General features: G+C 37.8%; 3 protein-coding genes across 3 annotated transcripts; all 3 read right to left on the bottom strand.

Moving 5' to 3' along the window:
* Positions 1-23021: 23021 nt before the first annotated feature.
* On the bottom strand, positions 23022-44942 carry LOC140157300 (uncharacterized). Its single transcript, XM_072180442.1, has 3 exons — positions 44853-44942; positions 34592-34773; positions 23022-31899 (listed from the first exon to the last, which is right to left on the bottom strand). The coding sequence occupies exons 2-3, from the start codon at positions 34761-34763 to the stop codon at positions 23390-23392; spliced, it is 8682 nt and encodes a 2893-aa protein (XP_072036543.1). The 5' UTR covers positions 34764-34773; positions 44853-44942; the 3' UTR covers positions 23022-23389.
* A 5817-nt stretch (positions 44943-50759) lies between these two features.
* LOC140157301 (uncharacterized) lies at positions 50760-71377 on the bottom strand. The gene is made up of 3 exons (XM_072180444.1): positions 71237-71377; positions 68498-68769; positions 50760-60949 (listed from the first exon to the last, which is right to left on the bottom strand). Exons 2-3 carry the CDS (start codon positions 68757-68759, stop codon positions 50916-50918), a joined length of 10296 nt encoding a protein of 3431 aa, XP_072036545.1. The 5' UTR covers positions 68760-68769; positions 71237-71377; the 3' UTR covers positions 50760-50915.
* Positions 71378-87626: 16249 nt separating this feature from the next.
* On the bottom strand, positions 87627-102199 carry LOC140157302 (uncharacterized). The gene is made up of 2 exons (XM_072180445.1): positions 102053-102199; positions 87627-96339 (listed from the first exon to the last, which is right to left on the bottom strand). The coding sequence occupies exon 2, from the start codon at positions 95030-95032 to the stop codon at positions 87773-87775; it is 7260 nt and encodes a 2419-aa protein (XP_072036546.1). The 5' UTR covers positions 95033-96339; positions 102053-102199; the 3' UTR covers positions 87627-87772.
* Between the last annotated feature and the right edge of the window lie 41980 nt (positions 102200-144179).

Below are 144179 nucleotides of genomic sequence, written 5' to 3' on the forward strand. Positions count from 1 at the left end.
CATAGGGCTATTCCAGTTGAAATCCATACACCCTCTATAGAAGACATGACCATAATCTCCCACACAGGGGGTGTTTATTTCAAATGGAATTATCCATTCAAGTAACCTCATTGGAAATTCACACTCCATCTGTGGAATATATGCCATCAGGTTTGGAAATAAGGTCACCAAGGGCTACGTAAACTAAATTGAAATTAACATGAAAAGCATCCATTCAAGTTGTGATCGTTATAAGTCTAGGTTGGTGATGTTACCTGATGAAGGAGACTCTACCGACGTGACAAATACAGATACAGATACAGAAGGATATTGGGACAAGGGGCTACTAAGTGCTTACTTCTTTTCACCGAGCCAAGGTCTTTTGTTAAAATCCATAGTACTGAACAAAACAAAATAACTTAAATTTGCACCATGCTCATAAGATACGATCATAATGCAATATGCTGCATAAATAATTATTAAGACATCATTTTGTAGCTATGGGCTGTTCAAAATGTAGCCCTTGGTGGCTTAATTTACATGGGAACCAGGCTTTTTATATTCCACGGGAGGTAAATAGCCCCCAGCACCCACTTACAAGGCCATGACTTCCATAGGGGTTGTTTGGATTTCAATTGGAATAGCTATTATGTATCTAATTATGATATAGTAACTTATGAAAAATAATGTTCTGCCTTTTTGACTTGCACAAAATAATGCCAATAGTATTTGCTTATGTTCCACCCCCAATAATTTTGGTGTGTGTCGTGGGCCAAGTACAATCGCTCAGGCCTCTATAATAATTTCGGCCAGCCAGATATATATGGATGGGCACCTCCGATATTTCAAATCTTTCAGAGCCTATATGTTAAGTACTATTGCCATTACTATTAAGAATATAAAGGACTGCTTGTACTCACAGCACAAATTGCAATGCATTTAATTGCTGTATAATATGCTATCAAATTTGTTTTCAGTAACAATCATGTTTGCATAATTTAATTGTACTAATTTATTGCTGTATGGGAGAAAGCAATCAAGAATGCAATGATTATACCACTTTTCTGTCTCAATTATGCAATGGGGATGATAGACCTTGCATTGGTTGAGAAATACAGATCATATATCGCATCTGTTTACAGAATTGAAGATCACATGATCGATTCTAGCACAGTGTCATCAATGAAATGCCCCAATGGATTACTATTTTAACTTCTTTCATATTAACTTATTTGCCAAAATGCAACAAAATTATGACTTAAGTTCACTATCTATTGGTCTTGAATTCAGTGTCTTCTTCTCATGTGCGAATTTGTAATATATTATACTTAAAGGAGTATTTCGTGATCCTAGCATCCACTTTTTATGACATTTTTCAGTACATATCCACGAAAAAAGCATATTCCCAAATTTTCAGTTGATTCCGATATTGCGTTTGAGAGTTATGCATGATTATGTGTATTACACTGCTCCATAGACAATACGTTGTAATTTCGTTCTGGTGCACCAGAACGAAATTCAAATTTCACGATATCTTTGCTAAACGAATTAATCTGCAAGAAATATTTTGTACATAAACATTATGTAGCCAGAGGTTTCCAGTGATATAAAAATCTCAACTTTTTTTTTAGAAAAGTGGGGGATGAGGCTGTGGATCACGAAATGCCCCTTTAATATACTAGCAATCTGATGTTATTATGTGATAAGTTTTATAAAACTTTATATAAAATAGTGTAACAGACAGATGTATGTATATGTAGGCCTCTAATAGTAGCTGTGTCTATCTTCACAATGATTTTGAATCTCTGAGATTCACTTTTGCCCATTTTTGTCCACTTCATGGTTATTCAAAAAATGCAAAAATCTGAATTTTGGGGTGATCTGGTTCAGCCAAGCACTGATGATTTCATAATTGATCAAAATTGTTGTGTAGAACTAAGAAAGTAATTCTAGCATCAATATACTGTGAATACAAGTATCGTACAACATAGTGTTACTGTGTGTGAATTGTGTGCTGCAAAATGCAATATATGTGGACGTGATAATGCAATAGAACTGAGATTCATTATGCTATACTTATTGCATGTGTAAATTTATACCTCGACTTTTATTAAGTTTGTATAAAACAATATTTTTTTTAAAGTTCTACACAAAAAACATTTTCATGATGTATTTGAAATGTATTTATTCCAATTGCATGCATACAATATTGTGTTTTGTCTATCTATAATCATTCTCAAATATTTTCAAGCAATTAAGCATTCAGTAGTATACTAGGCCATCTTAATTAAATCCTGTGTCTCAAGGTGCCACGTGCGTTAGTAAAATCGTGCGCGTAGTCCTCTTTAAATTTTTTTATCTCCTTTTATTTTTTAAAACAAAAAGGCGAAAATAAAACTCAAAATTCGTATTTGATTTTCCAAGTTTTCGATTTTTTCGCAAACTTTGGACAGGAAAATAATAAAAGAAAAGAATAATAGTTTGTAGCAGTGACTTTTTGTCTGCTATTCCAACATTGGATATTTTTTGCACAAAATGCTTGTCCAAAATCCTGTACTGACACATACAAAAATTGAAATAAAAAAAAAATACAGCAAAAAACTCTGCAGTCCGCATTAGGTTTTCCAATTTCTCACAAGCTTTGAGACACAGGATTTAATTAAGATGGCCCTATGAGCTTTTAAGCTCATAGATTAAAAGATTGCGAGCTCGCAATGATGTACCAGCAAACTTTCCCAAGGGGGTAAAATTGTGATGTGCTCCTGCTGACTCACTCCCAGAATGAATTTACTGGGAGACACATGCATACAAAGAGCAGGCAAATGCCAAAATAGGCCAAAAGAAGGATAGTTTTAGAGGTGTCTGGTTGTATGAGATTTTAACACATAAACATAATAAAAAAATGGATATCTGAAAAATTATCAGTGTTGTAGTCGAGTCCTCATCATCCGAGTCCGAGTCCGAGTCCTTGGTGTCCGAGTCCAAGTCCGAGTCCGAGTCCCTGCCAATTTCTGATGTCCGAGTCCGAGTCCGAGTCCGAGTCCTCAATGTTCGAGTCCGAGTCCGAGTCCGAGTCCTTATGTATCAAATTCAAGCCCGGGGTTTTCACCAATACTTTGTCAACGTAGGCCTATACTTAACCAGAATTTTAGGTCTATATTATTTTCTTGTAAATACATAATTTGCTCGTCCCAACTAGCATGCCTAGTATTGTTTGGGAGCTGTGCAATAATTATTATTAGGAGTGAAATTGCAAAAATGCTTATCCCCTCTCGGTCGGCCAAAAATCGCTTGTCCCCCCTCCCGGCTTGCCAAAAATCTTTGCACCCCCGTCCCCCCCCCCCTTTGCACATGCCATTTTTTAGGATTCCAATTTACAAACCTTAATGGTTTAGATTATGTTGCGAGCGCAGCGAGCAGGGAAATTTGCATTGTAAGCGTTTCCGTACTGTTTTCTATATGCCTTAGAGCGTTTTATTTGAAAGGAGCCCCGTATGTGCCAAAAATTCTCGGTTTGCCAAAAATGGCTTCCACCCTCCCTTTCGATCGGCCAAAAAATTCTTACCCCCAATTTTACCTTCCCCCAATGCTCATAATTTTTGCTCAGCCCCTTATAGGTAGCATACCTTGGAAACAGAATAATCACAGACTCACAGTAACTTGTGTTTTAAAGAGAGCAAAAGATGCATTATGACAATAAAAATATGACGTCAGTACCAAACGTCAGGTGCTAAATGAAGGGGTGTTGGATCAGGCTGTAGGCCTATGCAGTATTATTCCGGGGGTGGGGGTGGTCACTCACATGTAAAGGTGGTACGGGTGTGGTATGTGCGGCGGTCAAGGGTCCCTTGTTCAGGCTCTCCGGCAGTTCCTTTTAAGGCAGTTCCTTTTACATTTGGATGCAAATGTGGGTCTTAAAAGACCCACATTTGCATCATGCTCCAGTTCAATGTTGATTTCAGTTCATCAAGCCCCTATTTAGCCCACAAATCAGTTCTTAGTTCCCAAAGTTCGGCGCCACACACCCTACCAAAATTATTCATGTAGGCTACATTCTAGACTTGCGTCTAACAAAGCAGTGATATCAAAACAAATTATTATGATTAAATACCATTGATAAAGATATAACTGAAAGCAATCTTGCTTTTTGGTTGTACTTTTATTTACAAACTGAATTTATTTGCATGCAAAATTACTTAAGTAATCACGTGATGTAATCATTGATCAAGCAAGGAAGTTTACAATGAAAGACCTAAAAGACCCTATTTTGCCGGATTCGAGGAGGACTCGGAGCCGAGTCCCCAGTCCTTGGGGTCCGAGTCCGAGTCCGAGTCCGAGTCCTTAGCTCCCGAGTCCAAGTCCGAGTCCGAGTCCTTGAAAAAGGACTCGAGTCCGGACTCGAGTCCGAGTCCGAGTCCCGAGTCCTCCAACACTGAAAATTATACCATGACTTCTCCTCTGAGACCACAATGGTATGCAACTACAAAATCTGAACATTTCTTAATAACTTTATTTGTCATGATTATTGAGAAGATGAGAACTAAATATTTTTTTTTTTTGCATTTATGGCATATTTTTTGAATAAATTTGTGCCAAAACTTTGATTCTAAGGCGATATACATATGCACAGTAAGATGCAATGGGATGATGAGAATCATGCGTTTAATTACAGTATGTGTACCAGTTACATGTGTGACACAGAAAACTCAAGGCATAGTATGTACACATTATGATTTTACCCACAAAATCCCTTAGACTGAATCACAATGCATCTACCATTTATACTAGTTTTTTAAAACCTGGGGTGTGGGGTGTGTGTGTGTGTGTCCAGAGTCTAATGTTCTCATGCTTTGATGTATTGGGCTACCAGCTATTTTTCGGGGATTGTCTGAGGCAAACGCTAAAATTAACATCTGATTTTAATCTTTTGGCTATAACTTTTTAAGTCCATATGCCACCTATGGACGACATGACCTTGATCTCCCACACAAGGGATGTAGATTTTCAAATGGAGTCACCCATTCAGGTACCCTCATTTGAAATTCACACCCCCTGTGTGGGAGATTAAGACCATGTATGTTTCAACTGGAATACCTTTGTTGATAAAATATTTTCACTCCCGCAGAGTGGGTATCTCGATAGTACATAATACCAGAGATACTTTTTTTATTATTATTATTATTATTATTGAACGCATATCACTTCTCTGATAATACCTTCAGTTTCATTTGTATATTACGTATAATAATAGCTAATAATATAATACTGTTATTCTGTGTTTATATCAGTGGTGAGATATAATCAAGTAGATTTTTATTCTATTGATAAATAAATGTTTTAGAAAGATTAAAAAATTGATGAGTCGGTGATTAATTTAGAGTCCTGCTTGGCACATGGATAGCAATCATATATTGGGCTACTCAATTTGAAACCTATGCATGCGATATTACCTTAATCTTCCACACAGGGTGTGTGAATGGAAAATGGGGTTACCTGAATCCATAGGGTATAATATGGATTTCAACTGGAATAGCCCATTTTGTTTTTTTTTTTTTTTTAACAACAAAAAAAGGGGATAAAACCACAAAATGCACCACCATGTCAGATCGTGTCCATTATTCATTCATTATTTTGATAACTTTCATCAGCCTTAAACATGTATAGAATGTTATTATATATTCCTGCTTAAAATTAACACATTTCAGCATGCGCATAGACTACATGCCGTGAATCTGGGGCGCTAACACGTGCACGCTGATCCTCACTCACTACATCCATTCACACACGTCCAAAAGAACACCACACACGTACCAGAGAGTTGATATTCTTGAGAGGGCACTCTATTCACGTGGTTTCTTTTCCAACGCTAAAAGATCACGAATTTTGGTGGTTTGCAAATAAAAAGTGTCCGCACTATCGATTGATTACGTAACTGTTATGAATAATTTATTAGGTTTTTCAATGCAATCGCCTCGACCCATTAATACATATTATCTGTATTATCAAAGTACTTGGAATAGCAATCCGGCGAGTTCACTGAACTACGCCCTAATACTGATGGCGTTTTAATGGCGTTTAATGGCGCTAATCCTCTCCATACACAGATGAACAAATACAATAGATGAAGGTCAACACGTATGACCTCCTATGTGACATGTTATATGTGATGTACAAAAACCTGAATATCATAAAGATCAGTATTCGTTTGTGCATATGAACTGCACATTTACGTTGCTAGATATTACTCATTATATATAATGACAAATATTGGTATTATGACAATACGGTATATACATTGTATACAAAACGACTAATAGATCCTACTATCATGGCGTCAGGTCAATGTTCATCATACCCCGTATGTTTCTTAAAATTCATTCATATTTGAGACAAATTGCTGTGCCAATTTTATTGGTGCACAAGTAGATCCGTGTTTTTTTAAATTTTTATTTCCTTTTAATGAAAGAATTAAGGTTTTCCACTGCACGGTGGCCACAAGGGTGATACTAATTTTAATGCTATATTTTCAAAACGAATACGTGCTCCCGGTTGGCTCTATAGCGATTTCACAGAAAAGGTATTTCTAGTGCAATGCAGCGTCGGACTCTAGCTGAGAGCGTAGCCTAAGTCATTCCGGACTCCAAAAAGGGCACTCCATACACAAATGAACAAACACAAAGGAGGGTAGTCTCCTCCGTGACCGGCTTGATTTCGATGGAGCGGAACCAAATTGGCTGCGGAGGAGACGGGTCATTTTTCCATGCAAATTTTTCAGTGTCAGCCGCCTGCACGTACCTACAAGCACAAACACATACAGAGGATATAACTGTATGACTTTACTTGTAGAATAGTCTATTCAAGTAAAATAATGGGTACACCTGGACAAAATAGTGTTATGAGGCCAAAATCACCTTATTCCCAAGTTCACACGAATACACTATTTGATTAAGTTAACAATATCTGGTCTTTAATTAAAAGTAAAATATGATTGGTACATGAACAATAAATGTATATACATCCCAGTCAGGACCGCGACACTCCGGAGGACAGCAGAGGACAGAAAAATGTGACTCTCCTGCTAGTCTCCTACACAACCAGTTAATTATGTTTTTGTTCATACCGCATACAGTCTGGCCCGCGCCCGAGACTAGCAGGAGAGCAGGAGAGTCACATTTTCTGTCCTCACATCGGTATAGGCCGTCTGCACGTTAATTGTACGGAGTGTCGCTTCTCTACCTTTATTTTCTGTATAGGCCTATTACAATATATATCACACAATCACAATTTTCATATTAATTAGTTTGTAACCAGCAGTCTTCTTCTTCATGATTATAGTGTTCTGGTACAATGTTCTGGCTGGCTGATGTCTATATCCTTGTTCTCTTATCCTACAAAAATATTTGTTCAGCGAAGTCCAGTGAACACTTGCATTTATATATCATTTGCGTAAATCCTTGCACAGAAATGATGCAGCTTTGTCCAAACGCTTTTCCTTTTACAGTTGACACTTTCTCCAGCTAAGATGCTTCTTTCTCCAATCAGTCTCTTTCTCCAGGAAACAGGGATCTTTCGGCTCTGATTGTTTGTTTACCCAGGTTGCGAGTGGTCTGTGACGGACACATGCTAATCCCACCCCTGGAAAAATCTGGGGGGAAATTTTGGAGCGAGAAGGGGAAAAAAGAGAAAGGAGAGGGGGAAGAAAAGAGGAAAGAAGGGAAAAGAAAGGAAAGAAGGGAAAAAGAAAGGAAAAAAAAGAAAGAAGGGGAAAGGATAGAAGAGAAAATGAAGAGGGAATGGGAAAGAAAGGGTCAAGAGGGAAGGAAAAGCAACAGAGAGGAAACCTGAATAAATAAAAAAGAAAGAAAAGAAAAAAAAAGGAAGCCTAAGAGGGTCTATGGGGGAAGGAAAAGGAAAGGGGAACAAAAGAGGGGAAAAGATGAAAAAACAACAACTTGCCTGTTTCTTGTGGGGAAGCAATTCATGCACAGGGGGAAGGAGTGCATGAAAGGGGAATAAATAAAAAAAAAGAATAAAGAACAAAGAATTTAAGGAAGGGAACGGAAAGTGATTTGAGGGGAAATAATTTAAGTGAGTGTAATGGAAGGGGGAAGGAATGAGAGAAAGGGGAAGAAACTGAAGAATATGAAGAAGATGGAAAGAGAAAGAATGGAAACTTAAGGAACAGAAGGGGAAGTGATTGGAAAGTAATTTAATGGAAGGGGGAAGGAATGAGAGAAAGGGGAAGAAATTGGAGAATGTAAAGAAGAAGGAAAGAGAACGAAGGGAGAAGGGGGGAATAATTTAAGTGAATATAATTTAGTGAATGTAACAACTTGTTAAATCAACTCAAGAATATCAGTATTGTTTTATTGTATTGTTCTTACTTTGTAAATTCATTTTTGTTTCCTTTCAGATAATTCTAGAATCAAAACTTGCATTTTTACATGGCAAAATTTTCAATAACGTTACAAATGTATGCAAGGATGCTTCTCCTCATGGTATAAAAATGCCCCAAATCAATGAGCTTCCGGGGCTTCGCCCCCTGGACCCCCACCAGGGCCCCTAAAGCAGGCCCTTTCAGATATTTCTAAAATCAAAACTTTACATTTTATACATGGCAAACTTTTCACATAAAAACGTTACAAATGCATGCAATGAGGCTTCCTCTCATGGGGTAAAAATGCCCCAAACCCATGAGCTTCCGGGGGCTTCGCCCCCTGGACACCCACCAGGGGCCCTAAAGCGGGCCCCCATGCACGCCAGTGGTCGCTCCACTCGCTATGCTCGCTTCGCTCTATTTATTTATTTGGGGGAAATTTTTGGAGCCTTGCCCACCCTGGCAAAGAGGGCTGGCTACGCCCCTGTCAAACTCTCCTTTTATTCGTTGCTGTATTAAAATAGCACATTATTGGCTATGCAAATTGGTTCAAATGTACCTCCTTTTGAAGCACAACGTCGACCAACACACATATATGGTCGAATCCAACGAAAAGTGTACACGGCATGTTCAGGGCCATAACTTAAAAGTATTAATCAATTGGCATTCATTTTTGTATTGTGTTTATTCGCCTTGATCATACGCTTCGCGCCATATATAATAAGACCCCTTCTGTGAAAAACTTAGACACAGAGACCCCAAAACATGCTATTTTAACCCATTTTTTCAAAATATTTCTTAAAGTATTTTTCAAAACGTCTAAATCAGTTATGAAAAGAAGTCATTGGATTGAATCTAAATTGATTTCCTGAAAGGCGTGTATTCAAAGATTGCCTGTTCAATTTTTCACATATTTGTACATAATTATGATTTTTTTGTGATCATTTTTTGAGTGGTATTTTTTTACATTACCTACGAATACAATTTTTCATAGCACTAGATATATCTTTAAAAAATGGAAATCACTAATAAATGCGCAATTGATACCAGCTTTGATATGTCCAATACTGAAATGCATTGCATTCGGGCATCTTTATTATTGTGTTTAGCTGCCAGAAATTCTAAATGGCACAAAGGTAGGTTTGGTAAAAAATATGCATTACCTCCGAATACATGTTAAAAGCTGTGTCATTTCCACAAAGTGAGAGAATCTATACTATTAAAGAGGAACTTGCCGATAATCGATACTTTGAAGAGGAACTGATCGATTCATCGGTATCATCTCGGAGATTATAGATAAATTATAAATTAATAAATAGATAAATAAATAAGTTCTAGCATTTCCAGAAGAATGGTAAATGCATAGATAGATAGATAAATTAATAAAAAACAAATAATTATTTGGATTTATTTGGTAGATCAACCAATGGTGAACCCGCACGCGTTGCTACGGACAAGCTTTAAAATACGCGTATCCTATATATACGCGCATGTTCAAGACAAACACACTGCTCACGGCGGATATTTCGTATTTGTAAAATTGTATAACCGTATGAAAATACTGTAACCGCTACACAGATGATTTTCGAAAAATTTTAAGTGATCTAATATTTTGAAAGTGATCATAGTTCATCCGTTCGTGGTGACTTTCGATGGAGAGTGGGCATTATAAACCGCAACCGTTATATAATAAATCAACTGAATTCGTTTATGATGACTTTTGGTAACTTATTTTGTGATGACTTTCCGAAGATTTTAAATTCAAGGTAGGCCTATATTGGAAAGTAATTTGAGTTTATTCGTTTGTCATGTTGTGATGAATTTCGATGGGGAGGGAGGAGCATTATTAGCATGGTAAGGCGCAACGAACCACTATGTTATCTCAATGCTGTAGTTTTGACATTGGGGGGATAGAGATGAAAAACATTTCCTGAACTTGAAGTAGGCATATTAAAATAGTGAATCCGGCACCTTTTGGCAACATTAACAGTGGCGTATAGATTTCTTTTGATATGGGGATACATGGATAGTCCGTTTCAATTTCTTGAAATAGGCATACAGTGAATCCTGCACCGTTTGGCGACAGAATAATTTATGGCCATAATGAAGCTAAAATGGTGAATTATATGGTGCAAAAGTGGAACAAATTCGCACGAAGACCGCAAAAATGGGCACTTTTTAGTTTGGCCAAATATGCGTTTGATTTTGTCAGAAACCCACATGTATAGGCCTACAGGTGTCAACTTTCTTGGGGGTGATTGTACCATTGCCCTTATCAAAATATTGGGGGGGGGGGGGTATCCCCCACCCCACCACCGGAATGTACGCCTATGTAACTCAACCTTCTTGAAACCCAATGTTGCTATTATAGGCCTACTTGATGAAACAGAAACAAATTTAAAAGAAAGAAAGAAAGAAAGAAAGAAAAAACCCACATACATGCGTGAACAAAAAACTTTTTAGTTTGGCCAAATATGAGGTTAATTTTGTCAGAAACCCACATGTATACAGGTGTCAACTTAGGGGTGAGTGATTGTATGGACCATTGCTTCTATCAAAATATGGGGGGGGTTCCCCCACCCACCACCGGAATTTACGTCTATGTACCTTCTTGAAACCCAATGTTGCTATTATAGGCCTACTTCATGAAACAGAAACAAATTTAAAAGAAAGAACGAAACCCACATGACATAATGCGTCAACATGGAGGTGATTGTATATAGACCATGTCCCTTATCAAAATATTGGGGGAATTTATTCCCCACTCCGGGATGGATTTATGCCTAAGTAAAAAAAGAAGAAGGAAGGAAGGAAAGTAGGAAAGAAAGTAGGAAAGAAAGAAAGAAAGAAAGAAAGAAAGAAAGAAAGAAAGAAAGAAAGAAAGAAAGAAAGAAAGAAAGAAAGAAAGAAAGAAAGAAAGAAAGAAAGAAAGAAAGAAAGAAAGAAAGAAAGAAAGAAAGAAAGAAAGAAAGAAAGAAAGAAAGAAAGAAAAAGAGGGAAACAAAAGGAAAGCAAGAAAGAGAAAGGAGAGAGAAACGAAAAGAAAGAAAGGGAAAGACAAAGAATAAAATAGAAAAAAGGAAAGAAAGCTAGAGAGACAGACAGACAGAAAGAAAGAAAGAAAGAAAGCGAACAAGCAAGAAAATGAAAAAGAGAGAAATGGAACGAAATAACGGGAAAGCAATCAATGGAAAGAGATAGAGAGAGAAACTGAAAGAAAAAAGGAAAGACAAAGAAAAAATAAGTCAAAAGGGTGTTTGGTACAAAAATTACGCAAAAGATATATTAGTAGGCCTATGCTAAAGGAAATTGTTTCCAAAATGGAGGCAACAAATGCCACATCACTGACCGCGTAATAATTGAGCTGTTAAATCAATACCAAGCAATTGCCATGATTACCATTTCCATCGTTTATGCTAACCGCTACCGTTTACTAACCGCTCCTGTTTACTCATCTAGCGGGGGCCCGCGCGAAGCGCGGGTACCCGCTAGTAGTAAACAATAGTTAAGCAATAGGTGCAGGGTAATACACTCTTTATTTCTACCAAGTTTCAATAGCCTGCGTTTAAATATTTCTGAGATGTCAACAATAAAAGCAAGTATTCGTAGGTAAATTTCGGTAACCGAATGTTACCTACGAATACAAATTTATCATGACAGTATTGTGAAACACTGCCATTCATGCCAATGCCCATATTGGTACATAACGAAGGCCTGTATGTTTGCTATCAAATCATATGTCAATGAAAGTTGCGAATTCACATACATGCCCACCATGCAAAACTGAATACGGCTTAATTGTTGAAAAATATGTACTGAAATAGACGACGGTCTGCTCATTTGAAAGAAAAATCAGATTCAAAGAAGATTAGAAGGGGATAAATACTTGGATTAGTCAACTATCATGTGTGCTTCATTTTAAATGTTTACCGACCTTCTGGTGTCTGAGTAATTTGTGTCCAAATTGATTTATTCAAAGGTAACATTTGACGTTTTCGCTAAGGTTACCTACGAATACCATGGAAAAAAACGACTGTTCTCATTGTCTCATGATCTAGACAACATAATGATGGACCCTGGTATAAAGCTAATTGTAGTTGCCCTCAAACGAAAGGCCACAAGACGTAACTGACTCCAAGATGGACTTCACAAGTCTGCAATAACGGTTTTAAGCGAGTTGTGTGCAATTAAGCAAATTAAAGTCACTTTAGTACCTTTGTTTCTTACTTCAATACTCTTTCAACCACTGTGAACCGACACTTTTAATACATGATAGGGTCTAAAGTATCAATAAACGCACATAAAGAAAATGATACATTCAAAGTGCTTTATAAAATGAAGTTTTGATTGGGATATCCACCAAAAGTCTAATTCTTGCCTACAAATACTGAAATGTTACTTACGAATACAGCATAATACATGACATGTGTAATGAAGTGTCGCTACCAATGGAAATTAATTGTCAAAAACTTTAAGCGGTACCCCAGGACACTATTATTCCCCATATACGGATTCATTCAACAATTATTTATTATGTAAAATTGCTGATTAACTACTTGTATATCAAAATGAAGTGGTCAAAATCTTGCTAAAAGCATCAAAAAGTTTTGATCTAAGGTAATAGCATTTATTCATTTGGACGTACCATCTGAAAGAGATCTAAAAACTACCATTTTATTAATTCATTACCATAATAGCAAACTTTAAACCGCTAAACTCAATATAGATATTGTTAAATCGCTCATGTTACCTACGAATACCCGGGTTTGTTCACCTTTTCATTGTATAAAGCGTTAGGTGTATGCTTATAATTCCTAATATTCTTGAAAACATATATCCTACTCGTTCTTATACAATGTGTAAATTGATTCATACTCATTTGATAAATAAAATACAGAAACTGACCTAAACTTCATTTTCAAAAATAAACTAGCATAAATTGATTAAGATCATATTGATCGCGTTATAAAAATAAAAACAAATATTTATTGGTTTAGCTAGCATTTTCCTGATACCCTGTGGTCTACATTACACGAAAAAAGCGTTAATGGGAATATTCCATTTGTTTTAGGTTGATTAGTATTGCGATAGTGAAAGCATCCTAGTGGTATTCGTAGGTAACATTGGGTTTTGATATCACATTTACTATCACACGTCCTGGATTTATTTTTCAAGATTAGTAATGGCACTTTTGGTTCCTATAAGGCCAATATGTCATCAATCAATGGGCAAAAGGAAAAAATTGTGGAGACATTTTTATTTCGGACTTTTATTTTTGGCCCGTGGACACTTTTGGTTGGATTCGACCATATAGAGTCTACAATCTCTCTTCATATTCTGCAAAGAGCCAACTAAATAATTGCTTTCACCTTTTATACACAAGTTATTTTAGAAATGGGAATTTCTTTGCCCCCCCCTATAATTCACCACCCCAGGGTACACATAATTATTGCACCACCCCTGACTATCACCTATATTAACCTTTTTTAGTGTCAAATCTCTCACCAAATGATCCCTAGATTTAAATTGCTGTCAGCACATCCCCATACAATTTGAGTGCCTCCCTGCGAACAGGCTCGTAACCAGGATTTATTTGGGGGGGGGGGGCTATTTTGAAAAAGTGGACCTTAGGGGGGGGCAGATTTTGAAAAAAAAATTGGACCTTTTTTGACCAAAAGGTATAAAAAAACCTAATTTTTCGCTAGCTACGCTCGCAAATGGGACTTTTGGGTAAAAAAAAGGGGACTTTTGGGACATTGTGGGGAGGCGTCCGCCCCAGCCCCCCTCCTGGTTACGGGCCTGCCTGCAAATAAGGGGATCTCAATCACTCATGTCATCACCTTATTAGGGCATATACACTACTTATGATCTAGCCCGAGGTACTCACACCCCCGGCCCCGTCACTACGATTTCCACTGACTTCTCCGTACGTATGGCGAGGAAGGAACAACTAGGGTGTACAATTGTGGTGTACAGTACCTGTAAGCTGGGATTCCAAAATAGGGCGTGGAGTATTTTAACATTATGCAGGCCTAATCTTCCGACCAGTGGTGGCGGCACCAGTACTTTTTTTTTTTGGGGGGGGTGTCAACAAATTTTGCCCAAAATCACCGCACAAATGGAAATTTCTGTAATTTGATTTTTTTTTTCCTTGAAAGTGGGGGGTCTGGGGGGGACAAGATTTTATTGGGGGGATCCCCCGTAGTGCATCCAATGCTCCCGACAGGTATGTCAACCTGGGTGTAATGGGTGGTAGAAACTATGGTAGTGGGTGGGAGGGGCATTCCGGGGGGATTCAATGCTTATGGGTTTAGGCAAAGGAAAAAGTGGGTTATCTATATCTATACCAATTCATTAATGCATCCATCACCCACGGATCTCCCAAAATCTCACACAAAAAATTCTTTGCATAATTTCCAAAATGGCTGCTTCCCAGCAGAGGCGTAGCTAGGGGTTGTGGCGCCCAGTCGAGGATGCATCACGACATCTTTGCTAAACGTATTAATCTGCAAGAATTTTTTTGTACATAAACATTATGTAACCAGAGGTTTCCAGTGATAAAAAAATCTCAACTTTTTTTGAGGAAAGTGGGGGATGATGCTGTGGATCACAAAATGCCCTTTTAAATTGATCTTTTAAATGACCAGGCCTATTTGTGCCGAGATGCGTGTGACATTTTCAAAATTGGAGGGGGCACCAAATTGATTATTTTTTATCCCCTCAAATGTGGCGTCCCGTGCATGTGTCTCTCTGGACCCTGCCTCCCAGTGGGAACATCGGAAAAATGACGTCAATCCAACGTCGGAAAGTGGTTGTAGGATGGATTTAATTTTTTTGACGTAAATTGGTTGGTGTAACGTTGTAATAACAACCATACTTCAGTACAACATTAAACCAACCAAAATTTGCCCCGGTTGTAAAATTTGTTTTTACAATGAATGTTGAACCTGAGACGAAAATACCTAGGTATTTTCGTCTGAGGTTGAACCAACCAATTGACGTCAAAAAAACACATAAAAAACAACTTGCATATCAGCCATCCTACAACGTTCCGACGTTGTTATTGACGTCATTTTTCTTGATGTGCCCACTGAGTTATGTAGGGGTGAAATTTCAAAATGGGTAAAAACAATATTAATACCAATGTAGGCCCTATTCCTCTCATCATAGGATTCTGAACAAAAACTTGTATAGTTTGAACTGTCTCGGATGTACAGTTCTCGAGTTATAGGCAAAAAGTTCACAGAAGCTTTGGCTCCATGTACCATGTGTACAGGCATCTACAATTGTAAAATCAACTTATTTTAATCAAACTGTTCTAAAAAATAGGTCAATGTCAACAGGGCTGTCAACAGGGTTCGCTGAACCTTGAACTAATTTTTTTGCCGTTACGTAGGCCTAGGTAACAAACCATGAGACATGAAAAACTAAACAATTTTGCAATAGCTGAACAATCTTGACACCATTTTTATCAAAATCTGAGAATGTTTCAATTTTTGTCCCCTGTAGCCTGTGGAACCCCAATTTTGACATTTGACCTTTTAACTAAAGAACTGTGCATCAGTTTCACCCCTATCTAAGCATCCATTTTGGATTTATGCAAATTAGGTGCTGTTGCACTACTTTCCCAGGACTTTTGTTTTTGTGAGCTTTTAGGAAATGTATGCATGTATAATTTATATCCTATACAATATCCTCTTGTGTATAACCTATATTTTTAGGTAATTCCTAGCTGAATACATGTACATTCAACACCCAAATAAAACATGATACACCTTGGTATTTGTGTGCATACATTTTATTATCAACCCTGATCTTGATATTTTCCCTATCTTCAGTAGAAAGCACCCATAATCTTTAATTATGACACAATCAGGTCCATGCAGGCCAAAGGCGGCAAATTTGAAACTGAGATAAAGGTTAAAATATGGAGTAAAACACAATAAAATACATAAGAAAATAGACATCAAAAAACTTCATAACTTTAGAACCAAGTATGCTAGACCTTTGGTGTTTTCAGTAAATGATAGCCTATTGTGTGTGTAATGTAATAATTACAGTAACTCAATTTTCAAAAATGCCTCATTTGGCCCCCATGGACCAGATCGTGTCACAATTGTTAGCATCAGTAGATAGCAAAACCTGATCTCAATACTGCTATCATCAGTAGATAGCAACTCCGTCTTGATACTGTTATCTTCAGTAGATAAAATAGCACTCATAATTGATTAATGGCTCTCTTCATTCAGTAGATAGTAACCTGGATCTTAGTACAGTATCTTCAGCAGAGAGCACAGATTGAATATTTATAGCAGATAGCAACCCTGATCTCAATTCTGCTATCATCAGTAGATAGCAAGCAAACCCATCTTGATACAGCACCCATAATTGATTTATACATGTAGCTCTATTCAGTAGATAGCAACATGGATTTCAGTACTGTATCTTTAGTGGATATTTATTTGGCTATCTTCAGTAGATAGCAATCCTGATTTCAATAACTGCCATCATCAGTCAAGATTAATGGCTAAATTTTCTCGAGAAATTTTCTGTACACACATGACCAATGTGTATCAATGTGAGTGTAACCTCGAGCCTGATCCCTGACCCCCGGCGGTGACCTCGCTATTCAAGTCTTAGTCATTTTGAATTGGAATAGTATTTTGGTCGCAGTTTTGATAGAAATTTGTGCATAGCAAAATTATTGAATAGTCTGCAATCTTAAGGGGGTACTACACCCCTCGATAAATTTGTGTCTATTTTTGCATTTTTCTCACAAACTAATAACACAGTGGTTACAAAAGTTATGTATATTATAGGGGCAAGGAATCCAATTACTACACTGGAATTGCAGTGACCCAAGAAAATGTCCCCATTAATCTTGACTGAGCATCAGTAGATAGCAACCCACATCTTGATACTACTTGTGTATGCATCTTCAGAAGATAGCACCTGTTATGTTAATTGCTATCTTCAAAAGATCATAGCAACCCTGATCTTTGATTCAATTATCTTCAGTTGAGTACACCTATAGACTTGAATGGCTATCTTCAGTACACAATCGTGGGACCAAAGCGTCAATTTTCACATTGCTGTTGGATGCATAGTTAAATGGTTATTAACAAATGCCAAAAACTGGTTGCACAGATGTCTTATTTTCAAATTGCTGTTATCACCAAAAATTCTTATTGACAAAACAAATACCAGATGTGATTTGTTTGCTATATCTAAAACCTAAATCTATGTTTCAAAGGTTAACCTGTACATATTCCTATTAGCAAATGTTAGCCATTAGTTGCCACAATATTATAGCAGACTTGATATAAACAAGGCGGTTCTCGAACCACGAGTCTCGCCTGCTTTCGCGACCACCTGCTTTTGCGATTACTTTTGGTAGAGGTAAATGAATTTGGCGGTTATCGGCTGGGCACGATTATCTGGCTGATGGTGACTGTACCCACCAAGTTTCATGCCCATGCAACAGTTTTTACTAATTTGACCTCAGATGACCCCTGGTGACCCTGAAATGACCTTCCAAAAATTTGGCTCTAAATGTTGACTGTACCCACCAAATTTCATGCCTATCTGAAATTTTTACTAATTTGACCTCAGATGACCCCTGGTGGCCTCGAAATGACCTTCCAAAAATTTGGCTTTAAAATGTTGACTGTACCCACCAAGTTTCATGCCCATACAACAGTTTTTACTAATTTGACCTCAGATGACCCCTGGTGACCTCGAAATGACCTTCCAAAAATTTGGCTTTAAATGTTGACTGTACCCACCAAGATTCATGCCCGTACAACAGTTTTTACTAATTTGACCTCAGATGACCCCTGGTGACCTCGAAATGACCTTCCAAAAATTGGGCTTTAAATGTTGACTGTACCCACCAAGTTTCATGCCCGTACAACAGTTTGTACTAAATTTGACCTCATATGACCCCTGGTGACCTTGAAATGACCTTCCAAAAATTTGGCTTTGAAGGTTGACTGTACCCACCAAGTTTCATGCCCGTACAACAGTTTTTACTAAATTTGACCTCAGATGACCCCTAGTGACCTTGAAATGACCTTCCAAAAATTTGGCTTTAAATGTTGACTGTACCCACCAAGTTTCATGCCCGTACAACAGTTTTTACTAATTTGACCTCAGATGACCCTGGTGACCTCGAAATGACCTTCCAAAAATTTGGCTTTAAATGTTGACTGTACCCACCAAGTTTCATGCCCATACAACAGTTTTTACTAATTTGACCTCAGATGACCCCTGGTGACCTTGAAATGACCTTCCAAAAATTTGGCTTTAAATGTTGACTGTACCAACCAAGTTTCATGCCCATACGACAGTTTTACTCATTTGACCTCAGATGACCCCTACATGACCTCAGTGACCTTGACCCACTAACCAATACAAACCGGTTCTGTCTTGGGTCAAGATGCACCCACCCACCAAGTTTGAGGAACGTGCGACTCTAGTGTGCGAGAAAATAGGTGGAAAGCAAACTTTAACCAAAACTTTAACCAAATTTGTCACATACACACACACATACACCCCTACATACGGAAAAGTGATTATATAGTCTCCTGCCTTATCAGGCGAGACAAAGACAAAAACTGCACCCATATTATTCAGATATCATATCTAGAGTAATTTGCAAACCAGTTTGGTAAAATCAGATCATTTTGAAAATTTGATATAAATAATTATATGAAACAGGTTGTTGTCATCCGACTGTCTTGACTATAAAACATGAAACTATGCATCCTCAATCAATATAACAATTTACTTTTTTATCACTTCTGATAAGGAACATTTGAAGCATGTTTACAGGATAGGTGTATCTTGGACAATTTGATCATGTTATAACAACTGACCCCCATGGTGGATGGACCACAGGGGCACAGATAAACAAATGCCTTCATGTGTATGTTCACTGCAATGCCTCTTATCATTCACCTGCAGGGCCTAGATTCTGTCTTGGTTTACGAGAATCAACATCCATCACAGTCACTGCACTTACTGTATGATACAGTAAGTGCAGTGAGAATCATTACCAGAATCGATTCTGTGATTCTCGTCGAAATCCAGGCCCTGGTAACTGGATCACGCTCCTTTTGGAATTGATAGTACATGTCATAGACTTTGTGTTGCGATCATTTCAATCATGATTCAGGACTCAAAAGCATGATCCAGTTGTTATACTATAGTGATAATTGGATTACACATAACACTTCGCTGGTAAATAACCATCATTTATACAAAACACTGCTCCTTATCTATTTACAAATTGTCGTTGGGCTGGAAAAACCTATGTGTTTGTGGCCCCTGAACATGTTTAAAATAAAACTGCAAACCAGTTACATAAGGGGTTTTGCTTTAAACATGTTCACTTCAGGATCAAATGACACATAGGAGGTTTTTTCCTGCCCATCAACGAAATGTACAACTAGCTATCTTTAGCATTATATACTATAATAACCCTGATATTTTTCACACACATTTACTCAATAACATTATGTAAAGATTTGCTTAAAGGCACATGTTGGCTCCCTTGACATAACTGATATGATAACTGATATTTTAGGCACAAATTAAAAGTGCCCTCTCCTATAAAATACAAGGAGGCCCAAGGAACTGTCTATTTGTACATAAATACCCTATTAGGAGCCCATGTGCACAACTAGGCAAATCTTTGTGGTATACTATTCCGTTTTGTTTCATAACAAGATCAAAATATTTACACAAAAACAAAATTGTTCTTTCTGAGACACCCTGTCCTGTATTTGAGCTATGTACCCGGGTGCTAATCAGGTCAAATATATGTGATGCAATCCCGCTAAATCAGTTGGAACTCGGAAATATTGATTTTAAGATATAGCCAAACAAAGGAATATTTTCTTTTGTTTTCTCTTGTTTTAGACACTCTTCAATTGCTCATATCATTGCAACTGGTTGATCAATTTCAATGGGGTTTTCTGGAAAATGCAGCTTTTTTTTTTTTTTTTTACTATCCTACATGTATAAGAAACTGATGTCGAGTTTTGACTGATTTTGCTTGATTGCATCACATATGTACATATTAAAACTACAATTTCCAAATTTGACAGTCTCATTTGCATGATAATAGAAAAACTTGTTAAATGTCAGTATTACCTTTTATCAGATTTCTTTCAGTCACTTGTACCATTACAGTTTTTATGATTGTTCCAAAAATGTCAAAATCATATTTCAATTAATTCTAGCAAATTACTGATTGCTCAGGGCTGGAGTATATTTCAGCAAAAATCAACCTATTTTAGGCATATAGCCCTATTTTGAGATTAATTTGAATGCTGGACCCAATATCGCGTCGATTGATTGGTGATGTCTGGAAAAAGTATATTTGATACTTATTAAAGTACAATAAAAACTTGAAAATGTATCTACATTGTGTAATGTATTAAAGGTAGGTAATAAGAAACCTTATACATGGGAGTCATGCTCAAAACAATCCAATTCCAATGCTGAGTTAATATGCTCAAGTATTTCAGAAATAAGATAAAAAATCATGTATAACAATTAATGGCCCATGCACCAGTGGCATAGCCAGGTTTTCAGAACCGGGGGGGGGGGGGGGGCACAACTTGTAAATGTACCGATGGAGATATTTTTTCTGATGGAAATTGTGAATTGTTGACCCAAATTTTATTTCCCATTGGGCTCAAGAAACTTCATTATGGCAACATAACAGGCAAAAAATCATCAAAAATTTGAAGTATGTGAGCAACATTTTGTTTCTTCACCTGCACAAGCAGTGAATACAAAATTATCTATTGTTGGCCCCAATTATTTTTTCACCAAGGCCTGTCGTGCAACAAAAGCCTAAGACTTACCGACAACCATGATGAAAAGGGGACTGTCCCCACTGGCTACACCACTACATTTTTTTTTTGTATCATATACCATTTGTTTTATAACCACTAAGGTAGCGGATTCTTTGTTTTGGTTTTACATGTACCCCTTCTTAAGTATCTTAATACTAATTATGGCGTGTCCGTCCGTCCCTCTGTCCGCGCGCTATCGTTTAATTATATTCATACTTGCTCAAGTAACATTCTATGCAAATTTTGTTTCTCAATTGTCTGCAGACAGTCTGCAGTTCTGTTTTTTAGGTTATACATGTAGCACCCTTTCCCGCCTTCTCTAATATTCATCGCCATAGACTTACATGTATACATGTATACATGTAAAATGGAAAGGTCTATAAAAAAGAACTGTATTCATGTTTATAATAAAATTTGCACAAAATGTTAATTGAGCAAGTACATGTAATGCAGTAGATTTCCAGAGGGGGCTATACAAATTATTCATTTATGTCCTACGCTGTTGTAGTCCACGTTACAATATGGCCGTTGCCAGGTCAACTGGATCACGCTTTCTTTGTTACGAACCACTGATCGAAATGATCACAACACAAAGCCTATGGCAATAATGGCATATCAAAATTTGGAACAGGTGTATGAGCCAATGGTTACTATGCACTATGACAGCGAATTGTAGAATTGTATGCCCCTGATATGAATGGTCTGTTCAAAAATAAAATGTCCATCAGAAATAAAGTTGCATAGAACAGTGTAATACATTTTGGTGGATATATCACCATGTCAGATGAAACTACTACTTTTTTGATATACATTCCATCTTAATTAAAGGAAACAAGTCACTTAAAGGAGTATTTCGTGATCCTAGCATCCTCTTTTTATGACATTTTTCAGTACATATCCACGAAAAAAAGCATATTCCCAAAATTTCAGTTGATTCCGATTTTGTGTTTGCGAGTTATGCATGTTTATGTGTATTACACTGCTCCATAGACAATGCGTTGTAATTTCGTTCTGGTGCACCAGAGCGAAATTCAAATTCTTGATATCTTTGCTAAGCGAATTAATCTGCAAGAAATATTTTGTACATAAACATTATGTATCCAGAGTATTCCAGTGATTAAAAATCTCAACTTTTTTTGAGAAAAGTGGGGGGATGAGGCTGTGGATCACGAAATGCCCTTTTAAATGTCATATCCACTCCCATTTATATTGTACAGCAGGGACTCTCAACTGGCGGCCCGCGGGCCAGATCCGGCCTGTCGACCAGTGTGGTTGGCCCTGGAACAGCTCTAACATGTACAGTAAACATTTTTAGCAAACCAAGGTGTGTATTTGGCCCTCAAACACACATCTTTGAAATGAGTTTGGTCCTCCGTGGCCCGCGAGCAAATCTAGTTGAGAACCCCTGTTGTACAGTGACCAAACACACGCCAGGTGAGTGCAATATTGTATCAACCATTTTGCAGGTGGTTTGTTTGTGTTTCAATTCGTTTACTTAGTGTTTTTCACATGTTAAAAGGGCATTTCGTGATCCACAGCATCATCCCCCACTTTTCTCAAAAAAAGGTGAGATTTTTATATCACTGAAAACCTCTGGCTACATAATGTTCATGTACAAAAGATTTCTTGCAGAATAATTCGTTTAGCAAAGATATCGTGAAATTTGAATTTTGTTCTGGTATACCAGATCGAAATTACAACACAATATTACAACACAATATGGAACAGTGTAATATACATAATCATACATCAACTGACATTTTGGGAATAAGCTTTTTTTTTGGATATCTACTGAAAAATTTCATAAAAAGAGGATATGATAGGATCACGAAATACTCCTTTAATTATTTCATCAAAATTTAATTAACTGTTTTTAAGACTAAATTTGTGCATTACCTATATTTTAATAATCCTCAATTTAGTCAAAGATTGTCCATACAACTATTACTATTCACCCATTGCACGGTTCCGCCATATGCAAGGAGAGCCTCGATCTGGCAGCATGCATGAATGGGAATTGAACCAGTCAAATAACATTGCGTTAAGTTACGCAATACTTCCTTTAATGTCTATTGCCAGTTTGAGGCTCTTCTCGCATATGGCGGAACCGTGCAATAGGCGAATATTGCACTTAACCACTGACATGTACCTCAATTAATATTACTATTTATAATGACAAATCCACTGAATACACATGCATTATATTAAGTAATGCTTCTACAGTGTGAACTTTATACTGTCCAACTTTCACCACAAGTGCTTCCATGCAACTGGCGCCCTCACTACTACTAGAATTGGGCGCAATAGTCACTGTCAATCGTTTCTTTCCACTGATAAGTTCCTCACATGAAGTGATAACTCCAGTATAATTTCCGGGATGATTAAATTTCAGGTAACTTTCATCATTGATTGTAACACATTCTACAAAATGTGAGTTTGCTTTCTCCCCAAGTAAAAGTGTATTTGTAATTGATGCCTGTATGGTATCAAATAAGATGTCAGTAAATCCAATCAATCCATGTGGAACAACAGAAAAATAGGTGTTGGTAATTGATCTGCTTCCACTACTGTCAGTGTCAAGTGCGTAGATATTTCCATTGGTACCAACAAATACAGTAGGGACAGGGGATGCTGAGTTAACCTCTTCCAAGGTGATCACTGGTCTTGAGTTCACTCCTTTGGCAGCCATAGATACTGTTGAGTTCATTTGTTTTGTGGTGACCAGTGGACTTGAGTTTGCTCCTTCTGTGGCAACAGACATTAATGAGTTCACTTGTTTTGTGGTAACCAGTGGTCTTGAGTTTGCTTCTTTTGCAGCAACAGATACTGTTGAGTTCACTTGTGTTGTGGTGACCAGTGGTCTGGAGTCAACTTGATTTGTGGTGATTGGTAGAGTTGGCTGCACTTCCTTTGAGGTGACAGGGGTTGAGTTCACTTGTTGTTTGGTAATAGGTAGCGTTTTTGTCAACTCCACTACATATGCACAATTGTAACCATGTAACTTCTTAATGGTGTGCACTTTACACTGCCCAATGTCAACCACAAGTGCACGTCTAAGACTCACCAGTTCACAACTTGGTTTACTGTTCTGATCTTTACGCTTGATCATTACAAACAGGTTTTCCTCATTTTGTTGTGCAATATACAATATCCCCATATGACTTGCTGGATGATTAAATGTCAGGTAACTTTGGTTATTTATAGTGACACATTCAACAAAATGGTTTCCTCCTTTCTCGCCAATTAAAAGTGTTCTTCCGATTGATGATTGCTCTGTCACACCAAGTTCAATGTTAGCAAGTTCTACCAAACCACCTGGTAAAATGGCAACATTGACATTACCTGATGGGTTTCCAGCTGTAACAAGTCGAAGTCGGACAAGCTTAGTAGCACTCTGTTGCATTGTTTGATGAATTTGCTTTGGTAGCTGCGGTTTTACCAATGTATCACTCAAGTCATGGTCCTCTTTTGCAGCAATGTGAGCTAAATTCTTCATAGCCTCAGCAGCACTCTGTGACATTGCTTGCTGAGTTTGCTTTGGTAGCTGTCTTTTTACCAATGTACTACTCAATTCATGGTCTTCTTTTGCAGCAATGTGAGCTAAATCCTTCATAGCCTCAGCAGCAATCTGGTTATTTGGTGTTGCTTGATGACTGAAGGTGACAGCTGGGGTTGAGTTTACTTCTCTCATGGTGCTGGTGCTGGTTGAGTTCACTACTTTTGTGATGAACAGTGGTATTGGGTTCTCTTTTGTGGTGACAGGTGTCACAGAATTCACTTCTGAGGTGACAGCTGGGGTTGAGTTTATTTCTCTAATGGTGCTGGTGAAAGGCAATGCTGAGTTCACTTCTTTTGTAATGAGCAGTGGTCTTGGGTTCACTTCTTTAGTGGTAACAGATATGGTTGAGTTCCCTTGTCTTGGGGTGATAGTAGCAAGTGTTGAGGTCACTTCTTTTGAGGTGACAGGAAGTGATGTTATCAACTCTACTATATATGTATAGTTCCCTGGTAAATTGTTCAACCTCTCAATGGTGTGTACTTTAGACTCTCCAATTTTAACCACAAGGCGTGCTCGTCTAGGACTCCCCATTTCACAACTTGTTTTCCTATTCTGATCTAAAAAGTGATCTTTATGTATGATCATAACAGAAAATTTCTTGTCATTTTGTTTTTCAGGATGTATCCCCTGATAACTTGCTGGATGATTGAATATCAGGTAACTTTGGTTATTTAGAGTGACACATTCAACAAAATGGTTTTCTGCTTCCTCTCCAATTAAAAGCATTCTTCTGATGGATGATGTTTCTGCAGCAAGTGCAATTTTATTAAGTTTGCGCTCCAAACCTTGTGATGCAAGTACTGCTGTCAACTTATTTTGAACTGATGTCAACTTATTTTGAAGTTCTGAAGGAAATTCAGAATCTGAATGTCCTGATGCATCAGAACCAAATATTGGCCTAGAAATGGGCACATCCTGGATCTTTGTGCTGGATGCTGGTAATACATATGTGCTCACTCTAGGAGTTGGCAAAGAAACTGGCATAGCTGCATTTAATGCTTGGGTTGGGTTTACTCCGTCTGATGTGGCAGTTAATATCACTTGTTTTGATGCTTTGTGTGCTTTCTCTGCAATTGCCATAGTGGTTTTCTGTCTCTTTGTTGGTTCTTGTTTACTTTGCTTTCGCTTTCTACTAACTGGCTGACTACTTTCAGCAGCATCTGACTTTGTTGTGCAGTTAGTTGCTTCAATCTCTAAACTCGTATTGAGAGGTTTTATTTGGTCTATTGATCCACACTGGCCTGGTGATGCTCTTGGTACTGGTATCTTTTCACACCCAATCTTGTGCCAGATCTTTTTATGCATTGCTAAGTCTTTCTTTGACCCAAAACTAATTTCCACACAAAGGCCACACCACTGACAGGAGTGCATACGACTTGACCTAAGTGTGGTAAAATGCTTTCCACACCCATGTTTCTTGTTTGTACACCTTTCAAACATATCAAGATGAAAGTTGACGTGACATTTGGTGGGTAATTCAAGATTGCAGTGTAAGCAGACACATCGCATCCACTTCAAAGACTCATCATTTTGATAACAAGGGCGGCTTTTGGCAAGTTTTTTCGGAAGCTTTGACGACGTCTGCAAACAGAACTCACACTTCTTTTCATCTGTCACTGCTCCCTTTTGTAGACTGCCTTTTCTTGTTACTGCTCTCTTCTGTACACTATTTTTTCTTACTGGCTTGCGCAAGCTCAGTCGAGATAATTCTTTGTCTTTGATTGTCCTTACCCTCTTACTTTGATGGGAAAGTACTTCTTTCCCTGCTTCACTGTCCACCACTGCATCAATTAACTCTGTCTTTGTAACCTCAAAATCTGTACTGACATCATCATTCTCCTTTTTAATTTGTGTGTCATCTTTGGCTCCATCAACAGAATGCACAGATGACAGTTTCGCTTCAACTTCACTACAAACTTTCTCAATACGTTCCTCTATTGTCCTTTTAATCTCAAGTTTTATATTGACAACATCAGTCTCCTTTTCTGTAGGTGTACCACCTTTAACTGCATCAACATCATCCTGTTTAGAGTGCACAGATGACCTGTTTTCATCAACCTCATTTCTAGAAACAACCTCCATACCTTCAGCTTCAGGTGCATTGTCCGTTTCTTCATCACTTCCATCATCTGTTTCAACAGCTCTCTGCATCAATTCTTCATCTTCCACAGCCTGTGTTCTTGATTCTTTTACAGATGCAATTAACACATCTTCCCTTTCATCCTTGACCAATGAACTCGAAACTTTGCAGTCTGCAATTCTCTTTGCATCTTCACATTGCTGTTCATGATCCTTTTTGGCTTTGATACTACTGAAATGCATTCCACAATGTTTACACATACATGCTATATGATACTCTAAGCCACATACCAAATCAAATGATCTATCACATTTTGTACAGGTGTACAAAAGTCCTTTAGTGTGTTGAAGATGCCTCGATGATGAATTACTAGAAATGAACTGTTTCTTGCAATGAATACAAGTATATTGCTCTCCAGCTGCTTGCCGTGGAACTTTGATAGCATTGTCATGTTCTTCGGCAGGTTGTTGCTCCACACTCTTGGCTTCACATGATGTCAAGATTGATTTGATTGTACCAAATGAAGACTCCAATGATGTAAACATTGACTTGATTGTACTAAGCCCTGAGTCACTAGCCATTACTGGCATCTCATTGCTACACGACACTGGACATCCTTGAGTTTTATTATCATCCAATACAATACCTTCTTTGATATTGCTAGTGTTGGTAGTTAAAATACTATACTCTTGCAAACCATTGATTGATTTGGTTGCATTAGGTGAGGATTCTATAGCCATTTGTGATAGCTCATTGATAGACACTGGACATCCATTTTGAGCTTTGCTATCATCCAATGCAATATCTTCTTTGACATTGGCAGGATTGGTAGGTAAAATACTATACTCTTCAAAACCAATTTGAAGTGTCATTCTTCCTGAATGCTGCTCATTTTCTTTGTCTTGTTGATAAAGCTCATCACATACAGACTGCTGACAATATTGTGTCAATATGTCATCTTTTGCTTTCAATGTCTCTCTCTTCGTAACACTCATAGGTCCACCTGTTTTCTTGGTAATCTCTGGCTGGGACCTACAAGTGTCATGATATACCTGCATGAAATGATGATTAGCTGCCAGTGGAGTCCTAAAATGTTTCTTGCATTGAGGACATTCATATTTAAAGGTTGATTTGTGATGCATCATTTCTTCATAGGTATTGACTTTGTCTCCGCAATACAAACACACATACATTGTCTTTCCTTCCTCTTCAACAGTATCCCATGTTGCTATCTCCGTTAACAACCTCTTACTAATCAGTCTAGAATTATCTTCTGATGCAGTGATTGTTGTGTGCACATTACCAATGTTGTACTTCACCAAATGAGTAACAAGCTCTTGATATCTTACAAAATGCGTACCACACTTACAGCATACAAACTTGCCCCTATGAAGTTTCTTCTGGCATGTTGCTTGAATCGTTTCACCACAGCTGCAAAGGTAGAGTTTGTTTTGTAATCTCTGATGTGGAGGAATCTTGTGGTCTTCTGATGGAATAGTTTCAAGGCAATATGCACAACGTTTACCTTTCATATGTTCCCTATGGTCAGTAATTTGACACCATGCCAGATCCCTAACACACATACTACACCTAGCCTGCCCCCATGAAGGAGAATGCCCCTTCTCATGGATATATTTACGTGACATACTTTTGAACTGAGCTCCACAATACATACACTGACATGTTCCATGACATATATTTTTCATATGGATTCTCTGATGACAGGTACTGTGAAGTTTCATACCACAAGCCTCACATTTCTTATCAATTATCACTGCATGCCGGTAAAACCCTCTTTTTTTGAAAAATTGTGTAAACTCTAATCGACAAAACCGGCAGGATACAATAGCCGGTTTAGCCGGTTTTTGTTTATGTCTTCTTCTGTGGACATCCAGCTGACATACTGTATCTAGCATTTCATTGCAGTGTACACATGATAATGGAAATTTACGAATGCCGCCTTTATGTTGATTTTTGGTTTTGGATTCATGCTTTATCTTGTCTCTTAATGTGTCAAATGAATGCCCACAATATTTGCACCTAAAAATCTGGGGCATGCCAACATTTTCTCGAGTAGCATGTGTGCACTGATAATGGCTCTTGAGCTGTTTTTCGCTTTGAAAATGACAATTACAACAATGACATTCATGCCGCCAAATAAATTTATGTAGCCTGTAATCTGAATGATTTGTATAGGTGATTCCACAATGCAAGCAGGTTGAGTATTTATATTCCCATGAACACAAAAGGCTTTCAGATGATTCTTCTTCCAATACACTCTTCACATGGGCTGAAAGTAGGCTGGCTTTCTCAAAGAACTTATCACAATGCTTGCACCAGTGATTCGAATCTTGCTCTGATCTGCATTTTGTACTATAAACATTGTGATACTGCTTTCTATGCTTTGTCAGGCTCTCCATGTTTTTAAAATGTTTCAAACAAATATCACACTTATTATTGAATCGCTTTGTATGGATGTTTAATGCCGCTGGACTAACAAATACTGTCCCGCATGACAAACATTTGCAGTTTAAACGCTCTACTTCCTTTCTATTGTACTCAACATGCTGCTGGTATTCTACAGGACCAAAGATTTGATGACACCCAGGACATTCTTTCTTGTTTTCATAGTCATGAAAATGGTTTATATGTCTCTCTAGACCATTGTTATTCTCGAAGTGCCATCCACAAAACTGACAAAAGAACTTGAACTGCTTTTTGTGCTGCAAATGGTCACATGCACTTACAATTACTGGCCTATAATGTCCACTGCACATCTGGCAACGTTGAGGATACTTTAATTCAGTCAATGACACACGTTTCTGGTGTTCCTTCAAGGCTGCTGCAGAAGTGAACTCCAAATTGCAACTGCTACAGATCTGTTCTGACACCTGTGTACTGTCATCCATTAATTCTGTCTCCATATTGTCTTGAATATCTGTGCCCATTTCTTCATGTTTTATGCCATCATTGGAAGTACTCTTTTTATCTAACCCTTCACTATTTACCTCGTCAAACTCCACATCTGTAATGTTTTCAGACTCTTTCCTCAACTTTATCCTCTTCTCATCTTCTGTGACTCTCACATGAACAACATGGATCATTTTATGTATACTTAAAAGATCCACATTTTCAAATGTTGCAAGACAAATGCCACAAGTATGACCAATACAATCTTCCTGCAGATCTTGAAGTGGACAAAGAAACCGTCTGTGTACACTCAAATTGCTTTTTATATCATATCGGTTGAAACAATGTGGACATTTAAACTGACCAGTCTTGGATTGCTGCTGCTTGTCCTTTTTATGCGCCATTACATGTTGTTTTAAATGAAATGTCTTTAATTTCCTGGAGCACATTTTACAGACAATAACTTGGCCATCATGTGTTTGGTTGTTTTTGTCATCCGAAGAAGCATTTTCATTGTTTACATCTTTCCCCGCATTCCCCTCACCTATTCCAGATATGTTCGGTTTTTCATCTCTGGGAATATCATTCATTTGTTTATTCACATTCTCAATATTTACATCTGTGCATGTTGTCGGAGAACTGTTTACAGGGTTACTAGCTTTCTCATTTTCTTGTGTTGTCTCAACTACCTCTGCTGCATCTCTGTTGGTATCTATCTCCTCTCTGTGCGTCTTATTTGAGAATAGTTTGTACCTCTCTGGACATTCAAGCATTACATGCATCTCTAGTGTCTCCTCATCTGGGACGATTTCCCTACAATCTATACAAAACAATGACTGGTGCTCTGCTGCCTCATGTACACATAATTTCAGACTACTGCTAAAGATCTCTGGACATGCTTCACATGCATAGATTCTATTGACTTCCCTTTCGGTGGCCGACTGACAAGTTCTTTTATGTATGACATAATTGTTTTTGCTTTCAAATGTAATCAAACATTTCTTGCACTCATAACACTCAGCATGTGGTTGTTTTCTTAATGCCAGTGATGTAACAGATTCTGGCTGTAGAGTTTGCAGAGATGTTACCGATGCAACATTACTTGAGGTCTCTTTGCTACTACATGGTGCAGCATTCACAGGTTTCTGCTTTTTTGATTGCTGCTGATTTTTGGGGTTCATCTTACATTTTCTTTGATGTGATGCTCTAATATTCGTCGTAATAGTGCTCCCGCAGTATTCACATACATACTTTGTCGCATGACTCAACCTTATATGATGCTGTCGCAACTGCCATGTTTTATAAATAAGATGACAGTAGTGGCATTTATATGTAACACCATCTTTCCCATGTTTATCTTTCTTGTGAATCCGTAGTAGTGTTTTGGAACCAAATCCTTTATCGCAAACTTTACATTTGTACACACCCAACCCTTTGTTGATATGGACAACTGTATTGTGAATTTTCAGCTTATGAAAAGAGCAAAATACTAAACTACATTTTGGACACCTCACAAATCTAGTCCCTCCTTTACTGTGTCTTTTAGAATGTTCTTGTAAATCTGAGAAACTTTCAAATTGAGCACTGCAGGTGTCACATTTGAACATACTTTTGCTTTTGCTTTGCTGTGCATCTTTACTAGTGCCACCGTCCTCTGCACTGTCTTTCTTTTCACTCGTGGCATTCAAAGGACAAAAATATCGTCTGTGAGCACCTAACTTATATCTATCATCATAGCATTTCAGGCAATTGAAACACTTATACACACCAGTTGCGGTTTCATATCTTTCATATTGTGCATGTCCCTCTTTATGTTTCTTCATATGGTACTTATTAACACCCCTCATGCATATGTCGCAGGTTTCTTCCTCTGCACCATTTTTATGAGTCACACCCTCCTCCTTCTTCCTACGTACTGCAGTTTTCATTTCCTTCTTACCCTTCTTTGTCCTTTTCATTTTCTTTTTCTTCTTCAAACCTTGTGTCACCTTTTCTGCATCCCTTGTAGTATCATCAGTTGCTTCATTTCTGTCACTCTCACCCTCCGAAGACAAACACTTTGATTTTGTTTCTGCAATCCAATCAGAATCATTGTCAGCATCATCTTGGAAGTCTGAATCACTCTCTTCTGTGGAATACAAATCACACAAAATGAAACAGCATTTGCAATTAATATCAAAACAATAAATCATTCCAAAACTCTTAAAAGGAAATGACTAAGTTTATGAACACAATTGGTTTTAAAGGCATGCAAACAGGAATACATCATTTGAACAAGCCATAACGTACAATCTTATAATATGAAATTGGTTAATTTTTTCAAACCAGATTTTTTTTTTGCATATTTGTAATGTTTACACATGTCCCAACTTGCACCTAAATGGAATCGGCCAAATTTGTTGTGTTTGTAGGTCAACAGAGCAAAGTTTGACATAAAGTCATAATTCAAAGAATTCTGACTTTACGTCTTCCTATAGAACTGCATGCTAAATGGCCAAAATAACCAGTAGGTTTACTTTCACATTACCTTGTTATTTCAGCTCACAATGAACAGAAATATATGAGGGGCGGTCAAAAAGATTGTGGAACAAGTTATGCTACTTTGTCTCATGGTAATGAATTTGGTCGCATTTGAAAGCTTGTGCCTTCAAACATTACTGCAAAAATATTCGATTTTGCATCACTGTATTATGGCATGACACTCTGTATTATGGGCATGACACTCTGCATAGGAAGCCTACCTCCTTGAATTCACAGGAGGTACTTACCAGAAGTGGGAAAAAAAATGAAAATTTCTTCTGACGATGATGAAAACTCAAATAAAATTTAACAATGTACAGTTACTGTAAATGGTGATGAAGTCCTTGCTATTCAACAACATGAAATGATCCTTAGCATTCAAGGATGGAATGAGTGTCCTTGAAGATCATCCAAGGGCCATAAGACTTGATGACACCACTAATGATTTATGTGCTGGTACAGTTGCATTGATAATGAATAGAGAACCAAACAAGAATGGTGAATCATAGTCACAAAATATGACAATTCTGATACAAGTGTTTTCAACATTGCATAAATCCATTAACATTTGGGTAAATATTCCAAGGTGTTTCCTAAACGGGGTCCCAGAATCTTTATGCACAAAATTGACACCATTTGACACTTAGAATGATGACACAGACAAGTTTCATCTTTATAGGCTAAGGTGATAAGACATAAATTAATCACTGAAATTATGAGTCCATTCAGTGGACGCACCTGGATCTCCCGCCCCTTAGAAGGTCATCACTCGGTCCCCATAGTGGAAGGTCTTCATTGCTGTTTTCTGAAATTCAGGGAAAGTCTTGATGACAGTTCTTTTAATTACCAAATGAAAGTACAATCATAGGCAAAAATCATACAATTTTGATACAATTTTGATTTGAGTGAAGAAGGTTGATGGTAGGAATGGGACTGTTCTTGGATTGTGTCCTGTACCCTATTCTCAGTTTGTCATGCTGTCATTCACAAGATAGAGAGGGGTCAGTTAACTAAAGCAACTGTATTGTGTTCCAGGCACAGCCTCCAGTTAGTGAAACCTATTTTAGAATTTTTTAAAAGCCCTAACTTCATAATATCAAGTTTGCTGGTGATCAATACTGGTGAGCCTTCATTGAAGAGTGGCTCATAGAGCAATCGGAAGACTTCCATTTTGTTGATATAGGTTTCAAGAAAAATTGCGACAGGTGCATTAAGGTAACATGTATGCAATGATTATGTTCAAGATCGAGGTAAAAAGAATTTGGCTAGAGCTCTTTCAAGTACCTTGTTCTACAAACTTATTGACCGCCCTTCGTATGACTTAGCTGGTTTCGTCATGGCATCATGTAGGATGCATGCATGTGCAGTTGTTTTGTTTTATAAGATTTTGTTACATTTTATACAGTTAGGTTAATTTTCAAAATCTAAACAATGATTCCATAAAAGGATTCCCTCATCGGATTCCCTCAATGGATTCCCTCAACGGATTCCTCAACATCCCTTGCAAGGATCAAGCTTGATTCTCACTTAAATGGATTCTACACCACATTGACCACAATGCATAATTTCTTAGAATAAGTTCCAGTGTATTCCAATGTAAATGAGTCAATTGCAGACTTAAGAAATTATTTCTAGTGAAATTAAAACAAATTTACAGATTTATGAATGACCTGTGTTTAAAAATTGATTTGCTATGACATGTACATGAATCATCTCAGCGGCGTAGCGTCATAGGGCACGGGGTGCACATGCCCTAAATCGATTGCAAAATTTAGAAAATCCCATAGGAAAATTGCCAAAAAACGGTGCCCCCCAATCATGGTCGGTGCCCCCCAATCAGATGACCCACGCTACGCCACTGAATCATTTCATGTATACCTAAAAGCACCACATCTTCACATTTTACAGAACAAAACTTTATAACACCATGAAAACACTAATTTCCATTTTTTTCCATGAACATGTTTAGTGCCCCCCAATCATGGTCGGTGCCCCCCAATCAGATGACCCACGCTACGCCACTGAATCATTTCATGTATACCTAAAAGCACCACATCTTCACATTTTACAGAACAAAACTTTATAACACCATGAAAACACTAATTTCCATTTTTTTCCATGAACATGTTTAGTTCGGATGCAAATAGCAATATACATTCTTCTCGATTTGAGATACATGTATGCACTTATTTAAAGAATTTAGTTTTATAAATTACAGATTAGATTTTTAAAAGTAGGGTGTCGATTAAAAGCTAGCATTACAGGGCACAACTTTTCACATGTATATCTGGCATACTCACCACTGCTAATAATTATTCGTGTTTCAAACAAACTTCTTGGTCTTTTATGGGCCTTTGGAAAGATCTTGGCATCTTGCGTCTTCTTTTTGGATGGTGAAGCATGTTTTGTCTTCTTCTTGGATGGTGAAGCCTCAGCATCTTCAGAATGCAGCTTCCTTTTCTGTGAGGACATCTTGATGAATCTGGACAGGAAAAAAATGGCAAAATTCTTGTGTTTAGGTAATGGCTTGCCGGGTGAAAATAGTTTTTGTAAATCAGAATATGTTCATATTCGGTCACAATGTGGTACAAAATAACAGAATTTAGATTTCTACAGGCTGATTTCACCAGGAAAGCGTTTCCTAAAAGTTCATCATCAGGATTGTTTGTTAATTTGATCATTTCAATTGAAATTCATAATGAATCTGTGCATGCAGATCATACTGCTATTTTGACAATTTTAGTGCACAGGGTCTCAAACTTGTTAGGGGCTGTGCAATAATTATGAGCCCTGGGGAGGGTAAAATTGGGGGGGGGCAAGAAATTGTTGGCGAGCCAAAAGGGGGGGGGGCAAGCAATTTTTGGCAAGTCGAGGGGGGCAAGCGATTTTTGGCACACATTCATGGGGCCCCTTTTAAAGAAAACGCGCTAAAAAGGCTTAGGAAAATGGTACGGAAACGCTTAAATATATGCAAATTTTCCTGCTCGCTGCGCTCGCAACATGTATATAGACCATTTAAGGTTTGGAAATTGGGATCCTAAAAATTTGGCATGTGCAAGGGGGGGGGGCAAAGAATTTTTGGCGGACCAAGAGGGGGGGCCAGCGATTTTTGGCAGGCCGAGAGGGGGGCAAGCGATTTTTGGCGAGCCGTTTGGAAATTTTACCCCCCGGGGGGCCTCATAATTATTGCACAGCCCCTTAGAGCCCAGCCCTATAAAATTTGTAAGGGCCCTGGAAGCTCTAGGGATATGCTCACTGGTACAATCTGAGCCTTATTTGTTCATTTTTCATATAAAATTTAACACCAATATTTCAGAAATATATATATAGACAAATATGTTCAAAATCTCTTCAGAAATGGTGAAAATTGCATTGAGCCAGGCTCTCAATCCCTCAACATGGTCTGCCTCCCCATGAATGTGAGCCAAAAATTGCTTGCCGCCCCCTCTCGGCTTGCTAAAAATTGCAAAACTAGACAAAATTTAATACTTATATCAATGTGTGTGCCATGTCCAATAATTGCAACTCTGGGCTCTGCCATGAAGTTTCAACAACTATACAGTGCAACCAGTTCCAAGAAACTCCCGGCTCCGACTGGGAGTTGTAAGAAATGCGAGCTTGAAAGAAACACGTTCTCCATGTCTAATACTAGACTCGCTGTACCTATGTATATTAAGGACTGGCTTACGCCATTTTGGATGTCAATGGGAAATACACACTTAACGATTTGCGCGGGGGTTAGAAACTTGAAAAAAAATCTTTAAAATTTCATCAATGTATATAAAAGTGGTACCAACCTTATTGTGCTTGCTAATTTAAGACTCGGTTGAAACAAAATGAAGGATCGAATGCATTTTAGTGTCCAAAAAGGCAAAATTATCGTCAAAGTTCTGCCAAAATCGGCACCTTTGCGAAGGGTTCAGAATTCGAATCGGGAACGAAAATATCCGATCTTTGCGATCAAAAATACAAAATTACAACTTTAAACATACTATTGGCAAAAGACATTAATACTAAACAATATATAGAATAAAAAATTTGACATCATTTTCTCAAAATATTGAAGAAATTTGCTCACTAGACATCGAAAAAGTACGCAATCCAATTCCCAATAATATACAATATGATAATTGTAATACACAGTACAGGAAACAGGACACCTCGCCCCCACGCACTTCGCCTACACGGCATCTCGCCTATACGCCACTTCGCCTACGTGCCATCTCGCCCCCTATGCAATGCAGTGCATTGCAATGGCGATTGCGGAAGGGAAATAGTGTTCACTTTATATTTGATACGGTTTCTAGACTGAAATTTTGCGTAGAACACGCTCCCGTAGTCCACTTTAATTAAAAATGTGCCCAAATTGCTTTTTCGGGGGGTGCCCCTACAATGGGGGTCAAAATTACTAAAAATGTATTCTAAGGCCAATGGTGGTGATTTTGGTGTCTAAATATATGTTTATGGACATGAGAAAGTCATTTAGACAGTTACGAAATCCAAAATGGCTTCCTTATGTTCCAAAATTCAAAATGGCGGCCAAAATGGTGAAGTTTTAGCCAAACTTATTTGAACAGCTTTTTCAGGCCGATGGTGGTGATTTGAGTGTCTATGAATAGAAAGGAAGGAAAGAAAGAAAGGGAAGGAAAGGAAGAAATAAAAAGAAAGAAAGAATGGAAGGAAGATCAATCATTTGTATATCATGCATGATTTGCCTTTTTTGTTGTTGCTTTATAGTTTAAAAAAAACCCATTGCAATAGGCTATACGCAGCATAATATTTATAATGAATAATAGGTCTACCCGGAGGCCTACATGATATAACAGGCCTTGGTCCTACTTAGCGGTTTTTTACATTTTATTTCGTGTTTTGACTCACTAAAACCTGGCACTGTACTGTAAAAAGCCAGACCAATTCGAATTGAAATATACATCAGCCTGTGAATGATGATCTGATGAACCATGCACTATAAAGCGTCAGATCGAAAGTGTAGATTATGTTCGGTTTTTAACACACCGTGCTGATGTGGTTATAACAATATTTTAAATATTTTAATATGTGTATGCATTTTTCAACATGCATTTTTATAATTTGATAACCGTGTTAAAGTGTTATACGTGAATTTTTATGAAGATAATTTTTTATGAAGATAATTATAAAGAAAAATATGGCAGTCTTAATTTTCTTAATATTTTCCCAGATACCATTGATTGTTAAAACTTTCAGCCTGCTTTTAATAACGTGATAAAGTGTTTAAAATAAATTTTGCCATTTTCTCCGAGACAAATTTAAAACAAACCGCGCGAGGGAGGGCCTGATGTGCTATGCGTTTCGCCCCTTTTTACACCGCGGGTATTTGCTGCCGACGATTGCTTGACAAGTCCCCTGCGTGCCTGCACACCGCCAGCCAAACCACGGAATGGCCCGGAAATTGAATATACTGGATACGTTGCGTGCTATACGGTCACAGTGCCATTGATTTACCCATGTCATACCCGGCGATTTCGCGGAAGTCTTTACTTGCCAGCCTTGGAGGACGGGTAGTGTGCGCAACAAAAATTTTGTAATTGCGGGCCGTGTTAAAACATGTTTTGTGCTTGTAAGTCCGGACCATGCACACGAAGACGAAGGAAAGCCATTGAATTATGGCAAAATCATAAGGGTATTAAATGAAAGTTGATTCCAAGTTTCCCATCATCTGCATCACTTATTATTAGCTTATATTTTCACGAACAATAATTAATTTAATATGTCCGAAATTTAGGCCTTATAAATGTATTTTTATGTTAAATCCTTATGTATTTTACTTGGGGTATTTTATTTTTACAAGTATGTTTTCATGATTGAACAATTAGGCCCCTATTATATATTTGAAATGTGTTATTTTATTTTACAAATTATGTTTACTTACTTCATATAAGTTCATACTTTTTAGTGTTAAATTAATTATGGCCAGTATGGCCTAATAATTTATATAATATGGCAAAAAAAAGCTCTAATTGCGAGTTTTGTGTATTTTTATTTAACCGAATCATTCATTTTACCGACTCAAACTCAGTTAAAATAAAGTTTGAGATGTTCAAAACCTTTAAAACTTGCATATTAAATCAGAGATCTTCTTTGACATAGCCTAATGAAACAATTAAGGGAAAAAATATTTGGCAATTTTTTCAAAGACAAATGCGCACAACTACCAAAATAAACGCCAGCAGCATGCAGCTTTGAGATATTTTGTGGGGTGCTGTGCAGTGACGTATGCCCCATTTTTGCACCGCGTGTTAGCGGCGGATATTAGCTACCACTTACACGAAAACGCCGGATGTGATTATGTTCAATCAATGCATGGTACCGTGATTCTGAGCACGCAAAAATGCCAGAATACACCGACATACCTTCCTTGACAAGTCCCGGGCCCCGCGCGCGGCGCATGCGGCATGCCTTACACACTGATGTACGATCGATTGCTTGACAAGTCCCGGGTCAAGTATGCTCTCAGTTTGATTAAGACCCCAAGAATATTATATGTTTTGTGCTTGCGACGTAGGCCTATTGGAGGCTTGCGAAGAAGAAAAAGTTTCAAATGTTTGCAAAACTGGTTAATACTAAATACGATTTCGGTAAAATTTTAATTTGGGGTTATTCTTTGTCAAATATTATTAGTAACGCGCTACCTAATAGGCCTACACATCCAAAGACCCATCATTTTCTTCTTGTTTTCATGCAAAAGGCCAGCTCCCAAGACCATTTTGTAGGAAAAGTCCTAAATTTTATAATATGGCCCAGAAAGAACTTTTTTTTGGGGGGGGGGGTCTTCCCTCGAAAGGCCTCATTTCTCATTTGTTAGCAACTGCCCCCGAAAGGCCTCTTTTTTTTATCCTACTCCTATTTATCGCACAATTTTGCCCACGAAATACCTTATGACCGCAAATAATAATATTAAATATATACGGCCGGGGACCCGGGTCTCCTACTAGTTTCACTTAAAGACCAGAGGAAACTGAAGCTGAAATTCTGTAGGCCTATATAGAAGAACGGGGTTTCCGACATTTGTAGGCCTACTCTTGGAGTGCAGCACGGGTTGGAATGTACGTATCATCATGCACGTATATGCAGGAATGGGATATTTGACGATGTAGGCATACTAAACCTTTAACCATACCCCCCCACACACACACCCACCCCTTCATGAGCAGTATTGAACACATGCACACATAGTCCCTACTCGAAGAATTGAGCGGAAATGGAAAATGTTACTTTTGCGCGCATTAAACTGAACTTGTGTTTTGTTTTCTTTCTCCTGTAATTCTTTAATCTTTCTCATTAACTTTGGTTTGTTTATTTGTTCTCTCTACGTCCCCTCCCGCACACACACACACCTCACACTCCACCCACACCCCTTCACGAACACACCTCGAAGAATGAAGCGCGAAAATGGAAAATGTTACTTTTGCGCGCATAAAACTGAATCTGGAATCTGTGTTTTGTTTTCTTTCTCCTGTAATCTTTCTCATTGACTTTGGTTGTTTGTTTATTTGTTCTCTTTACGTCCACCCCCACACCCCCACCCCACCTAACACTCCATACACACCCCTTCACGAATACATCTCGAAGAATCAAGCGCGGAAATGGGAAATGTTACTTTTGCGTGCATACATCCGAATTATAATTTTTTTCTCGGTGTTTGAAACAAGGAAGGAATTATTTTAGACAAGTGTTAATTGTGTGTATGGCCAGCCTGATCATGCAAACGACATCCGAGTAATTATAGCTTCCAAATCTGGGTGTTTGATAAGCCTAGATAGGGAAGACCTATTCGTAGACGGTGCGCACATGAACAGGCAAAATTAGGGGCAAAATAATGCTGTATACGTGTTATATGAAGTTTAAATTGAAATCATGTATGGTATTTGATAGACCTATACGCGGTGCGCGTGTTAACAGGATCTAGGAAAAATAACGAGTTATATGAAGTTTAAAATGAATCATACCTGTACCGGTATATAAAGCCAAACAACCTACATCTTCCAAATCTGGGGAAAATAACGAGTTACGTGAAGTTTCAAATTAAATCACAGCCCGTATATCAATAAACACATTTATTACACAAAATGTTTCCATTTATTTGAAATTTTTTCCCAGGGTAGCTCCGATGTCTTACAAACAGAATGAATTTGATGTATACTCAGTGGATATGTTTAAACATTACAATGCCAAAAAATCAGTATGATCAGGGTTGAAACGTATTATGTAAAACGATCGAAGGCCTACACTATATGGCTTTATCTCTTGGCCCCGGCTCTTGACAGCTCAGTTTCGGCACACTAAATTAATAGGAGAAACTTAAGAAATAAGGGGAAGGTTCGACTTTGAGCTTGTCACCAAGAAATTTAAGAAAGAAGGACTCCACATGTCATTTCAGTACACCAATTATAATCATTTTTTCTCTTTCCCGTCCAATGTTTGTTTTGCACTCCGTCGGTAATCACATGGTTCAAACTATAATTGTTAAACCCGGTTTCTTCCTTCAAGCATAAGGCCAAAGTCGTTCTTTCCTTATGTCCTTAATTTTTCTTTATTCAAACCTGTTCTTTCTTTCTTGAGGCCTAGGCCTAATTTTTTTTTTCCCTTTGAAGCGTTATTGTATTGTCAATGGTCATGTCATAATACATAAATAATTCAAACTTTCTGACTTTGGTTTGAGCTGAGACTAAAATACCTAATACCTAAAGCCTTACTTGCATTTGAATCAAATAAATATATTATATAGGATACATGATAAATACTTGAAGCCAAAGCAATTAAGTATAACGAGTCAGATCATGATGACGGTGTTTATGCTACATCATATGCGCAGGTGCTCCTTTGTTAAAAGGGATATCCCTGATGAGGAACGGTCAAAGAGTAGTTCTCGCCAGTCAAGAAAGATAAACTGTGAAAGTCCACTATAACCGCCCCACCCGAAAAGGAACTTTCGCGATTCGTCTTCATGGTATTTCTTACGCCATGTGAGATACTAGTACTGATCATAGTCTGAGTTTGGTAACTATAAAGAAAAAAAGGTCCTACTCGTCGGACTATCAAATAGCATTGAGTACGACATAGAGTACTAGCTTAAACATATAAATCATCATTATCAGTTTGTTTTATAAAGCAAAGTTTCAACACCCATATAAATTATACGATATGCATGAATAAAGTGCACATGACATAGGCCTACGTGTCTTTCAAATCTAGGTTTATCAAACTCCCAGATTTGGAAGTTATATGAAGTAGTCCTTTAAAAAAAAAAATTTTTATTCATTTTGCATATTAAACAGGACAAAAGACAAATAACTGGAGAAAAAAAAAAGATAGAAAGAATAAAAAATAACATACACAACACAAATATAAAAGCATCTCTTACATTATAATATATGACTATAGTACAATATTATACATATTTTTAAATTCGTTTAAATACTTTGTTTGTCCGTGGGCACACAGAAAGACAATAATATGTTATATTTATATATAATTACTTTGTTGTTACATTATATTCTTACACAAAACCTCCCCATTTCATACGAAGTGGTCCTTTAATAATGTGTGATTTGCATAAAAAATAGCTTCCTATTTAAATGTTATTTTTCACTGATAGCTCGAGGCCTACTGATCGCATTATCCCTTTTAATTTCGAGCCAAACAAATGAGGTAAAACGAAGAAAATTGCTATTTCATTCCAGCGCCTACAATCTGTGTATTAGCTCGCCGATCATATTATTATCGGGAGCTAAAGGAAAATTATAAAAGACCAACTTGGACCCAAACCAAACCGATCAGATAGGGCCTACCGCGAGTCAGACTCAGATGCCAACAACAACCCACCAGGAACCACGGAAATCCATCCAAAAGTGGTTATATAATAATAAGAATAAACAATAACATAACACATAACAAAAAGTAGAAAAACAAACATAAAAATAGAACAAAAAGGCCTAAATCCAAAAGAAAGCAAGACCAAAGAAAAGCATATATAAAAAAAAAAAAAATTAAAGAAAAACATAATGGAAAACAAAAATACGACAACAAAAATGCCCAACCCCCAAACATGTCAGAAAACAATACCAAATAAACAAAATCAAAAGGAAACAGTACAAAATACAGACAGACATACAGACAAAATAAAACAAACAAAAACGCATAATATACAAAAAACAATACGATCGTACCAAATTAGTATAGTAGGCTACAAAACAGTAGGCCTACAAAATAAAGAAAAGGATAACTAACCCAAACCGAGACAAAATAGAACTAGAAACGTAACAAAAACAAGCAAAAAGCCATAGGTCTATCCCAAACAAAGAAATTAATTTACCAAACAAAGAAAAGCATAAACAACAGTACACTAATTAAAGGAAAAAACTAAATTGAAAATATAACCAAAAATCCACTCAGACAAAGCTGTAATAAATCCAAAACAAATAAACATTAAACAACATAACAAATTATAGCAAGAACCGAGAACAACAACAAAGCCAAACACTAAAAAAACCATTACGAAATATAAAAGACGAATATTACAAATTACCCAATAAAGAATTAGAAAACATGCAAAAGTCCAAAAGACTAAAAGCGGTACCGTTGGAAACATAAAAACGTACGCCTATTAAATTTTGATGCACTTTGCGGAAACGCAATACTGAGCTACTATTCTAATTGCCGCTTTAGCTAAATTAGGTGAGGGGAAATACAACTATACTTCTCAACTTCAAATCACCACAGCACGATCATTAAAAACAATCATGTGACCTATATCGCTATTCTCAAGACTACACCAGGACGTGGTCACACAATTAGAATAGTAGCTCAGGCCTATTCTCGTCCGTTCAATGGGGGCGATTTAATGAATACATCATTGATAGTACAGTCTGAATACACACACATCCTGTGCGCATAGATAGTATACATCCACAATGCCATTGTGTTGCATTGCCGCTATAGCTAATTAGGGGGCGAGATGGCACGTAGGCGAAATGGCGTGTAGGCGAAATTGCGTGTAGGCGAAGTGCATTGTGGGCGAAGTGTCCTGTATTCCACAGTACATACGGGGGCACACCACTAAATCCTTCCGCATTTGGTGTAACCTTGTATAGTTCCGGTTAAAAATTAGACTCGCTTGCCAGTCCTATATACGCCGTACCTATGTATGTTAAAAATAGCGCCTGAGCGAAATGTATGAGCCTCTCGAGGGTACTAAATTTAAGTGAATCATGCTTGTTTTTATGAAAGGAATAGAGTAAGACCTCAACATTAAAAATCTGTTCAAAAAATGTTTCAAATCGATTGTGAATTAGTGACAGGCTGTCGGAACTGGTAAGGAGGCGAAATTGTCGGCTGAAATTCGTGAGGGCGCTGTTCAGGTGCCCGTAGCTCAAAAGTTCGACTGGCTTGGTCACAAAAAAATAAATTTTTATTAAATTTCAGACTTTATACTTTAAGAAAATCCATACGACATTTTCTCATTTTCGGAACTAAGGGTAGAAAAACGAATTTACTTCAACAAGATAAAATTAATAACAAGAAAAACTGACCAGCAACAGGGCAACACGGCAACAAGCTGGAATCAAAATTTTTAAAAATTGAGCAAAAGTTAACAGCAACAGGGCAACACGGCAACAAACAGGCAGAATATGTGCAACAAAAATTCGAGCAAAAGTTATCTTTAACGTGGCAACACGGCAACGAGGGAACTAAAGTACCGGTACATTAAATTTTTAAAAATTGAACAGCAACATGGCAACACGGCAACAAGAAGGTAAAATATTGAGCAAAAGTTATCACCAACAGGGCAACACGGCAACAAGGAAGCTTAAAGTTTTCTTTAGTGAATTTCGTGTTTGTTGCCGTTGTTGCCAAGATTGAGCAATGATTTTTTCTTTTGCATTGATTGTAGTGTTTGTTGCCTTGTTGCCGTATAAACTATTCTTTAGTGAATTTCATGTTTGTTGCCGTGTTGCTGAGATTGAGCGATGATTTTTTCTTTTTTTGCGTTGATTGTAGTGTTTGTTGCCTTGTTGCCGTATAAACTTTTCTTCACTTCAGTGAATTTCGTGTTTGGTGCCGTGTTGCTGCGATTGAATAATGCTTAGCGAATTAAGTGTTTGTTGCCCTGTTGCCAATTGATAGAGGTACAATTTTATTATTTTTTGCATACCTGTACAGTCATATGCCTACGTCTGCTGTGTTGCCGCGGCAACAGAAAAAAGTACCCTAACCCTCAACCTCAAAAAAGTACCCTAACCCTCAACCTCAAATCGAGCATGTTACGTGATCAGGAGGTCTTCAAGGGAGCGGTTGCAAGTCACATCTAAGCCTTGGCGCCTTTTTTACTCGCACCTGTACAATACCGCACCTGCACCTTTGGTTTCCGCACATGTGCCTACACCAGTCATCGGCATCAAATCCAGACTTTTGGACTCTGCTGATTATCACGTAGAAGTAGAACTAGAAGTAGAAGAAGTACATGCATGCGTGTAAGTGACGTATTATGTTTACAATTACTTAATTTTATTACCAGTTTACCTGTTATTTTTGAGAAAAGGTGAATAAGTGCTGCCTATAGTTTACAACATTTAGACGATGTTGTATATGTACATGTGTGGAATAAACCAGCGAAAATTAGATTTTTATCAGCGTTTTTTACCATTTTTTGCCTTTGCTCCTGCTCATGTGCTATATAGAGCTTGTCACCACAAACTTCTAATTGGGGGCTCATTGCACAAGCCAGGCCAAACCTAGTCTCGGGCCAGACTGTATGTGGCTATCACGAACATAGGGGAATCGACGAGTGTCAGACCGACGCAAACTGGCTGTGTAGGAGACTAGGCCCAACCCTCCAGAAGTTGGCGGAGTTCTGGAGTTGGGTTTGGGTCCCAGGGCCAGGGGGTTTGGGTACTGGGATGTACCACCGAGAATTTGAAAATGGGCCCTCTTCACACAAAAAACTTTGTCCAAGTAATTTGGACTCATCGCATACCGGTAGGCCTACCAATAGTCCAAATTTCCCCGGGAAGTTTTCATAGGCCTATCACCCGGCCCCCAACTCAACACAAAAGTTGGCAACCATGAGAGTTTAGTCCTACTAAATCTTTCAAACACCCCTTTGATTTTTCATCAAATTTACCCCCTTTTTCATACAAAATCGAGGACAAAATTGGGCCAAAAAAACCCCTTTGTTGTGGTTTTCAATGACTAGAATTTCAAACACCCATTCAATGACACTAGGCCTAAATATTGCCAAAAAATTACTAGATTTTCTCAAGTAGGGCCTACTCCTTTTATCCAAATTTCGCGGACAGTGTAAATTAAATACCCCCTATTTTGCTGATTTCACAGTCAAATCTCTCGGACAGTCCAACTTAAATACCCCTTATTATGCCAATTTCGCGGTCCTTGCTAGCTCTTGCTACTGGTAAAAAAGTTTTCCGCACTTTTTGGTAACTCTCATGGTTGCCAACTTTTTTGTTGAGTTGGGGGGGGGCAGGGCTATCATTGGGGGGGCAAATTCCCCCAATATTTTGTCGGGGAAGATGGTCCATACAACCACTACCCCCCCCCCCCATGTTGATGCCTCTATGTGTGTTTTTGACCAAATTAACCTCATATTTTAGCCCCAAAAGTGCACATTTTTGTGCGCTATGCACAAATTTATCCCACTTTTGCACCAAATTTCATCAGTTAAATATCACAGTAAATTTTTTTTGCTTCACGCGCAATTGTACCATTCATTTATTCTGTCGCAAAAGGTTGCTGGATTCAGGCCCATACACAGGATTGCATTTAAGGGGTGTTGATTTTGAAAAAGTGGGTTTTTTTCCAAGGGGGTGGGTAATTTTGTAAAAAGTGGACTTTTGACCCAAAATTTTGACCTTTTTGGTCAAAAAAAGTGTAAAAACCTATTTTATTTTTGCTCGCTACAAAAAGAAATGTACGCCACTTAAAATTTTCATACAAATTGTCAAAATTTCAGATTTGGGCAAATTTAGAACAATTTTCAGTAAGGCAAAATATTGCAAAATGACTTCGATATACCAAAATTGGTAAATGCAGTGGCATAGATTTCTTTTTGACATTGAAAAAATTTCTTGCAGTATAGTGAATTCAGCACCTTTTAAACTACCCCGTAGTCCACTTGCCCATTGTGCATACTCTGGATATTGTATTTAAGCTTAAAACTCTATTAATGTGTGCACAATTGATAGATTTTCACATCTGATCAGTCACCCTACTCCCTCTGTTTGTTAGCTTCTCTAATTTTAAAAAAGGTCCGCTATCTCTAATTTTAAATAAGGTCCGATATCTCTCATTTCAAATAAGGTCCGCTATCTATACCTTATTTAAAATTAGAGATAGCGAACCTTATTATTAATTAGAGTTAGCGAACCTTCTTATAAATTAGAGATAGCGAACCTTGTTTGAAATTAGAGATAGCGAACCTTATTTGAACATAGTGACAGCGAACCTTAGAGATAGCGAACCTTAGAGATAGCGGACCTTAATTGAAATTAGAGATAGCGAACCTTAGGGATACCGGGACATTTTTTAAATTAGTGATAGCGAACCTTAGAGATAGCGAACCTTCAATAAATTAGTGATAGCGGACCTTATTTAAAATTAGAGATAGCGAACCTTTTATTCGATTTATCGATTGACTTTTAGCACGACTATGCATAATCTTCAATCTTCTTCAAAGGTGCTATACCTATGCAGCAACAGCTCCCGGCAACAGATATACTGGGATTTGGTGCAGAGGTGAAGTCACAGGCAAGGGTGCAGAAACAAGGGTGAAGATAAGGTGAAGACTGCAACAAAATGACGAAACCAAGGCTGGTGATAATAACAGAGGATGGTCACGTACTGAGTTCTTGGGTATAACCAACATTTTACCAACTAAATACATAATTACTCAAATAAAACAAAGAGACACCTTGGTATAATTTTTTTGCATGTAATCATTTTATTACCAGAAACCACAATTGTCATGAAAGTAAATAAAGTAAAGTAATAAAGTAAGTTAAAACTTTCTTATACTATAAAGTACTAAAGTTCTCATGCATCATTCAAGTACACTTCCCCCACCTCGCTATGGGGAAATTGTTGCAGATTGTAAGCCCCGGTTGTAAGCTGGAATTACACACTCCAGGGCTGCATGGGGGTAGTAGCATTTTGTAACATGTAATATCCTGATACTGCAAACCCCCAGGGATATTTCACATTATGGTAGACACATTGGGATAGCGGGGTTTAAGTAATGCCTACAGCCCCCCCCCCCCCCCTCACGAGTGTACTTACATGACTGTAATTAGTCTGAAAATGACAAGCCCCATCATTTCAGAATATGGAGGGGGGGGGGGAGTACTTGAAAAGTGAATTAGTATAATTACTGTATCCAACAAGTGCAGTATTCATCAGGGCTTCAACTGGTCTCTTTAATTTGTCAAAAAAGTGGTCTAATTTGACATATTAAAAATTATTTTGTCATTGCATATGAAATATGTATCATTCAAGATAAAACTGTTTAAATGTGCTTGGGATGTCGAGGAAACAATTTATAGCATTTCAAATTAATTTTCATCATTGCAAATATTTTCACGACTTATAAATATTCATTTTGTAACAACGAATTAATGAATAATTTTTAAAATGACAAATTAAATGATTAATTTAAATTCATTATTCATCATCAATTTGTCAAAAATTGTTAGTGCATGAAAAATTGATGATGGATTAATAGTTTGGGCAAATATTGAAGGGCAAAAATGCAATCTGAAACTGGGGTTTTATGTATTTGGAGTATAAAATAGTGCCAAAAAGGCATTAATGCTCAATAAAAGACCTTCTGCAAAAAATATTTTTAATCCGATTTTATAACAGAATTTAGCAATTATAGGGTTTTTTTAAAAACCAATATAGGAATAAATAGAAAAATCTTTAAAATATAAGATATATGAAATCCCATGCAGTTGAAGCCCTGAGAATTGCTTGATATTTCCTTCAAATGAAACAAAAACACAAAAAAAACATTGATATAATAGTTTATGATAAGTGAGTGTATTAATAATTGTGGTAAAAACTCTTCTAATTGATCTGATATCAAGATGATGATAGGTTGACAGCCTTGGGTTACATCCTACAATTATATAATCTGAAATCATGCACACTATTCAAGGCACTATCAATGATTCGCCAATCAGGAACAAATTGTCAAAAATCAAAAAAAACACCTTTCCACCATAAGAAAAATATGGACTCCCCACTCACTGATCCAAAAATCTTCATAAATTGCTATCTTCAGTAGATAGCAACAGTGGCAACTCATTAACACGGACTTGTCTGGGCCTCGCAATTTGTTAACAAGAATTTGTGCTATCGGGTTACATAATAACACAAGAACATAAGCTTGGGACTTTAAAAACACTTCATTTCATCAGAAACTTTATGTTAAAGCCAATGTACGATCTTATAATATGACATTTTTTTTCAAACCCGATTTTTGTTGTTGCATATTTGTATGTTTACACATGTCCCATTTGGCACCTAAATGGAATCGGCCAAATTTGTTGCCTTTGTAAGTCAACAGAGCAATGTTTGACATAAAGTCATAATTATGACTTTATATCCTCCCATAGAACTGCATGGCCAAAATAACCAGTGGGGTTTCTTTCACTTTACCTTGTTATATTAGCTTTAAATGAACAACAAACCCTTCCTGGGAGTTATTATAGATTATTTCAACATTTTGAATAAAGAGTAACAAAATTAAAATTTGAGAGAAATCGTACATTAAGGCTTCAACAGAGTTCTTGTTAACGAGTTGCCCCTGTACTGCTTTCATCAGTAGATAGCAACCCACATCTTGATATTACTAAATGAATCTTCAGTAGATAGCACCATAATCTGTTAATTGCTATCTAGTAACCCTGATCTTTGATACAATTATCTTCAGTAATTACACTTTATGGCTATCTGCAGTATACAGTTTTACGACCCAGAAGTCAATTTTCACATTGCTAGTGTAGGATGCACAGTTCAATAGTTATAATGACAAAATGTCAACAATTTGTTGCACAAACTCAGAGGTCATATTTTCAAATGTTTGATTTCATCCAAAATTGTTATTGACAATACAAATACCAAGAATGATTTGTTTGATTTATCTAAAGCCATATATCTAAAATGTTTTCAAAATGTTATTTTAACATATTTGTTGCAAACATTTTCGCCAAATATTTCATTATGTTTTAAAAATAACAAGTATGAAAACACAACAAAAAATACTTTATAAATATGTAGGCATATACCATTACTAAAGTGTTAATAACATAAGAATAAATATGTTAAAGTTGGGTTGTATTATTTATTGAGACACGGCATCATAAAGGAAGCACGTCTCAGGCGGGAGCAGGTCACATTGGGCTATTCCATTTAAAATCCACTAACCCTGTGGAAGATTTTGGAAATATATTTCACAGGGGGAATATATTTTTCAAATGTAATTGGTCAGGGTTGATCATTTTGAAACCCATACTCCACCTGTATTATGGCTTTACCTAGATCTTCCACTGGAGTGAGTATTTCAAGTAGAAGTTACCCAACTGTCTATTCTATTCAAAACTCAAACTCCCTCTGTAGAAGACTTAAACTAAATCTTCCACCAGGGTAGTGTTGATTTTAAATGGAATAGCCCATTTCCAATGTCACACCCACTGCTTCATGTTTGACAATGACAAAATACATGCATATACCTCAATTAATAAATAATACAGTAAAACCTCATTATAACGAAATCTGATACAAGAAAAACCCTGTTATAAAGAAGTATTTTTCCAGAACCAAGATACAAAATTCTTTTGTTATTTATTGTTTTTACAACCCTGATATAACGAAATTTGGATATAAAGAACTAATTTCTCCGTCCCTGACAACTTCGTTATATTGAGTTTCCACTGTATCTATACCGGTACCTACATACAGTGAAAGTTGTTTTAAATACATAAATCTGTTCATACAAAATTCCTGATAACACAAAATGTTTTCTTTAAGGTGGTACTACACACGCTGATAAATTTTGTGACTAATTTTGCATTTTTCTCACAAAATAACTACACACTCAGTGGCGTACCGTGGCCACTCCAACCCTGGCGGGCTGAAGAAGAAACAATTTTGCCGCCTTCTTTAACAGCCGAAAAGGTTGACCCAATTTTTTTTCACGGCCGTTTGAAAATTGAAGAGCAAAAAAAAAAAAAAAAAAGGATTTTAGGCGCTAGCGCTCTAAAAGCAACCTTTTTCAAAATTTTTATGCTTTTCCTTTTTCAATTTTGGCGCGCCTTTTTATTTGCTAATTGCTTTTTGCCGCCCCTTCGCTTTTTGCCGCCTTCTTCTTCCGCCGCCCCTTCGCTTTTTTGCGCCCCTACCCAAAGCCCCCCCCCCCCAAAATACGCGCATGACACTGGTAACAAAAGTTATGTTTATTATAATAGGAGCAAAGAAACTTTTGTTACCAGTGTGTTATTATTTTTTGAGAAAAGTGCAAAAATTGTCACAAATTTATCAAGGGGTGTAGTATCAAGTCGCAGGCATAATACTTTATACATTATATAAAGATCCAAGGCCCTGACAATTTTGTGTTCCACTGTATAAGAACAAATCCACTGAATATGTGTACACTATATTCTGTACATACATTTTGGATGAGTGTACTTTATACTGTCCAATTTTCACCACAAGAGCGTCCCTATGACTGGCGCCGTTACTAGAATTGGGCGCAATTGTCACTGTCAATCGCTTCTTTCCACTGAGAAGTTCCTCACATGAAGTGATAATCCCAGTATAATTTGCTGGATGATTAAATTTCACATAACTTTCATCATTGATCGTAACACATTCAACAAAATGTTCTAGTGCCTTCTCTCCGAGTAAAAGTGTATTTGTAACTAGTGCTGCATGCTTTGTATCAAATAAAATGTCAGTAAATCCTATCAAGCCACCTGGAACAACAGAAAAAAATGTGTTGGTAATTGATGGGTTTCCAACATTTTCAGTGTCAAGTGCCATAGATGTAGATGCCTTCTCATTTCCATTGGTATCAACAAGTACACATGAGTTTACCTCTTGAGTGGGGACAGGTGATGTTGAGTTTCCTTCACGCATGGTGACCAGTGGTCTTGAGTCGGCTTCTTTTGCAGCAACAGATACTGTTGAGTTCCCTTGTTTTGTGGTGACCAGTGGTCTGGAGTTTGCTTCTTTTGCGGCAACAGATACTGTTGAGTTCCCTTGTTTTGTGGTGACCAGTGGTCTTGAGTTTGCTTCTTTTGTAGCAACAGATACTGTTGAGTTCACTTGTTTTGGGGTAACCAATGGTCTTGAGTTTGCTCCTTCTGTGGCAACAGATACTGTTGAGTTCCCTTGTTTTGTGGTAACCAGTGGTCTTGAGTTTGCTTCTTTTGCGGCAACATATACTGTTGAGTTCACTTGTTTTGTGGTGACCAATGGTCTTGAGTTTGCTCCTTCTGTAGCAACAGATACTGTTGAGTTCACTTGTTTTGGGGTAACCAATGGTCTTGAGTTTGCTCCTTCTGTAGCAACAGATACTGTTGAGTTCCCTTGTTTTGCAGTGACCAGTGGTCTTAAGTTTGCTTCTTTTGCAGCAACATATACTGTTGAGTTCCCTTGGTGCGTGGTGACCAGTGGTCTTGATTCGACTTGGTTTGTAGTAATTGGTAGAGTTGGCTTCACTTCCTCTGAGGTGACAGGAGTTGAGTTCACTTGTTTTGTGGTGATAGGTAGTGTTTTTGTCAACTCCACCATATATGCCCAATAGTTACCACGTAAGTAATTACACTTAATTGTGTGTACTCTACTCTGCCCAATTTCAACTACAAGTGCTTGCTGAGGACTGCCTATTTCACCACTTGTCTGGTCAGTGTGCCTGATTATTACAGAAAATTTCTCGTCATCAAACATATTGAACGTCCCCATATCACTTGCTGGATAATTGAATGTCAGGTAACTTTGGTTATATATTGTAATAAATTCTACAAAATGGTTTCCTTCTTTCTCACCAAATAAAAAACTTTTTCTGATTGATGATTTCTCTGCACCAAGTTCAATGTTAGCAAGTTCTACTAAACCACCTGGCAATATGGCAACATTGGCTCTACCAATCGATGGGTTTTTAGCTTTGGAAAGTGGCACAGATGTAGATCCTCTCTGTTTTCTCTTGCTGTCAAGTGGTGCACAAAATTCATTTCTGGTGACTGCTGTTATTGGGATCACTTTTTCCAAAGAAACAGGTAGTGCTGAGCTCATCTGTTTTGAGGTGACCAGTGGTCTTGAGTTGCCTTCTCTAGTGGTGATAGGTGATATTGAGTTCACCTCTTTTGAGGTGACACATGTTGAGTTCACGTCTTTACTGTTGATAGGTAGTGTTTTAGTCAACTCCACCATATACGTATAGTTGCCTGCTAGTAAATGATTCAACTTCTCAATGGTGTGCACTTTACACCGTCCAATTTCTATCACAAGTGATTTTTTAGGACACTCCATTCCACTACTTGGTTTACTCTTCTGATCTTTATGCATAATCATTACAGAAAATTTCCCATCATTTTGTAGTCCAGCATTTAATATCCCCATATGACTTGATGGATAATTGAATGTCAGGTAACTTTGGTTATTTATAGTGACACATTCAACAAACTGGTTTTCTGCTTCTTCTCCAATTAAAAGTGTTCTTCCGATTGATGATATCTCTGTCACACCAACTTCAATGTTAGCAAGGTCTACCAAACCACCGGGTAAAATGGCAACATTTGTTCTGGCAGTGGATAGGTTCATCTGTTTAGTAGTGACAGCTGATGTTACTTGTTTTGCATTGACCAGTGATCTCGAGTTTGCTCCTGTTGCAGCCACAGATACTGTTGAGTTCACTTGTTTTGTGGTAACCACTGGTCTTGCTCCTTTTGCAGCAACAGATACTGTTGAGTTCACTTGTTTTGTGGTTGGTGGTCTTGAGTTCAATCCTCTTGCAGCAACAAATGCTGTTGAGTTCACTTGTTTTGATGTGACCAGTGGTCTTGAGTTCAATCCTTTCGTGGCAGTGACCAGTGGTCTTGAGTTTGCCCCTATAGTGGCAATAGATACTGTGGAGTTCATCAATGGTCTTGAGTCAATTTGTTTTTTCAACTCCACTACATACGCATAATTGCTACCAGGTAAATCATTCAACTTCTCTATGCTGTGCACTTCATGCTGGGCCCCAATTTCAGTCACAATTGCTTGTCTAGGACTCTCCATTTCATCACTTGGTTTGCTGGTCTGGTCAATGTGCATGATCGTTACAGAAAATTTCTCTTCATTTTGTCCAAGCATTTTGAATATCGCCTTGTGACTTGCTGGATAATTGAATGTCAAATAAGTCTTGTTGTTAACAGCAACCCATTTTACAAAATGGTTTTCTGCTTCCTCTCCAATTAAAAGTGTTCTTCCGATTGATGTTTCTGCAGCAAGTGCAATGTTAAAAAGTTCTACCAAACCACCTGGTAAAACAGCAACATTGGCCTTACCAGTCGTTGGGTTTTTAGGTTTAGCAAGTGGCACAAATGTAGATGCTTTCTCTTTTCTCTTGCTATCAACAGCTGCTCCAAACGTTGAGGTTACTTGATTTCTGCTGACAACCACTTCTTCATTTTGTGTAGAACTTTGCAGAGTTGCAGTTTTATCAAGTAGACTTGAGTTTGCTGCTCTTATGGCATCAGATGCTGTTGAGTTCACTTGTGTTGTGGCGACTAGTGGTCTGGAGTTGACTCCATTTGTGGTAATTGGTAGAGTTGGGGTCACTGCCTTTGAGGCGACAGGGGTTGAGTTCACTTGTTTTGTGGTGATAGGTAGTGTTTTTGTCAACTCTACCACATATGCATAATTCTTGTTAGGAAAATACATCTTATCAATGGTGTGTACTTTACACTGTCCAATTTCAACCACAAGTGCACGTCTAAGACCACGTCTAAGACTCACCAGTTCACAACTTGGTTTACTGTCCTGATCTTTCTTTACGATCACTACAGAAAATTTATCGTCAATTCCTTCAAACATATTGAATGCTCCCTGATGACTTGTAGGATGATTGAAAGTCAGATAACTTTGGTTATCTACAGTGACACATTCTACAAAATGGTTTTCTTCTTTCTCACCGCTTATTCTTTTGATTGACCATGTCTGTGAAGCAAGTACAATGTTATCAAGTTCTACCAAACCACCTGGTAAAACTGTTGGAGTTAGCAAAGAAACTGCTAAATTTACTCTTCCAGAACCAACTGCATTTAATCTTTCTGGCATAGAAAGAGACACGCCTTGGATCTTTGAGCTCAAACTAGCTTGGAGAGTTGCATTGACTCCTCCATGAGTAACCGGCATCTGATTCATTTTCTTGGGTTTCTGGATTTCAATAGGTGAACTGTTCACTTGTTGGATGGACTCTTGAAGCACAACAGCAGTATTCTGACTGTTGAGTTCACTTTGTGTGCAGAGTTCATGACTGGTCTCCTTGATGCGCTGATGGTGATCTTGCTGAGAGTCGGATGGGCTACCTTGTTTTTTTGGTGTCACTTTCTCATATTGTGAGTAACTTTGCATCAATGATGTGCTATTCAATTCATTGTTGCCTCTTGCTGTAATGTGCTCAATTATATTCTTCATAGCCTTAGTAGCGCTCAGTGGCATTGCTTGCTGTTCTTTTGTTTTTAGCAATGTACAACCGGTACTCAATTCATAGTCATCTCTTTCTGTACTTTGTTCTGGTACCTGCTTTCTTACCAATACACCACTTGAATTACAATTGGCAACCGGAGTAGGGGTTGTGAATTCACGACCAACATACCTGGTGAACGCAAGCGGCAGGGTTGTAGTTTTAACTTTTAGTTCTGACATAGCTGCATTTGATGCTTGGGTTGGCTTTAATCCCTCTGATGTGACAGTTAATGCCACTTGTTTTGGTGCTTTGTGTGTTTTCTCTCCAATGGCCTTAGTTGTACTATTTCTCTTAGTTGGTGCTTGTGTATGAAGCATTTGCTTTTTACCAACTGGCTGAATACTTTCAGCAGCCTCTGTTTCTTCATGCTCTACAATCATACTAGCATTGATGGGTTGTATTTGGTCTATTGATCCCAACTGCTCTGATGATCCTCTTGGTATCTCTTCATACACAATCTTATGCCAGTTGTTTTTATGCTTTTCCAAGTCATTCTTTGAACAAAAATCAATTTCCGCACAAAGGCCACACCTGTGACAGGAGTGCAAAGAACTTCCTGTACGTGTGGTAAAATGCTTTCCACAACCATGTTTCTTGATAGGACACCTTGCAAACATATCAAGATGAAAGTTGATGTGACATTTGCTGGGTAATTCCAGATTGCAGGGTAAACATACACAACGCATCCACTTCAAAGACTCTTCATTTTGATAACATAGGCGGTTTTTGTTCAGTTTTTTCGGAAGCTTTGACGACGTCTGCAAACAAAACTCACACTTCTTTTCATCTGTCATTGCTCTCTTTTGTAGATTGCCTTTTCTTGTTACTGGCTTGGTCAAGTTCATTATCAGAGATGAATGTTTCTGTCTACTTTTCCTCACCCTATTTGATCTTCCTACATTGTCATTTTGTAGGGACGGCACTTCTTTCCCTGCTTCACTGCCCGTTATTGCATCATTTCCCTCTACAGCATTTTCAATCTCAAAATCTGTATTGACATTATCATTGTCCTTTTTACTTGGTGTATCATCTATGGCTGCATTAACATCACCCTGTTTAGAATGCACAGATGATAGTTTCGCTTCAACTTCACTACAAACTTCCTCAATACCATCCTCTACTGTACTTTTAATCTCAAGATTTGTATTGATATCATCAGTCACCTTTCCAGTTGCCATGGCATCTTCATTACCATCACCTTGTTTAGAATACACAGATGACCTTTTTTCTTCAACTTCATTTCTAGAAACAACCTCCATACCTTCGGATGCACTCTCTGTTTCTGCGTCACTTCTATCATCTGTTTCAACAGCTGTTGGCATCAATTCTTCATCTTCCATAACTTGTGATCTTGATTCTTTTACAGATGCAACTAACCGATGTTGCATTTCATTGGACAATGCACTGAAACTGTTGCAATCTGTAATCATCTTTTTATTTTTACATTGCTGCTCATGATCCACCTTCACTTCCACATTACTAAAATGCATTCCACAATGTTTACACATACGCGCTATATGATACTCTAAACCGCACATTACATCAAATGATCTGTCACATTTTGTACAGGTGTACAAAACTCCTTTGGTTTCTTGATCTTCACTTGCAAGATGCCGCACATAAAGATATCTAGATGTAAACTGTTCCTTGCAATGAACACAAGTTTGTTGATTTGCCATTGCTTGGTTTGGTACTTTGATATTACTTTCATCTTCTTCTCTGGGATGTGGTTCCACACTCTTGTCTTCCAATGATTTGGTTGCATCAGGCGAGGATTCACTAGCCCTTTTTGGTATCTCATTGTTATTAGACAATTGCCATTCATTTTGAGCTTCACTAGCATTCAACGCAATATCTTCATTGACATTGGTAGTATTGGCAGTTACAATACTATACTCCTCAAAACCAATTTGAAATTCCATAGTTGATCTTTCTGAATGCTGTTCACTTTCTTTGTCTTGTTGATAAAGCTCATCACATGCAGACTGCTGACAATATTGTGTCAATATGTCATCTTTTGCTTTCGATGTCTCTCTCTTTGTAACACTCATAGGTCCACCTGTTTTCTTGGTAATCTCTGGCTGAGACCTACAAGTTTCATGATTTACTTGTTTGAAATGATGATTGGCTGCCAGTGGAGTCCTGAAATGTTTCTTGCATTGAGGACATTCATACTTAAAGGTTGATTTGTGATCCATCATTTCTTCATATGTATCGACTTTGTCTCCACAATACAAACACACATAGATTGTCTTTTCTTCCTCTTCAACAGTATTCCATGTTTCGATCTCTATTAATGACTTTCTACTACGAATCAATTCAGAACTATCTTCTGCTGAAACATTTGTGTTCACATTATGAATGTTGTACTTCACCAAATGAGTAACAAGGTCTTGATATTGTGCAAAATGTGCACCACACTTGCAGCATACAAACTTTTTCCCATGGAGATTTTTCTGACACACTGCTTGAATCGTTTCACCGCAGCGGCAAAGGTAGAGTTTGTCTCGTATCTTTTGATGTTGCACAATCTTATGCACCTTCTTATAGTCTGTTGATGGGATAGCTTTAAGACAATATGAACAAAGTTCACCTTTTATTTTGTCTTCAACATGTTTCCTATGATCAGTAATTTGACAGCATGCCAAATCCAAAGAGCACACACTGCATCTAGCTTGTTGCCGGAAAGAAGAACTAAACAGGACACCCTTCTCATGGGCATTTTTATGTGCCATCTGCTTGAATTCACCTCCACAATACATACACAGGCATCTACATCTTTTTTCCCTGTGGATCCTTTGTTGGCAAGCACTGTACAGTTTGATGCCACACGCTGTACACTTTTTGTGTATTTTCTTTGAATGCCGATAAAACCCCATAAGTCTTGTAAACTCTTCACGACAAAACCTGCATGATACGACAGGTTTTTGTTTATGTCTTCTTCTATGGACATCCAATTGACATACTGTATCTAGCATTTCATTACAGTCTTCACATGGTGATGGAAATTTCACATCTATGTAACCACTTAAGCCACTACCACGCTTTTCATATTTGGTTTTGAATTCATGTTTTATCTTGTCTCTTAATGTGTCAAATGAGTGCCCACAATATTTGCATCTAAAAATCTGGGGCATGCTGCGAAGGCCTGTGCCAACATGTAGCTTCTGATAATGGGTCTTGAGTAGTATTTCTCTTTTAAAATGCTGATGACAAGTGTGACAGCTATGCTCCCAAATAAATTTATGCAGCCTGTAATCTGAATCCTTTGTATAGCTTACTCCACAACGCAAGCAAGTTGAGTATTTATATTCCCATGAACATGAAAGGCTTTCAGATGATTCTTTTTCCAATACACTCTTCACATGGGCTGAAATTAAACTGGCTTTGTCAAAGAACTTGCTACAATGCTTGCACCAGTGACCTTTTGTTGATTTGAATTTTGTACTAACATTGTGACTCTGTTTTCTATGCTTTTTCAGTCTGTCCTTGTCTTGAAAATGTTGCCAACAAATATTACACTTATGATTGAATCTCTCTGTATGGTCGTCTAACGCGCTTGGACTGGCAAATACTTCTCCACATGACAAACATTTCAAATTTAAATGTTCTACCTCCTTTCTATTGTACTCAATATGCTGCTGGTACTCTACAGGACCAAAGATTTGATGACACCCAGGACATTCCTTCTTGTTTTCACAGTCATGAGATTGGTTAATATGTGTCACTAGACCATGATTATTCTCAAAGTGCTTTCCACAAAATTGACACAAGAATTTGAACTGCTTTTTGTGCTGCAAATGGTCACATGCATTTAACATCATAGGCCTAGAAGTAGATACACAGGAACCAGGGCAAATTGGACATTGATGGGGGTACTTTGATTCAGTTAATGACACACGTTTCTGGTGTTCTTTCAAGGCTGCTGCAGAAGTGAACTCCACATTGCAACTGCTACAGATTTTTTGCGTCTTCTCCACTTGTTTACTGTCATCATTTAAATTTGTCTTGATATCTTGGATATCTGTGCCCATTTCTTCATCTTCTGTGACAATGACATGTACAACATGGACCATTTTATGTATACTTAAATGCTCCTCATTTCCAAATGTTGCAAGACAAATTGGGCAAGTATGACCAACTGCTTCACTACCATGTGTTTTGTTCTTTTTAATATCTGAAATAGCATTTTTCTTGTTGCTTATGGCCTTTTCCTCTGCTGTTCCAGATATGTTAGGTTTTCCATCTTCAGGAATATAATTCATTTGTTTATTCACATTCTCAATATTTACATCTGTACATGTTGTAGGAGAACTGTCTACAGGGTTGCTAGATGTCTCATTTTCCTGTGTTGTCTCAACTATCTCTGCTGCATCTCTGTTGGCATCTATCTCCTCTCTGTGCGTCTTATTTGAAAATAGTTTGTATCTCTCAGGGCATTCAAGCAGTACATGCATCTCTAGTGTCTCCTTATCTGGGATGATTTCATCACAATCTTTACAAATCAGTGACAGATGCTCTGCCTCATGTGCACATAATTTCACATTTTCGCTAAATATATCCTGACAAGCTTCACACACAAAGACCTTTCTTTCTGGTTGACTCTCATGGCCAGCATCATGATTGTTATCGGTTTCATTTTTCATCTTACAAGTTTTTTTATGCATGACATAATTATTTCTGCTTTCAAATGAAATGCAACATTTCTTGCACTCATAACACTCAGATTTTGGTGTTCTACTAGACACCCTTGATGTAACGGATTCTGTCTGTTTAGATTTCGGAGATGTTACTGATCCAACTTTTTTTGAAGCTTTCTTGCTAGATGCTCTAGATTTTGCAGTTGACTGCTTCTTTGATTTCTGCTGATTTTGAGGGTTCATCTGACACTGTTTTTGATGATATCTAACCCGATTCTGGTGAAAAGTTTTCCCACAGTATTCGCATACACCCTTTTCCCCATGAACCTGGTTAATATGACGCTGTCTCAGCTGCCATGTATCATAAAGAAGATGACAGTAGTGGCATTTATATGTAACTCCAGCTTTCCTAGGCTTGTGATATCGCTGCATGTGATTTCTCAGTAGACTTTTGGAACCAAATCCTTCATAACAAATTTTGCATTTGTAAACATCCAACCCTTTGTTGATATGGACAACTGTATTGTGAATTTTCAGTTGTGCAAAAGAGCAACATACTAGGCTACATTTTGGGCACCTCACAGATGGCGCCAAACTTCTTTTACTTGTTGTTTTGCGATGTGTTTTAGAATGTTCTTGCAAATCTGAGAAAATTTCAAATTGAGAATGACAGCTGTCACATTTGAACATACTTTCACTTTTGCTTTGCCGTGGATCTTTACTAGTGTCATCATCTTCTGCGCCATCTTTCTTTTCACCCGTGGCATTCAAAGGACAATAACATCTCCGGTGAGTTCCTAATCTTCTTCTATCATCAAAGCATTTCAAGCAATTCAAACACTTATACACGCCATTTGGAGTTTCATATCTTTCATTTTCCGCATGCAATTTTTTATGTTTCTTCATATGATATGTCTTAAGAACCCGCATACATATATCACAAGTTTCCTGTTCGACACCTCCAATAAGTCCCTTTGCATGAGACTTTCTCTCTTTCCTCTTCTTACATACCGCATTTGTCACTTCTTCCTTACGCTTCTTCATTCTTTTTCTTTTCTTTTTCTTCTTCAAACCTTGTGTCACCTTTTCTGCATCCTTTGTAGAAGCATTGTGCTCATCAGTTGCTTCATTTCTGCAATCCTCACCCTCTGAAGACAAGCACTTTGATTGTGTTTCTGTAATCCAATCAGGATCATTGCCAGAATCATCTTGAAAGTCTGAATCACTCTCTCCTGCAGAACACAATTAAACAAAATCAAACAATGCAATTAATATTCAAGACCATTAATCATTAAACTCTGATACATGCAGTACCTCTGGTGCTGAAATAGGAACATTTGGCTTGACTCAAAAGTAGCGCCTGCTCAATGTTTTTTTTTTTTTTTTTTCTATATCTCTGTGACCTACTGACCAGAATCTGGCAGGTGCCACCATGGCAATCTTGACCATTTTTTAAATAAATTACCCCTAAATGACCCCATAGGGTTATACAGGGCTCAAAATTTTGAAATTGTTCAAATGCCACTTCAAAGTATAAAATTAGAAGTCATGTGGTGCAACAAGTCAAGGGTCAATTTCCAGTTTGTATAGGGGTCAAAAATTAAAGTTGCTCCAATTTTTGTGAAAGTTGTAGCAAATTAATTGTTTGTCTACCAAAAGAAATTCAGAAACAATAGTTTGCATTACTGTATCTACAATGTACAGTTACTATTAGAGATAACAAAGGTCACACAAGTTGCCATTTGATCCTATTGAGAAAAATAATATCTGTGATCCTTGGATATAGACAAACAATTTGATATACTTTGAAGTGATATTTGAACACTTTCAATTTTTGACCCCTGTATATAGGGTAATTAGGGTGTCATTTATTTCATAATGTCACCTGCTAGATTTGGAATTGGTAAGTCTCAAGAGTCAGAGAAATGTGACGCAGAGATAAAAAATTTTGCTTGATCACATCAAAATTGAGGTAATATTGCAAATTTTAACACACAAATATCAAATTTGGTCATGATAACATTAGCAAGGCATGAATTTCACAAAAATATCAATACACACTTTTTTGAAAATCTTCTGTGTTGGGATTGGGAATCATGAAAATATCTGTCCTTTAAAATAACAATGCCAGGGGAGGGGTAGGGGGCAGGGGGCAAATTCCCCCTGTTCCCCAGTAACTTTTTGCAGCAATTTTGGCCCCCGCTGAAATTCACTTTTCCCCCGAAAAAATTCCTGGCGCCACCACTGCTTATATAGTACATAACTGTGGGTTGTGGTACAATCTGTAAATGACACTATCATACTTGAATAAAACGATGTGTAAAATGTAAGAATGTGCAACACAATGGAGCCTACATAACAGGGTTAACAAGTTTGGCACCATTTAGACAATTGATTCTTGCATAAAAATGATATTTGTGTGAATCAAAATTTGATGTTCATTCATTTTCAAAATCTAAACAGTGATACTTGGCAAGACTAGGATTTTCTCAACAGATTCCGCCAACGGATTCCGCCAACAGATTCCCTTAACAGGTTCCTCAACAGATTCCCTCTAAGGATTCCCTCAACGGATACCCAGCCCTCAACGGATTCCCGCAAAGGATTTCCTCAATGGATTCCCTCAATGATTCCCTCAACAGATTCCCTCAAAGGATTCCCTCAACGGATTCCCTCAAAGGATTCCCTCAAAGGATTCCCTCAAAGGATGCCTTCTATGGATTCCCTCTATGGATTCCCTCAAAGGATTCACTCAACAGATTCCTCAACAGATTCCTCAACGGATTCCCTCAATGGATTCCCTCAACGGATTCCCTCAAAGGATTCCCTCAACAGATTCCTCAAAGGATTTCCTCAAAGGATTCCTCAAAGGATTCCCTCAACAGATTCCCTGAGCAAATGATTCCTTAACGGATTCCCTCAACAGATTCCTTCAAATGATTCCCTCAATGGATTCCCGCAACGGATTCAACAGATTCCCTCTAAGGATTCCCTCAATGGATTCCCTCAACGGATACCCTCAATGGATTCCTCAACGGATACCTCAACGGATTCCTCAAAGGATTTCCTCAAAGGATTCCTCAAAGGATTCCTCAACGGATTCCTCAACGGATTCCTCAACGGATGCCCTCAACGGATTCCTCAACGGATTCCTCAACGGATTCCTCAACGGATTCCTCAACGGATGCCCTCAACGGATTTCCTCAACGGATTCCTCAAAGGATTCCTCAACGGATTCCTCAAAGGATTCCTCAAAGGATTCCTCAAAGGATTCCTCAACGGATTCCTCAACGGATTCCTCAACGGATTCCGTCCAACGGATTCCTCAAAGGATTCCTCAACGGATTCCTCAACGGATTCCTCAAAGGATTCCTCAAAGGATTCCTCAACGGATTCCTCAAAGGATTCCTCAAAGGATTCCTCAAAGGATTCCTCAACGGATTCCCTCAATGGATGCCCTCAACGGATTCCCTCAACGGATTCCCTCAAAGGATTTCTCAAAGGATTCCTCAAAGGATTCCTCAATGGATTCCTCAACGGATTCCTCAACGGATTCCTCAACGGATTCCTCAACGGATTCCTCCACGGATACCCTCAACGGATTCCTCAACGGATTCCTCAACGGATTCCCACAAAGGATTTCCTCAATGGATTCCTCAATGGATGCCCTCAACGGATTCCTCAACGGATTCCTCAACGGATTCCTCAACGGATTCCTCAACGGATTCCTCAACGGATACCTCAACAGATTCCTCAACGGATTCCCTCAATGGATTCCCTCAACGGATTCCCTCAACGGATTCCCTCAACGGATTCCCTCAAAGGATTCCCTCAAAGGATTCCCTCAACGGATTTCCTCAAAGGATTCCATCAAAGGATTCACTCAACAGATTCTCAACAGATTCCTCAACGGATTCCTCAATGGATTACCTCAACGGATTCCCTCAAAGGATTTCCTCAACAGATTCCTCAATGGATTCCCTCAACAGATTCCCTCAAAGGATTTCCTCAAATGATTCCCTCAACGGATTCCCTGAGCAAATGATTCCTTAACGGATCCCCTCAACGGATCCCCTCAAATGATTCCTCAACGGATTCCTCAACGGATTCCTCAACGGATTCCTCAAAGGATTCCTCAACGGATTCCTCAACGGATTCCTCAACGGATTCCCTCAAATGGTTGTGGTACAATCTGTAAATGACACTATCATACTTGAATAAAACGATGTGTAAAATGTAAGAATGTGCAACACAATGGAGCCTACATAACAGGGTTAACAAGTTTGGCACCATTTAGACAATTGATTCTTGCATAAAAATGATATTTGTGTGAATCAAAATTTGATGTTCAGATTCCTCTAAGGATTCCTCAATGGATTCCCTCAACGGATACCTCAATGGATTCCTCAACGGATACCCTCAACGGATTCCTCAAAGGATTCCTCAACGGATTCCTCAACGGATTCCTCAACGGATTCCGCCAAAGGATTCCTCAACGGATTCCTCAACGGATTCCTCAACGGATTCCTCAAAGGATTCCTCAACGGATTCCTCAACGGATTCCTCAAAGGATTCCTCAACGGATTCCCTCAACGGATACCTCAACGGATTCCTCAACGGATGCCCTCAACGGATTCCTCAAAGGATTCCTCAAAGGATTCCTCAAAGGATTTCTCAAAGGATTTCTCAAAGGATTTCTCAAAGGATTCCTCAACGGATTCCTCAACGGATTCCTCAACGGATTCCTCAACGGATTCCTCAACGGATTCCTCCACGGATACCCTCAACGGATTCCCTCAACGGATTCCCACAAAGGATTTCCTCAATGGATTCCTCAATGGATTCCTCAACGGATTCCTCAACGGATTCCTCAACGGATTCCTCAACGGATTCCTCAACGGATTCCTCAACGGATACCTCAACAGATTCCTCAACTGATTCCCTCAACGGATTCCCTCAACGGATTCCCTCAACGGATTCCCTCAACGGATTCCCTCAAAGGATTCCCTCAACAGATTCCCTCAAAGGATTCCCTCAACGGATTTCCTCAAAGGATTCCATCAAAGGATTCACTCAACAGATTCCTCAACAGATTCCTCAACGGATTCCCTCAATGGATTACCTCAACGGATTCCCTCAAAGGATTTCCTCAACAGATTCCTCAATGGATTCCTCAACAGATTCCCTCAAAGGATTTCCTCAAATGATTCCTCAACGGATTCCCTGAGCAAATGATTCCTTAACGGATTCCCTCAACAGATTCCCTCAAATGATTCCTCAACGGATTCCCTCAACGGATTCCCTCAACGGATTCCCTCAACGGATTCCCTCAACGGATTCCCTCAACGGATTCCCTCAAAGGATTCCCTCCAAGGATTTGCTCAACGGAACGGATTCCCTCAATGGATCCCTCAGCATTCCTTTGCAAGGATTGTGAACAAGACTTATGGATTCTACCCCACAATGCATCATTTCTCAGAACAACCCCAGTGTGCAACAATGGCAGTGTGTAAACATAAACAACAACATTGTAAAGGCTTACAATTGTATATGTACTCAGGGATGTTAGGATTTCTGAAGCAACATGCTTAGTTACAAAGTACTGGCTTTTTCTGTTAAAACACAGAAAAACACTCTTGTCAGTTAGCAACTCAGTCAATCAGTCAGTCAGTCAAGAAAAACAGTGCAAAATATGCAAGGCGCAGAAAATTAATCGTGCGAAAATTTCCACCTTTACAGTACATGTCATTTTGGTCCACAAAATGTGACATTTATAAAATTGACAAAATGGGCTATTCCAAAAAATAGATGCACCCCCTGAGTTCTGATTTCTAAACTTTTTGACCAGTTATCATTGCTGGAAATTCAGACCTTCAAAAGTATCAACTCCTTGTGTACTTAATAAATAAATTTCTCCACTTGTGTCCAGGTACTTGGTCTCCTGACTTTCTTTGTTTCTTGTCTGTTGAGTCAATTTAAAGTGTGTCCTCAATGAATGCAATTTATTGAAGATGTTTTTGAAGTGGATCTTCACAGACCCCTGATGTTTAAGTGTTTCGGCTCAGCTGATATGATTCGTGTAAGCCATTATGTTTTGTTCAGCCGACGTAATTGGGATTTGTATTATTTTGCCTATTATGTTTTTACTGGGGCCGGGGAGATATTCCAATCTGTCTCATTTGTATCAAATTGTATGTTTGCCAGTGAGTCGAGCGCATCGCTCATAGCAATTTTTCTGATCTCGCCCTAACCACGGGCCCTTTGTATTTTTAAGTGGAGATTAATAGTGGCTGATAGTGTAGAGTAGATGTTATACACCAGGCACAAAAAGAACCTCGTCAGTTATATTCATCCTTGCTGTTCAATAACTTGATAATTTTGGATTATTCTGAAATATACATTTTGTTAATTGGACTTTGCTTTCTCATTTGACACCCTGTTCGTGATAAACGAACAAGAATTGACCAAGATATGCGCCTCCAAAGCCTCAAACCCCAAAATCAAAAGTTGCAGTTTCAACGATTTTTCAATGGGAACGCATTGTTGTATTGCACACAAGCACACGGGCCAATCAATAAAGCACACAGTGTAACAGCCACAATTGAATCGTTAAAATTGCAACTTTTCATTTTGGGGTTTGAGAGTTTGGAGGCGCATATCTTGGTCAATTCCTGCTCAATATTCACGAACAGGGTGTCAAATGAGAAAGAAAAGTCCAATTAACAAAATGTTTATTTCTTTTTTTTTTTTGTGTAGTTGAAGGGGGGGGGGGGTATTTGTTTCTTAAGTGCTGCTCCTTGTGTACTTAATAAATAAATTTCTCCACTTGTGTCCAGGTCTCCTGACTTTTTTTGTTTCTTGTCTGTTGAGTCAATTTAAAATACATTTTATTCTATTTCCAAGCTTTTTCCAGTAACATTGGCAACTGGAATACCAGTCATTTTCAGGAATCAACCCTGGAAATCCAGATATTTCTTTTATTGAAATATACTAGTCTATAGAGGAGGGATGTGCACTTATATTCTGGAATGGCCCAAATAAAAAAATCCTTTGTCTCATGCATTAGTTTATGTCAATTTTTTTATTTTGTCTTTTTTTTTTTATACAATAAACATGATAAAAAGCCGAAAAATATAACTCAAAGCTCTTGTTTTGTAATTAATTTTTTTTAACAGTCGTACAGCACATTGTATATGGATATCAAAATGCATATCGAGGGTTGACAATCAGCAGGCCTTAACTCACAAAGGAATCATTTGTGAGTTTAGGCCTTCTGATTGTAAACCCTCGATATGAGTGATATGATCTGTAATTGCCAATTTATGTTGTTCTGTAGTGGAAGCCGTTCTGTTGGACCTGGTGAATTTAGTGTCTTTGAGAGTTTCGGAGTAAAAAAACAAGCATATATGACCCAAGGTTGTTGCAATGTTGCGTGCGCAGGGTTGTTAATTTTTTTTATTTAAATCGGATTTTTTTTTTTAATCAATTTTTTGATTTTTTAATTCCAAGAACTGCTATACCCCATAATTAATTCAAAAGAGACCAGTGGAATGCTAGACATATGCACAATACTATCAGGTTTCTACAAAAATTCAAAACATGTTTTTACATGTGAAAATTTTAAAGAAAAAATTGGGCAAAAATCATGAGGCACCTTGGAGATGAAGATAAAGTGAGATCATAAAGGTATTTTAATTGTATCCATAGGTTGTAGAAACATCAGGAATGATGTAAAACAGTCAATTTAAGAAAGAAATTATGTTATATTTATCATAAATGGTAAAAATGAAAAAACTTGATTTAAATCAGTGATTTTAAAAAAAATCAAGTGATTTAAATCACTGATTTAAATCGACGTGATTTAAATCAAACAACCCTGTTAATAAGCATGCGCAAGTCGACCACACACGGATATGATGGAAAATTACTTCATTTAATAGCAACCTTTTCCAACAAAATACTTCCTGATTTTAGTTTCTTTTAATTTCACATTAAATAGGATCGATAGGAACAAAGTTGTGTGAATATGTTAAATATTTTGTCAGTACAGTCCGACCTCTATCACTTACCCAGCCATGATGGGACCAAGCATTGTCCGGATAAGTGACAAATTAAAGTGAATTAGATTTAATTTTGCATTGAATGTCCGAAATGTTAACATTGAGATAGCAAAATGTTACTCAAAATGGGATCTGAAAATGGGATGGTATTTGATTGCTTTTTAAGCCATATAATTAACTCTCTCCACGCGGATGTCGACTGCAGATGACAAGTTTTCAAAAAATATAAATAATTCAACTATTTCAGAATTTTAAAATTTTTATGACCATATTTGAAATCAGCATGAAAATTGCTTTGAAATGAGTACAAACAAGCCAAGTATTGGTTCAGCGGTTCTTGAGACAGCTCTTGATATTTTATGTTGAAGCCCATGGCTAGAACACAGAGCATTAATGTCCTTCTAAATGCTTCAGGGCATGAAATCACTGTCTCAAGGCTTTAAAAACATGTTTTCCTATGATGATCACATGTACGGATAACAGAGAGATCCATACATGTGTATAAAAGAGGTCAGGATAAGAGGCCAGACTGTAATTACATAATTATCTCAAATAAATGTTTAAGTGATTGACCATGCCGCAGCCATGCCACGTCTATTTTATACATGGATTGCAGTATCGCCTTTTCAAGCTTTAGTCTCTTGTACAAATACTAAGCTTACTGGTGTGATTGTTCAACCACATAGACTCTTACACAAGTTTCTTTAAAATCATACTCACCACTGCTAATAATTATTCGAGTTTCAAACAAACTTCTCTGTCTTTTATGGGCCTTTGGAAAGATCTTGGCATCTTGCGTCTTCTTTTTGGATGGTGAAGCATGTTTCACCTTCTTCTTGGATGGTGAAGCATGTTTTGTCTTCTTGTTGGATGGTGAAGCATGTTTTGTCTTCTTCTTGGATGGTGAAACATGTTTTGTCTTCTTGTTGGATGGTGAAGCCTCAGCATCATCCGAATGCAACTTTCTTTTCTGTGAGGACATCTTGATGAATCTGAAGAGGAAAACTAAATGTTAGGTTCACCAAGATAAAGGAATCGGGATTGTTCATTGATTTAGTAATTTTCTTTGAAATTTGCAACCATATCTGTGGCAGATGACGTTGCTAAATATATTCACTTGCATGATATGGTCAATATAGGTGAAATTTGTTTAGCCTTTTTAATAATAAGGGGCTGCGCTGCAATAATTATGAAGCGCCCCCACCCTCAGTTAGTAAAAAAATTTTTTTTAAATGGAATGCCAAAATTGCCCCCCTCCCTCGGCTGGCAAAAAAATCTTTGCCCTTCCCCCTTTGCACACATCAAATTTTGGGGATCCCAATGGGGCCAATTGCAAACTTTACATGGCTTATTGCATTGAAGATTTTTGTACAGTGTTTTCCAAGCCTTTTCTAAAGAGCATGTTACTTTACTTTAAAGGTGCAATATAAATGTGTGCCAGAAATTGCTTCCTCCCCTCTCGGCCTGCCAAAATATCTTTGCCCCCCCCCCATTTTACCCTTCACCCACGGTTCATAATTATTGCAGCAGAAAACTCCAGCAGAAAACTAGAAAATGTAAAAATCCAACAACTTTTTAACAATTTCACCCCTCTTTGAGCTTCTTTGGGAAATTTGGTTTGGAATTCCAAAAATCTTCCACACCCTTCCCATTGCATTTAAAAGTCCGTAACCCGATCGACAGCATCATCCCCCCGATTTTTTTCATTGTTGATGAGGTTTGGTATCACATAATAGATACTATTTTTCTCATTACTATCCTGAAATTTGACGCTCCAAGCCAGCAAGACTTGATTTAGGGGTTCATTCATATATTTTCATGACTAAGCGGTTGTTCATACATACGCTATATAACGGTAGCGTGATTGGTGAGAGCCGGGCATAAACAGCGTTTATGCCCGTGGCCCGGATGTGCGATTGCAGTGGTAGGAGAACGAAGCGAAATTCATGGTTTTTAATGATGTTTCTTGTTATTTTTGTTAATATTTTGATGAAATAAGAATCACAAAATGTTCTGGTATGTATGAACAGGGTTCATTCATATATTTTCATGACTAAACGGTTGGAATGCCCTCGGGCCACAAGCAGCCCCATGGGCATAAACAACCGTTCAGTCATGAAAATATATGAATGAAACCCTAATTTATGCCCGAGGGCCGCTTGCGGCCCGAGGACATTTTGTGATTCTTATTTCATCAAAATAATAACAAAAATTACGAGTAACATTATTAAAAAACATGATTTTCCCTACCCGGCGATATCACATCCGGGACACCGGGCATAAACGCTGTTTATGCCCGGCTCTCGACCAATCACGCGCGCTGTTATATAGCGTGTATGTATGAACAGTCTTTATTATAAACATATCTGCAGACCTGAGTTACAGTTACTGGAATTTCTTAAAGTAAATGGAGTCAGAGGAACATGATTTTGGGCATAATAGAATTGTTACCTACTACCTAGTAGTCCTATCCTGCCAGCAAGACTTCAGTCTTTTTCATAAACATAATGACATCTATGGACCTGAATTAGTCTTGCAGCGGCGCATACCCGCATAGGGAATGCATAGTCCGAATAATCAGACCCAGAACAAAATAGTTATTTCTGACATGATTGTGTTCTGGGTCTGAACCGTTTCTATTCGAAATCTTGATGGCAAATTGGACAAAAGAAGCACATGGTCCTACTTTACAGTTTTTTAATCCCCTATTCATGTTGCGTGAATCACTCTATTGTGGATCATCCTTTTGATACTTGAGTATTTGGACAAGCGGAACAGTTTTGACAGGCCTTTTGTCTACCTCTCTGTTTGTAAACAAACGAGGAGGTCAAAATTGTCCTCGCCGAATACGAAAGTCAGCGTAATAGTACGGCACTAAGGGATGCACTGCACGTTCAAGAAATATACCTTGTATTGGTCAGTTTTACCTCATAGATGCTGTAGACCCTCTCTACACAGTGTATAAACATCACAAGTAGAATGCTGCTCAATATGATAAATCCAAATCATGAAAATTAAGACCTTTTGTAGAGCAATATTTTGACCACTTTTGCACAAAGTAAATTACTCCCATGAAGATTGCAGGTTTTGCCAACTCATGGAATTTTGAACACACCCAAAAGATGAGATCAATGACAATGTAGATCAATTACCTCAACTTTGCGAGTATAGACTAGTACAGTCGGATTAAAATCATCCATGCACGCCCAAACCCTGGTACAATGGGATTAAAATCATCAGTGCATGCCCAAACTGTCCTTGAATTGATCAGCTCAGCTACATCCTTAGAGCCCAAAATGAGCCCACATATTGTGATGTTTCTTATTTGTGGAACAGATGTCAATAGAGTGCACTGACTGTAACTGGTATGCCAAGTAAGTTGAAGTTACAGTCATGACAGTTACTGGAACTATGTTACCTACTACCGTACCATGACTACCTAGCACATAATATTATTACCTGTAACTTCACCAGTTGCCTTCAATATAAGTGACTATATTGAGGACATATTGTATTGCTCCATTTGACCAATATCCGAGAAAATCCCGACTAATGTGCTCCACAGTTGCAGTTGTGCTTCTGAAGTTTTTCCAATCCAATTTCCCGAATTCCGCTGCTTGGCTATTATTAACAGCTTGTCACCCATTTAGAGGTCATACCGGGCTCACTGCATCATCTGGAAAGGTTTTTGGGCGCATACCACTAAATAAACGTCCCATTGATTCAGCTTACAATTTCACATCATAGGCCTACAATGTACATCAACTAGAAATATAATCAATAAAATGGATCCATATGTCACAAACCCCTCACGGAAATATCCTGCACCTCCTAGAGCCACTTCCAGTCCTGCCGGGACTCGAACCCACAACCCTGGGTTTAAGAGGCGAGCTCGCTAGCGTATAGACCAAAAGGACTTCCCCATCAGGTCTATAACACTAACGCACTTATACCTCCGTGACATTCTCCCCCTCCCCGTAAGGCGCGTCCTTGCGCCTTACTTCCTCTGTTTAAACTGGTCGTCCTTGATACAAGGCATACTCGGCCAGCCATTTTTATGAACGCCTAACCCTTTCCGATGGGTGATCCCCCTATTGGTAGGGCTAGCCTACTGGGCCAATAGTACTGACTTACTGACCACTTAAAATTACTTTAGGGGCTCTGTAATAATTATGATGAGCCCCGGGCCATATCGCCCCCACTCTCGGCAGGCGCCAAAATTACTTGCTCCCCCCTCTCGGCCTGCCAAAAATCTTTGGCCTCCCCCTCCCTTGCACATGCCAAATTTTTGTGATACCAATTTGCCAAGCTTATAGGGCAAGATGGGGTTGTGGGACACTCATAAGGATATTATTGGATACAAAACTCATGTAAGTAAATAAAGATTGGACTTCAGTGTTTTTATAATACTAGGACGATGTCTGGTGTTAGTTTGGGGGCGATACTCCAATTCAGCACAGAATGGCGGACCAATTATGTTATGACTCAATTGTCCCACTTACCCCAACACTATGGGGTATAGGCCTATGGGACACCTAAGGGGTAGTGGTAAATTTGACACATATATTTATGATATTATTACATCAAACATGTCAAAAGAACATATTTTACAGCAATACATATTTTTATTGGATCATTTGGGCATTATTACCAAAACAGGTAGGCCTACTATACTATACTATAGGCCCTACTATATCATTATATGTTTATTAATTTCATCTGAATAGGCCTACATGAGGCAGATTTTTTTCTTGGTTTTTGGTGACAAAAAAAACCACCACGATTTGCGATTTTCAGCCACAAAATCAATAATCAAGCCATTCAATAGGCGTTTTCAGTATTAATTTAATTTTTGAGCTTGTTGGCGGCATTATAATTATGCAATTTAACTTCGGAGTAATTTTGTTATTTTTTGTCCCACCTACCCAAAGTGGATGGGGTAAGCGGGACATCATACTAAATACCATAGGCCCTAATTAGCTAAATTGCATGATTTCATCATGATTTTCTGCTATCAGGCTTGTAAAAAGGCATTCTTTTTTATGGTAAATGAAATATATTATCTCTCAATTTCTCAGCAAAGACTTTTAAATATTTGGTAATAAATAAGTATAATTCCTTAAAGTTGGCCGCCACATCAAAGTAGTGTTGGTCTCAAGCATCTTCCGCAGCTCAAATACCAAATAAACTCCAATATTGAGCAGAAATTATAACATACATAATATACATGTGGTAAGTCACCATTCGGTATCGTATTGGATTTATCACATGTCAAATCAATGATATCTTTGGGAAACACTGTTTAGTTCCTGCCCAAAGGAGTATTTTGTGATTCTAGCATTCTGTTTATGACATTTTCTACAGATATCCATTAAAAAACCTTTTCCCAATTTTAGTTGATTCCGATTTTGCGTTCGGGAGTTACGCATGATTTACACTGCTCCATGGGCCACTGTGTTTTAATTTTGTTCTGGTATACCATAACGTAATTCAAATTTGACAATATTTGTGCAAGAATTTTTTGGTACATAAACATTATGTAGCCAGAGGTTTCCAGTGGTTTAAAATCTCAACTTTTTTTTACCAAAGTGGGGATGAGGCTGTGGATCACAAAATACCCTTTAAATACATTCAAAACTCAAAAAAAAAAAAAAAAAATAGAGACTCCTTCTTACAATTTTTGAGCAAGTGTTGATTTATTAGCGATATTATGTACCAAAATATGAACATCAACATTATCAACATAATCAGTTATAATCTCTGATACTATGTTGGACACATTTTAACCTGTATATCATACATATGTACATGTAATAGGCTTTCACAAAGTAGTTTTCTCATGTCAGAGTCTAATTGAATACCTGAGTGGAAGAAGGGCCCAACTCTAATTTTTTACAAAACTGAGTTAGACCCAGCATTTTATTGCCAGCAGATTGTTCTTCCTTGTGTGTGAAAGATGAGCCAAAATCCACTCTCCAAATAAGTCTTCCAAGTACACTTAATCACAGTTTTTATGGAAGAAAGGCAAATCTCCATGGAGTTGGGCCCATCTTCCACAAATATTGGGTTAAAGAGGAATTTTTTTCATCCATGAAATCTGCTTTTCACTACAATAAACTTTCTTGACATGCTTCTACTTGTGCAATTAATGAATAACTAACTAATTTCTGTAGCTATTTATAACACATCTGCTTACGGAACTGGCACTTACAGTATATTAGTGGAAGAAGGGCCCAACTCCAGATAATTTTAAGACCTGTACCGTTGCCATGGAAACATCATATATAATTTCGAATGTATGTAATATTGTATGTTCATGTATTAAAGGTCCCCTGAAGGTGAAAACATTCTGCCTATAAAACTTTTCCAAATATTAAGTTTTTTCTTAATATCTCAGAAACAGTTTTGATGGAGTTGGGCCCTTCTTCCACTCTGGTATTCAATTACAAACAGGTAAATATAATTGTGCATGTCCAATCTGAAAACAAACATAATTTCTACCCATGTTAACATCCTTTTATGAAAAATAACTCTGGCTTTTGTTTAATGTGATTATTTGTCATTTTTTCTAACAAAACATATAATTTAAAATTATTCATACTTTGCTGCTAGAAATGTTTATTCTATAAGCAAAAATTTGTGTGAACATTTAGTAGCTATTATATACTTGGGGAGCCAAATCCCATATTTTGGTAGAAAGTGACATGTTGAGTTATAAAAAGTTGGCTGTGGCCACAGCATGGGGTCAAAGGTTACATGGGGTCAAATTTTAAAATTGCTAGAATCTTGTTTCAAACCCCATCGTAGTATAGTTTTATCTACCTGTGATGTAAGGTTCTTGAGTTCAAATAATTTGACCTCCACAGAGGTTAGTGTTATAAAATTCTCTGATTTAGGCCAAAGATGTCTCAAATTGTTCCTCTTTTTAAAATATTTCAAAATTCAGTTTGCCATCTTAAATGTTTCGTTACCTAGGTAATGAGGTGAGAGGTCAATCCCCTGATGAGCTCTGTTGACCTTCTTTGAATTTAAAGTTTTGCAAGAGGAATAATTTGAAACATTTTTGGTTAAAATTGGAGCATTTTCATGACGTTGATTGAGGTCAAAATTTGACCCTTGACCTTTTTGCTTATAACTCAAGAACTGTACGTCCCAGGTTGGTCAAACTATACTTTTTCTGAATCCTTATGACCAGAGGAATACTTATGTGGGGCAATTTTGATATTTGACCCCATGTAACCTTGTGACCCCATGCTGGGACCCCCTGTAGAGGATTGATTTAGTTGACCATCCAGAAGTTATTACCTTTGACCCACAGAAAACACCTTTAAAGGCCAACCTTTTATAATTCAAATGGCCTGGCTCCCTAGGTAATATATACTTTACAATATAAATGTAATGCATAATGTACAATCATATACAATTGGTTCGTCTTTTTACAAACCCGACATATGTACATGTTATTCCTGGGAGTTATTCCTTAAGTTAAAAAAAAACTACCTTGGTTTTTGTTTTTTAATTTTTTGATCTTTTAATGGCAGTATACAGTTTAACCTTTGTACAAGATTTAAGATGAATAGCACCAACAGTGTTTTCATTTGGTTAATGTTTCTAGTTAAACATGCATCAATAGTACAAAAAAAACACACCTTATAAGGTTACAAAAGCCCGGCGCATAGGGCTATGCTTTAGAATGGCTTTTATATGCTAGCAAGCTTGGGAGACAAACCTATTTTTGGGTGAGGTGGGGGGGGGGAGTGGGGTCTTCAACCGCTTCATGCATATTTGACATGCAAATACCTTGTCTGACATTGAACCATTAATTTGATATGTTTCATTTTGTAAAATACAAGTGGTAAGAAGGCCATGAAGCAAATAAATTGTACGTCAATTCAGGATTATAAGATATGATTGAACAGGGTACCTGTCTCACCAAAATGGTTTGTGGCCCTCAAAAGTGACAGCGGTAACATCCTGGCATGAAGCATGCAAGTTTTATAACCAGTACTTTCAAACATGTTTAACCAAAACATTACTTTCAAAAAATTTAAACAAAATACAAATTTCAAACATAATTAAACAAAATATTACTATCAGTTTCAAACATATTTACAAATGAGAGCAATTTAGACTTCTGCACTACTGTATAATTTGCTCACAAAGAATACTTTCTCCTGACCTGAGGCATCTACTTGCTTCATGGTCAGCTGTACTCCTGGTCAGTAGCGTACAAGTCTAAATTGCTCTCAGACTCGGTTTTAAAATTCACCACTACATAAATTAATATGATATATCAAGATTTGTTTATCAGAAATGTACCAGCAGGTAAACAATGAAAGTTATCAGCTTGACACATGAACTCTAACCTATCAAACAAACCAGTCATATTGTATTGATACTGCCATCTTCAGTAGATATCATATCACCAATAATCTTTAACGGCTATCTTCAGTAGATAGCAACCATGTTTTAAATTTTGCTATCTTCAGTAGATAGCACACATGTATCCATACTCTTCATAGCCATCTTTAGAAGATGTCACTTTCAGAGGACTATGAGAGTGTGTGTGGGGGGTGCTGATTTTGTGAACTTGATCTGTTTTACATTACAACACCCAAAATGAAATTTTTTGTCTATTAAGGGATCTGGAATGAGCGTTTTGAGCATTTCGACAGTATTTTTTGTGGGACATAAGAGCACATCAGACATATTGAATTGCATTCTGAACACAAAGAATGTCTTTCTGGTATCAAATAATTTTCATTTTTTGAAATTCACGATATAATACAAATTTTATGACAAATATTCAAATTTGATATTTTTCACATTTTTGATATATAACAACAGTTGGAAGTAAATTTTATAAATCTAATGATATATTCTTAAAGTGTATGTAGCTGGGAGGAAAAGCCGACGATCAATTGAAAATTTTGACCGTTCATATTGAAGATATGGATTTTTTTCCCAAAAAGACCTAATTTTTTGTGGTGTTTTGGGAAAAAATCCATATCTTCAATACGAAAGGTCAAAATGTTCAATTGATCGTCGGCTTTTCATCCCACATACATACACTTTAAGTATAAATCATCTGATTTATATAGTTTACTTCGAGTACTGTTAAATATCAAAAATATCAATTTCTAATAATTTGCCATAAAATGTGTATTACATTGCGAATTTCAAAAAATCAAAATTATTTGATATCAGAAGGACATTCTTCATATTCAGAATGCAATTCGATATGTCTGATGTGCTCTAATGTCCCACAATAAATACTGTCCAAACGTTAATACCCCATCCCTTAATGGTGAATTCCATTGTGCAAAAGTGCACACATATTGTGGCGGTCATATTGTCATTTTACATAATATTGCTTATTTCATACTTGCTATCAAACCCATAGCCAGGGGATGCAGGGGTACAATGCACCCAATCCCTTATGTCAAGGCTGTCAACATGTAAAAAATGTGCTTATGTTTTTGAAGACAAAAATCACACACAAAAACATCAAAATTAGCTCTTATTTTGATGAAAATTAATACAAAAATCCACTTTTTAGGGGGGAAAACATTAATTTGAAAAACTTTTTAGCTCCCTGCACAATCCAAAATAAATCCTGGCTATGGGCCTGCTTGCTATACGTATATAAAAAGGATTATCAGACATTTTCAGTACACAATAATTTTGTCTAATGTCACCTCTGTTCTATTTACAAATGTACAATATCTTACACAGACATACGTGATCGATGAAGATTTGTGTTCAGGCCAAATAAACTTAAATAGTTCCATTTGTGTAAGCATTGGTGACCTGTAATTATAAACTGCAATCCCGGTCATAAATAATTCGAACACTTGTGTCAAAGTAGAACTGTTTGAAACCGTATTTCTGTTATACTTGTCATACTAAAATTTTGCTTTCTTTGGTGTAAAGTCTGAACCCTTCCCTACTACTACAAACCTCCCCCTGCCCCACCAATCAATGTTGGATGTCTCTAGGGGTGCATGACCAAAAAAATAACTACCAACATTGATCGTTGGAATGGGGGGCATATTTGAAGTACCCAAGTGTTTGAACAATTATGACTGGGATTGTGGGTCATCCATAAACAAACAGCAACTACCTACAATGTACAGCTAGCTATCTTCTTTACATATTGCTTATTGTGTGACAGTGTTGGAGGACTCGGGACTCGGACTCGGACTCGAGTCCGGACTCGAGTCCTTTTTTCAAGGACTCGGACTCGGACTTGGACTCGGAAGCTAAGGACTCCGACTCGGACTCGGACTCGGACCCCAAGGACTCGGGGACTCGGCCGAGTCCTCCTCGAGTCCGCAAAATAGGGTCTTTTTAGGTCTTTTATTTTCGATCATTGTAAACTTCTTCTTCTGCTTGATCAATGATCACATCACATGATTAATTTTGCATGCAAATAAATTCAGTTTGTAAATAAAAGTATAACCAAAAAGCAAGATTGTTTTCAGTTATATCTTTAATTGGTTAAATGGATTTTAATCATAATTGTTTGTTTTGACATGACTGCTTTGTTAGACGCAAGTCTAGAATGTACATGAATAATAAAACCCTGGAGGACTCAAGTTAAATTTTGGGTGTGCGGCACCGAACTTTGGGAACTTAGAACTGATTTGGGGGCAAAATAGGGGCTTGATCACAGTGGCTTGATGAACTGAAATTTCAACATTTTTGTGGAGATCTGTGAACTAAAATTGGGCCAAATTATAGGCTTTGAGCTAACAAATTCAAAATGTTTCCAAATTAGATCTAAAGAGCTATATACAATTTTCAGAGTGTTAGGCTCAATGAACTGTATTAGGCCTATGATGCAAATGCGGGTCTTAACGAACTGCCGGAGAACCTGAAAAAGGGACCCTTGACCGCCGCACATACCTGTACCACCTTACATGTGAGTGACCCCCACCCCGGAATAATACTGCATAGGCCAGATCCAACGCCCCTTCGTTTGGCACCTGAAGTTTGGTGGTGACGTCATATTTTGAATGTTATATTGCATCACAAGCCTATGAGTCTGTGATTATACTCTGTTTCCACGGTATGCTATACCTAAGGGGCTGAGCAAAAATTATGAGCATTGGGAAGGTAAAATTGAGGGTATAAGAATTTTTTGGCCGATTGAAATGGAGGGTGGAAGCAATTTTAGGCAAACCGAGAGGGGGGAACAAGCAACTTTTGGCACATATGGAGCACCTTTCAAATAAAACGCTCTAAAAAGGTTTCAGAAAACAGTACGGAAACGCTTACATATATGCAAATTTCCCTGCTCGCTGCGCTCGCAACGTATATTATAATCATCCATGAAAAAACCTGAAAAGTTTGAAAAAGCCTGAAGAAGCACGTAAAAAGGCCAAAAACGGTAATTTGGACCTCAGAAAAGCAGGAAATCCTGCAAAAGCAGGAAAATTCTCATGCCTGATTTAAGGTTTGTAAATTGAGATCCCCCAAAATGGCATGTGCAAAGGGGGTGCAAAGATTTTGGCAGGCCGAGGGGGGGGCAAGCGATTTTTGGCAGGCCAAGAGGGATGAGCATTTTTGTAATTTCACCCTCCCGGGCTCCATAATTATTGCACAGCCCCAAAACAATACCTGGCATGCTAGGTATGACTAGCAAATTATGTACTTACAAGAATATAATATAGAACTAAAATTCTGGTTAAGTATAGACCTATGTTGATAAAGTATTGGTGAAAACAGCTGGGCATGGCTTTGATACGGAAGGACTCGGACTCGGACTCGGACTCGGACTCGAACATAGAGGACTCGGACTCGGACTCGGACTCGGACATCAGAAATTGGCAGGGACTCGGACTCGGACTTGGACTCGGACACCAAGGACTCGGACTCGGACTCGGACTCGGATGATGAGGACTCGACTACAACACTGTTGTGTGACCCTTAAGGGTATCCGTAGGGAGAACACTTTGTTTTACGGCCAGGTCTGGTCTGGCCAGGTGCATGTTTGTTCGCAGTCTACAGGTGTAACTAGGTTGTTGTATATTCTATAATTTCCTGGTGTGTTAACTGTGATTACATCTAAACACCAGTTTATTTTTTATTTGAACGGGATCCTAATTTAATGAGAAAAACGCCGAAAAAGAGAGGCCCGGCAAAAGCCGATTTGCATACAATTTTGTAGCTACAGACAGCTCGTATTCCATATAACAACTACGGAAACCAATCAGTGCCAGAAGTGTTGATTTATATTTCATCCACTTAGGTTTGGCTTAACCCACTAAAAGGTAAAACTTTAAGGCTGATCATTTTAATTATAAATGTAGTGTGTGTGTAAAAGTATATTTCTCAAAATGGAGGAGAGCGCCTATGACTATTGTCCGTTCTGTCTACATGGTCTATGATAATTATTTTCTTACCGAAATATATTCACTTAACACAGACCACGGTTGCCAAACAAATGAGGGCAAACCGCGTGTCAAATCATTGAAAAGTCGCCCAATATTTTTTTTATCAACCGTTGGTTTCTATGAGATAAAAAACTACCAGAAGTCGCGTAAGCCAATGTTGAGAAGTCATGCAATATTTTTCTTAACCATCAATTGGTGTCTATAGGACAGGAAATTGTCGCGAGGAAAATCTTCAAAACTCATCCTATTGACCTAGAGGCCTATTACATCGCTGGGTTTGGCAACCCTGCAATATATACAGTTATATAACATCGCACCGCATTGTGAGGTGAACGAACTGAATGTTGACATTGTATTCAGGATTTAAAACAAGAACTGTCTTTAACCAGACAATGCGGTTGGTATAAAACATAGCGTGTGATATCATGATATCAACTTCAAAATCTAAAAACAAAAGTAAAGAAATAATTTAGGGCGTAATAAATAAACAGCGTACAGCAGGTGCTATCTTGTCAATAGTGATAAGAGGAACATGAAAAACCCAGCAGAGAGCATGCACCCCAGTAAAGAGTTAAATAAAGCAAGGAAAAATCATAATGTGCAGAAGGCCTACTTTTCGGATGATATTCACAGAAACAAAAATAAAGAACTAAAGATCTAAAAACAAAAGTAAAGAAAACGAGGGCGAAATAAATAAACAGCGTACAGCATGTGATGATAATTATACACTTCGACCAAAAATTAAAAAAATACTTAACACGCGACATAAATAAACAGCCATCTATCAAGAATGACAAGAGGAACATGAAAAAACCCACCTAATATATGAGAGCATGCACCCCAATAAAGAATTGCTTTAAAATAAAACAATGAAAAATCATGACATGTGAAATGTATGTTGATACACTTATAAATAATACTCAAGGGTGAAATAAAAAACACCTTATCTACCGATATGTCCACAGTTAAACATACTCAGTGATCACTTGTACTAAAACAAAAATAAAGAAATACTTCACAAATGATAAGAGGAACACATAAAAAATAAATAAGCGAGCATGTACCAAAAAAAATTAGTAAAAGATAAAATAATGATAAAACGTACAAGAAGGGCAAAATATTTGTAAAAACTTATTAAATGCTCATTTGCTCTAAGATATTTAATGTTTGCAATTTACTCCTAGTTTATCATTTATTTATTATTTATCTAGGCTTATATATCTTTTATTTATTTATCTATTAATCTATTTATCAATTTATTTCAATATCATTATTATTAAGTGCCTATTTATAATGATATTTAAATCTATCAACATTATGCTTACGTCATCCAGGAGTTATTATCCCACTTGAAATCGCCATATAAACACAAATTAATAAAGAAATACCCAATGGGTGAAATAAAAGCATGATCTATCTTTTCAAGAATGAAAAGAGGATATAAAAATATAACAGAGCATGTCCTATAAACATGATAAAGAATTATTTAAAATCGTACAAATGTGAAACATGTAATATGACATATACTTAAGGGATCTGGAATGAGCGTTTTGAGCGTTTCGACAGTATTTTTGTGGGAAATGAGAGCACATCAGACATATCGAATTGCATTCTGAATACGAAGAATGTCTTTCTCATATCAAATAATTTTCATTTTTTGAAATTCACGATATAATGCAAATTTTATGACAAATTATTAAAATTTGATATTTTTCAAATTTTTGATATATAACAGTCCTCGAAGTAAATTTTATAAATCTAATGACATATTCTTAAAGTGTATGTAGCTGGGAGGAAAAGCCGACGATCAATTTACTTCGAGGACTGTTATATATCAAAAATATCAATTTTTAATGATTTGTCATAAAATGTGTATTACATTGCGAATTTCAAAAAATCAAAATTATTTGATATCAGGACATTCTTAGTATTCAGAATGCAATTCGATATGTCTGATGTGCTCTAATGTCCCACAATAAATACTGTCCAAACGCTCATACCCCAGCCCTTAACATAAAACAAAATAAAACGGTCATGATAATATGACATTAAGGGCGTAACACCACTAATGAAGCGCCTTGGTTGAAATGCACGTGAAAATTAATGTCTTTCTTTGCTCAATTTGAGGCCTTTTTGGCTCTCATAGTTGCCTGATGTACCCCGTTACATTTTATTAAGAAACAAGGTAGTATAGTTTCTCTCCATTGATTTTGCAATAGCGTCTCCAGGAGGGGGGCTCAGAGGGCTTTCAGATTTATGCGGTGGGGGGCTTAATGGCTAAAATCGCCAAAAACCGCCTGATTTTACATATCCCTCTAGCGTTGGTTGTCAGTAGATTGCAGTCACTCCTCATCAAGTGTTGACAAAGACAACAGTGGTTGTTGAAACGTACACAGTAAGTGCATTTTCTTGGATCAGATACTACGAACTCTGGTTTACTAGTTTACTCTACCGATCCTGATGAATTTGTTCAATCAATAACGATATCTGGGGACCAATCACAAGCCAGATTCATTTAAAGATGCATTACATCATGACCAATTTTAGTTAGGCCAGAAATTGGCCTAACTCTCCATAGAATCCCGTGTTAAAAAGTTATCCGCAATCCAAAGTCAGTAGTCCACTTGGGAAGCTAACAAACAGAGGGCGACGGTGACTGAAAAGATTAGATGTGAAAATCTATCAATTGTGCACAAATAATAATCAGAGTTTTTTAAGCTTAAATGCAATAGCCAGAAGCACAATTGGCAAGTGGAGTACGGAGAAGTCTAGCTACATGTACACCCTGGAAGGGAAAAACAGTATTTGAAACGAGGAAATGTGCAATATGACTTAATGTAATACATTAGAAAAGGCTTAAAAGGCAACTATTAGGCCCTGATTCATATTTAATCATCATTTAGGCCTGTAAATTAGATTGTCTGTGTAAATTTAGCAGGATCCGACTTTTTATGACGACTTTCAAAATGTGTTACATTTCAGAAACACCAAGCTGTTTGTGAGGTGGCGTTAGCTGTATGGGTTATAGGTTGAACTTTTTACAATATTTCTTGAAAAAACTCCTGAAATCCATAATTATATTAATCTTTACAATGGATGTCGTCATCTGACCTTCTGCTTGCAGAAAGGGAAGTTTTGAAGAACTGAGTTGTTTTCCGGCCCCTGTCTGTACAGAAAGTCAGTGGGGTTATTTACTGGTGTGCACCCTAAAAGGCCCTTGTCATAACCAATGGTGGCGGCATGATTTTTCCCGTGCATGAGGGTTTAGGGAAAATTAAATTATATGTCTAAACTTGAGGTTGCATGTGTAAAACATGGTCTTTTTTTTAACGCATGTTTGGGGTATTGAAATGATATTTTTTTGGCTTGCACAATCATGGTAAAGATCCATGTCATACATAAGAGATTATAGGACATACAATACTTGGTAGGCCTAATGATAATGCGTAAACTTTGTACCTGTTAGGGAACTGAAATCAGACTGAAAACACAAACGTCATTCGAGGCTCTGTCTCACCAGTTGCATTTACAAGGTCATTGTTATAATCAGTGGTGGCGGATGATTTTTTTCTGGGGGGGGGAAGGGTCACACAAGGTTCTGAACAGAAACGTCACATACGGACCAACCCACACTACCGAGAACCGCGAATGCCGAGAACCGCGAAAGCCGAGAACCGCTCTAGTTTTATGCTTGCTATCAAACCCATCAGTGGCGCAGCGTGGCACCGACCATGATTTGGGGGAACCAGGTTTCGGGGATTTTCGAAATTTTGCAATCAATTGGGGGCATGTGTCCCATGCCCCTACAATGTATGATGCTATGCCACTGAAACCCATAGCCAGGGAGTGCATATCAATCAGGAAAAGGTCCACTTTTTTGTGTAAAAAATGTTTAAAACCTTTTAAACAAAAGGGTTGCTTTTTTGTGAAAAACATTGAAATTAGGCCTTTTTGAAGGAGAATCCACAAAAATTTACACTTTTTAGCTCCCTGCACACCAAAAATAAATCTTGGCTTTGGGCATGCTTGCTATATTTTCTGTACATAATATTTTGTCTAATGCCACCTTGTGCTTATTTACAAATGTACATCTATCTTCAGCAGATAAGAATATCATCCCTGATGTTTTACAGTTACCTTAATGGGACAAAATATTTTTGCCTCAACCAAGTTATATATGTACATGCAGGGAGGCTACTCAGCCATACTGGTATACACACATGAAAAGGGGTGTCTTTTTGATGAAAGAACAAGGCATGCATGTTCTGCTTTTAGGAGTTTTTACACATTGATTTTAAAGATGTGGGTCAATTGGTCATTCACTTGGTCAGACTGACCATACATTTGGTTTAAACTTATTTCAAAGGTCAAATTTGGTTCAAATTGTGCTTGAAATCCAAGCCATAATTGTAATAGTGGGTATTTTGAAATGTGTTGGTCACACATGTGTAAACTATTATGGTTGAGTGCCCTGGCCCCCCAACTCGACACAAAAGTTGACAACCATGAGAGTTACCAAATTGCGTGGAAAAGGGGTAATTTTTTGACCAGTAGCAAGGACCGCGAAATTGGCAAAATAGGGGGGTATTTAATTTGCACTGTCCGTGAAATTTGACCATGAAATCAGCAAAATAGGGGTATTTAATTTGCACTGTCCGAGAAATTTGGATAAAAGGAGTACTTGAGAAAATCCAGAACTTTTATGTCAATATTTAGTGTAATTGATCAGGGGTGTTTGAAATTCTAATCATTGAAAATGGGTGTTTGAAATTTTAGTCATTGAAAACGACAAAAAAGGGGTTGTTTTTGGCCAAATTTTGTCATCGATTTTGCATAAAAAAGGGGAGTAATTTTTAGGAAAAATCATTGCAAAGGGGGCCTTTCAAAGATTTGGTAACTCTCATGGTTGTCAACTTTTGTGTTGGGTTGAGTGCCCACCTCCCTGATCAAAGTACAACAAAAACTTGAAAATGTATAGAACTACATAAAGTGAAAACTTGTTAACAAAAAATATATTAATTCTTGATAACACACCAATGCTTTTCAAGTCCCAAACATACTATGAAAAAATGTATATCATATACATTATAAAGACCTGATAAAGACCTGATAGTGATAACACAAAATCCTCACAATTAAAGCTTTGTTTAGGGTGCTTTTTGAGACTTTGTGGTCACGCATGATACTGTAAATCAACTTAATTTCGCTGATACTTTATTTCGCGAATTGGGGATTGTCAACATTTTCGCGGAGATTTAATTTCGCGAATTCAAAATTTTGACATGAATCCAAGTCTTCCGAATTTTGAAGTCAGTAAGCTTATGCATTTTAATTTTCAATTTCCACCCCAATAATATTACAAAAATACCTTAATGAGAGCATGCTGTACTGGGTCTATAAAACATGCAGTTCCATGGTTTGAGTAGACCTAGGCCTACTCTAGTAAAATATATTCCATCACAAGGCTGAATAATGATTCCATGAATTAGCTGGTGATCGTAAAAATTGTTCTTCTGATCATTAATTTTCTGGCGATGTTTTGATCGTGTTGACAGCTGACAGCTACACCACTGTTGCAAATCCATTAGTACTTCTGAATTCCCTAAACGGCTCTTCATTTTATAGTCACAAAATAGGAAAGCAGATCAATTCTTTATTATAGTAACACTAGTCCAAGAAGAATGGCATGAGTGGTGTGTTCAATCAATTCGATGAGCTGAGCACATGTTTTGTTTTGTGAGCTATGGCTAACCCGGATGTGCTCGTAGTCTTATTCTAAGTCTCACTTTACTGACACTTTAATTGGCACGTACAGATCGGGTCGGGGGGGTCAGATCAGGGACGGATTTAAGCAGTGGCCCGGTGGCCCGGGGCCAGTTGATTTTGCCTCGGGCCAGTAAACTTGCAACAATGCTGGCCCGGCGGGCCACTAGATTTTTGATCCTGATGTAACTCATATGAGGCATGATGATATAATCAGTGATAGACACAATTGGACACAATTTCTGCTCCACTTTTCACCTGTGTGTAATTTATATTTTTATTTAATGATTTTTTGTCTATTTATTCTTATCCTTGCGTTGCAAGCAAGTTGGAAATATACGGCCGCTTTTTACGGCGATGTAGGCCTACATACTATTTCCAAGCTCTTTCATGCGCTACATGTATCTGATGATGATAGCGATATCGCAAACTTTCTACCGCATACTTGAACCTTTTCTTTTGTGAACTTTTGGAGCTATAGATTGATTAAGGAAGGACTACTGACTGAACTGGTGTTAGTGACTAGTCTCTATATTGAGTACGGTCAGTACAAAACAATTAAAAATGTTCAGGTTTGCTTGAATTAAAGTGGCACCATAGATCCTGGAAAAAGATTTTTAGGGTCCATGGTGGCACAGAATGAAATAATGTTAACACACAAGTAACATGGGTAGATCACATGTGTCAAGTTTGGTAATTGGTAGTCTCTAACTTTAAAGGTCGCATTGGAACGTGCAGGCCCGTAACCAGGATTTTTTTTAAGTGGACTTTTGTTCAAAATTTGGACCTTTTTTGACCGGCAAGGACTGAAAACCTCTATTTTTCGCTTGCTATGCCTGTGAATGGGACTTCTTGGGTCAAAATAGGGGACTTTTTTTTGGCATTTGGCAAGGGGGATGTTCACCACCTGCCCCCCTGGTTACGGGCATGGGAACATGCTTTTTTATTTGCACTTTTTGCAGTAGAACATATTGAAAAAGTTGGGCCAGTAAATTTATTGCAGGGCCAGTAGATTTGCTGTTTCACTGGCCCGGAGGGCCAGTAGAAAACTGAAACCTAAGTCTGTCCCTGGGTCAGATGCTGGTGAGGCAGTAAAGTTTGAACAAATTCTATTACTTGGTGAAAGGAAAATGTTTTATAATTTGCCTACAGAAGTTATAAAGAAATTTAAAGATGGAGAGGAAAGAAAAGGAAGGAAAAAAAATATAACAGAAATAAAATAGGGAAATAAAAGACATGTTGACATCTGGGATCAAGACTAGCAAACATGTTGTGACTTTTCTGTGGCCTTCGCTATGGCAAACGATGTCAGTCGGACAGAAACCTTGCATAAAATATGCCATCAATATGCACCAAAATTAATAACTAAGGTAAAATTTTGTCAATATTACAATAGAAAATACTATATTGACATGAAATACTATATAAATTGGGCAGTAAAGTTAAATATTTTTACAGAGAGTCGATGCTCCTGCAGCTAAACAACTTCCATTGCACGATCGTGGCTGTATTGTGAACTGTGTGAGACCATGGTGAGACATTGGAAGCTTCATGCACTGTGGGCTAGTCGGCATGATTTCAAACGCTATTTTAAATTCGCGTGATATTTAATTTCGCGAATTTTGCCTCCTCGCGAAATTCGCGAAATTAAATATCACGCGAAATTAAGTTGATTTACAGTACCCCTGTAAATGACCAGTGACCCCCTGGGGGTGATGATTATCACTTTTTTGTTTAATTTTTGTTAAATATATTCCATCTTATCTCAGATAGGAGCAGGTCACATAATTATATATCTGTGTACTATGGTGGCCAACCTCAATTACATGTTCTTTTATAATGACAAATCCACTGAATAAACATGCATTATAGGCCTATTTAGTGCATTCACTTTTGCAGTGTGAACTTTATGCTGTCCAATTTTCACCACAAGTGCTTCCCTACGACTTGGGCCCTCACTTTTAGAATTGGGCCTAATTGTCACTGACAATCGCTTCTTTCCATCGTCAAGTTCCGCACATGAAGTGATAACCCCAGCAGTATGATTTCCTGGATGATTAAATTTCAGGTAACTTTCATTATCAACCTTAACCCATTCTACAAAATGGTTTGTTGCCTTCTCTCCGAGTAAAAGTGTATTTGTAAGGGATGCCTGCTTTGTATCAAATAAAATGTCAGTAAATCCTATCAAACCACCTGGAACAACAGAAAATAATGTGTTGGTAATTGGTGGGTTTCTGCTATTTTCAGTGTCAAGTGGTCTAGATGTAGATGCCTTCTCATTGTCTTTGGTATCAAGAGGTACATGTACACATAATAATGAGTTCATCTCTTTGATAGCAACAGGTGGTGTTACTTGTTTTGTGGTGACCAGTGGTCCTGGGTTCACTCCTTTTGCAGCAACAGATACTGCTGAGTTTACTTGTTTTGTGGTGACCGGTGGTCCTGGGTTCACTCCTTTTGCAGCAACAACTACTGTTAAGTTACCTTGATTTGTGGTGATCAGTGGTCTTGAGTTTGCTCCTTTTGCAGCTACAGATACTGTTGAGTTCCCTTGTTTTGTGGTGACCAGTGGTCTGGAGTCGACTCGGTTTGTGGAAATTGGTAGAGTTGAGCTCACTTCCTTTAACACGACAGGAGTTGAGTTCGCTGGCTTTGAGGTGACTGCAAAATAGTTGCTTGCTTTCTCACCGATGAAAACTGTTTTTCTGATTGATGATTTCTCTGCTCCAACTTCACTGTTAGCAAGGTCTACCAAACCAACTGGTAAAACGGCAACATTTGTTTTATGTGTAGGTCCTTCTTTTGAAGTAACAGGTACTGGTTTTATCAACGACACTTTATATGTATTGTTACCAGGTGAATCATTCAAATCCTCAATAGTGTGTACTTTATGCTGTCCAATATCAACCACAAGTGCTCGTCTAGGACTCCCCATTTTACCACTTGGTTTACTGTTCTGATCTTCACGGACCAATACATAGAATTTCTTGTCACTTTGTTGTCCAAAAGTTAATATCCCCTTATGACTTGCTGGATAATTGAATGTCAGGTAACTTTTGTTATTTATAGTGACACATTCAACAAAATGGTTTTCTGCTTCCTCTCCAATTAAAACTGTTTTTCTGATGGATGATTTCTCTACAGCAAGCTCAATGTTAGCAAGGTCTACCAAACCACCGGGTAAAACGTCAAAATTTGTACTGGCAGCAGATGGGTTCACCTCTTTAGTAGCAACAGCTGATGTTACTTGTTTTGTGGTGACCAGTGGTCTTGAGTTTGCTCCTATTGTGGCAGCAGATACTGACATAGAGTTCACTGGTTTTGTGGTCGTCCGTGGTCTTGAGTTCTCTCCTTGCACTATAGTTGTATTTATTGGAGCCCAAGTTAGCTTTGTTGACCCTGCTGGTATTTGAGTTATTTGCCTCAACCCTGCTGGTGTAACAATATGTGGTATCTTAGGTGCAACAGGTAAAACAGCAACATTTGTTTTATGTGCAGGTCCTTCTTTTGAAGTAACAGGTAGTGTGTTTATCAACTCCACTATATATGTATTGTTACCAGGTACATCATTCGACTCCTCAATGGTGTGTACTTTATGCGGTCCAATGTCAACCACAAGTGTTTGCCTAGGACTCCCCATTTTACCACTTGATTTACTGTTCTGATCTTCACGGACCAAAACATAGAATTTCTTGTCACTTTGTTGTCCAATAGTTAATATCCCCTTATGACTTGCTGGATAATTGAATGTCAGGTAACTTTGGTTATTTATAGTGACACATTCAACAAAATGGTTGTCTGCTTCCTCTCCAATATAAAGTGTTCTTCTGATTGACGCTTTCTCTGTACTACGTTCAATTCTAGTCAGCGTTTCCAAACCACCTGGCAAAATAGTAACAATTGATGGGTTTCCAGCATTGGCAAGTGGCACAGACGTAGATGCGTTCTGTTTTCTTTTGGTATCAACAGGCACACATACAGCTGAGTTCACATCTTCAGTGGTTACGGCTGGTATTGATGTCTTTTTTACTGAAGTAACCAGTAGTATTGAGTTCCCTTGTGTTGTACACGTAGTACCCGCTGGTCTTGAATTCATTTCTGTTATGGAGACCAGTGGACTTGAGTTACTTTCTTTTGTGGTATCAGCTGGTATTGAGATCACACTTGCCAATGTATGTTTTGTAGTGACCAGTGGTCTTGATTTCACTCCTTCTGCAGCAACAGATATTGATGAGCTCACTTGTTTTGTGGTGATCTGTGGTCTTGAGTTTACTCCTTTTGCATCAACAGATACTGTTGAGTTCACTTGTTTTGTGGTGACCAGTGGTCTTGAGTTTGCTCCTTTTGTGGCTACAGATGCTGGACCACTTTCAAAATCTTCTTCATCTGCTGTGTCTGTTTTTCCTCCACTTTCACCATCTGCTTCCACCACTTTCAACAGCCTATCTTCCACTGTGGTGTGCGTTTCCTCTCCAATGGCCTTAGTTGCTCTATGGCTCTTTGTTGTGACTGCTTGTGGATCCTGCTTTTGCTTTCTACAAACTGGCTGTATTCTTTCAGCTGCACCTGATTTTGTTGTGAAGTTAGTTGCTTCAGGCACTGCAGTCAAATTAGCATTAAAGGGTTTGTGCCAATTGTTTTTATGCTTTTCCAAACCATTTTTTGAACCAAAACTGATTTCCCCGCAAAATTCACATCTGTAACAGAAGTGCCTGCGACTTTCTACAGATGTGATAAAATGCTTTCCACAACGTTGCTTCGATTTAGTTTTAGTACACCTTACAACTCTATCAAGATGAAAATTGATGTGACATTTGGTGGGTAATTCCAGGTTGCAGTGTAGGCAGACACATCTCATCCACTTTAAAGACTCATCATTCTGACAACATGATGGGTGGTTTTTGTACAGTACTTTCGGAACCTTTGCCAACATCTTCAAACAGAACTCACACTTATTTTCATCTATCACTGCTCTCTTTCGTTGATTACATTTTCTTGTTACTGGCTTATTTGAGCTCATTATTAGAGATAGTTCTTTACTTTTCCTAATAATCCTCACCCTACTTGACTTTCTTCCATGGTCATATTGATGGGAAATTACTTCTTTCACTTCTTCACTGACCATCATTGCATCATTACGCTCTACTCTCTTTTCTATCTCAAAATCTGTATTGACATCATCATTCTCCTTTTCAGTTTGTGTATCAACATTGTCATGTTTAGATTGCACAGAAGACAATCCCTCTTCAACTTCATTTCTAGAAACAAACTCCACCCCTTCACTTTCATCATGTGTTTCAACAGCATCAGTCATTAATTTTTCATCCTCATGATCATTTTGGTGGGAAAGTACATCTTTCCCTTCTTCACTGTCCATCATGGCATCATTTCTCTCTACTGTCCTTACAATCTGAAAATTTGTATTAACATCATCATCTTTATCCTTTTCAGTTGGTGTGCCACCTTTAACTGCATTAGAATGCACAGATTGCCTTTTTTCTTCAACCTCATTTCTAGAAACAACCTCCATACCTTCAGCTTCAGGTGCAATCCCTGTTTCTTCGTTACTTGCATCATCTGTTCCAACAGCTGTCTGCGTCAATTCTTCGTCTTCCACAGCCCATGATCTTAATTCTTTTACAGATGCAACTAACGCACATTCCCTTTCATCCTTGGACAATGCACTGGAGATGCTGCAATCTGTAACTCTGCTTTCATTTATACATTGCTGCTCATGATTCAATCTGGCATCCATATTACTGTAATGCATTCCACAATGTTTACACATACACGCTATATGATACTCTAAGCCACATACCACATCAAATGATCTGTCACATTTTGTACATGCGTACAAAACTCCTTTGGTGTCTTGATCTTCACTTGCAAGATGCCGCTCGTATAAATAACTAGATATGAACTGTTTCTTGCAATGAATACAAGTGTATTGCTCTTCAATCGCTTGGTGTGGTACTTTGATATCATTTTCCCATTCTTCTGCGGGTTGTGGCTCCACACTCTTGGCTTCACATGATGTCAAGATTGATTTGATTGTACCAAACGAAGACTCCAATGATGTAAACATTGATTCAATTGTACTAAGCCCTGAGTTACTAGCCATTACTGGTATCTCATTACTACTAGATACTGGATATCGTTGAGCTTCATTTTCATCCAATACAATATCTTCATTGACATTGCTCGTGTTGGTAAAAATACTATACTCCTCAAAACCAATTTGAAATTCCACAGTTGATCTTTGTGTATGCGGTTCGCTTTCTTTTTCTCGTTTGTAAAGCCAATCACATACAGACTGCTGCCAATATTGTGTCAAAATGTCATCTTCTACTTTGCATGCCTCTCTCTTCTTCATACCTGTAGGTCCATTTGTTTTGTCTCTCTTCTGACCTGTAGCTTCTTCAGTTTCCTCTAAAACAGTTTTCCTTCCTTCAGACATAGCAGTTTCATGATTTACCTTCTTAAAATGATGACTGGCTGCCAGTGGAGTCCTGAAATGCTTCTTGCATTGAGGACATTCGTACTTAAAGGTTGATTTGTGCTCCATCATTTCTTCATATGTATTGACTTTGTCTCCACAATACAAACACACATAGATTGTCTTTCCTTCCTCTTCAACAGTATTCCATGTTGCTATCTCTATTAACGACCTTTTACTCACCAATTCAGAATTATCTTTTGCTGCAGTGTTTGTTGTGCTCACATTACAAATGTTGTACTTCACCAAATGAGCAATAAGATCTTGATATGTTCCATAATGTGCACCACACTTACAGCATACAAACTTCCCCCCATGAAGTTTCTTTTGGCACTTTGCTTCAATGGTCACACCGCAGCTGCACAAGTAGGGTTTGTCTTGTAACTTTTGATGTTGAGGAATCCTGCGGCCTTCTGATGGAATAGCTTCTAGGCAATATGCACAACACTTGCCTTTCATTCTGTCTTCAACATGTTGCCTATGATCAGTAATTTGACAGCATGCCAAATCCACACAGCACACACTACACCTAGCCTGCCCCAGTATAGAACACCCATTCTCATGGTCATTTTTATCAGACCTAGTTTTGTGCTGAGCTCCACAATACATACATAGAAGTTGTCTATGACATTTTGTTTTCTTATGGATCCTCTTTTGACAGGTGCTATGAAGTTGAATATCACAAACCGCACACTTCTCGTTTATTGTATATGAATGCAGGTAAATCCCTCCTTTTGTTATCTTTGTAAACTGTCCACGACAAAACCTGCATGATACGATAGCCGGAAGTTTGCCATGCCTTGCTCTATGGACATCTAGTTGACATACTGTGTCTAGCATTTCATTACAGTCTTCACATGGTAATGGAAATTTACCTTTATAGTTGCCACCACGCTTTGTTTTTTGTTTATGTTTTATCTTTTCTTTGAATGTGTCAAATGACTGCCCACAATATTTGCACCTAAAAATGTTGCAACGGTCTTTCGAAGCATGCATGTGCTGATAATGACGCTTGAGCTTTTTTTTTCTTTGAAAATGCTGATGACAACTATGACATTCATGCCTCCAATTAAATTTATGTAGCCTGTAATCTGAATCCTTTGTATAGCTTACTCCACAACGCAAGCAGGTTGAGTATTTATATTCCCATGAACATAAAAGGCTTCCAGATGATTCTTCTTCCAATACACTCTTCACATGGGCTGAAAGTAGGCTGGCTTTCTCAAAGAACTTATCACAATGCTTGCACCAGTGATACGAGTCTTGCTCCGATCTGCATTTTGTATTATAGACATTGTGATACTGCTTTCTATGCTCTGTCAGCCTGTCCTCGTCTTGAAAATGTTGCCAACAAATATTACACTTAATATTGTAATGCTTTGCATGGGAGTTTACTGCCGCTGGACTTGTCAATACTCTTCCGCATGACAAACATTTGCGGTCTAAGCACTCTACTTCCTTTCTGTTGTACTCAACATGCTGCATATACTCTTTCCGACCAAAGATTCCATGACACCCAGGACATTCCTTCTTGTTTTGATAGTTATGCAATTGCTTTATATGTCTCTCAAGATCTTTATTGTCCTTAAAGTGCTTTCCACAAAACTGACACAATAACTTGAACTGCTTTTTGTGTTGCAAATACTGACATTCACTTACAATTACTGGCCTATTACCACTGCACATCGGGCACTGTTGTGGGTACTTTAATTCAGTCAATGACACACGTTTCTGGTGTTCCTTCAAGGCTGCTGTAGAAGTGAACTCCACATTGCAACTGCTACATACCTTCTGTGTCTCCTCCACTTCTTTGCTGTCATCCTTCATATTTGTCTCAATATCGTCTTGAATATCTGTGCCAATTTCTTCAAGTTTTGTGCCATCTCTTCCAATATTCTTGTCTAACCCCTCACATTTTACTTCATCAAACTCCACATCTGTACTGTTTCCTGACTGTTGTCTCAACTTTATCTGCTTATCATCTTCTGTGACTGTCACATGAACAACATGGGACCTTTGATGTATACTTAAATGCTCCTCATTTTCAAATGTTGTGAGGCAAATGCTGCAAGTGTGTTCCACATAATCTTGCTTGTTTCGTAGTAAACATAAATTATGTGTGTGTGCAGATAAGTGTTTCTTTACATCATAACGGTTGAAACAAAATGAACACTCAAATTGGCCAGTCTCAGACTGCCGCTGCATGTCCTTTTTATGAGTCATTTCATGTTTTTTTAACACACGTCGGTTACTAACTCTCCTGCCGCATATTTTACAGACAACTGCTCGATCACCATGTGCTTTGTTCCTTATGTCATCAAATGAAGCGTGTTCATTACTACTGTGTAAAGCCTTTGCTCTTGTAGATATTCTCCGTTTTTCATCTCCCACAATATCAGGTATTTGCTTATTCAAATTCTCAATATTTACATCTGTACATGTTGTAGGAGAACTGTCTACAGGGTTGCTAGATTTCACATTTTCGTGTGTTGTTTCAACTACCTCTGCTGCATCTCTGTTGGCATCTATCTCCTCTCTGTGCGTCTTATTTGAGAATAGTTTGTATCTCTCAGGGCATTCAAGCAGTACATGCATCTCTAGCGTCTCCTCATCTGGGACAATGGCATTGCAGTCTACACAATAACACAACAACGACAGGTGCTCTGCCACATGCCCATAATTTCACACAATTGATAAAATCTCCGGACATGCTTCACACGCATAGACTTTTCTTTCTGGTCGCCTCTTGTGGCCGGCATGATGATTGCCATTTTTCTTTTTGGCTGCTTTCTGGCAAATTTTTTTATGCATGACATAATTGTGTCTGCTTTCAAATGTAATGAAACATTTCTTGCATTCGTAACACTCAGATTTGGGTATTCTAGACACCGGTTGTGGTGATGCAACAGATTTAGCCTGCTGAGACTCCGGAGATGTTGATGTAACATTACTCCAGGTCTCATTGCTACTAGATGGTACAGCATTTGCAGATGCCTGCTTCTTTGATTGCTGCTGATTTTGAGGGATCATCTGACATTTCCTTTTATGAGATGATCTATTAGTCTTCTTCAACGTGTTCCCACAGTATTCACACAAAAATGTTCCTCCATGAGTGTTCCTTTCATGATGTTGTCTTCGCTGCAATGTTCCCAAAATAAGATGACAGTAGCGGCACTTATATGTAACTCCATCTTTCCCATGCGTGTTTTTCTTGTGATCTCGCAGTAGGATTTGGGAACCATATCCTTTATCACAAACGTTGCACTTGTACACACCCAACCCTTTGTTGATATGGACAACTGCATTGTGAATTTTCAAGTTTGAAAAATTAGAACATACTTTTGGGCATTTTGGGCACTTCACAAATGGATTGTGTGTATTTCGTCCCATGCTGTGTCTTTTAGAATGTTCTTGCAAATCTGGGACGCTTTCAAATTCAGAATTACAGGTGTCACATTTGAACATACCTTTGCCTTGCTGTGTATCTTTATTAGCGTCATCATCTGCTGCACTTTCCTGGTTGTCTTTCTGTTCACCCATGGCATTCAAAGGACAATAACATCTTCTGTGAACAGCTAACTTATTAATTTTATCATAATAGCATTTCAGGCAATTCAAACACTTAAACCCAGTTGTGGTTTGCCTTCTTTCATCTTCTGCATGACCATTTTTATGTGCCTTCATATGAGACTTCAGAAGAACCCTCATGCAGATGTTACAAGTTTCCTTTTCTCCACTTCCTGGAAGACTTCTTTTATGAGACTTCACCTCTTTCCTCTTCTTATATACAGTAGATTTCACTTCCTCCAAACGTTTCTTTATCCTTTTTATTTCCTTTTCATGCTCATGCTCATCGGTTGCTTGATTTCTGTCGTCGTCATCCTCTGGGGACAAACACTCATCTGCAGAACACAAAAACAAATCAAACAATACAATTATATTAATGATCATTAATCATTAAACTCTTGAAAGATAATGATTAGATAGATGAGCCTAACCAAACCTACATTTATGTAAAAGGGCATGGATACAGAAATACATTACCTCTGAACATGAAAATGGAAGATATTCACCGATCGCACGGTCATCTCAAAGTACAAAGTGCATGCTGTGTAAACATACACGGTGATACACCTGTTAAATGCATGCTCTAACTACTGCATAAGCTTTGCAAAAGTCTTCTGGCGCATTGCGAGAAAAGCGTGAGAAACAAAAATGCACATTTTGCGCATTCATTTGCAGGGAGAACCTCGTTTTGGTAGCAAGATGACGGATCTGTGCAAAGGGCGAATAGCAGGGCGAGTTAGCGGGAGGGTGAGTTAGCGCAGTGGTAGTTCCCTCGTTTTGCACCACTGATGTCCCGTGTTCCAGCACCGGCGCGGCCCAAGGACTCATGTGCACTTGGTTTATCCCGATTCCATTCTCGCTCTCGCAGGTTTTCTCCAGGGATCTCCGGTTTCCTCCTGCTTTCAAAAAATTGGTGATTAGTTGTTTGGTTATCACAGATAAATGGTGGATGTTACAATCTAAGTGCGGATAGGTTTGCGCTGTTCCGGCTGCACAATGCCTAGTTGATGTGATCTGATTGTGATGATTCACCATGGCAGCGAAATTACAGCGCTTTGAATACTCCGTGATCTGTGGTAAGGCGCTATATAAATACCACAATTTATTTATTATTAGTATGTAAATCGTCTACTTTGCTGCTGACATATCGTTGCTGGACAAGAAAAACCTACAACAATGTATGTAAATTTTCACTGCTCTACTCATTTGGAAAAACAGGGAACAGTACAAACTCAAATTTGAAGGTATTTTCATTTTGCCAGGGATATCGATTATCGACCTCACGTAACTGAAACTTGATTCCAAGTATTGCCAAATGAGTAACAGTGAAAATTTACATAGCAGTTTTTTTGCAGACCAGGGATGACTTTTACGACATAAAGGTGCATATTACGCTGGTTGCAGTAGGGCCTAACCTAATGCCGCAAAAGCATATACATATAAAGCATACATGGATGGTTTGTTGTCACGCTTAGGACACAAAGAAAAATTGATAAATTTAGTACTGTTACTACAGAAAAAAGCCAGAGGAGTTGTAGCAAGTCTATAGATACTTGCCAAGACTCAAAAGAAGGAACAAAAAAGAGGATTCTGCACCACAATGTATTATTTCTCAGAACCCCAATTGATGTGAAACAAGGAGTGTGTACAAACACCACACTTGTTGAAATACTTATTGCAAGCGACCTAGAAATCATTCTGTGAATCCATTCATGCAAAGATTCTTGTATAAAAAAAGCAAAAAATAACACAAATATCCCATATATATCCCACTTCATTTATTGAACCTGTATAAACCTTTCTCCCTTTCAAACACTCACAGGTATAAAAGAATTTCCCACAGGTGGATTTGAGTTGTTCTACCAAGAGATCCTTTACCTAAACCTCATGTAGCGAGATCAATACATTTTGTATCATTGGGTAAAAATGCATCTTTATTTCTGTATGTTTTGATAATCTTTTATGAGCAATGGACAAAAACAGTCAAGAAATCCCTGCTTCTTTCAGAATCTTGCAAAATGTGATTTTTTTTTTGGTAAGGAATTAGATTTTTCTAGAATCTTGCAATAATTTTTGGTCAGAACTAGAAATGTGATTTTTGAGAAAAGTTTTAGTCACTGACTCACTGTGAATTTTTGTCAAAAATGAAATTGTGAACCAAAATAAGATTTTAGGCCAAAAATGATGCAAACTATTTTTGGCATTTTTGTTTTAAGGGGGTACTACACCCCTCGATAAATTTGTGTCTATTTTTGCATTTTTCTCAAAAACTAATAACACAGTGGTAACAAAAATAATGTATATTATAGGGGCAAGGAGTCAATTACTACACTGGAATTTCAGTGACCCAAGACAAGCGGTTTGTTATTTATGATAAGAAATAAGGTACCGCTAGGATGTACCTCATTTCCGATCATATAATACTGAACCGCTTGTCTTGAGTCACTGAAATTTCAGTGTAGTAATTGGATTCCTTGCCCCAATAATATACATAACTTTTGTTACCAGTGTGTTATTATTTTTGAGAAAATGCAAAAATAGTCACTAAATTTACCACAGGGTGTAGTACCCCCTTAAGAAGGTAATTTTGGTCGAAAATGTGAGGCAGGCGATGCTTCCCTATTTAATTTCACCGAAATGACTTGCATACGATAGGTGATATGCCTCAACTTCTGTTGATACACCATTCAAAATACATACGATAATCGAGCTCAAATGAGATCGAAAATTGTAGGTTTAAAGCGCGTGCACATTCTGTATTTATTATGCGTTAGCTTTGTATGGCAGTACATTGTACATGACTGAGAAAGAGATTAAACATATAGTTTTTTAACAGTCATTTGTCATGGGTTTGTTTTACATATGTCAGTAACTGACTGAGAAAGAGATTACATGAGAGTGAAACCCCCATAATGCATTGCGAGTCAATCATACTAACGACTGAGCAGCAGCTGTTACGTCATCATTTCCGTGTGGGTCGTCAGCTGGTCAGAATGGTCAGTTGATATAAACAGTCTTACGGTATCTCTCACAACTCCCGTATCTTGCGTGTGAGTATAGGCCTATTTAATTCACACAGTATAAAATGTTGTCAATTAGACCTACATGTATAGGAAACAAATGCCTTGGATATCGATTGGCAAAGCATTCTTCAATCTTCAGATGATTGATGTATAGGGGTAGTGGTCATGACGGGGCTCATGATTATAGTTTGATGGAGACGATGGGGTCAAAAACTAGATTGAAAATGTTATTTTATCACGCCGCCAGTTCATGTCATGTCATGATTATACTTTGATAGAGGACAGGAGGAAACACAAGGAAAAGCAAGGTTATCGGAAATATTCAATTATTCTCATGATCATACACGATACAAAATATACGTGAGGTCTCCCTGGTTGGAGGTATACGGGGATGTGCCACGGTTTTCATGGTTTTAGGGTACCGTACCTTTTCAGCGATTTTGGTATATGATTATGGGTGGGTTTTAAGTGCATTGGACCAATATTTAAATGATAAATACTTGGCGCTGCTTAACCCTTTAAAAGGGTTTTTTTATTTACTATGTAGTGAGTATAGGAAGGTCAATTCTGATTAAAAAATGGTTGCATGTGGAACCGAATTTTTCATTTTCAGCCTATGATATTTACGAGCTGAAGATGACCCCAAATGACTTTTGACCTACTCCACATTCCAGAACTAATTTTTTTGGATTAAGAAATATTATCCTGTTTTGCCAAATGAAACATATATTTATGAATATTATCAATCATCCAGGTAGATCAAATAGTTGACTAAATTATAATTCTATTCAACTGGACTACTATTTATGATGGCTACGGTATCACGTCATATCCATGACGCATCATCAGGCCGAGTGATCTTGAATTGTATACACGCACCTCAAAGCAGCCAAACACAACTTTGAGGACAAGGACGTTATTGTCCTTGATAAAGAACATAGGTGGTATGAAAGAGGGGTGAAAGAAGCTATATATATGTTCGCAGGGAGGAGCCAACCTTGAATCGCGGAGTGGGACTGCGCCACAACTTGTCCAAGAGTTACGAACCGACCATCAGGAAGATCCCTCGACGACTCTCGTGTGACGTCACTTCTACCATCGTGGACGTCACAGGTCAAGAATACAGAGCCAATTCAAGATCACTCGGCCTGATGATGCGTCATGGATATGACGTGATACCGTAGCCATCATAAATAGTAAGTCCAGTTGAATAGAATTATAATTTAGTCAACCAAATGAAACATAGCTAAATCCTAATACTTTAGTTAGTTCTAGCTGGCAATGAAAGTATTTTTGCAATTTGAGAGGAATTGTCCAAAACATGCAATTTTGCATGTTTTCTTACAATTGTAGTCACAAAATTGTAAGACTTGGCCCAAGTCTATTAGCATTCAAAATCTTGAGTATAGGGGAAGAGTTAGCTAATAATTTCACAAAATTGTAAGACTTGGCCCAAGTCTATTAGCATTCAAAATCTTGAGTATAGGGGAAGAGTTAGCTAATAATTTCACAAAATTGTAAGACTTGGCCCAAGTCTATTAGCATTCAAAATCTTGAGTATAGGGGAAGAGTTAGCTAATAATTTTAATATTATATGTTATTTTTGGTGGTTTTTTTTTGGTTATGAAAAAGATTGGAAAATATATACGAGTGGATATTCATATGTAGTGGTAGATAAAATGAATTCAAGTTTTAACTTCAACACTACACTATTTTTCGCTCACCTGGAACGTTTTCACTAGTCCGACTGATGACGTCATTCTGTCAATCATATGACGTCATCAGTGAGAGATATCCAGATAGTAGACAAGATATCAACACAGCATCACCATCTGCTGAAGACGCTAGTCGGACTAGTGAAAACGTTCCAGGTAAGTGAAAAATATAGTGTTGAAGTTAAAACTTGAATTCATTGGAAAATATGTTTTTCAAAAATTAGAATGCATAACTTGAAAAAATTTATAAGTTTTAGGGGCATGAGCTTTCGATCCTGGCAGGATCTTTATCAAAGGCAGAGTGACAAGACAACACACAAACATGCATATACATTGTAGGGACATAGACATAAAGGATAAGGAAATTAGCAAGACAATAGAAGACATAAGTGTTTCCTGACTAACTGATAACGAGAACCATAAGAGAAAAGGTCACTTAAGGATACGATACATGATTTACCGACAAGTGACTCATTTCGAATGCGATCATGAATTTTGAAGAAAAAAGTTTCCACAGGCTTCGTTGGGACCCGAACCAGCGATTCTAAACTTCCTTTGATTACGCGTCTAGCGCTTTAGCACTCGGCCACCGTGGCAGTTGAGCGGATGAGTGTAATGATAAAAGATAAATCTCATAATGCCATCTTTAGCCTTTTGTTTACTAAAAAAGACGCGTTTTGTAAAGATAGATTAGCCGTTTTATGCATAAATAGCACGAACGTTTGGGAAAGGTTTCAAATAAATAATAAAGACACTGATGTGATGATGAAATTATGTAAGTCGGGAATTATCTGCGTCGCAATGTTTTGTTTTGGTTTTAGGAATTTGACCTTAAAATTTACGACTTCATGACATTATCATTCGAAATCAACAAAAGATATTTCAACACTATACATGTATGTCCCCATTCTTTCTCTAGAATGTTTTGTACATGTATGTGAAATAGCTTCAACAATGGTTCGCTGCATAATGGTAAAAATAGCCTTGACCTAAAAAAAAGGCGAGAGGTACCATATTTACGGATTCAGGCTAAATTTAAAATTGATATAAAACGTTTGTTTTTGATCGATTAAAAAATTAATTTTTGTCGTATAAAGAAATTGTATCTGGCATGAATTACACTACAGTTTTTATTCCTAGGGCTCTTTGACTTCTTCAAATAATTTTTTTAATGATAGAGTGAATCCCCTGGCCCTCTATAATTACGCACAAAAGATCGACCCCCCTTAAGACAAGTGTATTAATTGTGTATAATGCACGGGTTCAACCCTAGCATGCCAAATAAGCGGGTTTTTATAAATCATACTCACCACAGCTAAGATTTTTTTGGGTTTCAAACAAACTTCTTGGTCTTTTATAGGCTTTTGAAGCAATCTTTGCATGCTTTGTCTTCTTGTTGGATGGTGAAGCCTCGGCATCATCAGAATGCAGCTTTCTTTTCTTTGAGGACATTTTGATGAATCTGAAGAAGAAAACATGGCAAAGCTCTTGTATTAGGTTCAGGCCTTTTAAAAGTATTAAGTATGCCTGCCCCAGGAGCTAAAAAGAGTTCCTGGTCCCAAAAATGGCTCCTGGTCCTATATTTTGCAGTGTAAAATATTGGAGCCAAAACTGGGCAACCATGGGGTATCAAAAAAGCCTGGGTGCCTGCTTTTAAGGGCTGGGGTATGAACGTTTGGACAGTATTTATTTGGGGACATTAGAGCACATCAGACATATCGAATTGCATTCTGAATACGAAGAATATCATTCTGATATCAAATAATTTTGATTTTTGAAATTGCAATTTAATACACATTTTATGGCAAATCATTAAAATTGATATTTTTGATATTTAACAGTACTTGAAGTAAACTTTATAAATCTGATGATTTATACTTAAAGTGTATGTAGGTGGGATGAAAAGCCGACGATCAATTGAAAAATTTGACCTTTCGTATTGAAGATATGGATTTTTTTTCCCAAAACACAAAAAAAATTAGGTCTTTTTGGGAAAAAAATCCATATCTTCAATATGAAAGGTCAAAATTTCCTCCCTGCTACATACACTTTAAGAATATATCATTAGATTTATATAATTTACTTCGAGGACTGTTATATATCAAAATTTGAAAAATATCAAATTTTTATAATTTGTCATAAAATTTGTATTATATTGTGATTTAAAAAAATGAAAATTATTTGATATCAGAAAGACACGCTTCGTATTCAGAATGCAATTCGATAGGTCTGAGGTGCTCTCATGTCCCACAAAAAATACTGTCGAAACGCAATAAACGCTCATTTTGGATCCCTTAAAATAAGCCTTGGTTGGGTTCATCTAAGATTATTAGTTCTGTTTTAGAATGCTTGCTCATTACCAGTAATTATTTTGTCACTTTATAAGAACTTTGCATTTTTGCAATTGATCTGTTTTGGATTTTATGTATTGATGTTTCCCTCATGTTTCTGCCTATTTTCTTTTTTCACGGCAGTGAAATGATACCACTTGCCCCCACATCTCATATGCACAGTTTATCCCTTACATATCCTGTGTCTTGAATAGCTATATAGCCCACAACCTTGTGGTTAAGAGACTGTGAAATAATTCCTAATATCTCATACATGTACCCTAGTTTGTATGCCTTTATCTAATCTTGCCCCACATGACAACTTGCTAATTAACCCTTAAACCTGACAAAGAGTCTGTTTAGTGTAGGAATTTTTTAGCCTTTTTTATAAACATGTTTGCAATTGGCTTATAGCTATCACATGCTGACAATACACATAACTGATTGGTTAATCAAAACTAGCAGGTCATGGCCAGGCCTAATCACAAAGTAAACATATCATCTGTATTAGAAAACTATACAGCAGGCGATTTAACTACATTGCACATAACTAAGTCCATTATCTATACTAGTTAATTGAATGTTAATTGACTCTTGTAATAACCCATGTGTGTATAACAGGGCTTCAACCCAACTCTTGCAAAAATATAGGGATAATATAGGACCATTTTGGTAAAAAATATAGGGATAATATAGGAATATTTTGGGGAAAATATAGTTAAAATATAGGGCAAATGATGGATATATACGTAGAATAGAGGATTTTTATCAACATATTTTACACAAAATGTACAATATTTACTGTATTTAACAGTTTCCTATAGTGCATGCATAATTTACACAGGTAATGGCCTCCTCCATTTCCCTGCATCTATCCACCACTCAAGAAAGCATATGAGCATGTGCAATGAATTGGGATAAATAAACTTGCTTAGATTTTTATAAATTTGTTTTTTGTTTCACACAAAAGTGTCAGTAATTCATCACATATGTCAAAAACAAATTATTTATTTTGTTTTATTGGAAGTGAGACCTTACACTTAATGTAGAAGAAACATGATTTCAGTTAACATGTCTGGAATGACACATGAATTTGTTGGAATATTCTGCTGCACAGTATCTCCAAATTATACCTTAAGTATAATGGAAGTGCAGTAAACCTTTTGGCTTTATCACATAGGTCTATATGTAGCAAATTACACTTATTGGGGCCTTTGCTATTTTAATCTACATCAATGATCTGCCTGACAACCTGTCTTTGAGAGTGAGATTAGTCGCATTGTGTATCAAGAAGTCAAATCTGCTGAAGATTCCAGGATTCTTCAAAATGACATAAAACATCTCAGTTTGCAACTGGGAAACCAACTGGAAAATGAGTTTCAATCACTCCAAATGCTTTATAGTGAGAATCAGTTATAAAAACAAGCCAATCTCACCAAACCTTGCCTGGAACAGACACATATTCAGATCGCCATGAAACCATGTACGAAACAGAACTTGGGACTTCTGTGAAGAAATTTACCCTTGTGTAACAAGTCAACAAAATAGGTAGCGTAAAAAGCACTTGTCTCCCCACTGTAGTCATATTGTCAGACAATATGGGATCCTCACGAGATAAACAATATTGACACCCTTGAAAAGATTTAGAGACATGCAGCCAAACTGAGCCCAGTTTGTCCATGACTATTCAAGACTATCTGAAAAGTATTTTTGACATGTTGAGTTGCCTTCAATCAAGATGCACCAAAGCCATCTATGTTATGTCCCATCTACAAGAGACCCATGATATCATACCCAGTAACATATCCCATCTCATCCAAAGTCCAAACCAAGACTAAGAAAACTTTGTACTAGGCTGTCCTCAGGTCATCTTATCTAAACCACATCAGAGCCACAAAAAATGAATTTGCAGTCAATATGCCCACCCCAGAGTGGAACATGCTTCCTGACACCACCAGATGCGCAATAACTCTGTCACATTTTAAGTCATGCTGGACAATGTGGGCATAAACTATCTCACCAAATCTGCCTACATCAAAATTTTAATTGCCTGCAACCAGTGGCCATGTTAGCCTAACCTGTATAAGATAATAGCCCAGGTATTGGCATTTGAGCAGTAGTAAGCAGATGCAGATACACCCAAAGTACTAGTACATTATTCCCTACTCTCCTATTATTATCTGTTTCAATTCCAGTGACACCTCATATATAGAGGTTATCCACTTTACTCATGTGTGACTTAACTAACAAAAGACGCTGGTTCCCGTAGTATTCCTCATTCAAACCAATTCAATGCATGACCTCGGAGTTACCTGCATGACTTTGGTTGCACATGCAGTAACTTCTTTTGAAAGTCCTAAACAAGGTATAGCAGTCGCTGATAGAATATGCAGCTTATAGAACACGATAACCTCTAGTGTCCTGGGTAAGATTTGACCAGGATTCATTGGAGTGGCATAATAACTAGCATTACAGCTATGTTACATTGATTTTTCAAAGTAAAATGATAAAATACATCTAAATATTCAGGGAAATAGGGAATAGATGAGTTGACATCTGACATCAATGCCTGTCAGTATGCGCACGCATCATCACAATTTCCATTGTTTTTTGCCTGGCACAATGCATGCATCATATTTTGTTCAGGGTTCGTGTTTTTAAACTCCCGCCACATCACAATAAGGCTATTGAACAGTGTAGTGTTTGCATGGGGTTCATTCAAGCATATCGATATACCAGTCCCTTGCCTTTGTTGATCAACATTGAGGTCAACTCATCTATAGTAAAAACTCACTGAAGCATGTTGCAAAATGTAACAACTCCCGCTTTTTCTATGCCTCAATTACACAGGACCATGACCATATTTAATATGACCATTATTAATATTCTTGAACAAATTCATCAGGACTGTTCCATAAAACTGTATATTTTTTCATATACTAGTCCAGGTAAAACACACTTACGTGCAGACGTTTCGATAGCTATCAGCTATCTTGCTCAATGCTACTGTTGATGTGATGATCGTTGAACAGCTGTTGTTGATTGCTGCTTGGCAATGGAGTTGCCAGACGATTTCTCCATCAACAAGTCGTATATCCTAAAGATAAACGCGAACCACACAACTCTACCGACGTCATTTACTCAAAACAATAAAAAAACTGTGATCTTACTTACATAGGTGAAACCGCAGAAAATTCGCAAACGCTTAGACGAACACAGAAATGAGGCAGAGAAAGTTGCTACTAACATCCGCACTAGAGCCAACATGAAAGCATCGCAGTCAACCATCCACAAATCAGCGATAACTGACCATGTTGTGGACAATAATCATGTCATCAATTGGGATGAGGCAAAGATCGTTGGTAAAGAGTGTGATAAATACACAAGATGGATAAAGGAGGCCATCACTATCAGAAAACAAGGCACCACAATGAACCGAGACGAGGGCCAGTACAACCTAAGTCACATCTTTGACGACCTGTTGATGGAGAAATCGTCTGGCAACTCCGTTGCCAAGCAGCAATCAACAACAGCTGTTCAACGATCATCACATCAACAGTAGCATTGAGAAAGATAGCTGATAGCTATCGAAAGGTCTGCACGTAAGTGTGTTTTACCTGGACTAGTATATGAAAAAATATACAGCATTATTAATATTATGTTTGTTTTCACATTGGACCCTCTTAACTCAATGAAGCAAATGTATAGTTATCTATAATATAACATAACAAATCTGTTTGTTGCTCTTTTTGAGAAATTGACAGCTTTCTATTCTTGGCACATGTATCCACCAGTGCATGTAAAAACAAATACATACATTTTGAAAAAAACAAATATAGGAATTATAGGGCATTTTACAACTTTATAGGGAAATATAGGAAAAGTTCAAAAATATAGGAAATATAGGAAATATAGGGCCAGTTGAAGCCCTGGTATAATATTGGTGTTCATAAATATCCCTGACCCTGACAAAAGCTAGCAAGAGCAAATGGATGTGTAATTTGTTTACTTCAGTGATAAGGCATCTTGAATACAATTTTCTTCGTAGTTATAGCCAAGTTTGTTTTTTGTAGGTGGCTTAATCAAAATTCCTTTAAAAAGGAATGGGGGCCCAATGTGAGCTTGGTCGTGATGTGGTGAATTTCATGGTGTTTAGATTTGGTATTATTATCTCTTGCAAACCCGGTGACACCTCATTATAGAAATCGGACCTGTCGATAGGTTAGTACAATGTAAGAGGGGATAGCCTTTTCCAGGCACGAATTGGGCCATATATATATAAAGAAAGTTTTGCTACTTTGCAATGCAATAAAAACCTAAATGCAAAATGAGATCCTGTAAAGGTGGCTCCCGGTGTGGCTTAAAAATGCAAAATGAGGTTTTTAGAAAATATTGTTTTCAGAGTCAAGACGCAGAGGTATCATTTGTGACACGCTCTGGTCCATGGGGGCCAAAGGCGGCAAATTTGAAACTGAGATAAAGGCAAAAATATGGAGTAAAAAACAATGAAATACATAAGAAAATAGACATCAAAAAACTTCATAACTTTGGAACCAAGTATGCTAGACCTTTGGTGTTTACAGTAAATGATAGCCTATTGTATGTATTGTATAATGTGATAATTACAGTAGCTCAATTTTCAAAAATGCCTCCTTTGGCCCCCATGGACCAGATCATGTCACATTTAAGCCTCATAATCACTTATTTATTGTCGAATAAGTGCAGAGTAGGTTAGATATCATCGGAATATTAAATGTTAGACCAAAGTAGCTCAAAATAAATGTACTATACACAGGGTTCGAATTCGGCTGTATCGCATAGCAGTTTGCTCCACATTTTGAAGTAACTGCTACCCAATTCTGCATTTGTATCTAGTGCTTTAGTATATGGAAGTATCCTGATTATGAGGAATTGGCCAAAAACTGCTACGCAAAATTTTTTAACGAATTTGAACCCTGACTATACACCTGATCCGTGAACTTGTCTTTTTTAAAGACAAATTCTTGTTTGTTTTACATTCCAGTTGATATTCATCCAAGGGCTTAGGCAGGCAGGCAGGCAGCCAGCCGTGTTTGAGTGTTTTACACACCCAAATTTGTAAATACACAACCCAGTTTTTTTCCCACATGGCCTATACTTTGTACACAAATCTTAAATTTACACACCCAGTTTTTTTAATTTACACACCCAAACCTTCAAATCAAAAAACATTAAACTCCAGCAGAAAACTGTAGACAAATGTGAAATTCAGTTGACCATAACTTTTTGTGGCACCTGCCATTCAGGTTTATAACAGATATTTTACAAGCCTACATGTTAAGATGTCCCAGAAATACTCATTAGAGTATTAATTTTAAATCAAGATGGGCACAAAATGTATTAGTATTCAATCAGAAATCAGCAAGCAGGGGAATTGCCATTACCGTGGCAATGCTACTAATCTAGAGTTGAGCAAATCTCAAACAAAGATGAATTTTGAAATTGTTGTCTAGTGTTGATAATAAGAATATTAAATAATTTGAAAATATAAACACTGCAAATATGTAGACCTTAATACCCACCAAGACTGGTGGTTACAGAATACAGTTTATACACAGTATTTTAGTTTAGGGTCAAACTACGGTAACAAATTTATGCATTTTTATTTACCTCTGAAGGCTCTGATGATCAAAAATATCTAGACATTTTTTGTCTACTAGTGTTGTTCCCACAAATATCATGAACCTGCAACAATCTAGATGCCATGCAGTTTGACCCTGTATGACCCCAAAATAACTTTGACATTTTTGTTTTGCTTCGGTAGTTGTTGACATCTATGCGATCTGACCCTCAATGACCCCCCAAAATGCGATGCTGAAATATATGAGGGTCCTTCAAAAAGTTCTACCTCCATCATAACATCTAGAAGCTGTTGTCTTACGTGCCAGGCACTCATGGCTTTGTACCCGTACCCGCACCCTATTTTGGGTTCGGACCTGTACCCGTACTCATGGCTTGGGACCCGTACCCAGGGCCTGGGACCCGTACCCAGGGCCTGGGACCCGTACCCAGGGCCTGGGACCCGTACCCATGGCCTGGGACCCGTATCCGTACGCATGGCTGGAGACCCGTACCCGTACCCGTACTCATGACGGGTCCCAATACTACAAGTCTGACTGTCAAGCAATCGTGAGCAGACGACTCATCTTTTCAGGAACAGGGCTCTATCCTTTTCTATCTCGATGGGTTGGAATAGACGTGACATTCTTGACCTTACATGGGTCAGAGAAATGCATATATTCACGTTTTTCATGACATTCAATGGCTGCTGGCTAAAAAGCGATGCGGACGAAGTATTCATTTAATACCGGGACTGGCCAATGCTAACTAGTACCGGTACATGTAGTAGTACAGGGATCTATACGATGATTTTTATTTTTGGGTGGATCATCGTACAAGGCAAATGATGTAGAAAATGACATTGAAATGATGTCACCCTTGATGCACCACACAATTGAATAGCAGACCAACACTGCACAGTACCGGCTTTGGCTGGAACTTACCAGTTATACTCGTCTACGTAATCGGCAATCGGCAATCGGAGCTTACAAAACGTGGTGCATTGTCAATTTGTCATGACATCGGGAATTGCCACAAATTTTATGGAACAATCAGTCATACCTAGAAAGGATAAAATTCAAATTGAGAAAATATTATGACTTGCTGTACTAGACCAATGCGACATTTTCAATATTTGTTTTCAGGGATTTTCAGACATGGAGACTTCTACAAATTTGTCCAAACAAAGGTAACCAAATTGAGGGTTGGGGATTGCATTTTTAACTATCACTAAATGTTTCGGAATTTAGTTCGCAACGCAAACTTGGGTAAAACAGTAAAAAATTGGGTAAAACAGACACATCATTTTACTCATTTATCGATTAGTGACATTTTCGGTATTGGTGTTGCCCTATTTAAGTTTACACTGAAGTGCCATCTCAATTTGGGTGCCGTGCGCCGGTTTGGATCATGTGCTAATGAATTATTATTTATTCTGGATAAATAATGGGGAACCGTATTAATTATAATTTCATACATTTGTGCTACTTATATAAAGTATTATTCAGATTTCCTTTTACAAATTAAGCGTACTGCTAGCCGTCCAGCGCGCATTGTTTGCACATGGTCCAATGCACACGCTTGACGTAGCGCACGTATACGCGATGGTTAATTTGTAAAAGGAAATCTGAATAATACTTTAAGGGCGCGCGTGATTGGTCGAGAGCCGGGCATAAACAACTTTCATGCCCGGCTACCTCAGCGTGACGATTTCGGTATAGAAAAAAACACATTTTTAAGAAATTTTTTACACATTATTTTTTGTTATTATTTGATGAAAAACAATCACTGAATGTTTCAGAATGTAATGTATGATCGGGTTTCATTCATAGAATTGAGGGTATGATCGTTGTTTTTAAACAATCGATCATGCCCTCAATTCTATGAATTAAACCCCTAATTCAAGCATAGGAGTTTAGGCAAGAAGTACAGAGCTGTGTAATTAATATTTTAATATGACAAACATGCAACTATTTTAAAGCTACAGGAGCCTTGTATTTTTTAGTGCAAACTCTAATTGAAATCATGCAATTGCATTGCACTATAATCAAATTAAGGTCATGTTTTTTATACTGGGCACCTAAAAAGGGTGGCTCTGTTGCATTCTTACTCATCAAGACATGTTTACATGCATGTCGTTTATTTATTTGATGTTTATTATGAGCTTGTCTAGTACTATTTTGTTCCTTAGACATTGGCCTTTCAATTTCTGAAACAAACATTTATGATTTTCATTTGTACTAATTACTGTAACTCGTTAAGTCTAATTAGTCAGGGGTGGCTCATGTGGTGGAGGATCATGTGGTGGTGGATCACACTGCTGTACAATGGTGATCCTCCGCCACATGATCTTCAATAAACATTATTGATGGATTTCTATTTTCTACTTGTTTCTGTACTTGATCTCGGCTAAATGATATCATGTTTAGCATTCATTGCCTCAGTATTTGTTAATTAGACAATTAAAATTTACTAATTACTTGTTGCTACACTAATAAAGTTCATTGACCTTTATGCATTTGAATAGGGATTTAATGTAGGGAACATTCAAAAGGGTGCTACGGGCAAACAAAACATGATAAAAGGCTCAAATTTCTCAAGCAGACCTTGGTTGTGATCCTCTTTACTTTAGTAAACTAAAAACTAGTAAAACATAGAAGGTTTGCGACAAATCTGAAAGAGCGCCCTCACACTCAATTTCGGTCCAAAAGGTCAATTTTTACAAAAACGCTTTGTCGAATTCTCTTTTAACTTTCAAACCTGGATTGTTGAGCTTATTTTACATCTAGTTACATACCTCAATCATAAAAATTTGCATTTCCAGTGCCAAATAAGGTGTGTTTTGAAGAAATTTATATAAATATAGATAGATTTTTGACAACCCTGTATCTACATTTTGAATTACTTGACCGCCATAAGTTCCATATGACTGGGTGGGCAATTAAGTTAGCTATTTTAAATATTTGTCAAATTTTTACATTATCGATGTACGTTGGAGGGTGACACCCCTAACTGAATTAATATTTTCATCCTTATTTTGCTTGTTACACCCTGTATATTTTATGGGCCACCCTGTATAATAATGACTCCCATTGTTTCGTTTCTGAACTCATCTGAGTATATGCTCTCAGAATATATACTTTAAGGTTACACAAAGAGACGTATAAAAAACGTATAAAGTTGTTCTCTAAAACAGAGTTTTCTCAGTAATCAAATATCGCAGCGAGTGAAATGTTGGTGCATTGGATGCAGCTTAACATTTTTGTGTGTGTTATATACAAATTATTAGAATAAATTTGAAAATCCTTCGTTTAAAGCATTTTTACCCACCATGTTCACAAGATCAAAAACACGTTCCATGAGGTTTTTTTTCAAATGTGCGCTCCGTATAAATCCACACCGAGCGATTGTTTTCTTCTTTTTCCTATTGTATTACAAATCGATCAAAGAAATAATGTTGCCATTGGGAAGAACCAAATACAGTACCGATTAAATTTTAAAAGCCCGGTTTTGGGGGGAAATTTTGGAGAATTTGCTTGAGAAAAAGCTGGTTTGTGAAATTATCGATATCTTGATTACGAGACGTTAATTTAGACATCTGAATACCTACATTATTTCTCAACATTCTGCCAATTGCTATTCCATTTGATTTTCACTCCAAATTGAAGCTAGTTTAGCAAAAAACGAGGTTTTCCTCCATCAGTTCGTTCAAAATTTCAGCGCCGACATGCGTGTTTATTCTAAGAGCCATAATGCGGACGCGATTGTAATCATTGTAATTGCATCCAATTATAGTTATATCATCCGCTTTGAGAACAGTCAATTGCGTAAGCTGCTCTATGGCCTAGTGGATAGAGTGTTGGACTGGGAATCTAATATGAACTATTTTTGTGGGTTCGAGTCTCCGTGGCTGAATTTTCTTCTTTTTTTCTTCTCTTTTCTCATTTTTACTTCCTTTCTTTCCTCTTTTCTCCCTTTCTTTTTTCATTTCTTTTTTTTTTTCACTTCTTTCTTTCTTTCTTTCTTTCTTTTTCGCTCATTTTCTCTCTCTCTCTTTCTTTCTCTTTTTCACTATTTCTTTATTCTTTCTTGCTCCTTTCTTTTTAGTTTTATTTGATTGATTCGCTGAGTGCAGTGAATCGTGATTGATTGTTTTTTACTTTATATAATTCAGAAATTTGTAGGCCTGCTAAGTCTGTCTTGTTGATTTTCATCCCAAATTCGATTTACAAATAGGCCTAATTGCTTTTTGATATTGTTGTTGTTGCCTACCCTTACATTGTATAAATCAGGGGAATAGCAGCATTGATTTCATCAAAGATATGGGCTATAAATTCAAAATCAACACATTTTCCAGGGCGTAGCTTGACAAAGTGCCCCCAATCAATTTTAAAATTTATAAAATCCTTGTGAAAATTGCCGAAAATTGTGCCCCCCCGGCATCCGAGCTCCGGGCACGAGCTAAGCCAAGTTTCATAGCCTTTTCATGTCTTGACCGTTAATCGTGGATCGATATTCTATTGTAAGTAGGCTTACGCCCGATGCACGCTTGTTCATTTTCTTCATGGCTGTTTCTGTTATGAACTTACGCCCCTCTGAAATCAAGCGCATGAAAAACTCTCGGCTAACCTTAATTGGGTTCTAATGTAAACTTTTGAAGTTATAGTACCAAACCTGTAAAAGCATGTGATTCGCTTGAAAAATACACATGCAACGCAATTGGTGCCCAACATAAAAAAACATTACCTTAAGGGGCTGTGCAATAATTATGAGCCCCGGGGTAAAATTCAAACGGCTCGCCAAAAATCGCTTGCCCCCCCCTCTCGGCCTGCCAAAATCGCTTGCCCCCCCCCTCTCGCCCGCTAAAAATTCTTTGCCCCCCCCTTGCACATGCCAAATTTTTGGGATTCCAATTTACAAACCTTAAATGGTCTATATGGCTCAAAATAAGCTAAGGTGTCATAAAAGTGTAACACACAATTATTTTTCCAGCTCTTTTCTTTTGGTCTCCAACCAGGTTTAAATTATAGTATGCACATATATCGTTCATAATACACTAAAAGAAAGATAAGTTATAGACCATTTACTTCACAAATTTAATTTTCTAGCCCTTGCGTACGTTATATTTGACAGACACAATTTTGATGATTTTCTGCAATCAAATAAAAATTTATAAAGTATTACATAAGGTATTTTGTGGTTATTTAGGTGTAGGACCTACAGCAACTGAAAAAAAAAAAAAATGTGTCCAAATATTACAATAAGGAGGATAAATTGTTATAAATAAAATGTGTGTGTCTGTCAAGCCATAACATACGCAAGATGTCTGTCAAATGTAACATACAGAATAATAATTTGGCAAAAACAGTAGTTCAAGATGGGAAATTGAATAAAGATCACATGCAGTTTATAAATCACATGTTTTAAAACACTTTTATAAACTCTAAACTATCATCATAATGTGAACATCAAGTGATTTTTAATTTTTTAAACGTATTGCGTATGTTACTTTTGACAGACACATACAAATCTTGCGTATGTTACTTGCGTACAAATGTTTGACAGACAACACTTAACAATGGATTGTGTCATCAAAAAAGCTTCTCCTCACAAAGTGATAGCGCCACAAAGCTAGGTGGAGCTAAATGCTATGTCATGTACAGTACAAGACACAATGACCCTGCCGTGTCACGAGTGATCACTCGTGGTACCGCGCGTGACCGATCGTGAGCGTGAGTGAGCGTGAGTGAGCGTGGATGACCGTGAGTGAGCATGAAGCCGCTCACGAGTCTTCACGACCTTCGCCGGTCGTCGGGGACAGTCAGCTGCTGGTGAATTTCGTGATTTTTCCCCGGTGGGTTCAGTTTGTATTTAAAGGTAGGACGTATGACCGTTCCAGGATTTGAAAATGACCCCTATTTCACGGGGAATCGAGGACATTTGCAGCAATTTAACCCCCTATTTTGCGCGAAATCAAGGAAAATTTGCCCCCAAATACCTCCCCTATTTTTATCATTTTGAGGACGCATTTTCATTTCACCCCCTTTTATCACGAGGAATCGAGGACATTTTTCCGAAATAAATACCCCTATTTTGAATTTCCCCCCTATTTCACGGGGAAATGAGGACAATAACGGTAAAACGTGGACGAAAGTCCTAGAAATACACCCTATTTTTCATTTCAAGGACAATTTTGTTCCAAAACACCCCTAATTTGGACAATCGCAAACAATTTTGTCCTCGAAAATTCCGCAGACATTTCTTGAAAAGTACCCCTAATTGGAACCATCATGCGTACACATTGTCAGTGAAGACTGAACCCACCGGGGATTTTTCCTGACCTCGTGGATCGCGTGAAAGCAATTCAGATTTACTACCGTTTAATATGCAAACATGTAATCTCGATTCGATCGCAATCAATGACCGCAACGGTTAACAGTTATATTCAAGGACAATGCAACCCAGGCCTCAAGAAACATTTTCTTGGCTTTAATTTACTGTTTGTTGTTATGTGGTTTTCATCTCAATATCAAAGTTCAAGTTGCGTGTACCCCGGCATCGAGACATTATCAACCAGGGAGTCGTGGCGGAAGCATCGACAGTACAGTCCAGTGATATATAGATGGAGGCCAGCCGCGCAACCCCGGCCAGCTGAATGAGCGGTAGCGTAGCGAGCCTAGATAGCGGCCCGATACTAGCGGGCCAGGTAGCCAAACTCTTCAGTCGTATTTTCGCCGTGTTGAATCTCCACTCGTTGCACTCTAGGAATGCTAAAATTAAATAAAAATGAAAGCAGTTTCTTAAAAGGTCCTATTGGTGATTCGATCCTTGAAGGTTGAGCAATAATTTGAATTCGATCGACACATCGTGTAGGTCTACCCGCTTTAAAAATCAACAAGAAGTTCAACTTGAAACATCAAGGGATCAAGTTGAAGGTAAATTTATTTTGATATTATAGACATACTTCACGTGGCCTAAATTATCACAAGACTTGTGATAATTTAGGCCTATAGGCCTATCTTGCACATTTCTTACCTTAAATTATATTGCTTGTATTGCTTTAAATCAGGCAAGACATAATATTTGTACGTTTCAGCAGTGTTTTTCGTATTTTTTTCAATCGTCCGATGACGGCATTTTTCTTGTCAGATACTTGTTATGCTTGTTCTCCATCTCATCATGACAACACATGCGCACCGATGGTATTGGGTCATTAATTTATTTTTTCCATTTTCCATAGACCCAAGAGTGAATGTTGCATTTCATTTCCATTTTAAACGTAGTCATCGTTTTATCTTTGGTATATATCCTATGTCCAAAAAAGCGTCACATGGATTGAGTCAAGGATCAGTGATGGTATCCCTTGCGCGATCCATGGCCATTGCCCTGCACTGCTGCTCGCCTGCCCGATGTCTATACCATGAGCCGAAACATCATCTTTCTTTTGCTAACCTCACACGAAGCCTATCGGAGATCAGTGAAAATCAGGGCGAAGGAGGCAGCGTTGTTTCGCCTTCGTGCTGATATTGTTCCAAATATCTTTAATATTCTGGCTGACTACACTAGAAAATTCAATTCAATGAACACAGCCTTGACATAGATCCCGCCAGCGCTCAGCGCGGCGGGCCCGCCAGGGAATCCCAATTCACTATCATTCAGGTACAGCAAGATAATGTAAGATAGTAAATGTAAACCTGTATTTTAGCTAGAGTATCTCGAGCTAAAGGTACACCATCGCAAAAATGGCTTGAAATTTTTAAATGTACCCCGGGAACCAGTACACCAGGCCTCACTTGCAATACATGTACAATTAAGTACCATGGCAACAGCTGGAATATTGCCAACAAGCCCATACCATTGGTACATGTACCATGCATCGAGTTGTAACCATGGTAACGCCGGGCGGTGGTCTTTGTGGTCGGATGTCTGGTATATCATGGGTATGGTATAGATGTACATACAACCCGGGACGTACAACCAAGCACAGTGTGGGAAACGAGTTCATATCACTATCAGGGGCTGTGCAATACTGCAATAGTTATGAGGGGGGGGGCGCTAAGATTTTTTCGGATTCACTTTACTTCCAATAAGGCCAAGTGAAATATAAAAAAAACATGTTTCACGTCCGGGTTTTTGAAAAAAAGGAGGAAGAGGGGGCTTTTTATTTTTTTTATCGCAAAATCGATGTAAATGCCCATAATTAGAAGCTATTAGAGCTGTTTTAGCGTATAACAATAATGCCTGGAAAAAGGAGGAGGCCTCTTTTTATTTGTTGTTCTGAGAGATAGGCCCTCTAATTATCACAAAACCTTATAAAAGCATCTCTACTTCCTAGACATATTTTTTGAAAAGTTATAACTGAATATAAAAAAATAACAATAAAATTGAATAAACCTCAAAAAAGGAAGCGGGAGGGGACGTGAAACATGTTTATTTTTTTATTTAGCCTAATTTTTCCCAATCCCATTAGAAATCTATTCCACCATATGCGTAGATCTCGGGGTGGGCTAAATATTAAAATTTGACTTTTATTGCTAGTTAGGACTTTAGGATTAGGATTAAAGCTATGTTTCATTTGGCAAAACAGGATAATATTTTTTTATTCAAAAAAATTAGTTCAGTATTTTTCTGGAATGGGGAGTACACAGTGGCGTGTAGCCAGTTTTTTTGGAACGGAGGGGGGGGGGATGGCCACCTTGCTATATTTTTTTTGCCAACGGAACGGCAGTTGTAAACTGTTGACCCCGATTTTGGAGGGCCCAGAGCTCAAGAATCTTAACAAAAATGGGAGGAAGATTGCAGTGGCGTGCACAGCACATTGAAAGTGGGAGGGGGGGGGGGGTTGCAGGTTGTTCACTTCCCCAGAAAGGAGTTTGATTAGGAGCAACTTTTGACGTTTTTAACGTTTTTCCCCGAATCCCCCGAATGACCAAGAAACTTTTCCAACAAATTTTCACTGCACGTTTAGGGGGCTGGCATTTTCTCGGAAGGGGGCGTGGGGGGTTCCAAATTTACAAAAAGTCAGCGCCAAGAAAATTACGACCCCCTATTTCGACAACAAATATTTTATGACCTCCCTCCACCCACCACTGATACACCTTACCCCCTAAACAGGCTTAAAACACACTATCAAAAATATAATGACCCCCCCCCCCCCTATTTTTCTTTCCAAATATTTATGACCCCCAGTATATTTGGGACTCACCCCTTCCGAAGAAAATGCCAGCCCCTTTATATACCAATATCTGTTTCCCCTCCCTCTCGCTGCTCCCCCTCCCATAATTCCCGATACCGTCACTGCGGATAAAACATTTTGATATTGAATTTTAAAAGTCAATATCAAAATTATGTTTGTAAACACGCACACCTGTGTTGTCGGCGTTCCGTCTAGTTACCATGGTTACATGCACATGGTCCCCAACCGCTCCCCAATAATAGGTTATCAACGGGTCAAGTATGTTATTTACATGCACTCTGATTGGGGATTTTCCTGTGTTGTCGCGGTTTTTTGCCACCTAAAAAATCTATTGGGAGATAGGAGTCGTCCGTACTATTGAGTTTTCATTTTTGAATATCGATATTGTTACTTCACATCTTTCATTTAGTATCGAAAGTGTTTAATTTTTATTCGCCAAACGTTTCCTCTGATCGTATTAACTTATTATACCAACATAAAAGGTTGCCATATAGTTTAAGATCTAGCTAAGCTGTTACTTCACATCTTTCATTTTGTACCGAAAGTGTTTACTTTTATTCGCCAAACGTTTCCTCTGATCGTACTTATTATACCAACATAAAAGGTTGCCATATAGTTTAATTATTATTTTATTATCATTATTATTCATGTGTTAGTACAGGCTTTGGGACAAGCATTATCTGCAGAAAGTATCCAATATTCCAATGTCTATTGCAAATGTTGAAAGAGCAACAAATAAAGTCACTACTACAAAACAAATATTCTCTGTGTTGAAAACTTGAAATCAAATACGAATTTTGAGTTTTATTTTTGCCTTTTTGTTACAAAAAATAAATAAAAGAGATAAAAAAAAATGAATTTCTTGATTTTCAAAGAGGACAACGCGCACGATTTTACTAACTCGCGCAGCAGCTTTGAGACACAGGATTTAATTAAGATGGCATAGTACAATGCTATTAAATCAGGAAATAAAAGAAATATAGTACAAAATACTTCATTGTCCGCGATGCGGTTAATGGTGCTGCATCATCCGACGGGATTTTCTAGTAAATACCATATTGATTTGCGTGCTTTGTCCGAAGGTTAAAATGGTCCAGTAGCTTGGACAATATCTTTTTCAGTTTGGCCCGTTTTTATCTGCTTTCAACAGCAGGTCATCAACATTTACAAGGTGATAATAAGACATGCGTGTTTAGTCACGTTAATTAAATCTGAGCCTCAAAGCTTGTGAGAAATTGAAAACCTAATGCGGAATGCGTTGTATTATTATTTTATTATTATTCATTTATGTGTCAGTGCAGGCTTGCGACAAGCATTATCTGCAGAAAGTATCCAATATCTGTTGCAATAGTAGACAGATTAAGGGATCTAAAATGAGCGTTTATTGCCTTTCGACAGTATTTTTTGTGCGACATGAGAGCGCCTCAGACCTATCGAATTGCATTCTGAATACGAAGCATGTCTTTCTGATATCAAATAATTTTCATTTTTTGAAAATCACAAAATAATACAAATTTTATGACAAATTATAAAAAATTTTGATATATTACAAAATTTTCAATTGATCGTCGGCTTTTCATCCCACCTACATACACTTTAAGTATAAATCATCAGATTTATAAAGTTCACTTCAAGTACTGTTAAATATCAAAAATATCAATTTTTAATGATTTGCCATAAAATGTGTATTAAATTGCGAATTTCAAAAAATCAAAATTATTTCATATCAGAATGACATTCTTCGTATTCAGAATGCAATTCGATATGTCTGATGTGCTCTAATGTCCCAAAATAAATACCGTCCAAACGTTCATACCCCAGCCCTTAAGTCACTGCTGCAAAATAAATTTTCTCTTCAAAACTTGTTGAAAATTTAAAGGTAAAATAGGAATTTGTAGTTTTATTTTCACTTTTTGTTTAGAAAAGAAATATTGTAACATAGTTCGTCAATAAAATTTCAACGTAAAGTAATTATCTTATTAGTTTAAGATTGTATGTTATTTTATACAAGACAAAAAAATAGGCTTAGTTCTCTTGAGATAATAGCAACATTATACAAGGCTAATCAGGAAATGAAAGAAATTACAACATGGTTTTTCAATAAATTAATGTCAAAATTGTACAAAATAATCTTTAAAGTCCGCTGTGATAATATTAAGATAATATTAAGAAATTATGATGTTTAACATTGTATACTTGTACTTGCACAAGGTTCGTCAATATTAAGATGTCAACATGAAAAGATTATTTTTAGTTGGTAGCCCAGTTGAAATTTTTTTTGGTCGGCCAAGATTACTTAAGTTTGGAGCTTTTCAGTTCCTGTAAATCGTTTGTCGGTCTTTTCGCTTCCTCTGTTTATTAATGACTCATTCTAAAATGTGCGAAATGAAAATGAAAACATTGTCTGCGATATGTGGTACTTGTGGTAGGCCTGCAAAAATACTCAATTTCGGCGATGCGATACAAAAATACTTCCTCAATGGTGCTCCGTCACCAGAAGGAATTTTCTAGTAAATACCACATTTAAGTTTGCGTGCTTTATCCAAAAGTTAAAATGGTTCAGTAGCTGGGACAATAAATTTTCAGTTTGGCCTGTTTTTATCTGCTTTCAACAGCACTGGTCATCAAGTCTTTTGTGATATATAAGAATTGTGTGTTTAGTTCTCTGACTCTGAGATAATAAGTTCTCTGACTCTGAGATAATAAATAGGACCCGTTTCACACCATATTGAGGGATTTGTTTACTAAAGTACCTAAAAAACACGGCTGATTTGATAGCTTTTGATTTTTTTTTTCGAATCGGGACCCATGTACAGGGATTATTTGCCTAAAAAAACGGCTGATTTCACACAGTTGACCATTTTGGGATTTTTTTCTCAAGTCGTGACTCATGTTTGGGGTATTCAAAAAGCGACCCATCAGAGCGGCATCTCCCCGTATACCTTATACCATGCTTATACCGGTCCCCGGGGGGGGGGGCACTTCCATTATGGATATGCATCATGTGCCTCGGGATAGGCCCCTATTTCAAACCGGCTTGTACCCAATGACCCCCCTTTTGTGTTATTGTTCTACCTAATACCCAATGACCCCCTTTAAAAAAAATTCAGGTACTCAATGACCCCCCCCTTTTTCTATTTCCTGCTACCCAATGACCCCCCCCCCCCTTTTTTTATTCCCAAAGTTAGGTGGTATTTGTGTTTTAATGAGATACAAAAATACTTCCTCAATGGTGCTCCGTCACCAGAAGGAATTTTCTAGTAAATACCACATTAGTTTGCGTGCTTTATCCAAAAGTTAAAATGGTTCAGTAGCTGGGACAATAAATTTTCAGTTTGGCCCGTTTTTATCTGCTTTCAACAGCACTGGTCATCAAGTCTTTTGTGATATATAAGAATTGTGTGTTTAGTTCTCTGACTCTGAGATAATAAGTTCTCTGACTCTGAGATAATAAATAGGACCCGTTTCACACCATATTGAGGGATTTGTTTACTAAAGTACCTAAAAAACACGGCTGATTTGATAGCTTTTGATTTTTTTTCGAATCGGGACCCATGTACAGGGATTATTTGCCTAAAAAACGGCTGATTTCACACAGTTGACCATTTTGGGATTTTTTTCTCAAGTCGTGACTCATGTTTGGGGTATTCAAAAAGCGACCCATCAGAGCGGCACATCCCCGTATACCTTATACCATGCTTATACCGGTCCCCGGGGGGAGGGCACTTCCATTATGGATATGCATCATGTGCCTCGGGATAGGCCCCCTATTTCAAACCGGCTTGTACCCAATAGAGGCCGTCAGCCTTTCGCCATCTTGTGGGCACAAATGATCTGTGTGTTCATGCGTCGGACACTACGCGCAGGGCGCAGCTTGCCACGCAGCTGTTATCGCGCACCAACGCGGTGATTTTGCTGTTCACGCATGGAGATCGAACGACCATCACAGCGTGTACCCACAAGATGGCGGCATATGACGTCACGCTGACGGCCTCTATGACCCCCCTTTTGTGTTATTGTCCTACCTAATACCCAATGACCCCCTATAAAAAAATTCAGGTTCTCAATGACCCCCCTTTTTCTATTTCCTGCTACCCAATGACCCCCCCCTTTTTATTCCCAAAGTTAGGTGGTATTTGTGTTTTAATGGGATACAAAAATACTTCCTCAATGGTGCTCCGTCACCAGAAGGAATTTTCTAGTAAATACCACATTAGTTTGCGTGCTTTAGGCCAAGTAAAATAAAAAACATGTTTCACGTCCGGGTTTTTGAAAAAAGGAGGAAGAGGGGGCTTTTTTTTTTATCGCAAAATCGGTGTAAATACCCATAATTAGAGCTATTTTAGTGGATACAATAATGCCTGGAAAGAGGAGGAGGCCTCTTTTTATTTGTTGTTCTGAGAGATAGGCCCCCTCTAACTATCACAAAACCTTATAAAAGTGTTTCTTGTATATTAGCAAGGCTATAGAAAGCACCTAGACTTCCTAGACATATTTTTTGAAAAGTTATAACTGAATTTCAAAAAATAAAAATAAAATTGAAGAAACCTCAAAAAAGGAAGCGGGAGGGGACGTGAAACATGTTTTATTTTTTATTTGGCCTTATCCAAAAGTTAAAATGGTTCAGTAGCTGGGACAATAAATTTTCAGTTTGGCCCGTTTTTATCTGCTTTCAACAGCACTGGTCATCAAGTCACGTGTACGGTACTTTCCCCTTTCCCACACATCACAGGCACAGTCTAAATATAGATCGGGGGTTGACCTGACCTAGATAATCTAGCGACCCTGGAAGCAAGCACCTTCACCACGTGCGGACCAATTAAAGGGGTGAGGATATTTTATTGTTAAATATTATTTTTCATGATCGAATTAAACTTTCAAAGTTTCATTTTTCTTTGTTTTAAAATATCCACAACAACAAGAGATACTATTGAAACTATTGATGCTATAAATAAAACCGTCAAAATATCCAACAAAACAAAATCTGTGTGGCTTATTGCGTTCTTCATTTTATTTACCATCAGTTGATTCATGTTTTATGTCTGATTTCACACTCATCATAATATTGACAGCCAAAGCACAGCCCACACCCATTTGCCTAATTAATTATTCATTAGCTCAAACCAAGATCCCCCTCAACTTTTCCAGGTGCAGCCGACTCCATTATGTCTGGCTCAAGATTTGTAGTCGGACTAGAAACATTAAAGGTGGCACTAATTTGGAATTTAAGAGAGAAACAGAGAGGGGGGAGATGGAGATAAACGGGTGGGGAATGAAGTAACAGAAGAACTTGGAAGGGAGGGGGAAGAGGCAAATGGCAGGAGGGTGAGAGAATGAAGTAAGGGGGAGAGAGGGAGGTAGTAAATGTTACATAGGAAAAGTCATTTTATTTTAATAAAATTCATTTAAATAAAAATTATATGCTTGAGAGCCTAGTCATTTATAAGAAAAATTATACTGACTCTTTGACTCAAGATCCGCAGCGCTAGGAAGCCTGATGGGGGTGGGGTGCCCTTCGTCAGTGAGGACAGATTAAAAGGTCATTGTATCAGGCTCACTGCATAATGTTCCCCTGCTTTACGCACCTTTACAATGGGGGGGGGGGAGGGTGCATGTGTGTAATGTCATTGTCAGTGCGTTGGGGTGGGGTGGGGTATAGGGCGTTTGCCTTCCATGCATTACTTCCGAGGACGAAAAACGTGGACCTCAGCCTCTTGCTCAATAACCTTCTCTCCTTCTTCCTCGTCCTATCCCTCTCCTCCCTCCCACAAGACACTCATTCTACTCTCCCTCTTGTTGAAAATTCTAAATTACATTTTCTTTTTAAATTTAATTTAAAAAAACTTTATCACCTTTATTTTGAGGCTAGCAGTGCCATACCAGTCAAATCCAGACAAACGGGATAGCACGTGGCACTGGAAATGTTAATGAATGCTCACTTGTCACTCGATATTCATTGGATGTTTGGTTTTTTAATTCATTTTATTGTAAACAATATCAAACACACATGGGTCACTGTAGTGGGCGGGGTTAATAGGATATTATTGTCAATTTATTGTAATGCAGGGACTGGTGACTTGATTGGTAGGATGCTGATCAGTGACCTGATAGATCGGTGATCTTATTGGTCAAAACATACACTTACATCTTGTTTTCCCCCGACTATTTCAGTCCCAAATCAAAGCTCCCTGGGCGAAGCGCTATTAAAAACGCCCGCCGTCCCGAACTGAAAATAATAACAGGGTATGTTTGTGCTGTTGTATCATATGTTACACTCCCTCTGTAGCATATCGTTGCTGTATAGTAGCACTGCTTGGTACCACGTGGAGATATAGCAGGGAGTAGCCTCACTTCATAAGGGGCTGTGCAATAATTATGAGCCCTGGGGTAAAATTTCCAAACAGCTCGCCAAAAATCGCTTGCCCCCCCTCTCGGCCTGCCAAAATTGCTTGCCCCCCCCTTGGCCCGCCAAAATTCTTTGCCCCCCCTTGCGCATGCCAAAATTTTGGGATCCTAATTTACAAACCTTAAAGGAGTATTTCGTGATCCTAGCATCCTCTTTATGATATTTTTCAGTACATATCCACGAAAAAAGCCTATTCCCAAAATTTCAGTTCATTCCGATTTTGCGTTTGCGAGTTATGCATGATTATGTGTATTACACTGCTCCATAGACAGTGCACCAGAACGAAATTCAAATTTCACGATATCTTTGCAAAACGAATTAATCTGCAAGAAATATTTTGTATATAAACATTATGTAGCCAGAGGTTTCCAGTGATATAAAAATCTCAACTTTTTTTTTGAGAAAAGTGGGGGGATGAGGTCGCGTTATGCTGGTAGCGTTATCGAACTTTCCTTTGATCGGCATGCTTGGATGTTGACTTTTTAATATGACCACACGCACCACACAGGCGCCGTTCCGTCTGGTAATGTACTATCACAGATATTGGTACTATGCACTCTGAAATACTATAGCTGGGGATTTCCCCGTGTTGTCGCAACCGTCCGAGTGAGTCGTAGCTATTTTCAGGGGGTATTTTTTTATTTGATGTTTTCTTCCAGGTTTCCTTAAAAGTGCATATAGATTAAATATTTCGTGATTGTTTAATTTTTTTTAATTGAAAATGTTGCAATAAAAATCAGCAAGTTTTGACAAGTTGGTCAAATTTTTAATACAATGACATTTTTTACAACTCGATTGCAGCATGGATTCGGAACATGTTTGTTTACATCATGTGTACGCGGTCATGTTTAACATGTTATACCATTGAATGAAGAGTTTGTATCTCAGACACGTACCCTCATATTCAAATTAAGACGGTCACGACCGCATTCCAGAAATATCTCAATACGCTCACGTTCTTCGAAGTCGGTTTGTTGGGAATACCCATGCATAGATGATGGAATTCAGCTTATTATAATACACAAACAAAAATGCATGTGAAACGTATCAATGAAAAAATTCAAATTGAGTAAGTGTTTTCAGGTTGGTTGAACTTTGGCGCGTGGGGATGGACCATTTCCTGGGGACCATTTCTCTCGAGCAAAGCAGCCTCCGGGGTTGGCCTACATTTTATGATTGACATTCATAATCATATAGGCCCCCGGGTCAGGTGCATCAAGATGATTATCATACAATGACAGCGCTCGCTGCGGTCAGGGAACCCGATCGCAGTTGTCCAACATGGAGGCTTGGACTTCATCAGCTGTACATAGCCGTTTCATCTTTCTTCAGATTCGTGTGCATTCCTGGATCTGGTCTTTTAATTCAGGACTTCAAATCTTGGGCTTTGGCGATGTCATGTAGTCTTTCACAATCTCAGCATGTTGCATTTGGTTACTTCACTGGGAATTGCAGGGCTGGGTGGGTCGATCCCGGTGTGGTTATCTTCCCGGGCAACCTTGACCTTCATCATCAAGGGTCTACAATTCAATCGCATTCACGGGCATGGCACTGCCAATCTTGGGCTTCGGTGCACTTGGACTTGGATGTACACGATAAATTATGTGCAGTGCAGTTTGTGGTTCTGCAACGAAATGTCGAAAGGAAATAGAACAAGCACTGATTTAAGGAATATATTGAGATGAAAGAAGTAGCCTCCTATGGTCGATTCAAACTCGGAGTCGGAGTGCCCAGATCAAACCAGGGATCATGATCAAAGGAAGCTACGATTTTGGTTCACGGCAAATCGTATTGAAAGCAGAAAATATGGTAGGCGTAGCCTGCAGACGCACAGAACGTTTGTTTATTAAAAATATTGCGTCGCCGATGAAACAAAGGTTTGAATGATGCAAAGTGCTCAATTTATTTAGAAAGACGATCATGTTTTGGTGTATAATTTGGTAAATCACCGTCAAAACGAGCCGTAAGGCCATGTCAAGCGCTCGTGCTCTGAGAAAGTGTCGGAGATTGCATCATCTGTTTTGACACTGTACGTCAAAAATAGCGATAAAAACGTGAATTTTGGAACAAAATATAACGTGTTCGATGAAATAAAACTTGAGGTATGAAGTATAGCTAAAACATGTTCCATCTTGATGAGCATGATGAGAAAGATTCATTTGAAATCAAAAATATCACTAACCTTGGCGCGGCGACGGTGGTCTTACAGAAAAATCGCTGAAGTGACAACAAAAATAAATTGTATACGAACACTTCATATCTCTAAATCATAAAATGCCATTCAATTCCTGAGAAAGGAAAACGAAACCGTCACGGTGGAGCTGGAGGTACAATGTATACCAATTTATCAAGTTTAATATTTGAAATCAAGCACAAACAAAATCGAAATGGAACTTGACGTTTGTACTGGCTTCGGAGAAAGGAAAATAAAATACCCCGGGAAAATACAGAGCCAAGCATGATCAATATCGTAAGCAAAAGTATAGACCGAGTCAGTCAGGTATCAAACTAATCATGGAATAGGCCTATAAGATAATATTTTGTTGTAATAATAATAATATAACGGTCGTAACGGTCTCTGCTCTACACTTCATAAACAATGTCAGTTTATAACCGTGCGAAAAAATGTATCGATCAATAAGATGATAATAAGCTTACCAAGTGCAATCTTGTTGCCTCACGACCTTTCATGCTTTACCACGAGCCTAGGCTCACGAGCTTTCACGCCAGATCATCATACCGATTTTGCTGTGAGCCTTAAAATATAGCCGTCACGAAAGCTCACGAAGCATGGCAGTCACGAGCGAGGTCACGAGTGAAACATCGTGATTCACGCAAAATATTCACTCGTGGTCACGCGTGTGGCTTGGCAGGGTCATTGTGTCTTGTACTGTAGCATAATTATCTGTATCACCCTAGTTTAGCAGGAATTACAGCACCGTCTTGCGTATGTTACTATTTGACAGACATTTCAAGAAAAATTTTAAAATTGTTATATGTTCAAAAAAGATGGCAGCCACTTACAAATTGATTATAATATGGAGAAATGAAGTTATTTACAATAGATTTACCCTTTAGTTTATGCTTCAAGTCTTTGTTTATAAAAAACTGAGGGACTTCAAAATCAATCAAAAGTTTGACAGACAATAGTAACATACGCAAGGCAAACTTTTAAATCCTTTTTTGATCTGTTAACTTATAATTCATAATGCCTCTTTCTGTTTTTTTGATTGGTTTACTGCACAAATTTGCGAAACAGGTAACATGAAATTATATAAGGAACCATAAAAAAAATTAAAAGCTGTTGAAAAAGGCGCCTCTTGGCATGTTAATAAAAGTGTAAAAATAGGCATTTTACAGCTATTTTTTTTTTTTTATTATTTAGAGTGAAAGGATTTTACTTAAATTGTGTATGCTATGTCTTTACTACCTAAACTTGCCACTAAACTAGCAAATATTCCATTTCTATAATTATTATTTTTAAAAAAAAGATGTCAAAATATATGGCTATAATATGACACCTTAGCATATTTTGAGCCATATACCTGTTGCAAGCGCAGCGAGCAGGAAAATTTGCATATTTAAGCGTTTCCGTACTGTTTTCCTAAGCCCTTTTAGAGCGTTTTATTAAAAAGGCGCCCATGAATGTGTGCCAAAAATCGCTTGCCCCCTCTCAGCTTGCCAAAATTGCTTGCCCCCCTTTGGCTCGCCAAAATTTCTTGCCCCCCAATTTTACCCTCCCCAGGGCTCATAATTATTGCACAGCCCCTAAGTAATGCGCTGCCAAACTGGAACATGTGTGTTGCGTCCATGTAGTGTACTAAGCGTGTACCTGTACGCAGTGTAAAGCGCATGTGTACTTTCTTCTGTACCGCTATATTCGTGTGTGTTTATCGCGAGCCACTGGCGCTCACAGTGTTCCAGTTTGGCCAAGAATTACTTAATTTGATTATACATGTAGCTATTTGTATACACCTCTACTTCTACCTCTACGTAAATACTTGGCAAGGTCCATAAGTTTGGATGTAGTGCCACGGAAGAAAACTTGTTGCTCCCGTGCAGTGCAGGTAATGAATAGTGTTGGCCGATCCAACCCAAGATCGGATCTGCCGATCTCCGATCTGAAAATTAGCAGATCGGGCCGATCCGATCCCGATTCAGATTCCTTAAATGTTATTTTACAACCAGTACAAGTTCATTCAAGTCGGGCCCCAGTAATGTTAACAGTCAAAGCTTAATTCCCCAAACCTGTAACTATGTAATATGATGACCGTTTTAGGGTTTTTTCATGTCACTATCAACCCAAATAAAATACCATTTACACCCCAAGTCGCAGGCATTTCACTCAGTGCCTCCGATTGTCGGAAGTTTAATCATTAATCCATTTCTCTTGATTGTTTTATTCTTCTTTCTTCTCCATGAATCAACTTTGATTTGCGTGTGTACTATGTGAGGCGGATCACTACGCTTATTGAAACTATGACGCTGCAGCTATATCAGCTCCATTGATTTTATAATAATTTATGCATATGACGTATTGGGGAATACCACGGAATTCCCATCCTGATTGGTTGTGCAGAGGTGTTTACAGAAAGAATTCACGTGTTCGGAGATTAAGAGATGAAATCGTCAGTGTGAGGCCGAGGAATAGCGCGAATGTGCGCGATTCTAAAAATAACATGCCCTCAAATTCACCTTGGGAAACCCGACATTGAAGGGCGCACATGTCGAGTGTTAAAGTGTTTACAAATTTTTCCCAGGGACGCACTGTACAGCCGGGAGTGTTGTCACTGTCACTGAGTGGATAATATTATAAAATACAGTATGAAACGACATGATTCTTGCGGTGGTAACAACGCTTTTTTGGAAATATATTGGCATTAAATAGTAGTAATGTTACATAAGAAAGTAATGGTAAGCTTAAAGAATTGTTGTGTACTTTTATTACTGTCAAGTTCAGAGATCGGTAAGCTAGATCGGCAGCTGATAGCTCATCTGCCGATTCAGATTCAAGGCCGATGCAGTCCATATCGGCACCGATCCCCGATTCACAGATCGGGATCGGCCAACACTAGTAATGAAGGTGCCGATATATACAAAGTGCGAGTAAAAATGGACCTGGAATTACATTGAACCAGTAACTGCTCCCCTGAACACCTCGTAAGTTGGAGGAGACAAGGTGCTCACTGGTAGAGAATTCCACCAGGCGACTGTACGCGGGGAAAACGAAGCTTTGAAGAGCTGGATACGGGCTGGTAGTGGATTGAATTTACTAGGATGGTAGGCTCTTGTAGAGGATGGAAGCATTGGAGTCATGTAAAGAGCTGGGTTGACTGCCACAAGGTTGTTACATATCTTGTACATGAGAATGAGGCTGGATGTGTTTCGCCTTTGCTCGAGGGAGACCCACTGTAATTCTTGAAGCATTGATGAAACACTGTCTTGCCGTCTGTATCGGTGGAGGATGAATCTTGCAGCCTGCCTCTGTACATGTATGTTTTCAATTTTATTGATGTCTTTTGATGGTATGGAGACCAGACTGGACATGTGTATTCAAGATGAGGTCGAACGAGCGACATGTAGGCTTGTTCCTTCAACTTGCGAGAGCATCCTCTCAGATTTCTGCGGATGAGCCCCAGGATTTTATTTGCACGAGTTGTCACACCGCTGATGTGTTTGGACCATGACAGATTGGAGGTGAATGTCAAGCCAAGATACGGATAGTCGTCAACAGATGTCAGAGCACTATTCCCTAAATGATATCGGCCGTCAATAATATTGCGACGTAGGGTGAATCTCATAGAATGACATTTGTCCGTGTTAAATTTCATTTGCCAAATAGATGTCCACTGGTGGAGCATGTCAAGATCTTTTTGCAATGCAAGTATGTCTTCTGAATTGTTGATGGGTCTGTACAAGAGGCAGTCGTCTGCGAAGAGCCGGATATTTGAAGTAATGCCTGATGGAAGGTCATTTATGAATGATAAGAACAGCAGAGGACCAAGCACTGTGCCCTGGGGCACTCCTGAGGTGACGGGGACCCATTCCGATGCCTGGCCATCGATGACGACTCGTTGCGTGCGTTGTGTTAAGAAGTTGTGTGCGTTGTGTTAAGAAGGTGTTACACTTATTATCCCATACGGTGTGCAGAGCTAGCCTAGCCCTAGCTACGCATACATACATTTTGTACGGTATCATGTAGGTATGCCAAATTTGCCATCAAACTGCATCATTTTATATCAAATTAAAGCCCTTGAGTAAAGAAAGCCAACACTGAAAACCTTTTGTCATAGCACTTTCCGTAGCAAAGTTACATCTTGTCAAAGATTGACTTTCATCAAAAAGATTCTCCTAGCAAAATTCCCCAAAACAGCATTACGGGGTGTTTCTAGATCTTAGTCTCATGACGATAGCACCTTTTTAATGGAACTGCTATCAAAATCTCTCTGAAATTCCATAATGAGTCTCTCATCACCAAAAAAAAATCATATATTTGGGTCAAGTGAAGTATAGACAACATATTTATGAAGGTTTCCTTCTTAAAAAGCTTCTTTTTAATTTCAATGTAAATTTGTTTTGCCGGTTTAGGCCATTTTGACTGACTAACAAATGTGTTAACTGAGGTTTCCCTGTGATACCTATACATCATGGGTATGGGTTCCCTATATTATTCCGTATTGACGTATTCGGAATTGAGGTCAACTAAAAAGTAGACCATTTTGGGGACTGCAATTGGTGTACATGTCAAATTAAAATAGTGAGTGAAAAGTGACCAAATTGGTGCACAGCACAAGTGTTTGTTATAAAACTTTATATGCATCATCATACAATGCATAGTAAATTGTCATGATCGTAAGCTTACTTAAAAATAAGTACATCAAATCACACCGTATTAATCATGCTACGATTTATTGTCTTGTTGGTTCCAAATCAATCTTGAAAGCTGTAATAATAACACAATATATTACCTGTAGTCTTCACTTGTTGCTTTCAATATCAGTGACTATGTTGAGGTAAAGAAAAACGATAGTTTGCTGCTTTCCATGTTTCGCTTTTTGCTCAGCTCTAATTTACTAAATTTAGCCGTTTAGGGCTCATTGCATCTGATCATTGCATTACGGGCGCACACCACCAAAATAAAACACACATGAAATTTCTTTTTTTCGGCAACAAAAATAATTTTAAAGATACCACAACTTGTCGATGAAAATTTAATGTTTCAATGTATGGGAAGTCTTTCAAGCATTTTCAATTGACCTTTTCGGTAAATCCCATTAGCCTTTGCGAGTACACCTGAGATGTCGTCATTTGCTGTCACGTCACGCCAGTTACTGAACACCCTCACCAAGGGCATGTTTTTTGTTTTCACCAAAAGACACCCTTTTTTCAAAAGTTTTGGGAAAATTTCTGATAATCTCTCACTCAAATTTTTGAAATTTTTATGAATTTTTGAAAATTTTTATCAACATTGAATATCTTGACTCAAATGTTTCCCAATCTCATTGAATAGGCCTATGTTGAATGACCCCCTCATAATACCCCCCCCCCCCTTTTGGGGACCTTCTTACTGAAAGACCCCCTTTTTCGGTGTCTATGCTCTCATTGAAAGACCCTAGTTTTGAACTGCTGTCCGCACATCCCTGTCACTTCCAAAGTGGGTACGCTGGTGGGTTTTTTTTTTACGGAGCTCTGAATTATTGCAACCAATTTACCAAAAGGTAACTAGAGTGCTAAAACGGGGGGGGGGCTCAACTCAAGTGAAAGGGGGTCATTGCAGTGGCGTAGCTGGGATATTTTCCTGGGGGGGAGCCTGTATGGGGCGGGGCCCAAAACCACCAAACAAATGGGGTTATCGAAAAAAGTGTCCTTTCAGAGTAAAAATATAGGCCTAGGCCTATATCAAAGAAAAACAAAACGGAAAGATGTTTAGATTTAAAAAAAATTACAAACTGAGTTATTACTATTTCAAAGAAATTTGCTTTTTTATTACTAATTTGGTAGCAGTGGCGTAGCCAGTGGGGGGGTGGGGGGGGGGGCATACCTCCCCCGCTCCTTATGGCCGTCGGTTCATGTAAGGCCGTCGGTAGACGGAAGGCGTTTGTGAAAAAAAAGGTTAACAATAGACTATTTTTGACCCAGGGTGACAGAAAGAGTGAAAAAGTTTATCGCCTATTAATTTCATCCTTTTTTTTTTGCTCTTCACTTTTTCAAACCATGGAAAAAAATTGGGGACAACAAATCAAAAATTCCGTCGGCAAAAATATTTCCGTCTGTACATTTACAAGTTGTGCCCCCCCCCCCCCGTCAGAAATCCTGGCTACACCACTGTCCATCAGGTAGCCAAGTTTGGAGAAAAAATGGAGCAAAATTCTATTTCTTGTCCCAAATTTACAATTTTCAACCAGATTAAAATTAACTTTCAAGTAAACCTAGTAATACTCGATACTTTCAGTGGTGGTGCCAGGAATTTTTCGGGGCATTGGGGGGGGGGGCAAAGTGAATTTCGGGGGCAAAATCCAGTGGCGTAACCAGTGGGGTGGCTGGGGGGCAAGCAAGGGAAAAGGGGAGAAAAAGGGGGAAGAGAAAGGGAAAGAAGAGAAAAAAGAGGGAAGACAAAGGGGAAAGAAGAAAAGAAAAAAGTGGGAAGATAAAAAGGAAGGAGAAGAGAAAAGGGAAGGGGGAATATAATAGGGAAAGAAAGAGGGAAGATCTATAGGGTCCTACTACTTTCATTGTTAAATTGTTCTCTGAAACACTGATTTTTAGCTTCTAATATGCCAAAAACCAGGAGCTTCAGGGGGCTCCGCCACCTTGACCCCCGCCGGGGCTTTGCCCCTGGACCCCACCAGGGGCCCTAAGGCGGGCCCCTGGACCCCACCAGTTTTATGCTTCGTGGCAAGCCGCTCGCACATAAATACTACGATGATTTTTTTTTTTTTTCAGAAATTGATAAATTTTACAATCTTGCCCCCCCCCCCGGAAGGTCAGGTCTGGTTACGCCCCTGGCAATATCAACAAATTTTGGGCAAAATTACCGCAAAATGTTCTGGGGGCAACAGGTCTGACTGGGGATATTTCCCCCCTCTCCCCCATGGTGCCGCCACTGTATGCTTTTATTATAAAGTGCACAATTGTACTGAATTTGGAAGCTTAGCACCCCTTGCTGATTCAAGTGGTTATGTATGAGACAGGATAAGGTTACAGCATTATAATGCAGGGGCAGATCCAAGTTTTCAAGTACATTCAAAACTGAAACAAGAACTAGAGACACACATTGGTATAATTTATAATCATATAATTTATTACAGATAACAGTAGGCCTACCAAAAAATAATGTGTTTTTCATTCAAGTTACCAGGCTGTAATCTCTGATACCATTTCACTCTACTGAGATCAATTTTATTTCAACTGTATATTATCTAGTACCACCAATGTTAAAGCCATAATGTATACGATCTTGGTCAAATTTTTTTTCAAACCTATTTGTTGGCATCTTTGTTATGTTTTCACATGTCCCAACTTAAAACTATAATATTGGATTCGGTTTGAATTTAAATCCCCACAAAATAACCCAATATTGGTGGCTAAGACTGACTTTTTGTTTATTTGTCCTCATTAGTCAGTTGTTACATGTACTATGTTATAATATTTGGCAAAGAATAACCAAATTAAAATTTGATCAAAATTGTATATTAAGGCTTTTAGAAAGTATTTTTCTCTTGTCTAAAATCAGTCCAAGCAAGTATTATGTACTTGTGCTCATACTAAAAACAAAGGATTCATTACTTTTGCCATATTGACACCTCTTGCTTTTGTTCTATGGCCAAAAAATGATAGGATGTCTCGGAGCTTGCAAAGATTTTAAAATCCAATGCGGGATGCAGTTTTTATATTTATTTATTTTCCCCCCCCCCCCTCCAACTCAAACTCTGTCAAAATAAGCTCGAGATGCACGAACTTTCAAAACTTTTTAAAATCTTTATACACATAATGAAATATTGTCACACAATACTTCCAACAAATTCTTTTCAAATATATCGATATTGCTGTACAAAAAATAGAGAGGAAACAAATTATTTGGCCAATTTCTTTGAGACAAATGGGCACCGCAAAACGAAGCTTTGAGACATGCTATTTTTTTCTGTTGACACATATGAAGTACATTATTCCACATACAGTGATGTCAATTATATTTAAATTATATTCTGAAATATCTTGCCTGACATTGTTTGTGTATGTTTATTTAGTGGATTATACACATGTCAAAATACAGGTGATACTCCCTAGTTGAGTAGGACCTGTTTTTCTAAGTTATTATTCAGACTATGATCACTATTGCTTATCTCTATGTGTAAGAAAAACAAATCACGAAAGTCCAGTGACCACAATGCCCGAAATGCCTTTGTTTGGGTGGGGCGCAGGGGGCAGTAAGTGGATTTACGTCATAATCTTTTTGAGCGGTCAGAATCAGAGTAGTTTGTAACTAAGAAAAAACACAGGTCCTACTCATTGGACTAGCCGCCCCCACATCGCAAAGGTATGAATGTCATGAAGCAAATTGAATTCAGATTTATACATGTAGAATATCTCACCTAAACTGGTGACACACTTGCATGAATCATAATTGTGTAACAGCGGCGTAGCTGGGATTTTTTTCCGGGAGCCTGTATGGGGCGGGGCCCAAATATATCAAATTTCACTGTACTTGGGGGCGGGGCCCAAATAGACAATTTTGCCAGGCTTATTGATAATAATCGATGGTATTGCATATCGTATAGATTCCCCATCTCTCTGCCCCTCCTCTCCCCTCTTTCTCCCTCCTTTTTCCTTGCACTAGGGGGCAGGGCCCAAATAGGCAATTTTTGCCAGGGGGGAATTGCCCCTCTGCCCCCCCGGCAGCTACGCCACTGTTGTGTAAGTTTATAGTTCAACAAAATGATATTTTTAAACATTAAAGATTCTTGAAACAAATTTATCAGTATCATTCATATTTCATTAAAGTAGACAAGGTTCTTTTTCAGATCAAAGTAATCTTGTACTCACTGGGCAATAGTGTTTGGTTTTACAATTTAAAGCAAAATTTAAGATCAACTCATCAAATAAATGACAATAAATGTTGCAGTTTCATCAAACATCTCGAAACATCACAACAGAGTGATCAAAATTCCTGACAAGAATTGAAATATTTCAGATTGAGTACCAGATTACTCAGAACTGAAAAAGAACCTTTCCTTCTTTAATATTTGTGATGTGATCAAGCAAAATCAGTTGAAAGTCGGATATATTGATTTTCAGATACAGCCAAACAAAGACAATAATTTCTATTGTTGCATATTGTCTTGGAAACACTTCAACTGTTCATATCTATTGAACTATATGGTCAATTTCAATGGGATGTTCTGCAAAATGTAGCTTTGCAAATGCTTTACAATACAAAAACTGAAAATTGAATATGCCCGACTTCAGACATGATTTTGCTTGATCAAACCACATTTAAAGATTGTTTATAATCAGAAATGTTCATTAAAGCCATAATGTATGATGATATTTTAAAATGAAATTGGTGAATTTTTTAAAATCTGATTTTTTGGGGCATGTGTAATATTTACACAATCGGCCCTCATTAATATCGGGTGATGCTGAGACTGAAACTGTTTGGAGTTTGTCTGTCCTCTTTAGTCCATGATTAAATTCCCATAGAGCTCCATGTTAATTAAATGGCCAAGATAGCCAGTGTGGTTTATTTATTTATTATTATTATTTTGGCTTCATATGGACAGCAAACCTTCCAGACAGTTATTACAAATTTTATTTCATTTTTGGTAAATAACAACCAAATTACAATTTGACGTAAAACATACAATATGGCTTTAACTTTGTTAGCACTGGCCAGCTGGGCAGGTAAACAATGAAAGTTATCAGCTTGACATGAACTTTAACATATCAAACAAACCATTTAGCTGAGATATTACCCATGGAAAACCACTTTTTTTACATTTTGACCCCCCTGAAAACCAATGTCAGACAATTTGCCCCACCATCAACTTCAGGTATGTTGAGATATGTTCTTGGACAACATTTCTGAGAGATATTGGCTTTGGTTCTTGATGGCTTCAACACATTAGTAAGGGTTGCCTTCTCCATAGAGTTGTACATGAAATCATTATACATGCAAAATCAAAAATGTGTACAACTCTATGGAGTAGGCAAACCTAACTGATGTGTTGAAGCCATCAAGACCCCAAGCCAAAATCTCTCAGAAATGTTGTCCAAGAACATATCTTCAACATACCTGAAGTTGATGGTGGGGCAAATTGTCTGACATTGGTTTTCAGGGGGTCAAAATGTAAAAAAGTGGTTTTCCATGGGTAATATCTCAGCTAAATGTATTCTAATATGCTCAATATTGGATAAGAGTAATGTCCTACCAAAGGGCTCTGACTGGCAAAAAAATTGACGCTAAAATTATTTTTACTTTTGGAGTTCTGACCCCCCCCAAAGTTGGTCCTGGTTGGACGAAGTTGCATTTTGAGGGCCCTATATCTTTTAAAGTAAAGGAGTTACAAGTTTTCTGATAGCAGATTTGAATTCTACACCAAAAAGTACCTCAGGATACATACTTTTCAAAGTTTTAAAGGGTTCTCTTTATACATTTATGGACCTCCAAGCGTCGTCTTTCGGCGTTGCGACACATTTTTACGCTGACCCCCTAAATTTCAAATTGATGCCACGGGAAAACGAAATGGAGTATGAAGCTCAAATTTTCAGGATTTTACTTTCTCATCAATATCTACCACCACACAGAAAAAGAAAAAAATTGAAGAGGTGCTGCGGTGCACATCCCTGGAGTTGACATGGAATGGGCCTACTGCTATCTTCAGTAGATATCATATCACCCATAATCTTTAATGGCTATCTTCAGTAGATAGCAACCATGTTTTTAATTTTGCTATCTTCAGTAGATAGCACACATAATCCATGCTCTTCATAACCATGTCACCTGCAGATACTCCAAGAAGGAAGTGGATCTCATTAACCAAAGTTCTTGATATCTGATCCAGAAATTGCACTTACTTTGTGTACGTTTCAGCAACACTGTTGCCTTTGTCAACACTTGATGATGAGTGAATCATCCAATAACATGATTGGACAAAAATCATGTTATTGGATGGGGGGAACGCTGAGATCATTGGCACGGAACAAGAACGATTCACACGCTGGATAAAGGAGGCTATAGAAATTAGAAAGAGGGGCACCACCATGAACAGAGACGACGGTCACACATTTTTGATGAGTTTCTAGAACTGGGTTCAAGAAAATCCCCAGATGAAAAATCAACTGGCAACACCAAGACCTACGCTGCCGGTTGCCAGTAGGAATCACTCATCATCAAGTGTTGACAAAGGCAACAGTGTTGCTGAAACGTACACAAAGTAAGTGCAATTTCTGGATCAGATATCAAGAACTTTGGTTAATGAGTTTACTCTACCGATCCTGATGAATTTGTTCAACCAAGGAGGTGGATCTGTTGTTGTTTTATCTTGGGGAGGGGGGGGGGGGGTGCTGATTTTGAGAACTTGATCTTTTGGTCCATACAAGGGGGCTGTTTCCCATATCTGTTTTACATGACAACACACAAAACTAAATTTTTTGTCTAATGGTGAATTCCTTTGTGCAAAAGTGCATCAACCTTTGCTCTCAGACTCTCTGTTTTACAATTCACCGCTACATATTATGAATGTATATAAGATTTGTTTGTAACCAGGCAGGTAAACAATGCAAGTTAAATCAGCTTAACACATGAACTTTAACCTATCAAACAAACCAGAGTCATATTGTATTGATACCTCTATCTTCAGTAGATATATCACCCAAAATATTTAATGGCTATCTTCAATAGACAGCAACCCTGTTTTTGATATTGCTATCTTCAGTAGATAGTAACCACAATACGGGTCATAAATTATTTTGTTGTCATTTTTACTATTATACCTTCAGATAAACCAGCCGAACACAGAGGATTAATGTGTGTGTGTGGGGGTGTGTGTGTCGGGGTGGGGGTGGGTGGGTGGGGGCATCTATTGTTGGCATTTTTTTCTTGAGGGGTAGGGGCTGATTTTGTGAAGTACATGTATATACAATGGGCTATTGGTTCATATAAGGGGGCTGTTTCCCACAATTGTTCTACATGACAGCACCCATTACTTTTATGTCCCAAAGTGGGAATTGTTTGACTAATCGTGAATCGTATGTCAAGAGTACCAAAAAGTGGCCTACTTTGTCCGAAAGTGCACCCGCCTTTTTGGCTGAAATACCCCCTATCTTTATGTTGTTTGGCTTATAATTGGCAAATACCCATAACATCATGGATTGATATACATGTAGAATCATAAGGACAGTGTGCAATCTGTGCATGCCGTTGGATGCAACACATACACTAGTTAAACATTTTTATTTACATGTGTAGTGTAGAATAAAAAATTAATCATTTTCGCCAATTATAAGTCAAACAAAGTATACTTCAGCTTCAAAACCCAAAAATTGTCATTTTAGATGAGGTTATGCCTCTTGATTAAACATCATATTTAGTTAATACTGCCCCTTAAATACATGTATTTAACATTTACAGCTAGCTATCTTTAGCAGATACAATGTAAGATAGCAAACCTGATATTGTACAAATTAAGGCTGGCATTTTCGGGTGGTATTCGGGTTTTTTTTTTTTTAAGTTTTTATTTTTTCGGTTTGTAGTGTCCCGGACCTAGACCTAAACGCTAGGATCATTCATGGTTAACCTAAAAAAAAAAAAAAAAAAAAAAAAAATTCAAGATGTTTTGTACTTTTAATATGAAAATTGATATTTTGTATTCATGTCATACTCTATTAGTGATTTCAAAATGCATTCAAATTCATTTTTTTTTTAGGTCAACCATGAATGATCCTAGCATTTAGGTCTAGGTCCACCGACACTACAAAACCTTTAGAATTTCGGGTACCCGGTTTACCCGCCCGAAAAACGCGCCGGGTACCCGGGTACAAAATTACCCGAAAATGCCAGGCCTAGTACAAATATTTATTCTGACCCTACATTAGAGACCAAAGTTTTCTGTTTTACCATAAAAAGAAAACGGAAATCAGTGTTTTGGTGGAAACCAGTTTATGTCATAACTTTTTGGAGAAGACTTTGTCAGACTAATTATTCATTTTAAGCTTTGCTTTACTTTAAACACTCCAAATTCATGCTAACAATAACGGTATGTCTATGTTGAAAGTGCAATTTTGCAATTTGAAAATGGTTGGAAACTGGTACTGCAATTCACAAAACATAATTTACTTTAAAGGCCCGTTCAGTGATTTTCTCATCCGGACAATCGTAAAAGTCATCAAAACTCAGATTTTGGTACCTTTGTCATTGTCATAGATGTGCTAACATAGCCTGCGAGTGATTCTGCCAAAAGCTGTGTATTTTTTGTGTTTTCCTAAATTTGTCATTTCAAAAATACCAAATGACAATTTGAATGACTTATTCTTCACTTTTAAGCAATTTATAAACAATTTTATTTTTTTTACACTTGCGCTGGGATCACTGAATGGGTCTTTAATTAGAAAACAGAAAACTTTGGTCTCTACTATAGATTTCATGTAATCATTCTGAACTGTACAGGTACAATATTCCAATATAATACTGTAGACTAAATCTACATATGTGACACGATCTTGTCCATGGGGGCCAAAGGAGGCATTTAATGACAATTGAGTTACTATAATTATTACCCTACACATACAATAGGCTATTATTTACTGAAAACACCAAAGGTCTAGCATACTTGGTTCTAAGTTATGAAGTTTTTTGATGTCTATTTTCTTAATATGTATATTATTGTTTTTCAATCCATATTCTTAGCTTTTATCTTAGTTTCAAATTTGCCGCCTTTGGCCCCCACGGCCACGGACCAGATCGTGTCACATATTTGGTACATATCAAATCCATGGGGAGCACTCAGCTTTACCAGTGTACACACATGACAATGTTTTTTGGCGAAATAATAAGGCAAAGGAATTCATGTTCTGCATTAACTTTGAAGTAAAAAAAGTTTTTTTGGAGGCTAGCTGAACAGGTAAAGCTGTTTTAGGGAGTCTTATTTTGGTTAAAATTGAAGGGTCAAATTTGGTGCGAAATTGGTAGTTGTATTTGTCAGTGGTACAATGCATTTTGAAACAAGTTGGTCATGCGTATGTACACTACATGTACATTGTATTATAGTTGAGTGCCTCCTTGATCAAATTACGATAAAAAATGTATCCCAAAGAGCTACATAAATGCAATGTATCGAAGGTGGGTGACCAGCGTTTTTCCATAGTGTTTTCAGTACCTTACAGTTACACAAAACAAATTGGTTCCAAGTTTATAGAGTTAAATTGAGTTACAGTGGTTTTAGATGCAAAATAATATACCATAATGGTCCATAGAACAATATACACTACATCTGGGTGGTACATCACTCATGGATACTAGTGGTGTGAAGAGAGTTTGCGGGAAAAGCCTGAAAAAGCATGCAAATTTGGGCTACGGGCTGAAAATAAATTAATAACATTTGGAGTAACCAAAAACTGCCTGAAAAATGGCATCCTTGGATAATATGTACAACTTGTTTTGTAATTAACATTCCATCTGATGAACAAGGTTAAATTCCTAATCAAATCGGGCACATCCACTGCTGCAAATACAATGTGTCTGTACTGTGGCCAAATACATACAGTGTGCCTCAGTTGGGCTATTCCAGTTGAAATCCATACACCCCTTATCAGCAGGGTTCGAATTCGTTTAAAAATTTTGTGTAGCAGTTTTTGCCTAATTCATCATAATCAGGATACTTCTATACTAAAGCAGTATAAAAAGTGCTATACAAATGCAAAATTGGGTAGCAGTTACTTCAAAATGTGGAGCAAACTGCTATGCGATACGGCCGAATTCGAACCCTGCTTATCAGATATGAGACTGCACTTTCCTAAATAAAACTGAAAAAACTGAAAATGTGTGTGAAATTGAGCAAAAAGTACCAAAAACAGATTGAAATTAAATAAAGTTGCAGAAATTTTGACTTTAAAAAAAAAGCTGAATTCAGTTTTTAAAACTTAAAATTATCATGCCTGCCCTTGTGGATTTATACCAGGGTTGGACTTTTGACCGGTCAAAACCTGTTTTGTCCACAAAGCGGTTAAAACCAGGTTTAAACCGGTCAAAACTGGACAAAAGCGGTCAAATCTGGTCAAAACCCGATATTGTATTCTAGAGTTGTAACATGAAGTGTCCAAGTTGATGTATCATACTTATGTATCAAGTATACATGTACATATAATATAATAATCACTACTCAGATAATAATAGAATAATATGATTTATTAATTAATTAATTAATAAATCATTAATTAATTAAGAAAATATAGATTTACGCACCCACCTGGCTAGGGTACAGTTTTTGCCAGCAAAGTGGCAAAAACTCATATAGTCAGTCAAATATAATAAAGTAATACAGAAAGCTTATAAATAGGGATGCCCACTCTCAATACAGTTTCCACTAGAACGATTTTTCATTTACTGTGTGCGTGCACTCACACACGTATTGTCTATGGAGAAACTGATCGATACAAGAAATCCCAGGCATGTTAAATGGTGTACATACTTGTTTTGATCCAAATGTAGGCCTATATCAGGGTGTTTCAAGAAATTCCTGATTCCACCAGAAAACATTCACCAAACTTTTTCCTGTTTGGTCAGTAAATAGAGAGGACCTTCCTGCATGAAGAGATCAACTTTTTTTAATGAAAAATTTAATGAGATGAGAACTACAACAGGTTGCAGTGACACCATTCCGTGCATCAGGTGTTCAAACGCAATTATCTCCGAATTTGGAGTGAATCAGACAAGCAAACTTACATACTCATAAAATTTAACTATTTATGAAGACAAAATGTGTAGGATGTTAAGAAATTTAAGAATGTTTAAGCCTACATGCCCATCTCAAATCATGCACTTCCCGTGCACTTCTCACTACCATGTCCATTTCATAGGGAGTATAAAACCGGGGACCATCATGGCTTCCATGCACACAGTGTATTGCTCAATGTAGTAAAGATAACCTTTGAGTTGGAGCAAATTTCTCAAAATTGGTAGTGATTAATGTTACCAAACTTATGCCATGATGAAATATAATAATTTTTGAAGATAAAATGTGCTGACCTTAAAAGATTGAACAATGTTTAAGACTACCGCTTTTCATTTGAAATAATGCACTTATTGTTCATCTCCTCTATGGAGATATTTTCCATGGCGGCCATCTATGATCATGCTTGAGGTTTCAACAAACAAACCATGGGTTTTGAGGTCTTATAGTTTTTGTTGTATGTCAACAAAATCGATTAAATTTTCAGGATGATCTTATTTTCATGTTGTTATAAGCAAATATAATGTTCCAGATAAGATAGTTAATAAATACATTAAGAAAAAGTACCTTAAAGTTGCACTTTCTGTTAGTATTCCTTTTTGGACTTTAACTTTTTAACATGTTCTAGCAGCCCTATATAAAACCGTGACACTCGAAAGGCCATATCTCTGGAATGAAACGTCCGATTAAGATTATTTAAACGCCAAAATGTTTCTTTCATCAATTCCCATCCAATAAGTTAGGTCTGGACATGCCTATTATAAACACAAAACAGTAACATACAACTTTCAATGAATCATTCAGCATATTGTTTGTCGCATCAAGTCCTTAAAATAAAAAAGTTTTGAATTTGACAAGCCACATTTCAGAAAAATGCACTAGTGAGCAATGAAAACCCATGCCATTTTATATAATTTCTTATACATGTATGTTACTTGTAATTACAAAATCTGACCTATTTTTTAACTTAATAATTTGTTTTGAGATGAAAAAAGTGAACTATTTATCACTAATTTAGTTCTTGCCATTTTTGCCGGCAAAAACTGGGAAAAACTGTTTTTGCCAAGTGGTTAAAACCACGGTTAAAACCATTGTTTTTTCTACATTTGGCAAAAACATTGCATTTAAAATTTGTTTGTTTGTTGTATGATACCAGCAACATTTTTGAGTGTTTGTATTAAAATAAATGTCAAGTGAGGTAAATTTTCAGACTTTTTCCTTTATTTTACTTGATTTTGTAGCATCAAAATGGTTTTTAACCACAGGGTTTAAACCGGGGCGGTTTTAACCGGCCAACCCTGATTTATACCATACAACGATGAACTACATGTATTTGTTTGTGTGGCATCTGAAAAGACTGCTTTAAAATCACTGAAATTGACCAAGTTATATAGCCAAAAAAGTACATTTTGGGGTTTGATGCTTTAAAATGATATATTTTCTCTCATTATATGACATTTTTGTTGTAATATTACCAAAATTCATCCACACGGCATCAGTTTTTACACCCTACCTGATTGTAACTTTCATCTTCAAGGGCGCCCTGCCATTTTAAGGTGTTTATGTTTCAGTGTGTTAAAACAAGAAAAGTCTCAGGTCAAACTATGTTGAGTTTTTAATCATTTGGCATAAACCCAGGCATCTAAATCATCTAGTTTCACCTGATGTTGGTGGCGTTTAACTGTGAGAATTCTGAATATGAGAAATCTCTGTCCAAAATTATCCATTTTCCCATTGAAAACTGTGTAATAGATAATTAGTGGTACTGAACCTTTATGGGAAACATGAGCTTAATCTCCTACACAGGGAGTGTAGATTTCATATGGAGCCACCAGGGTTGTAGCTAGAGAAATTTTAGTGCCGGGTGGTATTTGGGGGAAATTTCGTGAAATTGTTAATTTTATTGAAAATTGTCAAAATTTGGTCAAATTCTATGTGATCTTGCAATTTTGGAGACTTGAG

The sequence above is a fragment of the Amphiura filiformis genome, chromosome 7 (genome assembly GCF_039555335.1).
Source record: "Amphiura filiformis chromosome 7, Afil_fr2py, whole genome shotgun sequence".
NCBI classification, from domain to species: Eukaryota; Metazoa; Echinodermata; class Ophiuroidea; order Amphilepidida; family Amphiuridae; genus Amphiura; species Amphiura filiformis.

Coding starts and splice junctions, on each gene's coding strand:
- LOC140157300 (XM_072180442.1), bottom strand. CDS start 34,763: ATGTCCTCACAGAAAAGGAAGCTGCATTCTGAAGATGCTGAGGCTTCA. Junction 31,900..34,591: donor ACGAATAATTATTAGCAGTG/GTGAGTATGCCA, acceptor TGTATTCCACAG/AAGAGAGTGATTCAGACTTC.
- LOC140157301 (XM_072180444.1), bottom strand. CDS start 68,759: ATGTCCTCACAGAAAAGAAAGTTGCATTCGGATGATGCTGAGGCTTCA. Junction 60,950..68,497: donor TCGAATAATTATTAGCAGTG/GTGAGTATGATT, acceptor TGTGTTCTGCAG/GAGAGAGTGATTCAGACTTT.
- LOC140157302 (XM_072180445.1), bottom strand. CDS start 95,032: ATGCATGTACTGCTTGAATGCCCTGAGAGATACAAACTATTCTCAAAT.